Source organism: Phodopus roborovskii, unplaced genomic scaffold (genome assembly GCF_943737965.1).
Source record: "Phodopus roborovskii unplaced genomic scaffold, PHOROB, whole genome shotgun sequence".
In the NCBI taxonomy this organism is placed as follows: domain Eukaryota; kingdom Metazoa; phylum Chordata; class Mammalia; order Rodentia; family Cricetidae; genus Phodopus; species Phodopus roborovskii.
Genome location: NW_026126416.1, coordinates 33,946,589 through 34,073,436, shown reverse-complemented (window position 1 = coordinate 34,073,436; position 126,848 = coordinate 33,946,589). Strand labels below are relative to the sequence as shown.

General features: G+C 45.0%; 8 protein-coding genes across 8 annotated transcripts; 5 read left to right on the top strand and 3 right to left on the bottom strand.

The window, feature by feature from the left end:
- Nucleotides 1–8,454: 8,454 nt before the first annotated feature.
- Nucleotides 8,455–35,572, top strand: Rad51 (RAD51 recombinase). Its single transcript, XM_051183688.1, has 10 exons — nucleotides 8,455–8,547; nucleotides 11,849–11,937; nucleotides 17,645–17,782; nucleotides 24,149–24,266; nucleotides 25,593–25,684; nucleotides 28,056–28,150; nucleotides 32,071–32,184; nucleotides 34,138–34,267; nucleotides 34,439–34,560; nucleotides 35,121–35,572. The coding sequence occupies exons 2-10, from the start codon at nucleotides 11,851–11,853 to the stop codon at nucleotides 35,242–35,244; spliced, it is 1,020 nt and encodes a 339-aa protein (XP_051039645.1). The 5' UTR covers nucleotides 8,455–8,547; nucleotides 11,849–11,850; the 3' UTR covers nucleotides 35,245–35,572.
- Nucleotides 35,573–38,816: 3,244 nt separating this feature from the next.
- On the bottom strand, nucleotides 38,817–60,170 carry Rmdn3 (regulator of microtubule dynamics 3). Its single transcript, XM_051183686.1, has 13 exons — nucleotides 60,051–60,170; nucleotides 59,556–59,749; nucleotides 56,838–57,030; nucleotides 56,339–56,482; nucleotides 48,433–48,715; nucleotides 47,522–47,624; nucleotides 45,244–45,304; nucleotides 42,795–42,870; nucleotides 42,575–42,652; nucleotides 41,030–41,128; nucleotides 40,732–40,785; nucleotides 40,149–40,229; nucleotides 38,817–39,500 (listed from the first exon to the last, which is right to left on the bottom strand). Exons 2-13 carry the CDS (start codon nucleotides 59,740–59,742, stop codon nucleotides 39,447–39,449), a joined length of 1,413 nt encoding a protein of 470 aa, XP_051039643.1. The 5' UTR covers nucleotides 59,743–59,749; nucleotides 60,051–60,170; the 3' UTR covers nucleotides 38,817–39,446.
- LOC127221632 (barrier-to-autointegration factor-like) lies at nucleotides 41,753–41,977 on the top strand. Its single transcript, XM_051183687.1, has one exon. The coding sequence runs from the start codon at nucleotides 41,753–41,755 to the stop codon at nucleotides 41,975–41,977; it is 225 nt and encodes a 74-aa protein (XP_051039644.1).
- A 9,275-nt stretch (nucleotides 60,171–69,445) lies between the features above and the next one.
- On the top strand, nucleotides 69,446–73,253 carry Gchfr (GTP cyclohydrolase I feedback regulator). The gene is made up of 3 exons (XM_051183133.1): nucleotides 69,446–69,626; nucleotides 71,422–71,516; nucleotides 72,805–73,253. The coding sequence occupies exons 1-3, from the start codon at nucleotides 69,591–69,593 to the stop codon at nucleotides 72,926–72,928; spliced, it is 255 nt and encodes an 84-aa protein (XP_051039090.1). The 5' UTR covers nucleotides 69,446–69,590; the 3' UTR covers nucleotides 72,929–73,253.
- Nucleotides 73,254–73,412: 159 nt separating this feature from the next.
- Nucleotides 73,413–102,344, bottom strand: Dnajc17 (DnaJ heat shock protein family (Hsp40) member C17). The gene is made up of 11 exons (XM_051183684.1): nucleotides 102,177–102,344; nucleotides 83,756–83,825; nucleotides 83,421–83,479; nucleotides 83,078–83,165; nucleotides 81,527–81,612; nucleotides 81,191–81,287; nucleotides 80,630–80,673; nucleotides 80,089–80,166; nucleotides 79,502–79,582; nucleotides 78,803–78,913; nucleotides 73,413–73,580 (listed from the first exon to the last, which is right to left on the bottom strand). The coding sequence occupies exons 1-11, from the start codon at nucleotides 102,252–102,254 to the stop codon at nucleotides 73,461–73,463; spliced, it is 912 nt and encodes a 303-aa protein (XP_051039641.1). The 5' UTR covers nucleotides 102,255–102,344; the 3' UTR covers nucleotides 73,413–73,460.
- CUNH15orf62 (chromosome unknown C15orf62 homolog) lies at nucleotides 75,642–76,459 on the top strand. Its single transcript, XM_051183685.1, has one exon. It carries the CDS (start codon nucleotides 75,885–75,887, stop codon nucleotides 76,410–76,412), a length of 528 nt encoding a protein of 175 aa, XP_051039642.1. The 5' UTR covers nucleotides 75,642–75,884; the 3' UTR covers nucleotides 76,413–76,459.
- A 275-nt stretch (nucleotides 102,345–102,619) lies between the features above and the next one.
- Nucleotides 102,620–108,818, top strand: Zfyve19 (zinc finger FYVE-type containing 19). The gene is made up of 11 exons (XM_051183683.1): nucleotides 102,620–102,742; nucleotides 104,027–104,148; nucleotides 104,314–104,355; nucleotides 104,673–104,791; nucleotides 104,888–105,033; nucleotides 105,393–105,501; nucleotides 107,140–107,337; nucleotides 107,668–107,747; nucleotides 108,021–108,119; nucleotides 108,219–108,325; nucleotides 108,412–108,818. Exons 1-11 carry the CDS (start codon nucleotides 102,689–102,691, stop codon nucleotides 108,485–108,487), a joined length of 1,152 nt encoding a protein of 383 aa, XP_051039640.1. The 5' UTR covers nucleotides 102,620–102,688; the 3' UTR covers nucleotides 108,488–108,818.
- Nucleotides 108,819–109,889: 1,071 nt separating this feature from the next.
- Nucleotides 109,890–121,485, bottom strand: Ppp1r14d (protein phosphatase 1 regulatory inhibitor subunit 14D). The gene is made up of 4 exons (XM_051183132.1): nucleotides 121,046–121,485; nucleotides 110,615–110,695; nucleotides 110,373–110,405; nucleotides 109,890–110,175 (listed from the first exon to the last, which is right to left on the bottom strand). The coding sequence occupies exons 1-4, from the start codon at nucleotides 121,286–121,288 to the stop codon at nucleotides 110,110–110,112; spliced, it is 423 nt and encodes a 140-aa protein (XP_051039089.1). The 5' UTR covers nucleotides 121,289–121,485; the 3' UTR covers nucleotides 109,890–110,109.
- Between the last annotated feature and the right edge of the window lie 5,363 nt (nucleotides 121,486–126,848).

Genomic DNA, 126,848 nt, shown 5'->3' with positions numbered 1-126,848 from the left:
CAAACCAGATTCAAGAACACATCAGAAAAATCACCATGACCAAGTGCAGGTATGGTTCAACATGAAAATCTGTTCATGTAATCCACCATATAAACAAACTGAAAAAAAAATCATCTCATTAGTTGCTGAAAAAGCCTTCAATGAAATTCAAAACCCTTTCAAGATAAAGGTCTTGGAGACAACAGATACAAAGAACATACCTAAGCATAATAAAGACAATATACAACAAGCCAACATCAAGCTAAGTAAAGAGAAACTCAACGCAATCCCACAGAAAGCAGAAATAAGGCAAGGCTGTCCACTCTCTTACATCTATACAATAGAGTACACGAGTTCTACTTAGATCAGTAAGACAACAAAAGGGACCAAGGGAATACAGATTGGAAAAGAAGTCAAACTTGCTATTTGTTGATGATATAATAACATATATAAGTGACCTCAAAAATTCTACCAGGGAACTGGTACAAACACTTTCAGTAGTGAAGCAGGATACAAGCTTTAAAAAAAAAAAAAAAAAAAAAAAAAAAAATCAGTAGCCCTCCTATATACAGAAGATAAATGAGATGAGAAAGAAATCAGAGAAAAAATGTTGTCTTTGAAGAAAGAAATTGAAGAAGATATCAGAAAAATTGAAAGATCTCCCGTGCTAATGGATATATGGATAGGTAGGATTGACATAATAAAAATGGCAATCTTACCAAAAACAATACATTGCAATACCCAGCAAAATTCTTCACAGATGTTGAAAAGACAATACTCAACTTCATATGGAAAAATAAAAAATCGACGATATCCAGAACAATCCTGTATAATAAAGGAACTTCTGGAGGCATCACCATACCTGACTTTTAACTCTACTATAGAACTACAGTAATGAAATCAGCTTGGTATTGGCATACAAACAGGTGGACTAATGGAATCCAATTGAAGACCCTGATATCAAATCACAAATCTATGAACACCTGATTTTTGACCAAAAAAAAAAAAAAAAAAAAAAAAAAAAGCCAAAACTGTACATTGGAAAAAGAAACCAACTTCAACAAATGGTTCTGGCACAACTGGATGTCAACATGTAGAAAAAATGCAAATAGATCCATATTTGTCACTGTGCACAAAACTCAAATTCAAATGGATAAATGACCTCAACATAAAACCAACCACACTGAACCTCATAGAAGTGAAAAGTGGGAAGTAGACTTGAATGCATTGATTGGCACACCAGACCACGTAAACACAACACCAGTAGTACAGACACTGAGAGCAACAATGAATAAATGAACCTCCTGAAACTGAGAAGCTTTTATAAGGCAAGGGACACAGTTATCACAATAAAACAGAAGCCTAAAGAATGTGAAAAGTTCTTTACCTACCCTTCACCTGACAGAGGGCTGATTTCCAATATATACAAAGAACTAAAGAAACTAGATATCAAAAGACCAAATAACCCAATTTTTAAAATGGGATAGGGAGCTAAACAGAACTCTCAACAGAGGAATCTCAATGGCTGAAAGGCACTTTAAAAAATGCTTATCATCCTTAGTCATTAGAAGAATACAAATCAAAACAACTCTTAGGTACCATCTTACATCTATCAGAATAGTCAAGATCAAAAACTATGACAGCTTATGTTGGAGAGGATGTAGAGTAAGGGGAACACTTCTATGCTGGTGGGAGTGCAAACTTGTACAGCCACTTTGGAAATCAGTATGGTGGTTTCTTAGAAAATTGGGAATCAATCTGCCTCAAGACCCAGCAATAGCACTTTTGGCCCTACACCCACAGGATACACACTCATACCACAAGGATATTTGCTCTACTATGTTCATAACAGCATTATTTGTAATAGCTAGAAGTTGGAAACTACCTAAATACCCCTCAACCAAAGCATGGATAGGGAAAATGTGATACACATACACAATGGAGTACTACTCAGTGATTTAAAAAAAAAAAAAAATGACATTTTGAAATTTGCAGGCAAATGGACAAAACTTGAGAGTGCCATTCTGAGTCAGGTATCCCAGACCCAGAAAGACATATATAATATATACTCACTTTAAGTGGATATTAGACATAAAACAAAGGTCAGTCAGCCTAAAGGCACAACCCCAGAGGGCCTAGGTAAGACAGAAGACTATAAGAGACACATACATGGATTCTCATAGGAAGAAAAAAAGACAAGATCTTAGTAAATTGAGAGCACGTTGTGTAAGTTGGAGTGTGGAATGAGAGAGGAGGAGGGAAGAGGAATGAAGAAAAATCTATAGCTCAATAAAATTAATTTTAAAATTTAAAAACCATAAAATAAACTACCCTCAAAATGTATAACCACAGTGGTTATAGTTTTTATTGTCATTTATCCACCTTGTCAAGTTCTTCCATGCAATAGACACCAACTACTCTGTAATCACAAACTGATATGAGCAACACATAGATGCTGCCAGTCAAGTTAGAGAGCAAATGTGTCAAGGCTTGTGTTGACCTAGAATTCCTCATGGAAAATAATCAAGGGGTTGTGTAGTGATGTACACCTTTAATCTCAACACTCTAGTTCAGTGGTTTTTAACCTGTGAGTTGTAACTCCTTTGGGAACCCTTTCATGGAGTCAAATATCAGATATATATTAGATATTGTTGTTGATGTTTTCTCTTGATTGCTTCCTGTTGTCTGAGAGCAATGACATATTTGAAGGGAACCTTGAGAAAATTAGGATAATGTTTAAGTCTTGGCTGGAGTAGTCTGTTAGACTGGACCATTTCAGCCAGCAGCTTTGAAGCTGATTTGGATACAGAACTCTGAGGAAACTGCAACAGAGGCATTTTTAGACACTGGATTACCTGACCTGGGCCATTCGTTTTTATTGGTGTCTGTTACCTTTCTTCTGATATTATGTAAACTTTTTTAAAAGAGGATTTCTCTATGTAGTCCTGTCTGTCTGTCCTGGAATTCACTCTGTAACCAGGCTTGCCTTGAACTCACAAAGATCCACCTTTCTCTGCCTTGAGAGTGCTGAGATGAAAGGCTTGTGTCAATGCCCAGCCTGAAAATATATAAACATTTAAAGATAACACACATATCTGCCTAAACACAAGTATGGAGTGTGTATTGTAAACATGTTAGCCAAAGATGATTTTATTTTTTGTATTATGCTTGAGCAGGTAAAATGTGTGTCATGTGTTTTGTAGGGGTTTTGTTGTTGTTTATTTCTTTATGTTTGTAGCCAGGATTTTTGGATAGTCTTCTTTGATCAAACCTGATCCATATCAACATGGAATGAATCCCCAGACTCTCATTTCCTGTAGAAATAAAAGTATAACCTCTCACACAAAGCAACACAATTTTTGATTTCTATTTTTAACGCCAAAATATTTTGTAAAAATATAGATTTGTTTAATCTACTTCATCAGTAGTTAAAAAATTCAAAGACAGCATAATAACATACAGAATCTAGACTTTCTTTGTATTTCCCATCTTGATGTGAATTATTATGTTTTTTATTACTTTATTTGTTTTTTAAGGACTTTACTATTATTTTTAAATTTATAGCTGTGTATACTCTTTCTCTCCCAAGCCTATATATATTTTTAAACATACTGCAGCTCATTTAGAATTTTCCTGTGGATCTGTCTTTCCTGAGCATCTGTATTGCTTTTTGATTGCATGTGATGAATCTTAAACTGCTATGTTAGTCGCTGGCATGAATTGGCACATGGCATTGCCAGTTGGCTCCTCCCCCACTCCTTAGTTCCCTGAGAGCTTATCCTCATGGTGGAGGTACCATCAGGGACCATGTGTAGTGCCCCAGCTCTGGAAAGTTGTTGGGTCATGGATTAGCAAACTCGATGCTCATAAACTGCATTTAATTGTTCATTAGCAGGACCTCTTAAAAGAGCAGCACCAGGGTGTGCCAGTAGCACAAAGCCAGGAACCTGCCTCTTAAGAGAACCTCACCTCTGTTTGTTGCTAATATCAAGCCTACCCAAGTAAAGGCAGTTTTCAGGAAACTACATTTGACTTTTTTATGTGCTTAGAATCTTTTTTTTAAAGCTTTGTTATGTCAATGTGAAATTCTGGACATTGGTACGCTTTGAGCAGGTTTCCAAAACCTAAATGGTACTTCCATCAGTTGTGCTAAGGTCTGGGGGCCTGTTACAGTAGTTGCAGTAAACTGAAACTAAGGCCTGGTCAATGACAGGGGCCATTAGAAAGCTGCCATGATTCTGGTGTGGTTCCCTGGCCCTCTCATTCCCCTCTTGAGTAGTGTATCATCTCAAATCCTTGAGATGCAACCTCTGGATCCATAGGCTTGTATTGTTGTTTTAGAACCATTAGTTGGACCGTGGAGATCTAATTATTTACAGTCATGACTAGGTCCACAAGTTAAGGCCAACAGTAAGAGGACCAAGGACCCAGCCAAGGACAACAGGAGAGTAATTAACCAAGGTGATCTGTTATGAGTAGAGATTTATATCATCTTTTATTTCATTGGGTCTTTTTTTTTGATTAGGTTTATGAGGTCTTTTATGACTCCTGAATAGCTAGCATAAAAATAGCATTGTTTTCCCATTGCCAGACATAAACACACACACACACACACACACACACACACACACACACACACACACACACACGCACGCACGCACACACGCACATGCACACACGCATCACACTCCACTTCCCACCCTCATTGGAGGAACAGTAAGTCTAGTCTCCCTTTTATTGTGGAAGACTACCTCAGCTAATAAGGAGAATGAATTCTTTAGATGCTGATGGATTTTTTTTTAGGGTGGCCATATCTGAATCTGAATATATGGTAATGCTCAAAATCCTATAATGTTGGCCTTGGAGGATGAGGATTGAATGTCTAATGGGAGGGTTAACAATGCCCTGAGTCTTTTTCCATTGGTCCACTGATTTGGCCATATAACCTTCAACCCCAGTTTTTGTGGGGGGTTTTTTCTGTTGTTGTTGTTTTTGACATCTAAACAGACTTTTTTTTTTTAACTAACATTATTGAATTGATTTAATATTGGGCTGTTCATCCCTTCTCCAGAAAATTTAGACTGTTAAGCATTCAGACATTTTTGGTTTGGTTCCCTGGTCCTCTCATTCAGCACCACATAAACTGAATCCTAGTAGCCCCAACACTCAGAAGGATTTAAAGTTCAAGGTAATCTTCAGTTACATAGCAAATTGGAGGCCAGCCTGGGCTACATATATCCTGTTTTAAAACAAAACAAAAAAGACATCATTGAGATTATGTAGCTTAGGCTGGGCTGTAGCTTACACCTCTAATCCCAGCATCCAGGAGGCAAAGACAGGTGATCTCTGAGTTTGAGGTCAGCCTGGACTAGAGTGAGTTCCAGGACAGCCAGACCTGTTACACAGAGAAACCCTGCCTTGAGAACAAAAGCAACAACAAAACCAAGCAAAAAAGCATTTTAAGAGTCCACTGATTAACTCTACTTTGGAATGAATGGGTACATCTGGATACCTCATTGATCTGAAGAACAAGACATGTTGCTGGGCCTCTAAGAATTGGAAAGATCTGACATTAACAGAATGTAAAACAGATTTTGGGGGCAGGTATTTCTGCTCCTACTTTCTATCTTAATTTATCTTTCTGAAAATAAACCTTTTCTTTGACATCTACACCGTCACAGGTGTCCTTGGCCTCATATGTTTATAAGCTTAGATTTGCCTAGATTCCAATTTTAAATTTCCAGGAACAATTCATTATTCACCTGCTATCTACAATTAGTTTGGTTATTTCTACAAAATGTTCCCTGAAGTGTTCTGTCATTGTCAGTTTTTTAATTCAAACCTCTGTGTCTCACCTGAAATAGTTTAAAAGTTTCTTGGGTGAGATGTCAGCGGCCACCAAGCCCAATAACCTGAGTTCAATCCCAAACACATGATGGAAGGAAAAAACTCTTGTCTTCTGCCCTCCACAAATAAGGGCCCACCATCCAACACACACATCCATAATGTTTTTTAAAAAACAGAAAAACCTTTACTGTTTTTTTTTCCGTCCTTGTCTTGATGTGACAATAGTGTAAGGGTTAAATAAAAAATTTAAAGCACCCCATAGCTAACCCTGATGGCACATGCCTGTAAGGCCTAATAAACCCAGCTATATGGAAGTCTGAGGCAGGAAGATTCAAAGTTCAAGGCTACCTTGGGAAAGTTATCCAGAGAAAATGCAGAGCACCTCAGGCTTTAATTCCAGGCTGGTGGATCTCTCTTAGAGGCCAGCCTGGACTATGGAGTGAATTCCAGGACTACACAGAGAAACCCTGTCTCAAAACACAAAAACAATAATATAACACACACACACATACACACACACACAAAAAAAAAAGTCAAGCATGGTGGGTTATGCCTATAATGCCAGACTTTGAGAAGCTGAGTTCAGCCTGGGTTACAGAAATCCTGTCTCAAAAATTATCTGTCTCAAAAATTATCTTCTGGGCATGCCGCTAAATCGATAAAGTGCTTGCCCAGCATGCTTGTAGCCCTGGATACAATCCTAGCACAGAATATAGGGGTGGATCACCCCGCAATCCCAGTACAGAAATCAAAGGTTGGGGAAGGATTAAGGTCATTTCAGCTACAAAGAGTTTGAGGTCAGGGTGTTGTATGTGGAATCCTGTCTCAAAACACACAGATATGTAACAAGGAAAAACAAAGACAAACAAACAAACAAAAAAAAAGCTGAAGTTACAAGTCAAAGTTCCTGACAAACTAGACAAACGTTTACTTTTCAATTCTGAGCTTTCTTTTCAGAAAACAGACAAAACTACTGAATGAGTTTTTTGGGGTTTTTTTTGTTTTGTTTTTCTGAGAAGTTTTATTTAGGGGAAGGGAAGGGAGTGAGCAAAGAGAAGGGAGGAAGAGACAAAGACCTGTCTGCCTCTTCAGAGGAACAACAGGAAAGAATATTTTTGGTAGTTTTATAAATGTATATAGTGCATTTAGATTACATCCATCCATCCCACCAACCGCCCACCTAAAAAGTACCTTTTGCACAACTCGCCAAGACCCACACTCATTTGCTGCTAGTAGATGGCTGTTCGAAGTTTTTTTTGTTTTTTTTTTTTTTTTTTTTTTTTTTTTGGTTTTTCAAGACAGGGTTTCTCTGTGGTTTTGGAGCGTCTCCTGTAACTAGCTCTTGTAGACCAGGCTGGTCTCGAACTCATAGAGATCCGCTTGCCTCTGCAAGTTCAGGGATTAAAGACATGCTGAAAGATTTTACTTTGCAAAGCAAAGATGTAAGAAAAGGGCAGGGGAATAATGCTTGCAAGCAGAATATAGAAAATCATAAGGCATGAACATTGACATGGGAGGAGAGAACAGAAATTATGAAAACAAGAAAGTTACTATGGTGAGAGGGCTAATGTTCATGCTAGACTGATCTTGTTAAATAGGGCTAGTTACAGAGTTACAGCCAAGAGAAAGTCAGAGGTCTTGGCCCACAACAAGGAAATAGGCCCCCAACCCTGGAACAAATGGTCCCAGATGAACAGCCCTGTTTGGGTCACTCCTGGCTAACGGACAGTCTAGGAACTTTCCAAGTCATTCTATGGTTTTTCCTTTCAATAAGAACAGGTCATACCTGGGTGATCTCTCAAACATGAGATCATACTTTGTAATCAATCACCTTGTGCCCCATGAATGTATGCTGATTGTGGTCTTTCTCTATAAAAAGAGAGCCTAAACCCTTTGAGGGGTGTGCAGCTTTCCCCGAGATTGCTGTCACCCGATGCACTTGTTCAATAAACACCTCTTGCTTGTTGCATCTCCTGGTTTTGGTGTTTGTGTCACAGGGCTCTCCCACTGGCCCATCAGGACCCCAGAATTAGGGTCCAACAATGCGCCACCACCGCCCGGCTTGTTCACAGATTTATCTCTTTATTCCAGCTTCTTCATCTTCATCCACAGGTCACTGTAAAGCATCTGATTCCGAAAAGCACCCCAACTCCCAAAGGTCGGAATTTCGACAAAGCCATACAACTCAAAAACCTTTTCCCACTTAACGCCAATACCGGTGCGCAAGAATTTTACAGAGTCGCGCGCAGCGGTGCATGCTGGGTGATGTAGTCCTGGGCCTACCACGTCGCCTTGGGGACTTGTAGTCTTCAGTCAGGTAACTAGAAAGGTCAACTTAGAACAGTCATAAAGGTAAAAGTGACCTACGGAATCACTCAGCTTCCAAGTCGTCCGGCAAGTCCTTCAGGCTCTCAGCGGAAGAGGCTGTAGGCGGGTCCCAGAAAAGAGTGATGACGTTAAAGGGATATGGGCGTGGCCGTCTGTGAGCGTTTGGCGGGATTTCTGAAAGTCGCGCGTCGCTGTGCCAAGTACGCGCAGACCGCTTCCTGGTCAAAGCCGTGGTGTCTCCGGAAACGCGGCGGGAAGGCTGAAATTTGCTCCTGTTCTTCATAGAAGACCCGACAGAGGAGCTGCGAAGTGGGTTCGGGCGGTGACGGCGATTCTTGTGACGTGTGCAGACCCAGCCGCCTAAGGAGCGCGCGGCCCACGGCTGCGGGACGGGTGAGTGAGCGCGGGCGGTCACTCCCTGCCGCTCGGGATCTTCAGCGGAAGAAGGCCAGTGCTCCCATGGCCAGCCTGGGAGTCCCCTCAGCTGAGAAACGCAAGGGTGGCGGAGCCGGGCATCTGCCTGGGGCCAACCGACCGACGCTGATTGACTGAGCTCGTGGAGAAAACCAAACCCTACTTCAGGCTTTTGTTTTGAGACCTGGTTCACTTCCTAGGCCAGGCGGGGCTGGAATTCCTGCCTTAGTTTCCCAAATGTTAGAATTACAGATTTCCATGTTCATTTCTGTGGCCGGACGCAGAAAGCCAAAAACCTGAGATAAGTGCCCACAGCTGTTAAATATTAGGGCCAAAAGGGCCAAAGCTAATAGATTCTTGGTTACTGTGGGTTGTTTATTTTTTGGAAGTAGAGCCTAGTGGTTGGTACCAGTGATTTCTGGAGACTGAGGTGGGAGTTCAAAGATTGCGTGAACAGAATAAAGACTAAAAGTGCAACACAAATTTCTAAAGAGCCCTAGCTAGATGACTCACACCTGTCCTATCTATAATTCTAGAACATGAGAGGAGAGGCAGGAGGATGGCATTTTCAAGGCCAACCTGAACTACTTATGAAGTGCATGTTGCAGGAAAAAAGTGAAGTAGGTGGGCTGGAGAGATGGTTCAGCCATTAAGAGCACTTGTTGCTCTTGCAAAGGACTTGAATTCAGTTCCCAGCACCCACATGAAACCAGCAGCCGAAACTCTAGTTCCCGAGGATCCAGTACTTTCTTCTGACCTCCAGTCACCAAGCACCTTGTAATACACACATATACTCATGCACAAAAATAAATCTGAAAAGAACTTTCAAAAAATAGTAGTAAAGTGAAGTATAAAATACAAAATCCACAAATGAGTATACATGAATTATTACAAAATGAATATATCTGTGTAATCACCAAGTAAAAAAATCAAATGTTGTCATCATTTTAAAAATCTGTTATTCCTTGTCTAATATTTCCCCCTCACCCTAATGGCTAAAGAGTGATTTCTAATACTGTTCACTAACTTCGCCTAGTTTTACAAAACCTTATTTAGGCAGGGTCTGACTTCATAACCCAGAAACCGGTCTGGAACTCTGGTTCCATTTGTTTCTACTAGGTTCTATTTTACATACCAACCCAACCATCCCCACAACAGATCAAACCATGTCACTGTCACCCACATTCAGAGGTTCCCCAGCTGTCAGTTCATAGTCCATGAGCTCCCATTAGCTCTGGTCAGCTGACTCTGGTTTTCCCCATCATGCTCTTGACCCGCCTTGTTCATATGCTCTCTGCTCCCTCCTCCCTCTCTTCAACTGTACTTTTTTGCTTTTTAAAATTTATTTTTTTATATAGTGCTCTTTCTGCATGTATACCTTTATGCCAGAAGAAGGCATCAGATTTCATTACAGATGGTTGTGAGTCACTATGTGGTTGCTGGGAATTGAACTCAGGACCTCTGGAAGAGCTGCCAGTGCTCTTAACCTCTGAGCCATCTATCCAGCCTTGTTTTTATTTATTCATTTATTTATTTTTGATTTAGGATCTTAGCCCAGGCTGACCTTGAACTCCATGTCCTGATTCTGCTTCCCTAGTGCATCTTTGCCTGTTTTGTGTAAATATACCAGTAGTAGTGAATGTTTAATTGTTCCACATGCTTGCCAACACTTGGTTTTTATGGTGGGTATTTAATAATATCTTCTGAACTTTGGAGTGGGTGTGGAAGCTTCTTTTTGAGATAGTCTTATTATGTAGCCCAGCCAGTCCTTGAACTTGTGGTTTTAATTTTCTTGGTTACTGATGAGATTGCATGTTTGTTCATGGTTTTTTGTTGTTGTTGTTGTTGGTTGTGGAGATACCTTCCTCTTTAGTTGTCTGATTTCTTTTATCCTTTTTTTTTTTTTTTTTTTTTTTTTTGTTATCAAAGAAGTTCTTTATGTTTGTATTCTGATTATCCACCTCAGATTATCTATGTGGCAAAATTTTTTCTACTGTTAGGATTTGACCTTTCATGTTCTTGATGTCTTTGGTGGGTAGAAGTTTTACTTTTATTTATTTATTGAAACAGGATTTTAGGTAATCCAGGCTAACCTCAAATTTGCTATATAACAGAATGACCTTGAATTTTTTTTTCTTTTACTTTTTTTTTTTTTTTTTAAGATTTATTATGTATATAGTGTTCTGCCTGCATGTATGCCTGCAAGTCAGAAGAGGATGTCAGATCCCATTACAGATGGTTGTGAGCCACCATGTGGTTGCTGGGAATTGAGCTCAGAACCTCTGGAAGAACAGCCATTGCCCTTAACCCCTGAGTCATATATCTCCAGCCGATGACTTTGAATTTCTAATCTCCCTGCCTACCTCCTAAATGTTGGGATTACAGGCATGCCTACCATGTCTTGTTTTATGCAGTGCTTAGCATCAAACCCAAGGCTTCATGCATGGTATGCAAACATTCCACTAATTGATCTACATCCCAAGGCTTAAAGTTTGTTTTACTAGTTATTTAACCTCTTCAGGGACCTGAATTCCATCTTTGGTGCTGAAAATAAAATATAGACAGTTTTTTATTTGCTTTGTGGTGCTGAGGGTTCAACTCAGTGCCTCACTCTTATGCTAGACAAGAATTTTACCACTTGCCATATTTCTAGCCTGTATTTTCCTATTAGATTGTTGTTGCTTTGTTTATCATTCTAAGAACATAAAAATATTCTGGGCTGGGGAGATGGCTGCTTTTCCAAAGGACCCAGGTTCAATTCTCAGCTCATATCTGTCTGTAACTCCAGTTCTGACACCCTCACACAGACATAAATGCAGACAAAACACCAACCAATACACATAAAAATAAATAAAATTAATAGTAAAAAAGAAAATACTCTGTTTTGAAATTTTACTCACTATGTAGTATGGGGAAGGCTTGGAACTTGCTGCCTTGTAAAAATACATCTTTTTTAAAAAATCTGTTTGAGTAAGTTATCCTTGGCTGCATAGCCCACAGCTGTAAGTTGCACACACCTGACTTTTTAAAGCTTATTTTTTATGTATATGAATGTGTTGCCTCTGTCTGTAAGCACTGTGTCCAGTGCCTGCAATTAGAGTTATGGACAGTTATGAATTTCCATACGGGTGCTGAGACCTGAACCCGGATCCTCTTTAAGAGTAACCGTTGCTCTTTACCTGTGGATAGGGTTTGTTGGAAAACTAAATGTGCAGTTCTTCATTAACCAAGAGTATTTGTCTAGTGTTCATTCATACTGATGCCTATCTGTATTTTTTAGTAATGGCTATGCAGATGCAGCTTGAAGCAAATGCAGACACTTCAGTGGAAGAAGAAAGCTTTGGTCCACAACCTATTTCACGATTGGAGGTATGGTCTTAGTTGCTAAGTATTTACTTACAATGTTATAATACATTCTTCTATGTAATGAAACAAATTTACATTTACAGAAATTAGATTGGAGTTTCAGGAGGTGGTCAGTGTAATATATTTTTTTATTCTACATATCAATCCCAGTTTCCTCTCCCTCCCATGTCCCTCACCAACCTCCCCCATCCCATCCCCCTCCGCTCCCCAGAGAGGGTGAGGCCTTCCATGAGGGATCATCAAAATCTGTCAAGTCATTTGGGGTAGGGCCTAGTCCTTCCCCTGTGTCTGTAGGCTAAGGGAGTATCCCTCGATGGGCTCCCAAAGTCCGTTCTTGCACTAGGAATGCATCCTGGTTCCACTGCCAGAGGTCCCATAGACTGCGGTCAGGTCTCTTTGACAGTTTTCATCCTACTCTGTTTTCTCCCTAAGAGCTGAACTTTAGAAACAAGGGTTTGGGATCCCATGGTGGAATCTCAATGCTGCTTACACTAAGTATAAAAATGTTGCCCAGGGAATTAGTGTTGTTACCCAGGAATGCATGTAGGAAAAGGGGAACAGCTTCTCTCCATTGGCTCAGGTGAAAGATGCTACTGAGAAGGCTATTGTAAGGCAGGTTGAAGGGTGTAGGTCGTTAAGATATAAGACCCAGCTCTATTTTAAGACTCAACATTAAGAATATTAAGCATTCATTACCTGGGTGTGGTGGCTCACATCTATGATTCTAGCATTTGGAAAGCTGAGGCATGAGCCCACCCTGGTCTACATAGCAAGTTCCAGGACAAAAAGGGTTGCATAGTGAGACCTGTCTCAAAAACAAACAAGCCATAAAAAAGCAGCAAAACAAACAAGAGGCTTGGGGAGATGCTCTTCGTGTAAAGTCTGTGTCATGCAAACAAAGAAGACTGAGTTTGGATCCCAGCCAGACAGAGTGGCGGATGCCTGTAACCTTAGCATGGAGGCAGTGGAGACAGGGGGACCCTTGGGGCTTCTTGGCCAGTGAGGCTAGTCAGTCAGAATCAGGTGTAGTAAGAGACCCTCCCTGTCCCAGAAGTAATGTTAAAGTGACCTGACTGAGGCAGATACTCAACATCGCCCCCTGGCCTCTTTGCATGGACACTCAAGCACACATGAGCATGTGGGCATACGACACACACAAAACTGGAGCAGAAAATTAGGTACTAATCTGTATAGGATTTCTTCAGGTTATACAAAGGTGGGAGGGAACACCTTGATCTACTGTCTTTGTTTATATACTTTCCCAATCTACCCAAACTTTAAGACTTTGGAAACTACTTAAATGAGCTGAGCTTGATGGCACTTTCTTCCGTGTTGGAGCAAAAAGAATCAGGAGTTGTCGGTTACCCTTTGCTCCTGTCAGGACTGGGCTGCATGAAGCCCTCTCTCTAACTTTGTGGCACTGCTTCTCCCCTTCCATCTTTACTTCAGTGGGGTTGTGATCATCCTTCAAAGTCCATGGTTACAATGTTTAAGATTATTTGTGTGTATTCATACAAGCCCACATGGGTGCTCAATAACCAAGGAGGACAGGAGGGGATGTCAAATCTATTGGAACTGGAGTTAGCGGTGGTCATGAGCCACCACGCCTGGCTGCTGGGAACTGGATTCCAGTCCTCTATAAGAGCAACAAGCACTCCTAACCATTGAGCCATCTCTCCAGCCTTCATAATGTTTTGTTTAAGATTAATTTATTAATTTTTTAATGGGAAGATGCAATACATTTTCCACCAAGTAATTTTACAATAGGACCTTTAAAGGCTCTGGGGCTAGGTGTGTACAATCCAAATTTAATATATTGAAATGAAGATTTATTAAGGTAATGGTGCTAGCTAAACAGCTTTAGTCCCTAGCTCTTCATTATAAATACACAAAATTATTATTATTTCTAACAGGTTGTATTGTCTCGAGATTATTTGATTCATCTTACTGGGGTTTTTTTTTTTTTTGAGACAGGATCTTACTATGTGCCTTGGCTGGCCTGGAACTCACTATGTAGAGCAGGCTGGTCTCAAACTCATACAGATCCACCTGCCTCTGCTAGAATCCTCCTCTGGCCCCAGATTTATTTGTTTCTGTATTAATGGATGTGCTGGCTGGTTTTATGTCAGTTTCACAGAGCTATAATAACTGAGAGGAAAGAACCTTAATTGAGAAAATGCCGCCAGAAGATCAAGCTGCAGGCACCTTTGTGCTGCATCAGTTCTTTCCTCCAGGTCCTTGTCCCTGTTTGAACGCTGTCCTGACTTTCTTCAGTGATAAACAGTAATGTGGAGGTGTAAATCAAGTAAACCCTTTCCTCGCCAAGTTGCTTTGGTCATATATAATAACCCTAAGACATTGTGTATGAATGTTTTGCCTGCATGTATGTGTATCCACCACGCGAATGGCTGGTGTTTATGGAGATCAGAAGATGGCATGAGATCCTCTGGAACTGGCATTACCAGGTAGTGTGAGATGCCAAGTGGGTTCTGGATACTGAACTTGAATCCTCTGCAAAAGCAACAAATGCTTTTAACCATTGAGCTACCTCTACAGACCCCACCCCCATGTTTTCAATGCTTTTGTTTTTCCTTTTTAGTAGTCCTAGGTTTTGAACCTGGGGTTCTGGCATTCAAGGCAAATGTACTGGTTAGTTTTTAATCAACTTGACACATCTGGAAAGAGAAAACCTCAACTGAGAAAATGCCAGTTGCCAAGTCTGTGGGGCATTTTCTTAATGATTGGTGTGGAAGGGCACTGTGGGTGGTATCACCCCTGGGCTGATGGTCCTGGGTTGTATGCAAAAGCAAACCGAGGCCTGGCGGTGGTGGTGCATACCTTTAATCCCAGTACTCAGGAGTCAGAGGCAGCCTGGTCTATAGAGCAAGTGCCAGCATGGGTTCCAAAGCCACAGAGAAACCCTGACTCAAAAAACAAAAACAAAACAAACAAACAAAAAAAACCACACACACACACACGCGCGCGCGCGCGTGCGCACGCGCGCCAGTAAGCATTCCAAGTCTTTGATGTAATTCAAATTAATAAATGACCCAGAGACTAATATTTGAGTTCAAGCTGAAGATCAGGGAAGCAAAGCTTTTACATCTAACAGGGCTGGGACGTGCCTGTTCTCAATGTGGCTGAAAAATGAATGCCTGATATTGACCTTGCTCCTGACTTATATACCTCCTTAATTCTGGGCTTAAAGTGTTATCCCATTTGCTGGGATCAAAGGCATGAGTTGTTTCTCTTTAGGACTGGATATATCTTGTGTAGATCTGGGTGGCCTTGAACTCAGAGATCTGTCTACCTCTTAATCCTGAGTCCTCGGATTAAAGGTGTGTGCCTGGCTTCTGTTGCTTGTTGCTGACTTTGCTTTCTGAATCTTTAGGCAATCTTTAACAAATCATATCACTACAATTCCCCTTTTGTCTTAATACAAAAAGAAGGCTACAACTAATATAAGAAAAACTATATACTGTAAGAACAATAAGTACATACAGGCAATAAGTTTGTCAACAATGTCCATTTGCATTTGACAAGTTCAGAGAAAGTATCTAGTCCACTTTGACTCCTGCCCTGTCTTCCCTCAGGGCAGATTATGTTGTAAACTGGAATAAACACTTTATCCCCAAGTTGCTTTTGGCTGTGGTGTTTATCACAGCAATAGACAGCAAACTAAGACAGCAAGTATTACACTAATGAGCTTCATCCTTCAGCCTAGATACTTATTTTTTTAGTTTTGAGACAGGGCCTCATGCAGCCTATCATGGCCTTGATTTCTCTGTGTAGCTGAGGATAACCTTGATTCCTGATCCTTCTGATTTCACTTCTCAGATGTTAGGATTTTAGGCATATACCAGCATAGCTGTTTTTGTTTGTATTGTTTTATTTTTTAGATTAGTTTTATTATTTTATGTATATAAGTGTTTAGTTTTCATGAATGTGTGCATCACCTATGTGCCTAGTGCCCTCAGAGGACAGAAATGGGCATCATATCCTCCTGGAACTGGAGTTACAGGCAGTTGTGAGCCACCATGTAGGTGCTAGGAACCCAGGCTGGTCCCAAAGTCATTGTGTTGCTGAGATATATGCTACCATGCCAATTTCCCATATCTCCCTTTTGGGGGTGATTTTTAAATTAGCATATGTTAAGTATATATAATTTATTTTGATCATAGTCACCTCTGTTACCTCCACATGTCACCATCCTACTGATCCCTTTTTTCTTTACAGCCAGTCTCCTTTCTTTCATGTTTTAGCTTGTTTTATTGACCTAGTGAGTTTAATTAAGGTTGTTTACATGAGTTTGGGCAAGGGTTTATTTACTGGGATAAAGGCAGTTATCAATGGCTATGTTGCTGAAGAAAATGTCTTCTCTTTTCTCTAGTAACCATTGGCTACAAATAGCTTCAGGGAGATAGGGATTGAGGCCTAATGATCCTTAACCATTTTTCCTGTTTACAATTATTATTTATTGTGGTGGGATGCATATGAATTGCAGCACACCTGTAAAGGTCATAGGACAGCTTTCCTACCATCATAGGATTAGGGTTTGAACTTGGATCATCAGGCTTAAAGGCAATCAGTCACTCATACCCACTTCTGTTTTATATGTATGAGTATTTTTGCTTGCATGTATATTAGAATATGTGTACATGTCAAAGGAAGGTTCCAATCCCCTGGAATTAGCATTAGTGATAGTTGTGAACTGCCTTGTAGGTATTGGGAACCCACCCTGGTCCTCTGCAAGAGCAGTCAGTGCTCTTAATTGCTGAGCCATCTCTCGAGCCTCCCATTTTCTCTATCCTTAATGTCAGTTGTGAGAGCAGAGCTCTCTAGTCATACTCTGAAGCAGTATTATCTGTTTGCCTAGCATTAAGTAAAATAACAATTTCTATGTGGAAAGCATTGGAAAACACTGGTTTAAAATTGTTTGGGGGCTCAGGATACCAAAGGTCATTTCGAGTCATTGTACAAAAAGTTAGGAGTTATTAGTTGTTTGGTTTGGTTTTGGTTTTTTGAGATGGGGCTTCTCTGCATAGCCCTGGCTATCCTGGAACTCGCTGTGTAGACCAGGCTGGCCTAGAACTCGAGGTCTGCCTGCCTCTGCCTCATGTTTGCTGGCATCAAAGGCATGTACCACCATACCCTGCTACTAATTTAATCTCAATTTCTAAGTCCGTTTTAACATGCTTTAACATAGTGCTAGTTAAAAACTGTGTGTGTGTGTGTGTGTGTGTGTGTGTGTGTGTGTGTGTGTGTGTGCGCGCGTGCGCGCGCGCGCGCACGTGCGTGCTAGTATGTATGTATATGGGAGCCAGAGGTCAACTGCAGTATTTGTTCCTTGGGAGCCATCTACTACTTCTTCTTCTTTTTTTTTTTTTTGTTTGTTTGTTTGTTTGTTTTGTTAGTTTGTTTTTAGATACACACTTTCACTTTGCTCTAGAGTTGGCTGGTTAGGCTAGGCTGCCTGGCTAATGAGTCGGGGACCTAAGTGTCTCAGTCTCCTCAGGGTAATAGCGAACACTATCTCCCTAGCCCAAAACTTAGTTTTGATGATGAAAAAGTGTGTAGCTTGTTATTTAATAATTCATATGTAGACAAGCTTTTTAGAGGTTTTGCATGTATTAGTGGTCTTCAAATACCTCTCTAGGTTGTACTTTCCATTTTAGACAAGAGGCCTAAGTTACCCATTGTTTTCTTACAGCAATGTGGCATAAGTGCCAATGATGTGAAGAAATTAGAAGAAGCTGGTTTCCATACAGTGGAGGCTGTTGCTTATGCACCAAAGAAGGAACTCATAAATATTAAGGGAATTAGTGAAGCCAAAGCTGACAAAATTCTGGTAAGTATAGCTATGTGATGATGGGGAGGGCAGACGTATTAGTGAGAATAATTACTGCAAAGCGGTTGTTTGCTGTTGCCGGGTCCTGACCATTGCGGGTGGGGAAAGGAGACATCAGTGACACAGGAACAAGTTGAAACAACAGGCTCACTTTATTTCAGGAAGGGGTTAGCCTTATATACCTCCAACTCTGCCCCAGGGGGTGGATCCACTGCTGAGGATGTGGTACTGTCCATAGGTCTACGTCATCTTTCGTCAGACTTGCTGCTGTTGTCAAGGCCCTCTGGCAGACCCAGGCTGGCTGTCAGGAAATATCTACCGTGCATGCTCTTACTGTCTGTCTGGGCCGGCTGTCAGACCCATTAAGGCGTAGTTATCCCACCGTTTGCCTCTTTCATTCTCTTGTCATCTTTCTAGAAGTGACTGTTGGCAATTTTTGTTTGTTTTTCAAGACAGGATTTCTCAGTGTAACAGCTATCCTCAAACTCACGGGGATGCGCCTGCCTCTGTCTCCCGAGTGCTGAGATTAAAGGCATTGCCACCACTGCCCGGCTGTTGGGAGTTTTAATCTTAAATTCAGATTTCCTGTAGAGAATTACAATATCATGGAGTTTGATACAAATACTGATTAACATTCCCACTAGAAGTGATTGGTGTGCACCTTATCATTTTGAATATGATCTATCCTCATAAAATTTTTCCCTTTTAAAATTATTGTGTTTTATGTGTGTGTATGAGTGCTTTGCTTACATGTTTGTCTGTGCCTCACATACATGCCTTCAGAGGCTAAAAGGGCGTTACATCCCCTGGAACTAGAGTTACAGATGTTTGTGAGCCAACATGTGGGTGCTGGGAATCAAACCTTGGTCTTCTGGTAGTACAACAAGTGCTCTTAACCACTGAGACATTTTTCCAGACCCTAAAATATGTTTATTACGTATGTAGCCACTAAAACAATTTAGAATAATAGTGATGTCACACCATTAGGTGCAAGCCTGTAGTTCAAACAACTGGGGAGTCTGTGACAAGAAGTTGGAGGCCAGACTCTTTCATCAAGGCCAATTTGGGTAACTTATTATAGTGAGAACCTGCCTCAAAGTAAAAAGAGACTGGGTATATAGCTCAGTGGAAAGTACTTGCCTGTTACTGGTTTAATAAAAAGGTGAATGGCCAATAGCTAGGCAAGATTTGCAGGCACAGAGCATGGGGAAGGGTGGAGACCCTAGGAGTCGCCAGCCAACTGAGAGGAAACAGTCATGAAGGAGGAGAGGTAAAGCCACAAGTCACATGCAGTTGATGAATAGAAGTGGGTTAATTTAAGTTAAAAGAGCTTGACTACGTAATTGGCTGAGCTAAGTCTCTGTGCCATTTTTTGTGAGTTGGTGGCCCAAAGAAAAATCCATTTATATGTATATGTGCATGGTATGTATGCTTGGTGTCTGCAGCAGCCATAAGAGCATGTCTGATTCCCCCTGGAAGTGAAGTTAAAGATATTTGTGAGCCCCCATGTGGGTGTTGGGAACCAAACCTAGTCCTCTACAAGAACAGCAAGTCTCTTAGAGCCATCTCTCGCCTATGTCCTTTTTTTTTTTTTTTTTCATTATAATTTCCTGACATGTACATTTTCCATAATAAATAGGTTTTACTTTCTTCAGGCAGTGGTGGTGCACACCTTTAGTCCCAGCACTTAGGAGGCAGAGGCACAAAGAGCTCTATGAGTTCAAGGCTGCCAGCCTGGTTTATAAAGCTACACACAGAAACCCCATTAAAGTCCTATATTAAGTTCCAGTGTGTATGCTCTATAGCTTCAAAAGCATGTGCTGCTACTACCACATCCCCATTTGTTTTATTTTTTATTTTAAATATATGTATTATGCATATGTGTGTGTGTGTGTATATATATATATATACACACACACATATCAAATGATAGGTATTTTTGTTGGTCTGGGTGGAACATAGCAACACTTGGAAGGCTGAGGTAGAAGGATTGCCTAGAATTTAGATTTATCCTGGGCCACATAGTTCCAGGTAGGTTTAGGGTGCAGAAGGACACATTGTCTTTAAAAAAAAAAAAAAAAAAATAGAAAATAACATTTAGGTGTGGTGATAGGCACCTGTAACCTCAGCACTCAGGAAGCTGAGACGGGAGAGTTGTGAGTTAGAGAAAGCTTGCTATATACAAGATCCTGTTTCAAAACTACACAAAATAAAAACCACTGATGTTATTAGTATCTTAGCTATATAATTCACTCACCCTGTTTGAAAATAGTATTTAAAGCTTTCAATACTATTAGATTTTTGTTTTGTTTTAATTTTTGTTGTTGCTGCTGCTGTTATTGTTTAGACAGGGTCTAATGTAGCTCAGGCTGGCCTCAAAGTCAAGGTAACTAGAAACAATTTGAGCTGCTCATTTTCCTGTTTCTGCCTCCCTGGTTCTGAGAGTACAAGGGTCCACCATCATGTCTGTTTTTATACACAGCTGGAATGAGCCCAAGGCCGCATTCGAGCCAGGTGAGTACTCTACTAACAGAGTCACATTCCCATCCTGTCTCTCAAATCAACCAGGAGTAGTAGCACAAGAGGTGATTTGAGGTATACAAAATAATGTAGACTTAGATGTCATTATTCTATCACCTTTGCTTGTAGGCATATATGAATTTCAGGTTGGCAATAATTATGGTTTTACTTGATTTTTCACAATAGAAACTCTTGAAAATGTATGATTGACAATATTGAAACTTTAGAGAAGTAATTATATTTTTAGTACACCATTTAGTTTTATAGTAAATTATGTTTACAAAGTAAAATGTATACATTTTAGAGAATGTATAACTGAAGTATTGGATATACTTTTATATAGAAAAGTTTAAAAAAATAATACTAGTTGGACAGTGGTGGAACATGCCTTTAATCCTAGCACTTGGGATGGGGCAGAAGAAGGTAGATTTGTGCACGTAAGTCCACCCTGGTCTACAGAGCAAGTTCTAGACAGCCAGTGCTACACAGAGAAACCCTGTCCTACCCCCCCCCAAAAAAAAGCAAAAAAGAAGAAGGAAGAAAATAATACTGATATATTTAAATGTCAGTGTGTGTGAGAACTTTTAAATGTACAAGTTTGGGGCTATGGGGATAGCTTGGTTTTTAAAGTGCTGTCATAAAAGCATGAGAACCTGCATTCAATCTCTAATACACAAAAAGCCATGTAAGCCAGTATGCATTTGTGGAGATGAGGAACCCCAAGGTCCAGGGGCCAGCCAGCATATCCTAATCGGTAAGTCTCGGTTCCAGTAAGAGACCCTGTCGTAGGTGGTGCACTCCTTTAGCCCCATCATTTGTGAGGCAGAGGCAGAGGCAGGTGGATCTCTGAGTTTGAGACCAACCTGGTCTATAAGAGCTAGTTCCAGGACAGTCTCCAAAAGCTACACAGAGAAATCTTGTCTCAAAAAAAAAAAAAAAAAAAAAAAAAACCAATGTGGAAGGACTGCTGGAGAGGTTGCTCAGTGGTTAAAAGTATATACTCATCTTACAGAGGGTCTGAGCTTAGTTCCCAGAACCTATGTCAAGTATCTTACAGCTTCCTGTAAGCACACACACAGATAACATGTACAAATACTCTGGTTTTTTTTTTTTTTTTTTTTTTTTTTTTTTTTTGATGGCTATCAATATACCCTTTTTTGGCCTCAGGGCAGATATGTGATAGTTTGGAACACTTCTGCCAAGTATAAGATCACTCGCCAAAATAAATCCTACTCCTTTTTTATTTTTTAATTTTTATTTTATTATTTTTTTGTATGTAGGTGCTTTGCCTGCATGTATGTTTATGTGCCCATTTGTGCTGTGCCCACAGATATAAGCATGACAGGGTCCCACTCCTCTGAGCCCCAAATAAACACACAAAAACTTTTATTATGAAACTGTTGGCTGGTGGCTTGGACTTCTTATTGGTTAGCTCTGTCTTAATTGTTAACCCATAACTACTAATTTATGCATTTCTGTAGTGTATTTCTACTTTAGACTAAAAGGGGCTGGAGAGATGGCTCAGTGGTTAAGAGCACTGGCTGCTATTGGAGAGGATCAAGGTTCGATTCCTAGCACATATGGTGGCTTACAACTGCCTATAACTCCACAGATGCCACCCGGATGCTCTCTACAACTTGACCAGGAAGCAAGAGAGCAAGCTGTGGTCCAGGACCCCAGACCTAGCCTTCCCCATCACATCCACACCTGTGCCCACGCCCAAATGGGTGTGGTCAGTGCAACAGGTGCTTTACAGGGTGGATATCTCACTACATATTTCTATGTTGTGTGTCCTCTCTTCCAGGGTTCACATCGAGACTCCTTTCTGTGTACACTTCCCAGAATTCTCTTCGTCTGATAGCCCTGCCTATCCTTCCTGCATGTCCACAGGCCAAACAGTGTTTTATTCATTAACCAATAAGAGAAACGTATGTAAGAAAGGCAACCCTCATCACACAGAGGCCAGGGGAAGGCATTAGATCCTCTGGAACTGGAGTTACAGATAGTTGTGAACTGCTATTTGAGTTGTGGGAATTGAACTCGGGTCCTCTGGAAGAGCAGACAGTGCTATTAGCCATTGAGTCCATCTATGCAGCCCCAAAATCCTACTCTTTACTCACATGAGAATTTAATAGTGGAGCTTTTTTGTTTTCTTGGACTAGTAAGATAGCTGATTGATTCTTTTTCATACTTAAGCAAAACCTATAGGTATCTGAACATAGAAATGACAGAAGTATTGGAAGAGAAAAGGAAATTGAAGCTGGACATGGTGGTACATCCCTTTAATCTCAGAGACAGGAAGCAGAGAAAGGTGCTTTTCACTACTGAACCATCTCTCTTGAAACAAAGATATATAGTTTTATTGTCCCATTAAAACTAATTTTTTTTCCTACCAATAGTACAGCTTTTGTTGCTCGCATGAGATATAAATGTTATTTGTATATGCTTAGAAAAAATAATTTGTCATGTATTGTTTACTTTTGTTCTGCCTTATATTAGTAGATTCTTTGGTTATTCACATAAATAATAATCTTGAACTTTGTAAATGTTTATATGCTAAGCCATATCATTAAACAATCAAGTGTTGGGTGTTTTGGTTTTTTTTGGGTTTTTTTTTTTTTTGGTTTTTTTCAAGACAGGATTTCTCTGTGGCTTTGGAGGCTGTCCTGGAACTAGCTCTTTTAGACCAGGCTGGTCTCAAATTCACAGAGATCCACCTGCCTCTGCCTCCCAGGTGCTGGGATTAAAGTTGTGCACCACCAACGCTCAGCAAACAATCAAGTGTTTAAAAATAGAAAATATGGGGCTGAAAAGATGACTCAATAGTTAACAGCATTGACTGTCCTTCAGAAAACCCAGGTTCAATTCCCAGGACCCACATGGCAGTTCACAACTGTAACTCCCAAGATCTGATACCTTCACACAAACATACCTGCAGGCAAAATACCAATAAAATAAAATAAATTATTAAAAACAAAAACAGACAAGGTGGTAGTGGCCCACACCTTTAATGTCAGGAGGCAGAGGCAGGTGAATCTCTGAGTTCTAGTCCAGCCTGGTCTACAGAATGAGTTCCAGAACAGATAAGACTACACAGAGAAACCCTCTCTCCAAAAAATAAAAACAAAACAAAAAATGTGTACCTGATAGGGATGAAGAATTAAACATAAATTGAGAAAAGTCTGGAATGGCATATGTCTTGTTTTGCAAGGCAGAATGTTAAAGGATGGCAGAAGAGAAAATAAGGTATAAAGACATATTACATTGGGCTGGAGAGATGGCTCAGAGGTTAAGAACACTGGCTGCTCTTCTAGAGGTCCTGAGTTCAATTCCAAGCAACCATGAGGTGGCTCACAACCATCTATAATGAGATCTGGTGCCCCCTACAAGTCTGCAGGTGGAATACTGTATATATAGTAAGTGAAAGTAGATCTTTTAAATAAAAGACATTACATTGTCACAAAATAGATAAGTCACATATGTTAAAGTTCTTTTTTAAAAGCTCCTGTGGTGTTGCACTCCTGTCATTCCAGCACACAAAAGTTTTCTTGTCGTGTGCCTGGGCTTGTCTTAATTATACACGTAGATTGATCATCTCTATTGCAAAAATAAGAGGTGAAATATGCAGAAGTCTGAAATTTTTTATCAGAAACCTCAAACTCAAGAAGTTTCAGATTTTGGAATATTCAGTGAATTTTCAGTGAAGGATGTTCAATTGATAAAGTCTATCCCAGTACTCCAAAATCTACAAAAGTCACAGTCTAAAGCATTTTGGGTCCCAACTTTTCCAGATACTGGTTTCTTTATCTGTTACGTTATTGGTTTAATTTTTCTTATTTTTCCTAGGCTGAGGCAGCTAAATTAGTTCCAATGGGTTTCACCACTGCAACTGAATTCCACCAAAGGCGTTCAGAAATCATTCAGATTACTACTGGCTCCAAAGAGCTCGACAAACTGCTTCAAGGTATAGTAGTCTCTTATCCTATTCTATAAACCCTAACTACAACAGCTTGTAAGTCAGAAGAAATTCGAGTGTTAATGTACAATTCATGTGAGATGTGAGTATGATGTCAAGAAGTATAAATAGTAGATTTCTTCAAGGCCTTGCTGATTTGCGGGGGGGGGGGGTGTTGAGACAGGGTTTCTCTGTATTGCTTTGGAGTCTGTAGACCAGGCTAGCCTCGAAATCACAGATATTCGCCTGCCTCTGCCTCCCAAGTGCTAGGATTAAAGGTTTGCACCACCAACGCCTGGTGACTGGCTGATTTTGTAGGTTTGTGTTTGTACAATTTTTTTAGTTTAGGATTTTGTCTTGTTTTTTTTTTTTTTTTCTTTGTTTGTTTGTTGGCTTATGTTGTCAGATTGCAGGCTCATTTGAATGTATTGTGGATTATAGGAATGCCAACTTTCTCATAAGTGATACATTATAGTTTGGAAAGATGTTGCCAGTGGAGGAGGCTAGGTGAAAAGTACCTAGAGCTTCCCTGTACATTTCTTTGTAACATTCTATAAATCTAACATTTTTTTTTTCTTATTTTTGGTGGTTTTAGGAATTGAGTCAGGACCAAGGATGTCCTTTAATTCTTGGTCTTCCTGCCCCTACTCCCCGAGTGCTAGGATCTGAGATATAAGCATTAGTCAGTCATGCTGGCTCTGCTTTAGAAAGTACTAAAATTGCCTGTAAATTAAATAACATTTGGTTTGGTTTTGAAACAGTGTCTCACTTTGTAGCTCTGGCTATAAATTAAATAATTTAATCTTTGTTACTGTATTTAGAGCATAAGTTCCCTCTGCTTAAGGAATAAGTATGAGTGTGTGTATTTTTTTTTATTATTATTCTAATGTAAGATGGACATATGATGACTGGTTAAATACAATGGAGGAAGGCAGAAAGATAGCTCGGCAAGTGGTTGCCTCACAACTTTGATGACCTGAGTTAGAACCCTTTAATCCACAGAAGAAGGAGAGAACCCACTGCACATGCCTACCCACACTCACACACATCATACACACAGTACTGATAATAACAAAAATTTAAAAACAAGGGCATTGGTAGCGAATACCTTTAATCCCAACACTCAGGAGGCAGAGGCAGGCAGATCTCTGTGAGTTTGAGGCCAACCTTGTCTACAAATCGAGTTCTAGGGTTGTTACACAGAGAAACCCTGTCTCAAGAAACCAAAAGAAAAAAGAAAATGGGAGTTTTATGGGAATATCCATGTTGTTCAAGAACATTCGTGATTATATTTTCTGAACAGTATTTTATGTGAGGTGCTTTTGGCTTTCATAGGTGGAATTGAGACTGGATCTATTACAGAGATGTTTGGAGAATTCCGAACCGGGAAGACACAGATCTGTCATACATTGGCTGTAACATGCCAGGTGAGTTGTTGGAATTTGGGTTAATCAGATTAGCAGGCATTGGTTGACTCATGATATCTGCATGCATCTGTTAGGATGGACATAAAAGGTACTTTCTCTAGAATCCCATAGCAAGTTAGAAGATATTTCCTACTGAGAATCATTCCACATCATAGAAAGTTCCAAATGATTGATTCGAAACATTTTCTTACCATTTTTTCTGGATTTACCTGCCTTTCTTCATTGGTCTAATTGTATAGATGTATGTATGGGTGGTCTGCTTGCATGCATGTCTATGTGCCATGTTCATGTCTGGTATCTTCAGAGACCACAAAAGGCACCAAACCACTACCACTACCACCATCCCAAACAGGAGTTAACAGTAGTTGTGAACCACCATGTGGGTGCTGGAAATCAAACTTTGGTCCTCTGGAAGAACAGCCACTGCATTTAACTGATAAGCCATGCTCCCTAAGCAGTCTACACTTTATGTCTTTAAAAAAAAAAAAAAAAAAAAAAAAAATGGGTGTAACAACTTGATGTCTCAAAAAAATGTATGACAATAATAACCTGACACAATTCTTAAACACAGTATCTGGTCCTATTAAATAGAAATGTCTTCTCTGTAGTTTACTTTGTGTATATGATACACATAGTGCATATCTGAAGGGATCAAAGGCATGCGCCACTACCACCCAGCCTTAACAAAGTCTTAGATAACAACCTTTTTATAAATATTCTAGGTGCTCAATAGCTGTAGATCTTTGTTATTTTTTTTCACAGAATGCTAATTCATTAATAGAATAATTACATATTAGTAGTCTAATAACTGGAATCAGAAATATGAGAGTATTAGCTCACTACTTAAATTAAAAAATTGTTATTATTATTCATATTTTCTTTAATGAAATGAAACTTCACTGTATTAGATCTCTAATAATTTGAGTTCTAGAACATCTCACATTTGTCCAAGAATAAATGTGTAAAGAATTTACACCATAGCATTATTAAAATAGTAAAAGTGATAAATAACATGCTTCTTTATAAAAACAAGAGAAATTTATAGTACTAAGTATTTAGGAAGAAACTTCTAACCTAGCCAACCATGATGGTGCACATTTACAATCCTGAAACTCAGGAGATCATGAATTTGAGATCAGCATAGGCTCTGCACTGAATTCTGTATTAAAGCACTACTAAAAACACCACCGGCCCTTGGGAGGCAGAGGCAGGTGGATGTCTGTGAGTTCAAAGCCAGCCTAGTCTACAGAGCAAGTTTCAGGATAGCCAGAGCTACACACAGAAACCCTGTCTTGAAAAACCAAAAATAGATAAATGAATGATGTTCGTATCTCCACCTTACTCCTTTGAGGCAGTCTCTCCCTGAACCTGGAACTCATGGGGGTTGTTTGTTTTTGCTAAACTGGCAGTCAGCAAGCTCATGTTCTGCCTCTGCTTCTCACAGTATTGGGATTACAAGTGCCTTTGAGCTACTATGCTCATGAAGGATGTGTATTTGTTTGTTTTGAGACAGTGTCTTACTTTGCCAGGGCTGATCTCAAATTACTACAGAGCTGACCTTGTACTGATCACTTCATGTGTGCTGACATCAGACATCTGTCCTATTAGGCAATCATGTCCTATTATCAAATGTTTGACATTTGAACTGACCAGTCTTAATGTGTAGTGCTTTGTTTTGGTTTTGGTGTTTTGAGACAGGGTTTCTCTGTGTAACTTTGGAACCTATCCTGGCACTTGCTCTGTAGACCAGGCTGGCTTTGAACTCACAGAGATCCTCCCACCTCTGCCTCCCAAGTGCTGGGATTAAAGGCCTGTACCACCCAGCAATGTGTAGTTTTATCTCATACTTTGGGCTGTTTCAAAGCAGTACAACTCTGTCAGGCCACTGCTTTATGTGTTTCATGTCTGTTATCAACTTGTATTATGTCCTGTTGCCTCTGGTTGTCCTTTTTGTTTTGTTTTAATGTGTATGGGTGTTTTGCCTGTTCATGTATGTCTGATGCCCGTGAAGGCCAGAATAGTATGTGGATCCCCTGGAATTAGAATTGTTAGGGTTATGAGTCACCAACTGGGTTCTGGGAATGAACTTCTGGAAGTACAGGCAGTTCTCTTAACTGTGCAGCCATCTGTGTAGGCCCTGCTGATTTCTTTTTTTAAAGTATTTATGTTTAATGTACATTGGTGTTTTGCCTGTATGAAAGGCTGTATGAGGATGTCAGATCCCCTGGAATTGGAGTTACAGACAGTTGTGAGCTACTGTATTAAAGTGTTTTAGCCCTTATTTGGAGTGGAGGAAATTGGATTTATCATGGGGAACTAGGCAAACTATCAGAAGAGTGGTGGTTTCCATTGTTTCTTTTTTTCCGTCTAGCTTCCCATTGATCGTGGTGGAGGTGAAGGAAAGGCCATGTACATTGACACCGAGGGTACATTTAGGCCAGAACGCCTGCTAGCAGTGGCTGAGAGGTAGGTCACTAAATTAGAAGAATGTGTTTCACCTGTTATTAGAGTATTTAGGAATGTTAAATTTGTCCAGAAAATGTCTCATTACTCTACATCCCAGTTATGGGGTTTAAAAGAACAATATTAATAATGTAAGACATTTTTTACTCAACACTATTAAGTTCTCATGGGCTGAATAAAAAACAAGATCCAACTATATTTTGTCTTCCAGAGACCACTTTAAAGACAGGTTGAAAAAGATAACACATTCAGGAACCGTAAGAGAAATTAAAAGACTCCAGAAGACCCCCCTTGCCCCACCCCCTAAAAACTACTAAAGATGAAAAAAAAAACTCTTATTTTAATGTGTGTATTTGTATAGGCATAGACATGCCTGTGCATGGTGTACATTGGAGGACAGAGGACAATTTCTAGGAGTCAATTTCTCCCATCTACCACGTGAGCTCAAGTTGGGTGTCAATCTTTGAGCAATGTCATTTGCCCAGGGAGAACATTTATAATTAAATGATCTGTTCATCAGGAAGGCATGACAATTATAAACATAATTTAAGATTTATTTTCATTTTATATGTATGAGTATTGCCTGTGTGTATGTCTGTGTACTGTGTGCAAAGATTACATATGGAGGCTAGAAGAGGGTGCCAGATACTCTGGAACTAGAATTGTAAATGATTTTGAGCCAGGAGTTGGTGGTGATGCAAGTCTTTAATCCTAGCATATGGATGCAGAGACAGGTGAATCTCTTTGAGTTTGCAAAACAAAACAATAAATGCTTGTGAGCCACCGTGTGTGCTAGAAACTAAACCCAGGTCCTCTGCAGTGGCAGTAATCACCAATATCTTTTTGTTTGGGTTTGGTTTGTTTTTTTCTGAGACAGGATTTCTGTGTAGCCTTGGCTGTCCTGGTACTTGCTCTGTAGGCCAGGCTGGCCTTGAGCTCACATAGGTCTGCCTGCCTCTGCCTCCTGGGTGCTAAGATTAAAGGTATGCTCCGCCACCACCCAGCCCAATATCTTTAAATATCCAAGACTACATCACCCAATTGAAATTGTTTGGAATCTGTAAATCATGTCAAAATTCTAGCAAGTTTCGTTTCTTTTGTTGTTTTTGTTTTCAAATTGACAAACACATAAGACTTATGTAGAAAAATCAAGAGTTTCATTTATTTGGGGTGGGGGGAGGGTTTGTGGGCATGTATATCTGTGCACTATAGTGTGCCTAGTGCCTTCAGAAGCCAGAAGAGGGCACTGGATATTCAAAACTGGAATTTGATCTTTATTATGGTTGTGTGTTGATGTATGAGTGCTGGGAATTGAACCTAAGAACAGCCACTGTTCTTAATCACTGAGCCATCTCCAGCCCAAGGACTCAGTGTAAAACTCATTATAAAATGACAGTCATCATTACAGATGGTTATAACTTAAAAATAGATAAGCAGCTAGGGATATAGCTCAGTGGTAAAGTGTCTAGCTTACAGGGGGCCCTACATTTGATTCTCAATAATGAATAAAGAAAGATGTGTAGAGAGTTATTCAGCAGGCATAGTGGCAAGGGATAGACAGGCTGAGCTGAAAGCCAACCTAGTCTGATGTCTACATAATAAGACCCTGTCTCAAAAGAAAGAAAGAAAAAAATAGATAAATGAGACCAATGGAACTGAATTTAAGATTCAAAATAAACTTTAATTTATAGCCACTTAATTTTTTTCAAATATCAATTTGGTTGTTTCAGGGTTTGGGGGGTTGTTTTTTAATTGTTGTGTTTTGAGGGGTAATGGGGAATGTCCTTCTATATGTGTGTTTCTCTTATTGGTTGATGATTGGCCAGTGAGGCAGAAAGATAGGCTGGATGGGGAGATGAGGAGAATTCTGGGAAAGGTAGGGAGAGGGAGAGCAAAAAACAGTCACCATGCAAGGACTGGAAAGAAAGGACACACCAGACATTCTCCAGTAAGATAAGGCCATGTAGAAATATGTAGATTAGCAGTTAAGACAAAGCTAGCCAATAAGAAGCCCTAACCACCGGTCAACAGTTTTAGAATTAATATGGCATCCGTGTGCTTATTTAGATCTGAAGCAGTGGCTGGACAAGAAAAACTTAATGGGGGAAGGGGTTTGTTTTGAGACAGGGTCTCTCTGTAGGTCTAGCTGTCCTGGAACTAATATGTAGACCAGGCTAGCCTCAAACACAGAGATCCTTTTGCTTCTGCCTCCTAAGTGCTTGGATTTAAGGCATGCACCACCACATACATCCAGCTTCTAAGAATGATTTTAATTAAAAAGAAAGGAAAATAAAAGGAAGAAAAGCCCCAAAGTCTCCCGGGCAGTCCTCTAAAACACTATGCAAGTGTTAGTTACATGTCTTGCTAGCACAAAGGGGTTTCTTCACCGGGAGCAAAGGCTCTCCAGAAGTTTCCTACATTTCTGGGTTCTACAATTTTTATAAGCTCTTGCTTGAAATGAGGACACTAAAGCACAGGGTAAAGGGATTGACGTGAGAGTAGACTTCAGGGAGAACCATGGACCAGAAATCCATCATTCCTCTTTTCTGTATATTCTGGCTGGTCTGGAGATCACAGAGATCCACTGTCCTCTACCTACTAAGTGCTGTTTGCCCTTCTTTTACAAGACTATAAATCCCTTTAGGGAAAACAATGAGTGTCTACACCTTTCCATTGCATTTTGTATATTATTCAAGCACTGAAATAGATACTGTTATTTTTATCCACACCCCAAACAATGAGAAACATACATAGTCACTTTTGACCTAAGTAATGTTCTATTTGTTCACAGTTTTTCTCTTATTTAAGAATTCAAAAGATATTGTTAGGACTGACAAAATGGTTTAGTAGGTGAAGGCGCTTCCTACTACCTCTGATTACCTCAGTTCAGTCCCCAGGCCCCTCATGGTAGAATGAGAAAACAGACTCCTGTGTGTTGTTCTCTGACCTCCACACTTGTGCCATGTAGTGTATACAACAGCATGCAATTTTTTTTAATTTTTAAATTTAAAAGTTATTTAAATGAAATCTAGTGAGCTCTAATTCTTTGGGAGCTTGTGCTGATTCTATCATAAAGATAAAGAGTATTATCTTGGGGTTGGTAGTCAAATAGTATAAATAAATATTTTCTGCATTTAAATCATGGCAATAAAGGGGAAATACATATGAATAATGCTGAATATGATAATGTATACCTGTAATCCAGTACTAGGGAGGCCTAGGCAGGGGAATCTTGAGTTCAAGTTCAAGTGGAGTTACATAGTAAGGCTGTCTCAAAAAAGAAAACCAAGGGCTGGGGCATAGTGGCACACACCTTTAAGCCAGTACTCGGGAGGCAAAGACAGACTCTTTCCGAGTTAAGAGCCAGCCTGGTCTACAGAGAAGTTCCAAAGCAGAGCCAGAGTCAGAAAATACACAAAAAAGAGATTGTCTTACTTGAGCATAAATGCCATCTTGGGCATTTATGTCTTAGGTAGCAGTTACAAAGTTAAGAAAATACAGATCATTCAATGAAAATAGATAAATAATTTGTTCTTTTTAGATGCAAAAGAAAACAATCTTTGAGACATAAATATTAAAGTATCATTCATGTAGCATAACTAATCTCTGAATGGTTTGTTATTTTTGTTTATCCTAATTCTATCTGTAGTTCTTGGCTCTTCCAGAATATTGTTACTTCATACTTCAAAATTTCTCGTAGGTAGGAAGTCAAAAGAAATTTGATTTATCCTTAGGTCTTGCTTCTAGTTCAAAATAGTTGGTGCTGTCATCTCTGTAAATGGTTTGCCTGTACCTCTAATAGAAAGGGAGTCATATTTGTGGGTCTTGAAACCACTGAGAACACTATCTCTTATCTCTTTGGGTAATAGAAATGTTAGGTATTAATTTCTCTTGTGTCTGAAGCTTAAAAATCTCTTTTCTAGATATGGTCTCTCTGGCAGTGATGTCCTAGATAATGTAGCATATGCTCGAGGGTTCAACACAGATCACCAAACCCAGCTCCTTTATCAAGCATCAGCCATGATGGTAGAATCCAGGTATGCATTCAATAAAAGACATTAAGTATATCCCCATAGACCTTTCCTGAATCTGTGTAATAATTTGAATAGAAATGGAGACATTTACATTTTAGGGGTTGGGGGGTGTTCTTTGGTTTGGTTTGTTTGTTTGGGTTTTGGGGGGGTAGTTTAAGACAGGGTTTCTCTGTGTAGCCCTAGCTGTTCTGGGCTCACTCTATAGAGTAAGTTAACCTTGAACTCAGAGATCCACCTGCCTCTGCTTCTCAAGTGCTGGGATTAAAGGTGTGTACCAATATTGCCCAACTTTGTTTTTAAGATTTATTTTTACTGACGTGTTTCTGTAAATTTATGCCTCATGTGGGGTTACTTATAGAGGTCAGAAGAGGACTAGGATCCCCTGGAGCTAGAGTTACAGGTCATTGTGACTTTCCCAGTATGGGTGCTAGGAAACAAACTTGAGTCCACTGGAAAAGCAGAAAGTAATCTTAACAGCTGAGTCATCTCTCCAGCCCCAAGTTCCTTTCTTTTAAAAGTATTTTTGTGTGCCTGATGGTGCTGTGGTGGTGTTTGCCTGTAATCCCAGCACTCTGGAGGCAGAGGCGGGTAGATCTCTGTGAGTTTGAGGTCAGCCTGGTCTACGGAGCTAGTTCCAAGACAGGGCTGTTACACAGGAACCCTGTCTTGAAACACTCCCCTCCTAAAAGAAATTGTGTGTGATCTGTATAAGTGTTTATGTGTACACACTCATGTGAGTGTGGGCATGCATATGAAGTGGCTCATATGTGCAGATTATAGGACAATTTTGAACATTAGTTCTCACTCTCTACCTCATTTGAGACAGCATCCCCTCTGCCTTGAATACCAGGCCAGCAAGTCCACGGGCTTCCAACAGCACTTGCCATCTTGCTGTAGAAGCACTGAGATTACAAACACATGCTACCTTGACTGGCTTACATGGGCTCTGGGGACTTAAAACTCAGGCCCTCCCGTGTATATATAACAAGTTCTTTACCCACTATACCATCTCTGCTCTTCAGTCAGTTTGTATTTTGGCACAGTTGCTTTATGGTTTCAGTCAAGTCCCTAGTGAAAAATGATGCTGTGGCTGGAGGCACAGCATTTTTCTAAATGCATGCTAGTCTCAAGTTTTGTGAAAAACAAAAAAAATCTCAGTTACTTTTGGTCAAGTCTGCTGTGATAGTTTAAATGTAGCTCACAGGGGTGGCACTTTTAGGAGGGCTGGCTTTGTTGGAGTAGGTATAGCCTTGTTAGAGGAAGTATGTCTTACTTAGTTCACTTCCTGCTGCCTGCGGATCAAGACTGTCAGCTCTTTCTCCAGTACCAAGTCTGCCTGCATGCTACCGTGTCATGTCATACTAATGGACTAAACCTCTGAAACTATAAGCCAACTCCAGTTAAATGTTTTCCTTTGTAAGAGTTGCCATGATCCTTGTCATGGTGTCTCTTCACAGCAATTGAAACACCTGCCAAAAACAAAACAGAAGATACCCACCAAAGTACATCTCAGATTGGACATTTTATAAGCATTTTAATAGAATGTGTGTTTGCCAGGTAGTGGTGGCACACGCCTTTAATCCCAGCACTCAGAGGAGGCAGAGGCAGGCGGATCTGTCTAAATTTGAGGCCAGCCTGGTCTACAAATTGAGTTCCAGGACAAGCTCCAAAGCTACACAGAGAAACGCTGTCTTGAATGAAAGGAAGGAAGGAAAGAAGGAAGGAAGGAAGAAGTATGTTTGTGTTTAACTAGGAAGACTGTGTCAGTGGCTCTTATATTTTATCCTAGCACTTGGGAGACTGAGACAGGAAGATCATAAATTTCAGAACAGCCTGGGTTACATAAGTAACAAACCCTCATCTCAAAAAGAAGAGAGGTGGAAAATGTATAATAAATGTCAAATTTTAGATCGGTGAGGAAGGGAGAAGGTTTGACAAAATTATTTTTTCTTGTAGATACGCACTGCTTATTGTAGACAGTGCTACTGCCCTCTACAGAACAGACTACTCAGGTCGAGGAGAGCTTTCAGCCAGGCAAATGCATTTGGCCAGATTTCTGAGGATGTTGCTTCGACTTGCTGATGAGGTAAGCTGTAGTAGAGAAACCAAGAATTCAGTGGCTACAAATTGTAGGAGCCTTCTGAGGACATGAGTACCTCGTATTATCAAAGAAGAACATTAGATAGCCATGGCTTTGTTCTGAGCATTAATGTTTTGGTATGTCTGTGGTCCCAAACTGACATCTTTCCCTTATCAGTTTGGTGTAGCTGTGGTGATCACCAACCAGGTAGTAGCCCAAGTGGATGGAGCAGCCATGTTCACTGCAGATCCCAAAAAACCCATTGGAGGAAACATCATTGCCCATGCATCAACAACCAGGTAAGGTGATGGTAGAAGCTTTCTAGAATGCATGTCACAAAAACTATGAAAATGGACATAAAGTAAAACACTTCTACTTAAACCCTATTACAATTGCTGAAGTACAGACACTTAGGAAGCCTCACTAAATTTGTTGTACAGATGGAGAAATGGCTCAGTGATTATGAGCATGTTCTGATCTTGTAGAGAACCTGAGTTCAGTTCCCAGTACCTCCCATCAAGTGCTCACAACCTCCTGTAATTCTAGCTCCAGGAGATCCAACAATTCTGGCCTCTGACTGGCACCTGCCCTCATGTGCACATAGGCACATACAGCCACAAACAGTGAGGAAAATACATGAGTATTTGATATGCCTCCCCAACTATAAAATAATGTTTCATTCTTTAAGCTTTTTAGTCAGGGAGTCATGGCAGAAATGGATTCCTCTAAGTTGGAGGTAACCAAATACACTAAAAAAGGTCTTATAAATCCTTTTAGGAAATTATACATGCCTGAAAAAATTAGTTCTATCATGGGAATAGAACTGTTTATAACTTGGTGTTTTGGTCTCTTTGGTCAGGCTGTACCTGAGGAAAGGAAGAGGGGAGACGAGAATCTGCAAAGTCTATGACTCTCCCTGTCTTCCTGAAGCTGAAGCCATGTTTGCCATTAATGCAGATGGAGTGGGAGATGCCAAGGACTGAATCGTCAGGACCTTTTTTTTTTTTTTTTTCTGTGATAAACTTTTAAATGCTAAATAGCTTAATGAAGAGGACTGTTCCCTGGGCTTCTTCAGGCTCTTCCTGATGGGACTGCCAGGACATGACTTCCAGGAAAATAATTATTGTATCGGCTTTCTGGTGGCAGAAACAGGAGACAGGTCAGTATTCAAACTGATCTGAAATGTTCATTTCTTACAGAGTTTATTTCTTATAGAGTATATTAATGTCTGATTTCTTTGGTGTTTGGAGGAGAGATAGGAAATAACTATCAGTCTTAAGTTTCAAGAGAAGTAAATTTGGAGAGACCTGAGCTTCCTCTCACTTCTCAATAACGGTAAAATAAAATGACTGTGATAACAATGGGAATAGGTGTTTGCCACATTCTTTTTCTCTATACATAAGATGTAAACTTATGATGGAACTCTCATAATTTAACTGTTTTGGTTAAGGAGTCTTGCATGAGGCATGCTAGACTATCAGCTGTATAGTGCATATTGTTCTTGAAGCATTTATCTAAAGTGTCTAAATTATTCTAGTATTAATAAAAATTTGGAGTCAGATATTGGAGTAAAAGCCTGATAGATCAAGAAAGAGGCAAAGGTACATGTCTTTAACCCCAGCATTCGGGAGGCAGAAGCCTGGTCTACACAGGGAGTTCTAGAACAGTGAGGGCTACACAGAGAAACCCTGTCTCCAAAAAAAAAAAAAAAAAAAAAAGCAGCAGAAGAACAACCAGTTGACCACACTTCCCAGATCAAAAAAGCTCATCTGTCATTCTAAGCCCCTCCCTATTCTTTCCTGTGCTTCTCAGTTGAATCCTGAGTCCTCCAAATTCTCCATGGCTAATTTGGTCAGCTAGTGCCCCCTGATTCAGGGTTAACTTTATTAATAGCCTTGGAGTATCACAGTGCAATCAAATATCCCGCAGTGTGTTCTTTCAATTACTAAACAAATTCATTCTATAGCTGCTAATAAAGAAGTTATGTGCAGTAAATGTGCTTTTTTTTTTTTTTTTTTTTTTTTTTTTTTTTTTTAACAGGAGGTATAGTCTCATGCAAACTGAGAATTGCAAAATAATCTCCATAATATCTTGGGGTACTGAGTTGTTATGACCAGTTGCTATAGTTGTAAGATTTGAAAACTAAAGAAAGCCTACATTCAGGTTGTTATGCTTATATTCTTGGCCTATGTATGAGATTGCCAGGCTGATTTACTATGTCTTTTCTGTAGTCTTTGTTTTTATTTTCTAAGTCTTGTGTTGCAGAGGTCTTCCACTGGCCAAGTGATTTCTACTTTAGGAATGTTTCCAGAAACTGTGCTTTCCTTTTGGACTCTTGAGTCTCATTAATACAGAATTTCAAAACAGATTTGGAAGAAAGCTCAAATGCTGTGGGAATCATTCAGCCAATAGCTTTTGGGGGTACCGACCCCTTCTGGGCTTCTCTGAGGTGTGCTACTTAAGACTGATAACTGGGAAGGTGTACTCACTCTCTTGGGAGGTCAGAGCAGAAGCAAGCTTGTACAGTTCACATCTCCCTGGGGCAGAGCGGCGGGACAGGGCAGCTTCCACATTGTCTGGTAGTCTGTGAGTCTGTGTTTCCTTTTGAATCCCATTTCCCTTTGAATTCCCATAATAAAGACAAGTTGTAACTCTCAAAATATCTTGCTTTACCTGGTGACCCATGCTGGGCACCAGCTGTAGAGGAAGAATTTTTTCCATCCTGCTGGTCCCTCTTAGACCAGTTTCTCTCTGCACACTGGGTCCCCATAGCCACTTATAAGATAACCACTCAGACTTTATAATTGTTTTGGCCAGTGACTTAGGTTTATTACTAGCTAGCTCTCTCTTTTTTTATAAATTAACCCTTTTCTACTAATCTGCATATTACCACTTGGGTGTGGCATACCAGTGATGCCCTTGCATCTGGCCTTCCCAGTGGCTACATAATGGCATCTCCTGTCTTCCTTCTCCCTGTCTATTTGGGTTTCCTGACTAACTAAAATCTGCCTGTCCATTGGCTAAAACAACTGTATTCATCAACCAATAAGAGAAATACATAGTCACAGCATACAGAAGGCAAAAGCAATTTTATTCATGCTTGTGAGAAAAGCAATAGACTAGGTAAGCTGAAAATGCTAGCGGATGCCAAGAGGTGCAGAGCTAGAGAAGTTGTCATGTTTTTTGTTTTTCAAGACAGGGTTTCTCTGTGGAGCTTTGGAGCCTATCCTGGCGCTTGCTGTGTAGACCAGGCTGGCCTTGAACTCACAGAAATCTGCCTGCCTCTGCCTCCCGAGTGCTGGGATTAAAGGTGTTCGCCACCACCATCCGGTGAAGTTGCCATGTTTTTTAAGTTAGCATGGAGATAAGAGAAACAGTAAGGAGTCCCAGAAAGTCAGGGAAAAAACATGCTGAAGTTTCTGGCTGGTATCCAGGGGGAAAAAAATCGCATATATGAAAAACCAACCAAGCCTCTGATCTGAGATCGGAGGGCACTGGCTTCATCCCAGGACAAAGGATTACACTAGTGACACAAGGCTGGAAACTGACAGTTTATCAAAGAAGGAAAAGGCATTGGGAGCTCCAGGGACATGGCTCAATAGTTAAAAGCGTTTCCCTTGCTTGCTCTCTTGAAGGACTGAAGTTCGGTTCCCAACACCCGTATTGGGTAGCTTCACAAACTACTTTAACTTCAGCTCCAGAGGAATCTAACACCTTCTGAAATCTGGAAGCATGCACATTACACATAATTTTTTTTTAATATGTGTGTTTTTCCTGCATGTGTGTATGTATGTACATTCTATGTATGCCTGCCTGCCTGGTGCCCATGGAGATCAGAAGTCATCAAATGTCCAGGAACTGGAGTTACAAATGGTTTTGAGTCGCTGTGTGGGTGCTGAGAACTGAGCATAGGTCCCCTGTAAGCAGCAAATGCCTATAACCACTGAGCCATCTCTCCAGTTGTTAGCAAATGTTTATGGTGGGGGGACTAGTGGATCTCTGATTTTAGGACAGCCTACTCTACAAGGGAAGAGGAAAGGAGTCTCTCTCTCTGGTCTAGGTTATCATTTCTAGACTGTAGTAGGGCACCTCTGTGTAAACAAAGATTTGGGGGGATTAAAACACTTGCATAAGAAACTTACAAAGTAGTAAGATAAAGATTAGAATAGTATTTGATAAAAAAGACTCCTGTTTCTTACTGCTAGACGGATAGCTCAGCGGTTAAGAGTGCCTGCTACTCTTTCAGAGAACCTGAGTCTCATTCCCAACACCCATGCCAAGTGGCTGAGAAAGCTTGTAACTCTAGCTCCAGACCCAATTCCTCTTTTGGCCTCCCTCAGATAAGCACGCATGTGACATACACTCACACACATAAGTCAATTTTTTTTCTCTCTGAAAATATAAAGAGCCCAAAGTGTTTGATGCACTATTTTTGTCTTCAAGTCTTCTGTGGAAGGAAATCTGAGGTTGTCAAATAATGGAAACAGACAAATTATCCTTCTAATCAAATTTAGTTTATTTCAAATTTGTACCAAAAAAATATTTCAGGCACCTCTTCAGATCACTTTCAAAATATATTTATAAACCCTTTGCCAGTGCTGTCATCCCAAAAGCTGCCAGAACTCTGGAAGTCATGTGGTCCAGCCCCTCACCCAAAGAATACAGGAAGAGTCTACATAATGGATGGTAAGAGGGCAGTAACTGGACTGTGCTGACGACTCCTCTTGTCTTCATAGGTAGGGTATGACTTTAGGACAATAAATATCTGTTGGATATTAGTACAGTCCTATGCTTTGTTGCCATGGCTCTTTTTGATGTTCATCTATCTCACTGGCAGTTAGAAGACACTCCTGCTACTTTGTCCTCTCAGCTCTTAGCCTTCTGGGCTGTCTCCACAATTAATCCTATGGCTATACTGTCGTGATTGTTCAGGAGTTCACTTAAGAGGAAGAAAGCAGAAGCCTAAACTGCAAGTCCATCTTCAGTTTTAGATTAAGAGATTATAATAAATTAATTGATAACATAGGAAGTTGAGGGATGAAGGTAGTAGCAGTCAGACCTCAGAGGTCAGGACATCCTCTAAACCAATCTTGCTTGGTTTCCTGAACTCATTGGGGTCACAGGGGGTAAAAAAAAGCAACTTGATTTTCTTTTCTCCATTTAAATTGTAGTCATTGAAATGTGATTATTTTCCTAAAATTACTTCCAAATCTTCCAATTCTTTTTGGAAAGCTGAATCCTAGGAGACAAAGAAAGCAAATCTAGTACAGAATCAGAATTAAGCTTTCGCCTACTCACTAGAACCTGACAAGGGCCCTTTGCTTTTATACTAAGCTGTTACCAGTCTTCCTCTCCTAACTTTCCCCACAATGGCTTGGAGTCTTATGTAATCTGCCTCCTCCATTTTGCACCTCACATAAGGGAGACAGATTGCAGAGCATGTAGGAAACTCCACATAAAATGGTAAACTTTCTTGGGAAAGGTGACTCTGTGGCAGAAATCAGTATTTAAAGTCTCTTTAAACTTTTTACTGAAGCCTGGGGGGGAAGGTGGGCAACAGTAAAACACCTGACATTTTAGTGTCAGGATGTAAATGCAGATCTTAAGGGAGATGAGAAAAGCCGATGGAGACTCAATCTCCTGAAGCTCCCTGGCCAGCTAGCTCAACATGCATAGTGGTGAAAACAAAGAGACCTTGTCTCAAAGGAGGTGGAAGGCAAGGACCTGAGGTGTGTCCTGAGTCAGGACACACACATACCATCCCTACACAAAATATTACCAAGCTAAGTTCTGGTATTTTGCTGCAATCCTAAAACATGATGGTCAGATGGAGGTCAGACTAAAGCTACATTTTGAAACACTGTCTTTAAAGAAATTACTATCTTACCTCATTAGTGACATCTGGCAGCTCCTGAGCCAACTTCATCCACTTTCTAGCTTCAGAGTTTTTTCCTAATTCTCTATAGCACTGAGAAAAACAATGAAAACTTAAAAACATGAAGAGATCAGAAAGACCATGTATATGTGTACCCAGAAGCTGAGTATCACAGTGCATTTAATCCCAGCACTCAGGAGGTGTTCTATATATCAAAACCATGTCTCAAAGGAAATGGGGGAAAGGCAGGGCAGTGGTGGCACATGCCTTTGATCCCAGAGGTCAGCTTGGTCTGCCGAGTGAGTCCAAGGACAGCCAGGACTACACAGAGAAACCCTGCCTTGAAAACACCAATGGGCAGGGGCAGGAGGGATATGGTAGCTTACAGCTAATAACCTCACTCAACATTCAGAGGCAAGAGGATTGCCTTGAGTTAAAGGTCAGCTTGAGCCATTGAGAATCTTGTTACTAGAACACCTCAATATAGCTCTCAAAAAATAGGGGCTTAACAGTATGGATAACTCAGTGGCAGAGCATAGAGCCTTCGATCCCAGAAATACAACATTATTTCCACCTATGTTAAAGGTGAATTTACCTTAGAAATATATACTCGTCCAGCTTTTGAAAATCCTGGCTGTAGTTCTTCAGCCTGGAGAAAGAAAATCACTTTATTAAGAGGTTCATGCATTCCATTCAAGCTAGAGTTTAGGTACTAGAAAGCTCTATACAGTAGTAACAAGATTGATTTAGTGTGTCAGGAAATTAACACTTTTATAAACACCTCATAGTTCTGATTTTCCCTCAAAATAAGGTAAGTACAAAATTATCCCCAACTAAAAAACACACCTTCGAGAATAAGCCAGTGTGGCTTCCACCCACCATTCCCTTGATACCTTTAGGAAGTTCTGTAGCGCATCCTGCACAGTGGCACTAAGAGGGCTTTCGAACAAGGCTGTAGCTGTCTTTTTTTCCAGCCAGCTCAAGTGAGAAACCTACCACCAAAAAAAAAAAGATAGTGTGAATGAATACAAGGTTGGTTTTTGGGTTTTGGTTTTTCAAGACAGGGTTTTTCTAAATGTCCTGGATGTCCTGGAACTTCCTCTGTAGACCAGGCTGGCCTCGAACTCAGATCAGCCTCCCAAATGCTGGGATTAAAGGTGTTTGACACCACTGCCTGGCTAAATAGGTTTTAAGACATTTGTTGGGCCAAACATGGTGTCATGTTCCTCTAATCCCAACACTCTAGATGCAGGAGAATCAATTCAAAGACAGTCTGGGGCTACATGAAATCCCATCTCCAAAAAAACAAGTTTCAGGCTACCAGGTTGGCTCAACAGTGTAAGGTTGCTGGCTGCCAACTCCTAGAGCTGAACAGTGCTCACATGACTGAAGGAGAGAACCAACTTCTCAGGATAGCAGAGTGCCTATAGAGTGTGACTCCCTATATTGAGTCACCAGCACTGTCAAAAGTTGCTTTGAGAATAGTATATACATATATACAGAATGTTATGCATTAAAAGCAGTATCTAGAGAACATTCTAGTAGCTTGAGGTACCGGTAGGAGTGGCTGGAGGAGACATTACCAGACCTGGAGCTGCAGGTTAAACCTGGTCAAGATGACAGCTTCCCAAAAGCATCGTGACCTCGTGGCAGAGCCCATGGGGGAAAAGCCAGTGGGGAGCCTGTCCAGGATTGGTGAAGTCCTGGGCGAGAAGCTGGAGGAAAGGGGCTTTGACAAGGCTCATGTGGTTCTTGGCCAGTTTCTGGTGCTAAAGAGAGATGAAGACCTCTTCCGAGAGTGGCTGAAAGACCCGTGTGGTGCCAATGCCAAGCAGTCCTAGGACTGCTTTGGGTGCCTTTGAGAATGGTGTGATGCCTTCTTGTAATGTACTCTGGGGACGCCTCAGCTTCCCCCCCCCCCAGCCACAGAATTGAGTCTCCAGAGTCTGAAGCTGGGTGGGGCTCCCCCCTGTCCTCCATGAGGGAAGAGATTACCATTGTCACACTCACTTCCCGTGTACTCTAAGGTCTTTTGGGATTTCTCTCCCCTCAGCATCTCAACCTCTTTAAAATTGTTGTGCTTGCATGCCTTGCCCCTTCTCCCCCTGCAGTTCCATGACAACAGCTAGCTTTCCTGAGTGGATTCCTGGCCCCTTTCTCCCTCCTTTCATGATCTGTTGGATGCCCTTTGGCTCTTTTTTTTTTTTTCCCAAAAAAAATTAAGTCACTATCCTTATCCCTTATAAAGACCTTTTTAGACTAATTAAAAAAAAATCAGTACCTAATGTCACATGCCTGTAACCCAGCACGTAGGAGGCTGAGACAGGAAGATCATTAGTCTGAGGCAGCCTGGGCTACATAAAACAGGAACATTTACGAATAGGATGAACACTGAGGACTGTGCTGGAGATTGGCCTTGAACTGTATATACAGCTCACCTGGTAGCACCACCTGCCAAGAAGAAAGTGATTCCTGGGGTCTTCTGGCTCAAGTTGAATGGCTTTGTCCACGTGTTCCTAAAGAGAAAATACCAACTAACATCAAACCCAGGGTTCCTCAGAAAAGAGCAGCAAAGTTCCAAGACTGTGGGAAAGCTGGTCTAAGGAAGCAAGGGATGGGGATTGGGCCAGCACACGGCAAAGAGAAGCCTGTCCTCACCTTGAAGCTAAAGCCACTCTGGATACGCCTGGAGATGCCCTCATGCTCAGCCAGCTGACCGCAGAGCACTGCATACCTGAGGGGGAAGCAGCAAGCTCAGGCACAAGGACTGCACTGAGTGCAGGGAGTGGAGTGATGCCCATGTGTGCTGACACTTCCCTTCTGCATAAGGGTAATCGAGAATGTGCTTTTCAGCTATAAATAACTCTCCTCTTAGATTCATCATGGTCTCAGTTAATCCTTAGGAGAGGGCTTATAATCATTCTCTAATGTAATTGTAAGTTTTGATTTTTGGTTTGTTTTTTAGGCCCTTTCCCTGCTGGACACCCCCCCAATACACATACACAAAGTAAATCTCTCCTTTATACTTTAAAACATTTAGCCAAGTGTGGTGGCACATTTTAGTAATCGCATCACTCACAAGGCTGAGGTAGGCTTGTCTCAAGTTGGAAGCCAGCCTGAGAAAGATTGATTGATAGGTATCAAGTACCAGACTAGGGAGAGTTATCATAGCAAAACTGTGTAAAACAAAAACAGACAAGGTCTCAACGCAGATCTTTAAATGTCCCTTTTTCATATAGTCATAGGTTATCACGAAAACTTAGAAGAGCAGTTAGGTTACACCTTAGTGACCTGCCACCATGAGGCTCTGGGTTTGACTCCAATACTGCAAACAATCTGAGAAATCAGCATCAAAGTGCAAGATAGACGTCTGAGTGTGTTCTTACTATTTTACCTCTGGCTGTTTATTAGGTCTCTTTAAATTAAGAAACATACAGGTAGTGTATCATTAGGCAGGAGTCTTGTTTCCAGCATAGTCAAATGAAATGCTCAAGGACCTTTGTTAACATGGGAACCAATGGAACAGGAGGAACAAATTAGTGCTTGTCTTACAGGGGCTGGGAAGTGTATCTCAGTGGTAAAGTACTTGCCTAGCATATTGTAAGGTCTTTGTTTAGTGATAAATGCCATTTGAGAAGCCAGGAGAATCCAAACTTAATGTGTCTGTATAACAATGTGCATATGAATAGTGTCCACTGAGACCACAAGAGGGCATCGGTTGGGAGCCACCTGACTTGGGACCTGGAAACTTGAGTCTTCTGGAAGAGCAGCAGTGTGTGCTCCTAGCCACTGCACTATAAACACTTTAAACTTAATGTGTGTTTACAAACACATCCCATGATACAATGTGAAGGTCAAAGGACAACTCTGGAGTCAGTTCTCTCTTTACATGTATTCTTGGGATCAAACTCAGGTCCCCAGACTTGCCCTGCTAAGTAAGTGCCTTAATCTACTTAATCTCACCACCCCACCCACCTCTAACCCCAGCTTCTAAGGGCAGTGTGGGCAACTTAGTTCAGTGATAGAGTGCACAGTGCAAGACCTTGACTTCAATTCCCAGCACCACACACACACACACAGAAACCAGCAGGACTTATTTACCTGTCCTCTGCCCCAAACACCCAGTACTAGAAGCAAAGTTAACAATGATGTCTTCCCATGCCAGAGTTTCTTTTAATATCTTGCAGGGGTGGGAGGGTATGTTTGTACCATACTTGGGCTCATTTTCCATGTACAATCCAAATACTTATTCCTTAGGAATAACTTTAAAAAACCTGCCGATTTTCATCCTTGAGAGCCCAGGGAGAGCAATGATACCTAGAAACAGTTACCTGGCTTCTGAGCAGACCCTTGGCACGGAAAGTTTCAGCCATAGATGGAAAAACACAGCCTCTCAGCTTACAATCTGAGGGTAGAGATTTGAAAAGCAAAGGACAGTGGAAGAAGAACGAACGTTTTTAACTAAAACAGATGCTGGGATCAGGTCCCAGGACATAAACTGGCCTTGCCACAAGCCAGTGGCAAAACTTGTCTCCCAAAAGACCACAAAAGGACTCACTGGGGGAGTCTTGGGTTTATTTTTGTGTGGTGCTGAGTATGGCACCAAGGCCTTATGTGTGCTAGGCAAGCATTCTACCACTGCACTATAACCTCAGCCCAGTAAGCAATTAATTTCTATTAAGTTGATCATTGAATTTCCTATGTATAAGCTCACATCTTTTTCTCATGCAAATCAACCAAAGAAGCCAATGTCTACTACCAGCCAGGGGTTACAGCTAGGGAAAAGAGCTTTTTTGTAGGACAGGAATTTCAGGTTGTCTCAGCTTCCCTGAACAGCTCAAAACCAAGTGTGTGGCCAGAGTGACTCTTGGAAAAAAACTCAGTTTTGTTTGCACCAGCAGAATAATGCTTGTGTTTTCCCTGGCGTTACCCTCCAGAGCATCTCCCAAAGCATACTTCCTTGCCCTGACAACTAGGGTATGGTTAGCATATAGGAATTCAAACCAGTGCCCCCACCCCCACCCTAGTTCTTCAAGCAAATGCCTCTTGCCAGGGCAAAGAAAAGGGCCTATTCTGGTCTTCTTAAAGGCCTGCAGGGTGTTATTACCACTGGTGACTTCCCGCACTCTCATCTCCCTTCTCCAGAGCAGCCTCTGCTTCTTCTTTTCCTGGAAGACAGGGGTAGACCCAGTTAACAGGCTCCTGTGCACACGTCCACCAGAAGCAGCGCAGGAAGAATGGCTGCTTTGCACAGCTTCCCCACCTCCATTAGCTTGAACTGTCTCTGTTTTATTTTGAGATATGGGCTCCCCATGTAGCTCCGACTGGCCCTGAACTTGAGATTGCCTCCACCCCCAAGTACTGAGGTTACAAGTAGTGTTCCTGGTTCCAACCTATCATCTCTTTATGCCTACTTGATGTTCTTAAAGTACATTTTAGCATTTCAATATGAGAAAGGAACCAACAGAAACTCCAATAGACCTTACTCTGAAGGGTCCATAAACAGATTTAAGGATACTCGTGGTATCAATAAGGTTGTATTGAAATTTAGATACAATTATATTTTATTTAGAAAAATGTTCATAATTTAAGAAATGTTTGTTTTTCTAGACAGAGTTTCTCTGCATAGTCCTGGCTATCCTCGAACTCTCATAAAGAGTTCCTGACCCAGGGATCCCACCTCTGCCTCCCAAGTGCTGGGATTACAGGCAGGACAACCTATAGTCCTCACACTTGTACAACAGGCACATTGCCCACTTAGCCATCAGCCCTGCCCCTTGATGATCTTCCAGACTTTTTTAAAAGACAGTCTCATTGTGTAGCCCAGGTCACCTCAAACTCATGACCTTCCTGCCTCTGCCTCTGAATGCTCAGATTATGTTCCAATGATTTTGCTGCCACAACTGACTTTTAAGAATTCTATCAGAATACCTACCTGTCCTGAAGCTTGCTCTATAGACCAGGCTGGCCTCAAACTCAGAGTTCCTCCTGCCTCTGCCTTCCAAGTGCTGGCATCAAAGGTGTGCACCACTATTGCCCTAACTAAAACAAACCTTTTAACATCTAAGGGTGTTTTGCCTAGATATATGTCTGGTGCCCACAAAGACCAGAAAAGGATGTCTGAATCCCCAGAACTGGAGTTATGAGCCACCCTGTGTGTGCTGGGAACTGATCCCAGGTCCTCTGGAAGAGCAGCCAGTGCTCTTGACTGCTGAGCCATCTCTTCCATGAGTGTAGTGTTGTAGCCCTAGGGGATAGAGGTAAAAGAATTGCTGAAAGTTGGAGGCCAGCCCAGTCTATGTAGCCAGTTCCAGAACAGCTAAAGCTATATAGTAAAGCCCTGTCTCAAGAACTCATTTTTTAATTTCTTAAATTGTTTTTGTTTTTGTGCATTGGTGTTTTTGCCTACATGTTTGTCTGTGTGAAGGTATTAGAACTCCTGGAGTTACAGTTACAGACAATGGTGAGCTGCCACATAGTTGCTGGGATTGAACTCATGTCTTCTGGAAGAGCAGTCAGTGCTCTTAACCACTGAGCCATCTCTCCAGCCCCTATTTTTTTTATTTTTTTGAAGACAGTTACTCTGTGTAGACCTGGCTGTCCTGGAACTCTCTTTATAGACCAGGCTGGCCTCAAACTCACAGAGATCTGCCTACCTTTGCCTCAGGAGTGCTGGGATTAAAGGTGTGCATCATTACCACCTTGCAATTCTATTTATTTTTAAGACAGGGTCTCATATAGCTTGAGCTGACCTCAAATTCAATCCTCCTAAATGTTGGGTACTAGTATGTGCTACCAACTAGCTAAAAGGAGAAACCTTTAAAGAGAAAAACTAAATAACAATTGAACCTGAAACTCACAATGTAACTTAGGCTGGCCTCGAACTCACTGCCTCAGCCCCCAAGTATTGAGATTGCAGGTGTGATCTACCACACCCAGTTCATTCTGATTTTAAAGTTCCCAGATTCTTACTTCATGACTGACAAGGCCAAGTCCTAAGGGCAGGATGATTCAATTGCATTATACCTTCCAAAGTAGACTTAGGAAACAGATAAATTAAGCCAGCAATAATCTCCCAAACTTTTCTCTTGGGTGGACATATACATAGTGCACCCAGTCTCAGAATCTCTATCCTCCTGACTCTGGTTAAGATAGGCACCCTTCTTTCTGGTTGGGAAGTCAAAAGAGCAATATGACCACAACAGCAACATTAAAAACAATAAGCACCTATGCTACTGGGTTATTAGGGAGCAGGAGGCCTCGGAAGCCAGTCTGTCCCCACTGAGTGACTATACTATTTCTGCCCCACAGTATCTGGGCCTCAAACGGCTCAGCTGTAACTGCACAGCTGGTACCATTCCCATCATGTACCTGTCAGCATTTACCATTTAGAGCATATGACTTCTTCTCGCTCTCCTCCTCAGTAAGCTCAGACATGTCACTATAGGCTCGGGCCAGACGCCACAGAAAGTCTTGTTGGCTTCCATACTGTAGACCAAAAGGGAATAAATGAGTCTCCTCATCCATGAGGAATGGGGCCCTGGTCTTCCCATATTGTATGTTCCCAAGATAGTAGTACAGTCACTGACATCTGGCAACCTCTCTACCCAGCCTTCCCACTCCACAACTGGCCATGCACAGTAAACTGGATACATTATCTCTAGTTGATAGCTTGCACAATTGCTGGATAAGAACATTTGACCTCCTAATAGTGCCAAGATGGAAGGTCAATTCCAAGAAGATATGATGAGACACAGCAAAAGAAGTCTTTGGCTGACATATGAAACTGCTCAGAGGGAGAATTCTGCTGGACACGGTGGCCTGCACCTTTAATCTCTGCACACAGGAGGCTGAGGAACATGGATCTGTATTAGTTTGAGGCCAGCTAGGGCTACTTAGTGAGACCTGCCTCAAGGGGTGGAGGGTAGTTTCTAATTTCAGGAAGGAATTTGCAGAGTAAATTTGGTTTTATGAGCCTAGGGAATTGTTGGATGACCTACACAATGTCACTTATAATAGAAATTTCAAGTAGGGCAGGCAGATTCAGACTGTCTCAAGGAAAACAGAAGAAAGTGGGGGGGAGCACAAATATTTGGGTCCTTTGCATTTGTCTGCAGAGAGTTCTACAGGAGGAAGAAAACCATGTTGGGCAGGAAGCTGTGGGGTAGGCAGTACTGCTTCAGGATTCTGTGGCTTTGTTGGGTTAGAAACCATGTGGGGTTTTTTTTCATTCCCTGGGAGTGTCAGCTTCAAGAGAGCACTGAGGGGGAAGCCAACCAGTCAGCTGGAGTCTCACCGCCAGCTTATTGTTGAGCAGCAGCTGGAAGCCCTTCCGCTTGTTCTGCTCACTGCCCTGGTGCAGCTCATCTGCCTGCTGCAGGAGCAGCCACATGTCATCGAGGCCTGAGGCACCAGTCTCCAAGTCACCCGATGCTGGACTTGAAGCAACCTCCACATCAAGGTCCAGAGAATCCTTTCTCCCCATCTTCACAGTCTCACAGCTCACTTCATCTTCACCGTCCTCACTCTCCTTGTCGGAGTCCCGCTCATAGTCAGATTCAGCATTGGCTGTTGTATAACTGCCAGAGAATTAAGTGACAGGGTTAAGGCAGGGGATTTGTTCTCCAGAACTATACAGCATTGCTGTCCATGGAGCCAGGTCATTTCTTACGTAAGGGTAGAAACTAGTCTTCAAGAGAAAGTGAACTATTAGGGAATGATCAAGAAAGAAAGAAGTATCCAGTCAGCTAGGGGATGTGTGCTGGTCAGAGTCAAATATAAGATCCCTCTGTTTAGCTACCACTCAAACTGCAGAAAGCAAAAAGGAAAAAAAAAATGTGTAAGAACTAGGCTGCATGGGGTTGGAGGGATGGCACAGTGGTTAAGAGCACTGGCTGCTCTTCCAGAAGCCTTGATTTCAGTTCCCAGCCTCCACATAGTGGCTCACAAGTCAATAACTGTAATCCCATGGAGCCTGATGCCCTCTTCTGATGTGCAGATGTACATGCCAACAAAACACCTATATGCATAAAGTACATCTTTAAAAAAAAAAAACAAAAACAAAAACTAGGTTGCAGCACTTGGGAAGAAGAGGATCGGGAATTCAAGGTAATCTTTGATTACGTAGCATGTTTGAAGCCAGCTGGGCTATATAAGACAAAACAAAAAGTATCTCCAAAAGAGGGCTGGTGAGATACCTGGGTTGAAAGTCTTGCTGCTCATATTCGATGACCTGAAAGAACCAACTCATGCAAGTCGTCCTCTGCCCCTCCACACATGTGGCGGGTACATGCCACATTCATATATATGCACAGTAAAACTTTTTAATATAACAAAAAAGAACTAGGGGGTTAGGTACATGTTGCTAGATTACTTGCTGGTCATGCACACAAGTCCCTGGATTCAATCCCCAGCACCAAAACAACAGAAAGACTGGAGGAGGTTGGGAGGAAGTGACCTTACAAACACAGGTGGAGCTTTTGCTAATCATCCTTATCAGTCAAACCTCTGCCAGAACCAACCTGAGTAGGTGCCAGCCTGAGGCATGAGCAACAGCCATTCATTTCCCAATCTCTTTCTCAAACTTGTACCTGTGACCAAGTCACCCAAACCTCACTGACAGTAGAAGTAGCCTTGGGAATGTGGAAGAGTGACAGAAGTCACTTTCCAGCTGCTAACCCCTACAAGGTAATATCTCTGGGGCTTCTATAAGCTAGGTGATTTTTAGCAGCCACCACTACAGAGGAAGCCAAGTGTCTTTAAGTTTTCTGTCCACCAGCAGCTCATGAGGTCGCATCCCTAACTGGCAGGCCAAATCAGACATAAAATGGGCCTGGGACAAAGTAGGGTTTCCAGGGGCCAGAAACAGACACCAGAGAGCCCTCCCAGGAGCACTGGGAAATTTTTATATTTCATTTGGGAGCAAACCTTCCTAGAGTAAAGAATAAAGGCAGGCTCCCTGTGGCCAACACAAAACAAAACAAGGCAGTCTCTGCCCATGTGAGACAACCTAACATCTGCCTGAATGCACAGACAAAGGTACTGCCATCTGGAAAGCCACTCTGGTGAGGTCTAGAAGCACCAAGAGAGTAAGCAGAATGGGGGTCCCAGTCTAAACAGTTGATTGCTGCTGTTTAGAGCAGCTTCTGTTCTATTTGAAAAGGCAACCAGAGCATCAACTGCAAGAACGTGCAGGAGCCAGGTGGCACACACCTTTACTCCCAGCACTCGGGAGACAGAGGCAGGTAGATCTTTGTGAGTTTGAGGCCAGTCTAGTCTGCATAACAAGTTCAAGGCTACACAGAGAAACCCTGCCGGGCAGGAAGACCATATGAAACAGCATGATATTTATGAATGATCAGCCTAGTATCTTTCCCTTCTAGCAGTTTGCAGTTAGAGATTAAAGGAACAAGGAAAAGTACCAGACTCACTGATGAGTGAGAACACGCAAGGACAAGTTAGAGAACATGGACATAACCTGCCCAAATGAGATCCCCAGGGCCAAAGTAAAATGAGGTAAGTAATTTAACTGGTATGGAGAGCCTGAAATCTTGGTGGTTCTCTTTGCTAGAGAAGGGGAGACCATATGCTGGGGAGATTCAAACAGGAGATGTGCCTCCAGCACTCCCACGTGCACTGCTCTGGCTCTGCTACCTTTTCCCTGGCTCTGCTACCTTTTCCCTGGCCCTTAAAGGCCAGACTCGCATGGCCAAGGAGCAGCAGAGGTGAGAAGGGGCCTTGATGCCACTATAGTGAGAGCTAACAGGGCCCCCTGAAACAGGGAGGCTTTACAGCTCATTACACCTCCAAGTTCAGTCACACCAAGCTGAAGTCTCATATTATGACAACAATCAGGCTTCTAGGGGCCTGAAAAGAGATTTGCTATGTGCCAGGGTTACTCTATTTACAACGTTCCTTACCCTCTACCTCTGACCCTTGTGGAAATCTACCAGAGTGGCTTTCACTTGGTTACCATGCCCCAAGGCTTTTCAGATCAGTACTCAAGAGAAACACAGAGTTCCCACAGTTCTCTGTTCCTTACAGAAAGCTGATGAATTAGAAATGAAAGATTCAGCTTCCCACATGTCTGTTCCTGCTGCTATTTTATTTGACCTCCTAGTTCCCATTAGAGAGCTGAGCCTGGTACATTCAGTCATTACCAAGCTTGTGTCCCAAGCCTAGGAGGCTCTCCGTAGTAGAGATGAGCCACATAAGACTTAAAGTAACAGAAAGGGCTCAAGGAGTAACGATGAAAATGCTTGGCTGAGTTGCCTGGGAAGCTGGTGTTTAAAGGCATATTGGGCCCTTCAGGGAAAACATCAAGCTGTGTTTGGTACAACGCCCAGGCAATAAATTCACAAACCTGCACAATGCTTCTGCCACTGCCAGTCAACAACTTGGAAGCTCAAATGCATTATTTGGAAGAAAGAAGAAATACAGGCTACGTGAGACAGTTTGGCAAGTAAAGGCACCTGTAACCAAGCATGACAACCTGAGACCCAGAACCCACATGATGAAGGAAAGAACAAATTACTGAAAGTTGTCCTCTGACCTCTACCTGTGTAACTATGGCACACACTTGTGCATGCACACACACACAAGAAATAAATAAATAAAAAAGATTTGTAACAAAAAGAAATTTTAGAAAGCCTAGCTGGGCAGTGGTGGCACACACCTTTTAAACCCAGCACTTGGGAGGCAGATGTATCTCTAAGTTCAAGGCCAGCCTGATCTACAAAGTTCCAGGACAGCCAGGACAACACAGAGAAATCTTGTCTTCAAAAATAGCAAATGAGCTGGAGAAATGGCTCCGCAGTTAAGAGCATCAACTGGTCTCAGAGGACCCTGGTTTGATTCTCAGCATCCACATGGCAGCTCACAACTGTAACCCCAAGATCTGGCACACTTACATAGACATGCACGCAGGCAGAACACCAATGCACATAAAATAAGAATAAACTATTAAAAACCCAGCAAACAAAAGATTAAACAAAGGCATGGAGCAAGAAGCAGAAAGTGACCTGTCTTAGGCCAGTGAGCAGCCAGCCCATGAGACAGGCTTGGTCTGAAGCAAGTATGGAAAGAGTCTAGTGAAGTCATCAAAGGCCAACAACTGGGGGAAGGGCAGCTCTCGGTGGAAGAGTCTACCACATCATCCCTCAAGGCTCTTTCCTCCCTACGGTACACATGCTTAAAACCATTTCAGAGTTTATGGCCTACACCCAGAATTTCCCCTTGACCTATATGGCACCTATCATGATGAAAAAATTATTTACCATGGTCACTGTTCCAGATAGCAGCCAGCTAAGCCAGAGTCTTGCAACACCACCAGCTTTCACGTGCCACAGGATCAGTCATGGGGCTGAGCCTGGTGAAGCTATAATTAAGAAAACCATCCTCCCTTTGCTGCCCTACCCTGCCCCTTGGAGCCATGGGTGCTCCAGCGAGCACCCACACAGTAAGTCACCCACTCTGGACCCACTGACACCAGGAGATGAACTTATTTATGTCTTTTTTTTTTTTTAAGACATAGGCTCTTACAAAGTACTCTAAGCTAGCCTCAAAGTTACTATTATAATTCTAGGTTGGCTTTGAACTTCCAATCACCAGACTCCTGAATACTGAATTACCCATGTGTACCACCATAGTTGGCTGACCCCACAAGTTTGTATTTTTTTTGTTTGTTTTGTTTTTGTTTTTCCAGACAGCTTTAAAGCCTGTCCTGGAACTCACTCTGTAGATCAGGCTGGCCTCAAACACACAGAGATCTGCCTGCTTCTGCCTCCTGAGTGCTGGGATTAAAGGTGTGAGCCATCACAACCTGGCTGAGCCAACTTATAAATGATGATGATGGTTATTATTATTATTATTATTATTATTATTATTATTACAAAAAAGAACACAATTTAGGGGAAAGTGAGTATAAGAGGTCAATGGAAGAACTCAGAGATCCACCTGCCTCTGCCTCCTGAGTGCAGAGATTAAAAGTGTGTGACATCATTGCCCAGCGTGTTGTTCCCTCTTTAAAAGGTCAACCAGGGACTGAAGAAATGACTCAATGGTTAAAAGTACTTGTTGCTTGTTCAGAAAATCTGGGTTTGGTTCCCAGTACCCACAAGATGGCTCATAACCATCCATTAACTTCTGCTCAAGGAGATCTTATACCCTCTTCAGGCACCAGGCACACCAGCGATATACATAAATACATGCAAACAAAACATTAATACACATAAAATAAATCATAAAAAATGTTAAGCTCAAACAGCTGGAGAGATGGCTCAGCAGTTAAGAATTCTTACCTGCACTTGCTGACCTTGGTTCAGTTCCCAGCATCCACACAGCAGCTTACAACCTCCTATAACTCCAGTTCCAATGGATCCAATGCCCCCTTCTAATCTATACAGGCTCTTGCATATGTGTGGAGCATATAAATTTACACAGCCACAAATACACAAAAATAAATACCAACCCCCCCATCAAAAAAAAAAAAAAAAAAAAAAAAAAAAAAAGACTCAATAGGGCTGGAGGAATGGCTCAACAGGTAAGAGTTCAAATCCCCAGAAGCCAGATGATGTTTGTGTATCTATAATCCCTGTACTATGGGAAACAAAGACAGGAAGCTTGCTGGGGCTTACTAGCCACTAGCCATGCCCCAGATTCAGTGAGAGACCCTGTCTGGAGGAAATAAAGTAGACTCATATGACAGAATATCCTTAGTCCTCTCTAGCTTCCAGGCACACACATACATAGATCATACACATGAAAAAACTCAACCATCAGTCTCCCATCCAAGTAACCTAGTTCATCAGGTTTCCCAGAGATGTTCCTTAGTCCCAGTACTCACTGTCAATTGTATCCTTGCAATGTATGTAATTTTTGTTCCCACCTCTAACAGGGTCTAAGGAAGCCCCTCTTGACAGAACACTGTTGGATAAACTGAAAAAACTAGTTCTAAGACAGGCACATGCCTTTGATCCCAGCACTCAGGAGGCAGAGGCAGGAGGATCTCTAAGTTTGAGGCCAGCCTGGCTGGGTTTCAGGACAGCCAGGGCTACATAGTGAGATCCTGTCTCAAAAAAACAAAACAAAAGACAAGTTCTACTAGCCCTCAAGTACACAATTAGAAATCAGACATCTAGACAACAACAACAATGAGCAAAGACTTGAGTTCTACACCAACATTTCACTTGTTTGGGATGCTCATTACCCATTAGTGGGCTCTGCAACACATGTGAAGCCCTGGCACCAAAAGTAAACCACGTTCAAGAGGCACCTGAGCAAAATCCAAATCTGCCAGAGCAAGCAGTGGTGGCACACGCCATTAATCCCAGCACCTGGGAGGCAGAGAGGTGACTCTCTAAGTTTGAAGCCAGCCTGGCCTACAGAGTGAGTTCCAGGACAGTCAGGCCTACATAGAGAAACCCTGTCTTCAAAACAAAACAAAACCAAAAGGAAAAAAAAAAAATCTGCCATTAAAGACCAATGGCAGGAATATGAAAAGGGACAGACAGTAATTTTATTCTTCCTTTTATTTTTTTATTTCTTTTGGTTTTTGGTTTTTTTTAATACAAAGTTTCCCTGTATAACTGGAACTCATTCTGAAGATGAGGCTAGCCTCAAACTCACAATGATTTGCCTGCCTCTGCCTCTCCAGTGCTAGGATTGCAGTCCTGTGCCACCACCACCCAGCTAGTAATTTTATTCTTAATTTTTGTAGGAAAACCAAACGAGGGACTAGGATTAAGCCCATGGCAGAGCACTTGCTTAGCACATGTGAGGTCCTGGGATTGATCCCCAGCATGAAAAGAAAAAAATAAGAAGCAGGAGAAAATAACAACCCCCTACACTAACAAGACTAAAGTAAGAGAACTACTACTGCACCTTGGGCCCTTCCTGGGCATTGAGCTGTGGCATCTCAACCAATGGGAAGGACTCCCAAGAACATGCCACAAATGTGCCAATATAGCCCTACATGCCCTGAAGACCAAGCCACTCCCCAGATCACAGACTCAAACACAGCTGCAGATAAATCAGATTGTCAGGACAATGGGATTAGTAGCAGACAGGCTAAGTTTGCCCTTGGAAATTGTATAACCTAGGTCCGGGTGTCAAACCTCAATAAGCTCAAGTTCCCCATCTGAGAGGGAGAACCCAGGTCACAGGGTTATTATGAGGATTAAGTAAGAAAACACTGCTAAGGCGCTTAGCACAGTATCAGAGGAAGTAAATCGATGGTACCAGCATTACAAGCTGCCTGCTAAAGAGAGGAATCTGCTCCACAGTGTCCTGAATGGCTGATTTTCGCTTCTAGTTAGCTCAGCTGCTCTGACCTGACAGTTTGGCTGTTCTCTAATCCAGTCTATTCCTTGAGGAGGAACAAAGGTCAACAGAGGCCACCCAGGAGAAAAATCAGCCACTAAGTCTCGCAGACCAGCTAGGTGACTGGCACCAGCAGCACAGAGGGTAAATGCTGCCACCGACAGAATCAGACTGTCATTGGGACCAAAGTTTCAGAATGAAGCTGTGGCTCAAAATTAAAAAGCCCTTCCCCTGACCAAGCTTGAAGAGACTGTCTTGCCCACTGCTGTCTCCCCTCGTGGTAAGTCCTATCATCAGATCTCACCTCCCCAATGTACAGTAGCAAAGGAGCATGGGCCAAAGGAGAACAGGACATGACAGGCTTACAGACTGAGCACAACCTGCTCTGCCACTCAAGGAAAGAAACGAAGGAAGCCCTTGTGATGACACACACAAATGCCCACAAAATAAATAAATAAATAAATAAATAAGTAAAATAAAAATGATGAAAAAAGAAAAAAAAAAAAGTCCTACACTGGGGAGATGGCTTAGCAAGTAAGAGCACTTGCTACTCTTGCAGAGGACCTAAGTTCGGTTCCCAGAACATACGTAGCTGCTTACAACCATTTGTAACTGGTTCTAGAGGATCTAGTGCCTTCTTCTGACCTCTGCAGGCCCCACACACACCAGCAATGCACTTATATGCATAAAATTAAAAATAACATAAAAAAAGTCAACTCAGAGAAGTAACAGATGTACATCATAACAACAGCAAGCATCCCTGTTTGTCAGTCATCCCCTACTTTTATTCAAACATTATTTCTGGCGCCTTGGTTTGGATTCTGATAATCTTTTGATTATCCCGCGCAGCTGCAGCTGTAACGGCCTTGGGAGAGGCCACTCACCCTCCTTCACTCTCGGCATCTGTGAGTGCCGCCCCAGACGAGGCCGTGAAGTAGACAGAGCTGGACCCAGTGGAATCACTCCTCTCCCTGGCGAAAGGGAAGCGGCGCCGCCGAGCCACTCTCTGGTTCTCTTCTATATGAGATCTAGAAAGCAGGCCACATCCCAGAGGGCACATTAGGACCCACACAGCCTGCCTCCCCTCACTCCTCCCTCAGTAAAGGACCAAGGAAGGAGAGCAAGGTAGCCACCTGCTTGACAGACTAAATGGGGAAGAACGAAGAGGCTGAGCTGCTACAGTAGCCCAAAGGATACAGGGGCAGCAAGGCACTTGGGAAGGGAAAGGAACCAGATACGCAGCTTCTTCCACACTGGATTAGCAATAATAAAAGGGGCTTGTTTCTTAAGGAGACCAGAAGAGGCAGAACACACTCCAGCTGAAAAGCTGTAGGAGTCAGGCAAAGTTGAGGGATCGGCAAAGCAAAAGACCAGGGCACTCACCGGACTTCCCCAACAATCTCCCCAGCCAGGCCTTGCAGGCTGCTCCGAAGCTCCTCTACCTCCCGCCGCAGTGCCATAAGACTGGTCAGCACAAAGTCCAGGCGGTCCAGCACCTTCTCCTGTCCTTCCTGTGCGAGGCTGGGCAGCACTGCAGCATCTCCAGCTTCCCCCGGGATGGCCCGCAACTGCATTACTGAAGCACAGGGAACAGGAGACAGACACCCATGGGATTCGGTGTGCGTGTTTGGGGGTGGGAGGGATGGCTCAAACCTAAAATTCTAGAGCATTTGCTTCTCTTGCTCTGTTTTGTTTTTAGACAGGGTCTATGTAGCTCCAGCTGTCCTGGAACTCACTATGTAGACCAGAGAGATCTACTTGCCTCTGCCTCCTGAGCTGTAAGTTTAAAGGCATGCAACACTATGCTGGGCCATCTGCTTCTCCTGAAATTCAATCACAAAGAAGTAATTGAGCCTCTGAGGGCATACACTTCACAGCTAAGCCACAGTACAAGTTCCAGGTCACTATCCAGAAGGGAAAAGAGAAAGAAAGAAAACGGAAAAGTCCAGACCAATAAGATGACTCATGGGTAAAATTACTTGTTGCTAAAGCTAATGACCTAAATTCAAGCCCAAGTTCCACATGGTGAGGGAGGGAACAAACTCCTGCAAGTTGTCCTCTGATCTCCACACAGGTATGTTGTGGAATATGCCTACCACACCCTACCTACACACAGGTGTACATATACACATACACACAACCTCCCTACATACTGGTGTACACACACACACACACACACACACACACACACCACCTACACACCATTGTGCATACACACACAGACACACATAGGCCACCTACATACATGTGCACACACACATACAACCTTTAAGGCCCCAATCTCTAGAGAAAGACTATCTGGCTGGGCAGTGGTAGCACACACCTCTAATCCCAGCATTCAGGAGGCAGAGGCAGGAGGATCTCTGTGAGTTTGAAGCCAGCCTGGTCTAGAGAGTGAGCTCCAGGACAGCCAGGACTGTCTCACAAAGAAACCTTGTCATGAAAAATATGAAACAAAAAAAAAAAAAAAAAAAAAAAAAAGGAAAGAAAAAAGTAAAGAAAGACTATCTGCTTGAAAAACCATTAGAACCCAGCAGATATAATGTAAAATGCCTTTGAGGGTGTGGTGCTTGGAAGACAGGACAGCTGCTCTGCTAGAATCAAAGAAAAACCTTTGGCCAGGAGTGGTTGTGCTTCAGAGGTGGAGACAGGAGGATCAGAGGTTCAAGACTAGCCTCAGCTACAAAGTGTTTGAGGCTAGCCTGAGCTATGTGAAGCCCTGTCTCAAAAATACAAAAAGAAAAAAAAAATGTTTGTGGCTTTATAGTGCCAAATGCCAGGTAGTCGATACCAATTACACAGTAAAATAAAAATTGGGTTTGTTCAAATTCTGATCTCACAACAAATAGTAAACTGCCTTTCTTGAGGCTATAAACAGTGCTGTCAGAGAGGAGCAAAGAGAACATGTGGGCAGTCACCAAGAAAAGGTCCATGGAAAACAACCAGCCATCTTCATCAGAAAACATTGTTACCAAGCTCAAGCTGCTCACCCTGAACTGAGCTCAGCGAAATGTAGGGACCTGGTAGCCATTTACAGCAGCTAGACTGGAATGTGCACTAGAGAAGAACTCAAGGAGGCCCACAGAGGACCTGCACACACCTCTTAGTAAAGGCAATTAGTAGCCTCCTAGGCCAGCAGTACTCACGGCACAGCCGGGAAGATACTAGAATGTGTCTGCTTTCTCCCAGCCTCAGAGGAGAACGAACCACTACTAAGAAATTACAAATGAGCAAGGCACAAGGGAAGGAGAGAAAGACAGGACCCTGGCCATGCTACGTTACTACCATGTTATCAAATGCTGACAGCTGCAATCTAAGGTGATAGATAACTCTGGGAACACTTGTGCAGAACTGACATTTCCAGTTGGCAGAGAGTAAGAGGGTACCTGACTACATTGGCTGTCAGAGAAAACATGTTCAATCCACACAAAGGGAGAAGATCTAAGCAACAAGCACCTAGTACCCAAATAAGGCGGGCAGAGAGATCTGAAGCCCTAAATGCTTTGCTCAATTGAGTTAACCTGAAGGCTCTTTACGAAATGGAACACATTCAGTCTGTTCCTGCTGGCTTTCAGCCACTAGGCTTCAGCTGAGAGTGCGCTCTCAGCCCATGTTGTGGAAAGTACACTGGACCAAAAGGCCAGGTCCAGCTTTGCAACTTACTCTGTAACAACCCTGGCAAAGTTACACAATCCCTCTGCATTTTCCTTCATAAAAACGATTTCAAAAACTTGGATTACTCTCCAAATGTCCTTCACATTTTAATACATAATTTGATAGTCAAGCTTTCAGAGCTTTTCATTTTTACCAGATTATTCCTTTTTCTTTCTTTCAGACTGCCCCTCTGTCTATCACACTCCTCACCCAAGACTGAGCAAAATGCCCTCGGTACACATTCATGAGTTTGACCAGAACTAAAGGTGAAAGCTATCCATTCTTCTTACACCAAGCTTTCCTGGAATCAGAGGAGAGTACAGATTTCCTTCTCGATGCGTTTTCCTAAAAGAGTGAAACACAGCCCTTCCACCGCCCAGTCCACCTGCTCTGCCAAAGACAGCCCGAGCCCCAGGGCCATCAGTAAGTAATGGCCTGTGCTCTTACCTTGGCCCCCGCGCTCTGAAGCCTGCGCATAGTCCAGGGAATTGGGCAGACTGTGGCTCCGGCCATGGCGTTGGGCCCGTTTCCATCGCTGACTGTACAGGACGCACAGAAATCCAAGGCCGGCGGCAGTACCAAGTAACAGTCCCAACCCGGCGCGGGTGCCGCCCAGGGCCCCCAGTCTAGACATATTGCACCTGCAGCCGGCGTGGAAAAAAAGGAAAAAGAAAACAATCAAAGGGAGCGACCCGAGAGGGAGAGAATCATTAGCCTGCTCTTCTACCCCGAGGCAGAGCCCTTTGCCCACAGCCGCACCCAGGTCTGGTCCCTCCCGTGCCGCAGCTGCCCGGCGCAGACAGACGCCCTGCCAGGGGGTAGCAGCTCCGATCCATTGCGCCCCTGGCCTCCTCCCTGCAGCCTCGCAGCCCGCTGCACACTCTCGGCCTCCCCGCACCCCCGAAGTCACTCTGGCCCCAGGAGACCAACTCAGACCCTTACCCGGCCGCCAGCCACCATGGCAGCAGCAGCCACACCGGCCTCACGCTGTCAATGATCTTGACGTCCTTAATCCGCGCCACGTGCTCCGAGCACGGTGGGAATGCGCGTGGAGATGACGCATGGGCTCCGCCTCCACCTGTGCGGGAGCGGGCGGAAGCGGGAGCCGGCGGAAGCGGGACGGGCTAGGGAGTGCCAGTCTTCGGGGTGGAATTTGTTGTCCTGGCACTGGGTCCCTCGGCGCTGCTCCCAGAATGTGTTCCATAAATCTAACGCTGCCCATACCTGGAAGATGCCGCCCTCCACTGTCTTCCTAACACTGTCTTTATTTCTGGCTGACTTAGTCGTTTACGGATTTTTTATTCAAACCATTTACTAAACCCTAAACAACAGCTCCATTGCCAGAAGGAATTAGAGTAGATCAGTTGGCTATCCGCAAGACGTCCCTACTTCGCTGGACCCCGACTTCTGCCTGCTGCCACCAGGGAGGCTGCAGCTGGATAACTGCGAGTTCGGAGCTGGCCAGGACTCATAGTGGATCCCTGTCTCAAACAAAGCTACACAGAGAAACCCTGTCTCGAAAAATCAAAAAAAAAAAAAAAAAAAAAAAAAAAAAAATTTAATTAATTAAATTTAAAAAATAAATAAATAAAAGCAGGGCGTGGTGGGGCGCCGCACTGCTTTGATCCCGGCACTCAGAAGGCGGAGGTAGGCGGAGTTCGAGGACACCCTGGTCAACAGTAGCAAGTTCCAAGACAGCCAGGGCTATGCAGAGAAACTGTCTGGGATAATCAAAAAATAAATAAATACATTAATAAAAATCAATTTAAACCCCTCATATCATCGGACTGTTGGTGTAAATCAATGACAGAGCATTTGCCTATCATGCAAGCAGATCCTACGCCCAACTTGAGCTGAAATATTTATTTTTCTGTCCAGAAGAGAAAAAAATTAATTAATTTACCTGGCGAGGGTTTTTGTTTGTTTGTTTGGCTTGGTTTTGTTTTGTTTTTGCTGTATTTTGTAGTTTTTATTTTTTTGAGACAGGGTGTCTTTGTTAGTGTTATTATTGCTACTGGGGATAGGGGAGGAAAGCATTCATGTCACTCACAATTCCGTACAAGTTTCTCATCAAAAGCAGTCAGGGTGGGAGCTGAAGCAGGGCAGGAACCCAGAGGCAGGAGCTGATGCAGAGACCATGGAGGGTGCTGCTTACTGGCTTGCTCCTCACGGCTCATTCAGCCTGCTTTCTTATAGAACCCAGGACACCAGCCCAGGGATGTCCCCATCCACAATGAGCTGGGCCCTCCCCAACAATCACTAATTAAGAAATTGCCTTACAGAGCCAGGTGTGGTGGAACACATCTTTAATTCCACCACCCTGGAGGCAGAGGCAAGCAGATTTCTGAGAGTCCCAGGCCAACCTGGTCCACAATGTGAGTTCCTGGACAGCCAGGAATAATACACAGAGAAACCCTGTCTTGAAAATCAATTTTATGTAGGCATTTTCTCATCAGAAAGGCTTCCTCATCTCTGATGATTCTAGGTTGTGTCTAGTTGACATAAAACCCAGTCAGTACACAGTGTCTCACTATGTAGCCTTGGTTGATCTTGGAACCCGCTATGTAGGCCAGGATGTCCTCAAATTCACAGAGTTCCACCTGCCTTTGCCTCCCCTATGCAGGGATTAAGGCCTGCGCCACCACTCCTGGCTATCCATCAGTATATTTAAACTTGCATTTGATTCTGAGTGTTCAAACTGGTTCTGATGCCATACCCTTTCTGCTACCTTTGTCAGGGTATCACTATGTAGCCAGACTGGCCTCCAAAACTCTCCCTCCCCACCTCTGGCTTTAGAGACAGACTCTCAGGTCTCACAAATGCTAGGCAAATGCTGTACCAATAAACTACATCACCAATCTTTTTTTTTTTTTCTTGTACTTTTTAATTTGAGACCAGATTTCAAATTGCCCAAGCTAGCTTTGAATTCACTCTGTAGCACAGGCAGACCTTGAACTTGTGATGCTTTTGAATCCTCACTCTGCCAGCACCTGGGACTACAGGTCTTTGCCTTAAGGCTAAGCTCTGGCTTCTCTGATCTTCTGCTTTGCAAATGCTGGGATTACAGATTTGCCAGGCTCCGAATGTATTCATTCACATGTAAGGTATCTCACAATTTAAAGATAGACACAGGGTTAAGGATCAATAGATAACTAGCATTAAGGATTTTTGGAGGACTGGGCTAGGTATTTCCACTGTCATTAAACATTTTGGAGCCGGGTGGTAATATGCATGCCTTTAAACCAAGCATTTGGGAGGCAGAGGCAGGTGAATCTCTGTGAGTTCAAGGCAGGCCTGGTCCACAGAGAGAGTTCCAGGACAGCCAGAACTACACAGAGAAACCCTGTCTCAAACCCCTCCAAAACCAAAGCAAGCAAAGCAAAACATTGTGGCTGCATGAACCCTGGACATGACAAAGTTGGTGATGTGCTTGCAATGCAATAACTACATGTTAAACCTCAGAACTCATTGAGAAAGCTGGACACAGTAGCATGCATCTGTAATCTCAGCTCTACTATCAGAAGAACAGCCATGGAGACAAGAAAGACCCTGTAGACAGCAAGGACATATACCCTCAGCTGTCCTTAGGCCTCCACACTCACAAGTTTTGGACACAGAAACTAAGAACTAATATTTTAGTTAGCACACAAAATAGTGGGTTGTATTATGACACTTCATTTATAACATTTATAATATCTTCCATTGTCCTCTCTTGTACAACAACAATAATAATAACCATCATTATCATCTATAGAAAAGTTAGCTCAGCCAGGCTATGGTGGCTCACACCTTTATTCCCAGCACTCAGGAGGCAGAGGGTAGCTGATCCCTGTGAGTTCAAGGCCAACCTGGACTACAGAGCAAGTGCCAAGACAGGCTCCAAAGCTAACAGGGAAACCCTGACTCAAAAAAAAAAAAAAAAAAACAAACAAAACACCAAGAAACAAAACAAAAAAAACAAAAAAACAAAAAAAAAAAAAAAAAAAAAACAAGAAAAGTTGGCTCAAAAACTTTTTTTTTTTTTTTTTTTTTTTTTTACACAACAGGGTTTCTCTGTGTAACAGCCAAAGCTGTCCTGAAACTCACTCTGTAGATCAGGCTGGCCTTGAACTCACAGAGATCCATCTACCTGCCTCTGCCTCCCAAGTGCTGGGACCAAAGGCATGCACCACCATCACACGGCAGAGATTCTTAAAAGTAGACATATCAATTTTGTCTGGCAAAGTAGTCACCCAGAGCTGGAGTGACCCAGTCTGGTCTCTAGGTCACCCCAAGGGCCACCCACTTTTCTGAGTTTTGAGCGGCTCCGAGGAGTCCTGGGCTAACAATGGAGCTGATCTGGTGGGAGCCCATACCCTGGTCTCCTGGTCTCCCAAATTCACTTTAGGTCTGAGTAGCTCTGCCTGGAGTCTAGCCCTGCTCTCCTGTTGAAGCCATGGTTGAGTACCTAACTTCAGATGTTGCTGAAGAGTGGAGATGGGGAACTTGGAGCTATAGAGATGAACCCCATCTTACAGGGGCCACAGCTTCCCTCTTTGTAGTCTCTGCTGGACTTGCCATCTTTCACAAGGTGCCTGAAGGGACCATGGGATGGCTTCTCTGTCTATCATTGCGTGAACTTTTTCCTGGGAGGGGTGGCGACTATTGGACCCCACACACACACACAGAATAGGTGTACTGGAGAGTGGTGATGGAGAAGTGTGGATGTCACAAACATCGGGGCCTTTCAGATTAAGTCTGGGATGAGGTAGGACAGCATCTGGAAACCAAGGCACATGAATAACGGCAAACCACTGCGAATGTGCAGTGTTTGGCAAACTGTCTTTTAGTACGAACTATGTGCTCATGACAAGCTCTTCATACGTGTGCTAACATGGGAGGGATCTGAAGTACAATACAGATTTCACAATAATCTCGATGGACGTGGGTCATCATTGTTCTTCCATTCTAAATGTGAGGGAACTTACTGGAGTAAAACTGTGAGGGATGGATCTGGAAAAAATCAACACACGTAAAGAAATACAAAATGAAAAGGTTGGGTATTAAGGCACATGCCTTTAATCCCAGCACTCAGGAATCAGGGGCAGGAGGATCTCTGTGAGTTTGAAGCCAGCCTGGTCTACAGAGCGAGTTCCAGGACAGCCAGGGCTACACAGAGAAACCCTGTCTGGAAAACAATAGGAAACAAAAACAAATATGTAAAATAAGTAAATAAATAAAAATGAACAAAAATTGGCACATAATAATTGTGCATATTTATGGGACACAAAGTAACACAAGACCATATTTCAAAAGGGAAGAACAGACCAGTGACATGGCTCAGAAGGCAAGGACGCTGGCCACTGAGGAGGACACCTGAGTTCACCTGCATCTGACAGTGGAGAGAACAGACTCCTGAAAGTTGTCTCAAAATTTGTCCTCAAAGCTTACCTGTACTAGGGTTGGGCATGGTGGCTCATAACCTGCAATCCTGGGCAAAAGCAGGAGAATTCAGCCCAAGTTCAAGGCCAGCCTGGCCTATATAGTGAAACCCTGTCTCAAAAAGACAAAGGAAAGGAGCAACAGAGAGGCAAAGGATTCAGCTCCAGCATCCTTGTTCCCTGCAGCTGAAGCAATCCATAAAAGCTGGCGGGAAGGAGGGAACAGGGGGGCCAGGCAGGCAGTCAGGCAGGGAACTCATTTCCTCCTGGATATTAAAGATGATATCAGGCAGGAGTGAGTCTGCCAGAGAGCTGGTGCTGTGATGGGCTGTTCCAAACAGAGCTCTATCTCAAGCTGCATCAGCACACCAGTTTTGTGAATGCGACAAAGCAAGGCCTGGCCCCACCCTGGATCACCTTCCCACCCTCCATAGCCCAGCTGAGAGGTAAGCAAAACAGACCCCAAACTCCTGCCCAGTCCAGAACATCTGACTCATCTGGCTGGCTCTGCCCCAAAAGGTGACACTGTAGTGCCTTGTGATGGTAGCCTTATGTGGTATCCGATTTCTAAGGTTCTTCACACACACACACACACACACACACACACACACACACACACACACACGGGGGGGGGGGGGGGAAGAAGAATGTCTTGGGACTGGGAGACAACTAAGTTAAGTGTCTACCGTGGAAGCATAAGGTCCTGAGTTTGGATCTCCAGCACCCAAGTAAAATCCAGGCAAGGTGACCTAGAGCTGGTGGGGAGGATGGGCTGTGGAGGCGGATCCCCAGACTCATTGGCCAGTCAGGAAGGGTGGACAGACTAGAAAGGTAGCCCACTGGTAAAGAATGCTTGCTGTACAATCATGAGGAGGTGGTTTGGATGCCAGGATGCCTCCCACCCATAACCCCAGACAGCCAGCATCGACCTCTAGCCTCTAAACAAATATGTAATACCCACATAAGTGTGTAGTGAGGTATCCACCCCTCTCGTGCTTGCTGCACTGACCCCGCCCATTGGGATAAGGGGACAGGTGCAGGCATGACTTTGAGGAACTAGGTCTGGGGTCCAGGACCCCAGCTTGCTCTTACTTCCTGGCCGGAGACAGAGAGTATCTGGAGGCATCCTTGGCACAGGAACCTGCGGCCATCATCAGTTTCTGGTGTAAGTGATTTCTCCCCGAATAAACATCCATCAGCCTATTGTTTCCCAGATTCTTATTTACCATGCTTTATAAATGCACACACACACACACACACACACACACACACACACACACACACACACACACCTTAATTTTAGGGCTCAGTCAGCTACAGCTCCGTAGGTAGAGGGACCACTTAGCACGCACAAAGCCCTGAGTTTGATACCCAGCATTACAGAAACCATCTTCAGGTGGCTCACGCTTGTATCCTCAGGATTTGGAAGCCTGAGGCAGAAGGATTGCTGAGACTTCAAAGCCACCCAGACTACATAAGGAGCTCCACAAACAAAAACTGAGAAATAAGCTGTCATAAGTCCTCATTTCTCTTCTGTCTCAGAGGTAACAGCTCCTGGATAGAATACTTACCTCTTTTGTCTGTTCTTTTTTAACTTTTGAGCACACATTTTGAAGAAATAAAAGGAACAGCACTATGGATGCAACCCTGAAGGGCCCTCTCAGACTCTTGTGACACGTAACTCTAATCTTGGCACTAGAGGCCGAAGCAGGAAGAGTGCAGGTTCTGGGACATCTTGGGCTACCTAGGGTGAGTAGAGAGGGAGGGGGAAGTGGGGAGAAAGGATAGACGGGAAAGGAATGGGAGGGAATGGAGGAGGGGGACAGAGAAGGGGAGAGGGGTGGGGAAGGAAGAGGCTTTCAAAACGAAGTCAGGGTGCCATCAAGGGCTCAGGGCTTAGGCATGTCTCAGGCTTCTGCTTAAGAACTTGAACCCCACCCTTCAGCTGCAGGCCTCTGAGAGGACCAGATAATTACAGTGTGCCCAGAGATCCAAGATGTTTATCAGGGTGCAGCTGACTCCTGCTTCAGGGACAGTTCCAGTGTCTGTGGGTCACAAGGTCCCTGTCAAACAACATCTGCATCCTTTCTCAGCTCCAGGAGTAGTTTCTTCTTAAATAATTGGTAACTTACCGATCCGTCTTCTGGTGTTTTGTTTTGTTTTGTTTTGACAGGATCTCATTTTGTAGCCTGTGCTCACCTTGAACTCTTGCCAAATGCTAAGATAGACACTTTCAGTTATGGCTACAATTAGGTTGAGTGTCCCTCATATCTATGTGTCAATGACTTGATCTAGAGGGTGGCATTACTGGGAAATGGTGACGCTTTAGGAGGTTAAGGTCTGCAGTCGCAGGTGGTGGTGGCGGGACCCTTGTAGAGGTCAGGAGGCCCCAGCCTCTCTGTGTCCTGGACTCGGGGCACTTTATCCCTTCCACATGCTCCCACCAAGGTGCACTGTCCTCACCCGAAACTAGAGTGGACTCCACAACGCCGGACAAAACGGCCTCTACCTCTAGTTAGGGTGTGTGCGTGCATGTGTACACTCGTGGAGGCCAGAGGCAGGCATTGAGTGTGCTAAATTGCAAGTCACCTGTTTCTTTGAACCAATCTCTCCCTGAACCTGAAGCTCACGTCTTCTCATGTAGGTTGGAAGCCAGCGAAGACCAGTGGCTCCCCTGTCTCTGCCTCCCCATAAGTTGGGCTATGGGCATTGGTGGAAATATCTAGCTCGTTACATAGGTTCTGGGATCCTAAGGTTCTCATGATTAGACAGCAACCAATCATGCTCTTCAAAGCCGTGCCAGTTTGGTTGGTAGGTTGGTAGGTTTTGGGTTTGGGTTTTTTGTTTTGTTTTGTTTTCTGGAGACATTCTTTCTATGTAGCCCAGGCTGGCTGCAATTCCCAATCCTTCATCCTTCTGCCTCCTGAATGCAGGGCCTTTCCCCCTTTATTAGTTAAGCATCTCAGGTGGTTTGGTACTGCAACACGACGCTGACTAATCATCTTGTGATGCGTTGTCTTTTCTGTCAGTGTAAGCTTTACTTTCCCTACTCCCTTTGGAACATTGACTCAGCCTATCCACGCCTATGTCTCCCAAGTTACAGTTCCCACTACCCCCACATAAGGCTCCCTTATGTTCTGTTTTTAGACAGGGTAGGTTCTCACTATGTAGCCCAGGCTGTCCTCCATGCTCCCATGCAAGCATTAGCCAGACCTGGCTGACGAGCTTTTGAGAGGAGATCAAGCATGTTCAGGATGACCTAGACTGCCCTCCAATTCCGTGTCCGGAACTCAGCCTGCTGAGTGCTGGAATTACAGATGCACCTCATCCCTGGCCTTCAGGGCTATCTAGGGAGGCTTGGTTTTGTCACAAGGGGTGAACTTTGATTGTATCAGTCACAATCTGTGATCTCAACGGAAGTGTTTTCCGCTGTCGGACAGCCCTTCAGCCAACTCTTGTTTTCAGTCTTTTCTTCTCCTTCATTTTTTTTTGGGGGGGGGGAAGAAAGGCTTTTTTATTTATTTGTTTGTTTGTTTAGGTTTATTTTTATTTATGTGTTGGTGAGTGTGGAGGCCAGGAAAGGGCATTGGCTCTCCCGGAGCTGGACTTACAGGCTCTTGTGAGCCACCTGCTGAGTGCTGAGACCTGAACTAGAGTCTGCTGGAAGTTCTTCACTTCTGAGCCCTCTCTCTAGTCCCATGGGGCAGGGGGGCTTTTTTGAGACAGTATTTCACACTGCCACAGGCCGCCCGCAATCCTGTCTCCTGAGTACTAGGATCAGAGGTGAATCCCCTCCCCCGCCATGGGACATCACTATGTTGCCCTGGTGTTTAACTTCAGTGTTTTCCTGCCTCAGTCTCTGAAGTAGCAGGACCCACAGCTGAGCACCACACACCTGGCAATCTTAACAAATGTTAAGGGTTTTTCCTTTCTTACCTACCCTCTCTATCTCCCCCTCCCTGCTGTGATAAAATACTCTGCTATAAAAACAACTTAGGGAGAAAGGGTTTATTTAATCCTAGCTCAAAGTACACCAAGGCAGGGCGTCAAGCGCCACCATGCCTGCCTTGTGTGGTGCTGGGGGTTCGAACTCACGGAACCATTGAACCATGCCCAGCTCTTGCAGGAGTTCTTTATAGGTTCTATGATTAGGCTTCTATTTTTCCCTCCCAATACTGGGGGTTGAACTCTAAACATGGATGTGCCTTATTCCTCTAGCTAAATCGTTGGGGTGAGAGAGCTGGTCCGGGGCAGGAAGAGACGATATAAATAAAGCAGACCAGTTAGGTGAGAAGTTTCCAGGCTGGGAGCTGGGGTGTTCCCCGTGTGATTTGCTCAGCTTTGCTTTTTAGGGAACCAATCACAAGGTGTCGATTGAAGAATGTTGAACTGTCAGCTTCCAGTGCTTCTAGATGAGGGCGTGGACCAGCTGGCTGTGAACTCATCGCCCTCCCTTGGGTATCAGGTTCAGGAATGATGTTTCTCTGCCTCAGGTGGTACCCTGTGATCTGAGAGTGCTCCCGAGGCTCCCGCCGGGGGCGGGGAGGGGGGGGGGACGGACTGGCGCCCAGCCAAGCGTGCAGTTGCTTCACAGACTGAATGTACAGGGCCAAAGGCGTGCAGGGATCCGCAGCCACACTGAAAATGACAGAGCTCGGAACGGGCGACGGCGCAGAGACCTGACACTCTCGTGCACTTAAGTTCTCCGGAGGCGCGTCCTGGTAAAGGAGCGCAGTCCCCAAGTCGGTTGGCTGCAGCCGGGTCCACGGCGCAGTTTTTGCATTGCACTGCTGTAGGGACAGGCGGGAAGCCTCAGGCATCCGCCTGACTTTTGACCTTCGCGTGGACGTGTTGCAGGAAGAGGGCAAAGGGGCGACAGGTGCCCTGGCCTTCACGACCACAACTGATAGTGGACACGCCCGCCTCCAGTTCTCCCGGGCGGCGGGACCGCGGCACGCGCTCCTGATTGGCCCGCGCAGTGGCCGCACCGCCTCCAAGCGCCGCCTGCGGACAAAGAAAGGAATAACGGGACTGTGGTCGCCGGCCGCCCCAGCCACGCATCATGCCCTACCTGCTCATTAGCACCCAGATCCGCATGGTGAGTACCCGGGGTGGGTGACTGCGATAGCCACTCTGCCGGACTTCCCTGATGGCCCCGCAACCCGCCCTCCACACCCCCCGCGGTGCGAACATTGAGCATGGTCAGGCGGGCTGGCTGGGCAGGGAGTTCCGCGGCGACACCCACCACCCACTGTACAAGTGCTGCAGCCTGGACCCGCACGAAGGCAAAGGCCACGCTAAGCAGCACGCACAGTGGCTGCACCTGTAGCTCCTGCCAGAGGGCTAGTTCTGATGCACAGAAAAAACTCGGGGCTTGAGAGGAAGGAGAGGGATGCAGGTGGCCTGGGGAGAGCACCACGAGGGAGTGTGAGGTCACCCTTCTCTAGGTGCGGTTTCCTCAGCTGGCAGGAAAGGGTACTGTGCTGGATGCTTCAGAAGCCCCTTTGTAACTTTCAAAGGATACATGATGCCCCCTCCCCCAGATGAAAGGCAGGGTGCGCTCTCGTCCCTGTCCAGTGCTCCAGCAGTGGGTAACATACCTTAACTTCCACAAGGTGATGCGGGAACCGTGGGCTCATCATGGAGCAGCAGAGGTTTGGCAGTGCCCAGGGAAGAGGTCTGAGAACCTTACCGTTGTTAAAATATGGATTGCTGGGCATTTTCCCCAGACCTTCAGAAACTTTGGAGAATGTGGGAATCTAAGCTTGGAAATGTCCCCCTCAAATAATAATTATTCTCCTTTTAATTCTTTCCTTTTTTCTTCATGTAGCACAGGTTGGCCTCAGATTTGTTATGGATTGGAAGCTGGCCTTATTTCCCAAGTGCTGGATTTAGAGGCAGGCATGTCCCACCAGGCTTGGCTCTCTTATAGTTTTATTGATATGCAATGCAACCAAAGCAATCATTGGTTGAAAACATACCATTTAATATCTGTGAGAGCTTTTGTTTTAGTATAGTCAGAGCTGTGCACCATCATTTTGATCAATTTTAATGTGTCCATGAGCTCTAGCTACTAACTTTACGTTAGTTAGCCTGTGTGTTCTCCTGGGTCTGAATGCTTCCATGTCCATGTTTTCAAAGCCCATTCATACTGTTACATGTACCAGGATGTCACTCCTGCCTAATAAGATTCTATCCTGAGGCTACACCACTTTCTTTTTCACAACAGTCTCACCTTATAGCCAAGCCTGCTCCCCAAGCTAGCTTCCTCCTCTCTCCGCCACCACCTTTTTCTATTAGAATTGCAGGCTTGCCATTTTGGTTTTGTTTGTTTTTGTTTTGATAGCTCTGGCTGTCTTGGAACTCATTCTGTAGGTCAGGGTGGCTTCGAACTCACAGAGATCCACTGGCCTCTGCCTCCAGAGTGCTGGGATTAAAGGTGTGCACCACCACTGCCGGGCTACGACTTGCCACATTTTACTTCCGTGCTCATCAACTGGCCAGCATTGGAAGATTGTTTCACCTTTTGGCTGTTATGGGTAGCTCTGCTAGGAACATGCTTTCCTGTTGTCCTTTTGTTTTTCAATTTGGTGGCGACTGTAAATTGGGAAAATTGCGTGACTGTGTATAAATTTGTACATTCACGTCTTTCATTCTCCAGGTGACGCCAATACACAGGAAAGATGACTGGTTGGTGGCATCTGGCTTGAAGGAGCAATAGGCAGCAGTTTAGTTAGGGAGAACTTACCATGCTCTCCTCTCAGCTAGTGCTCCGCCTCCATTGGTCTTCAATATGGCTGCCCTTTACCGTAGGGCCAGTGGGGAGGGGAAACAAGGAGGACGGTCCACTTCTGCCCCGCAGCCAGCTGAGCAGCTCCTGTCTTACCTTGCAGGAGGTGGGCCCCACCATGGTGGGCGATGAGCATTCGGATCCAGAGCTGATGCAGCACCTGGGGGCCTCCAAGAGAAGTGTCCTGGGAAACAACTTGTAAGTAGCAAGCACCTTCTTTCTCCCTGGCTGTGCCTCCTCCTGCCTTTCCCTTTACACAACCCTCATCAAGCTACTGTCGGACTTGCTCTCACTCACAGTGCCCCACAGGGCCACACACTTAGTGAGTTTCACACATACCCCCAGCCTTCCTTCACAGAGCTGCTCGCTCATCCTCAGTGGAAGTCTGGGGCAGCCTGCCCTCAGGCTGGAGCTCTAGAAATGAAGTTTCTTGCCTTGTCCTCTCTGCTCTAAATTGGATCCCATCAGCAAAGACAAAAGCTTTGCCTTTAAGAGCTGCCTGAGTAACAGAGCCTGGCCCCAGAAATAGAGCAGGACATCTGGGTCCTCTCTCCGGCTCCTGGCTGCCTGGCATTTGGCCATTTCCCCCAGGATCCTTCACATCATCTCTGTATCTAAACACCATGGCTTCCTTTCCTGCTTCCCCATTCTATTGCTGGGAAGAGACACCATGATCAAAGGCAACTCTTAGAAAGCGTTTAACTGGGGACCTGCACTGAGTGAACCCATAACCCAAATGGCAGAGAGCACGCAGGCAGGCAGGAGGCAGGCAGGGAGCCACCTCCAGTGACACACGTCCTCACAAGGCCAGTTTCTAATGCTCCCGCAACAGTGCCACTAGCTGGAGACCAAATATCCCTTACACAGTCTGTGGGGGCCACTCTCATTCAACCTAACACACTCCTGCCACGAGGAAGAAACTCCAAGTGGGTTCAGGGAGCCTCAGAAGTGCCAGCGTCTCAAGTACAGAAGGGAGGGAAGACAAACAGCCCCCTGATCAAGGGTGGGAGGTGCCAATCCCATCTCTTCCCAGGAGGCATTTGCTTCAAGATGCCACTTGGGGTTTGGGCCTCTTATCCACCTCACCCTTTTCACAACTCAAGGGAAATCAGACTTTCTGTGCCAGCAAAGGGCACAGGGATCCAGGCGCTACCAGTGCTAACCTTATTTTCTGCGCCAGGACTGCAGGGCAGCTAGAGAGGGCCTGAGTCCCCAAGAGGGCACACTGCCTAGTGGGGTGCTCAGACTAACACACACAGTGTGGGCTACCATGGGGTCTGTTCTTCACAGCTGGCAGAGCTAACCGGCCTGCTTTCTCATGTATCATCAGACTGGAGCGAAGTGTGTAGCAAGGCACAGAGCAGAGGACGTGCATTTAGCCTGTCACCAGATAAGTGCCACACACAGGCCTGGCACTGAGTAGACACTAGCTTTGTCTGGCTACCTGCACTGTGCCTTCTGATGCCGCTCTCCTGTCTCTTTACAGTTATGAATACTATGTCAACGACCCTCCTCGCATAGTCCTGGACAAGCTGGAACTCAGGGGCTTCCGTGTGTTGAGCATGACAGGGGTGGGCCAGACGCTGGTGTGGTGCCTGCACAAGGAATGACCTGGCTGAGCTGACCTGTGGGCAGGGCATCCATTCTTTGGAGGACCTACCGTGTGCCCTGACCCCAAATCCTTGCAACATCGTCTGCCCTGCCTCTGTCTTTCCAAATTGTCAGCTTCCTTGTCCAACACTGGCGGGCTGTGAACAGCCTGAGGGACCTTTCTCCAGTTGGTTGGGCACAGCAGACCTTTGCCCTGGTGCTTTCAGGCCCCTCCTCCCCCGGCTGTAGACCATGTGCTGAAGGCAGGCTACCCAGAGGACACTCCCTGGATCCTGCACAGCTAGTCCAAACCAATAAAAGGCTCTCATGAGTGGATGTCCTTCAGCTTTGCTGTAGTAATTCTTGAAATGCGACATTCTTTCTTGGTCCCTATTCATGGCTGAAGCCATTGGTCAGAATGGAACTCTCTCAGAAAAAGCCCAGCACAAGACAAAGAAAAGTAAACTGTTGATTTTTTTGTTTTGTTTTGTTTTTGAAGTTTATTGGGGATGATTCCGAAAAGGGTGTGGAACGGGAGAGTTGGAACTAGGGCTACGTGGGCTGCCCCTCATCTTCCTGCTGCATCCGGGCAATCAGCTGCTGGCGCTCAGCGGCCTGGCGCATGCGCATCATGACAAGACTCTCGTAGTCCCTTTCTGACAGCACTGAGCCCTGGGGACAGAAGGGACAGAGAGAAGTCAGGCTAGCAGGCACAGCCCCACAGATTACAGACTTAGTATAGGGCCTGGACTGAGCCAAGTCTAAGCTAAGAGCCCAAGAGGAAGAAGCACAGAGTAAGGACAGAGTAAGGATCCAGACATCTTGGGTTCCAACTCCTCTAGGAGTCTTCAGAGAACGCAGGCTGTGCACGCCAGGCTGCTTCTCCACCAGCTCCTTTCAGCTCATCTCGAAGCTCCCCCAGACTCCCTTTACCCAGGGTGTCTCAGCTCTCTACATGCGGCTCTGGTTCAGCCCTTCCTCGTGAATCACTTTCCTGTGCGCTGGCCTGGCCCTCCCATTTCATTTCCTCAGCCTTATCTGCCGCTCTTTCCTTCCACCCTGGGCTTCTGCCTGGCAGGTTTCCAACGGAGGAGGATATGTGAGGTGCAGGGGTTCTCTAGACTCTGATGGACACCCCAGAGCACTTCCCCCTGTGGTCTGGCTCCTGCTGAGGCTACAGAAGGGGGCCTTGCCCTCCACACAGCCTCAAAGGGCCCCCACTCCAGATGAGAAAAGCAAGCATGAGCCCAGACTGCCTCATAAAGACACAAAACCAGGCCACTATAGGGCAGGGTCCTTGCCCTTCTTTTATGGTCTTGCTAGCCATGCAGGGGAGTGAGGAGGGTACACTTTCATAACCCAAGAACAAGACAGGCACCAATGGGCCAAGGCTGAGGAAGTGCCAAGCCCAGTCTGTCAGGGCCAACGGTATGAATCAGACCGTTTCCTCCCCAGCTCGGCTGGAGCTGTGATACCCCTGATGATCCTACAATGGATAAAGGGGTGGGAAGCCCACTGGAGTTGGCACAGAGGGAAGCCAGGACAGCGGTTGCAAGTGTGGCAGCCCATCTGTAACAAAAGAGTTGTGGAGTCCTGCTGCGGCACCCCACACTGCTAGAAGGCTTGGAAATCAGTGGCCCAGGGAGTACCACGGGAGTGGCTGGTTAGGCTGCAGATAAACAGGAAGCGATACCCAGTCTGGTCCCCTGTCCTCATGCCTTCCCCACCCCTAGGAATACCCCTTTCCAGCCGCCCTCTCCCCGACCACTGGCAATTCATGGCAGCCTCACACATCCTGGCCCCCTCTACAAGGGCGTCCCCAAAAGAGGCTCACAAGCCAGAGAGAAAGGACAGGAGCATCTCAGGAGCAGCAGAATGCTGGCCTTCTGGGGTGAAGAAGAGAATAAGAATAAGAAGTTGAGAGGTCGTACTGCTGCCCCAGCTGTGGGGAGGGCACTGCTCCTTCCCCGAGTTCATATTGCTCTACCAAGAAAACTTCGAGTCACTCCTGGCATGCCCCCAGCACCTTGGGAGGAGCAAGCCCTTTACAGGCATGGGGCTGTTCCCTGTTGACACACCCTCCACATCCTTCCCCACCATTCCTGTGGCCTGGCTAATGAGGGCCTGTCAACCTGCCCAAGGGCTGAGTCACCCACACCAGCAGGCCTCCTGTCCTCCTTCCCCAACAATTGTTCCGAAAGTTGCCTTTCGATGAGCACTACCTCCCTGGGCTCTTCCCAGAGACATCTGGGGCTAGAGAGCCAGGCGGGCCTGCTGGGGGTCACAGTGGAGGAGCTTTGACTAGAAAGGAAGTAACCTGGTGACACACCAAGCAGGGCTGTCCCCAGACCAGTCCCCAGAGGAATCTGAATCGTCCTACTGCCCTGGGGTGTTGGTCCCAGCTGCCCCAATCCCAGCCAGCGGATGCTGCAATTACCTCAGAGCATGAAACCAGCTTCCCACCTGACTGAGTCAGCTGAAAACAAAACACATCTCTACCACACGCTGGCACAAACAGCCAAGCCACTAATCAGAGTCCCCAGATGCTGGCAGAGAGGGCAGTCCTCCACTGCCAGGAGATCGGCACATGCCAGGAGCCACCAGCCAGAGGGTGACGCGGGGCCAAGCTGCCGCCTGCCTGTAGGAGTGCTGCTCCCCTCCGGAGGTCCAAGCCTGCCCACCAGCCCTCAGCCTTTCTTTTACTCCGCTCGGCTCAGTAAGTACTGCTGCTTCCTTTGGTTTTTTCCTACATGCTGATGATCAAGTAACCAGGCCACTCTTATCTAGGTGGGAACTCCTAGCACTCTGATCTCCGGGACAAAGTCTCCCTCTTGCTAGTCTTGCCTCCGCTTCTAGCCTTGAGGGCATCGCCCCACTTCCTGGCCCCCAGCACTCTAGCAAATGGTCACAAGCTGCTGCTGAGCCCTTCTGTGGGATTTCTCAGATGCCAGACCTGCTGGCTGACTGAGGAGCTCCATGGAGACTTGGCAGAAAGGCTCCTTCCGCAATGCCTCCTTCTTCAAGAGAATGACCCTGGGGCGGCCACGGCGACTGCGGCGACAGGGCAGCACACTTAGCCAGGCCAGCACTGCTGCTGGTGACCATGAAGAGTACAGCAACCGAGAAGTCATCCGGGAACTTCGAGGGCGGCCAGATGGCCGCCGTCTGCCCTTGTGGGGGGATGAGGAGCCCCGAGCCACCCTGCTGGCTCCACCCAAGCCCCCACGTCTCTACCGAGAGAGCTCCAGCTGCCCCAACATTCTGGAGCCCCCAGCAACCTACACCGCTGCCTACGCAGCCACCCTGCCTTCAGCAATCTCCCTGACAGGCCCCCTCCACCAATGCTCAGATGAGGACCTTTTGGATACTCCCCCTTTCCCAAGGACACCTACTCCAGACCTCAACGACCCTTTCTTTTCCTTCAAAGTGGACCTGGGGATTTCACTTCTGGAGGAGGTTCTACAGATGCTAAAAGAGCAGTTCCCCAATGAGCCCCATTTCTGACCCCGGCGAGGGCAGAGAGAACTAGGGAGAAAGGCACAATGTGGATTACGGAGCAGGTGGAGATACAAGCCGCAGTTCAGCCTGCCCTGAGGCACCCAGGGTGAAGGGACTGAAGCCAGCTGGGAATGTATGGGGTCACTTTCTGGCAGGAGCCCTGAAGGAAGCTGGGAAGGTCAGGAAAAGGAAGCCACACCTGCAACCACAGGAACCGGTGGGAGGTCCGTGGAGAGACAGGGTGGCACGGGGCAAGTCAGGGAGTAGGACTCAGACTGGGCAGGACAGAGAGGGCACTGCACCAGCCTCTAAAGCCACCGTCAACAGAGGAAGAAGTAATCTAACTGAGACAGTCACCACTCTTCCTGTGATTGATTTAAGTTCAGTCCCACAGGCTAGAACTGGCTCTGTGGGCCCAGAGCTTGCTGTTCCAGCAAGAGCCCAATAAAAAAAAGTGGAGAGAAATCGAGAAAGATACCTGACATCAACTCTGGCCTCACTTTCTTGTACGTGCGTGTGTGTCTCTCTCTCTCACACACACACACAGAGCATACACACACACACACACATACACCATACAGACATACACACAAACACACACAACATACAGACACACGCACAGAGCATACAGACACACACACAGAGCATACACACACACACACAGAGCATACAGACACACACACAGAGCATACAGACACACACACCATACAGACACACAATCACAGAGCATACAGACACACACACAGAGCATACAGACACACACAGAGCATACAGACACACACACAGAGCATACAGACACACACACACACCATACAGACACACACACCATACAGACACACACACACAGAGCATACACACACACACAGAGCATACAGACACACACACAGAGCATACAGACACACACACAGAGCATACACACACACACACCATACAGACACACACACACAGAGCATACACACACACACAGAGCATACAGACACACACACAGAGCATACACACACACACAGAGCATACAGACACACACACCATACAGACACACACACACAGAGCACACAGACACACACATACACACACACCATACAGACACACACACACACACCATACAGACACACACAGAGCATAGACACACACACACACCATACAGACACAACCCAAAAGAAAGAAAATTCAGTTCCTTTCACCCTAGCCAATTTTTGTTTACTTTTGAGACAAGGTCTCTCAGTAGTGAGGGTGGCCTTAAACTGATGCCGCTCCCACCGCCACCTCCTGAGTGCTGGGATTTCAGGTATGTGTCACCACACCCACCTGGGGGTCAAGCTCAGGGCTTCATGCATGCTAAGCAAGTACTCTACCAAAATAAGCCACACGCCAGTACTCTAGCCACATTTTAAGGATGTTTTCAAAAGTGTGTGTGTGTGTGTGTGTGTGTGTGTGTGTGTGTGTGTGTGTGTGTGTGTGTGTACATAAGTATATATTGGTACCTACAGAGGCCAAAGGTGTTACGATGCCCCTGGAACTAGAGTTACACCCAATATGGTTGCTAGGAATTGAACTCAGGTCCTCTGGAAGAGCAGTATGTGTTCTTAATTAAAAGCCAGAAGCAAGGGTAAGGAAAGGAAGACGCTGGCCCCAAACTTCAAGTGCAGGAGGGGCTGACAGAGCGGGAGAGGCAGGCAGGGGAAAAATCAGGTGAAATGCCCAGTCGTTGGCAAAACAGGCAGCATGAGACTCCAGCAGCTCACAGACCCCCAAGCAGTCTCTGGGAGGGAGAGCTGGAACTAAAGGTGTGCACCATGTCTGGTATGGGCTTCATTGGTAGCATGTGGGTTAATTATGAGCAGGACCCTGGGTTTAATACAGTGCCAGAGAAAAAAAAAAAAAAAAAAAAAAAGAATGAGAAAACTGCCAGGTGGTGGTGCAAGCCTTTAATCTCAGCATTTGAGAGGAAGAGGCAGGCAGATCTCTGAGTAGGCCAATTTGATCTCTATAGGGAGTTCCAGGACAGCCAGGGCTACATAGAGATACCCTATCTCCAAAAACCAAAACCAAAACAAAAAACCCAAAAAATGAAAGAAAGGAAGGAAGGAAAAGGAAGGGAAAGGAAAGGAAGGAAAAGGAAAGGAAGGGAAAGGAAGGGAAGGGAAAGGAAGGGAAAGGAAAGGAAGGGAAAGGAAAGGAAGGGAAAGGAAAGGGAAGATGAAAGACTCCATGATAGGAGGCTCTGGTACCTCAGGGAGAACAGGAATGGGCAGGGAGTCAGCCCTCCTGCCTGGGCTGGTGAGCCTACCCAGCCCATTCTACCCTTATCTGGACTCGGTAAGAAATGGCCTGAGAAGGTGGCTGGAGAAGGTCCCAGACCCCAAGCAGACCCAGCTGGGGGACTCCTGGCTTTTTACCTTTGATAATCCTGTGTCACTGGGGTCCACTGTAGCCTGGGGCTGTCCCTCCAACCAGGAAATCTTCAGAGGGTTGTCCACCAGGCCCACTTCATTTCTGACAGCCAGTTCCTGCCAAACAGAGTATCTAGTCTATGTCCCGCCTGACCTAGCTATAAGGGGCCTCTCTACCCCACAGACAGACTAAAAACAACATTCCAGGCCCCTGAACCTGCAAACAATACTATGCTGAAGCTGTGACTCTTGTGGGAGTGTGGAGGATATGCACCTTCTGATTTGGAGAAACAAGAAAGAATATTCCTGTTGGGAGACCTGTTGGGGGTGCAGGGAAGGGGGGCATGCTTGGGCAGGATGGGAGGCCATGCTGGTGTAAGGTTGGGGGCCATGCTGGTGCAGGGTGGGAAGATCATGTTGGTGCAAGGGGGGAAGAGGGGTTCATGCTGGTGCAGGGTTGGGAAGGCCATGCTGTGCAGGGTGGGGGGCCATACTGGTGCAGGGTGGAGGGTGTGGTATGGAACCAGCCGGAGCGAAATAAGTCAGAGCATTCTCCCATGCAATCTTGAAGCCAGGAGAACTTTTGGGGAGATTCAACTATTGGACTGGCCTAAAGACCAATTGGCAGTGTAGAGCCACAAAACTGGACCCCGGCCCAGGATGACAGGACTTGCCAGTGGCCCCCAAACCACATACAGCACTCACCGCAGCCCGGACACTTGCAAATTCCACTATGGCATTGCCTGCCTTCTTTCTGGAAAGCACCAGGTTAAGAACCTCTCCATACTGTGGGGACAAGAGAGCCACAGTAAGTGTGACTGGACATAGAGCGTAGCCCATTATACCTCAGTCCAACCCTGAAATTAGTTATTATTAGGGACCCAGAGAAGCAAGGTTGGAGAGTTAGTTTTCATTTCCTGAGATATATTAGGACAGCAAAGGTAAGATGTGTAAGCACACTGAGACCTAGGCAAGTACACAGCACAGCTGCCTCAACTTCTAGAAGCAGGAAAGAGGGGGGCCTTTCATTCCAGACACACCTCCTCTCCCCAGCACCTCCAGCGAAACCCTGAGCATCAAGGAAACGGCTAGGCTTAGACAGGGAAGGAGCTGGCCAGAGGGACACATGATAACTCAAACGATGGGAGAACTGGCCTAGGGGAGTCTCTACATTGACCCATGGTTAGTTATGAGACAGACAAGAAAAGAGTAGGTAGCCACATTAGAAGTACAGGGGCTTTTGAGCTCCCTGGCCGAGATGACAGGAAGTGGCAGATGTTAGCAGAGTATACCTTCTGCAAAAGCCTCAGGAGGACATCTCTGGAGTAGCCACCTTGGGATTCATCCTCCTTCTTGCACTTCCACTTTAGCTACAAGACAACATCTCCATCAACCACACCAGACCATACAAGTAAGCTTGTACTCTGAGCAGACCCAGTGCTGCCCAGACTATGCCTCCTATGGAAATTGAGAGGGAGGCAGCCCGATTAGTTTTTTTAGTGACACTTGGTACATTCTAGGAACCCATCTCAAGCAGCACTCAGAGACGGAGGCAGACAGATCTCTGAGTTTGAGGCCAGCCTGGTCGACAGAGTGAGTTCCAGGACGGCCAGGGCTGTTACACAGAGAAACCCCCGTCTCAGAGGGAAAAAAGAACCCATCCAATGGGCTTCTGAGTATGTTACAACCACCTCGTGTGCAAGCTCTGACAGACAGTCTGAGGGCCCAGGCCTAGGACAATGGAAGGACGCAATAACTGTCCAGTTTCCCACAGGAAAGCACCAGGGCTTGCTGAAAACCACTGTGCTATGATCCCCGATCCTGCAGACTCACCTTTAGTTTGGGGGTTCCTCTGCCTTCAATATTTTCTGTTCTCCCTAAAAATATTGGGAAAAGAAGAGAAGTAAAATTTCAGAGAGCCCAAGGTCTCCCAAAGGAGAGGTGGCCCCAAGCCAGAGGCCTGACCTATAAAGGATCTCAAGTCCAAGGGCAATGTCTGCCCTGCCCTGGTGAAGGGTCTGGTGGGAAGCCGGGTACAATCCCATTCCATCCCTGGGTAGCCTGCTCAGCCACTTCCTGAAGGTCATCTGTTAGCTCTCTCAAATGAAAAGCTGGGAACATATTGTAGGGGCCAGAGACAGACACACAGACCATTCAGTTCCACTGAGGCCAAGTACCCCAAGGCCTTTCCCCTTAAGAACTGCTCCAAAACAGAGCCACCTCTGCTTGGGCCTGACACTTGTATAAAGCACGTAGGCTCCCACAATCTGGTGTGTCACAACAGGATGCTGGGGCCACCATGGGGTATTCACAGGGTTCTGGCAGCTGGAACTTCCACAGCCACTCCGTGAAGCAGCCAGCATGGAGGAGACACAGGAGAGCATTCATTCTCACCTCGCAGCCTCTGCTCTCGGTCCTGGCGGATCTGCTCCTGGACCAGCCTTTGCTGCTCCTCCAGCTGACGGGAACCCTCTTCTCGAAGGCGCGCAATCTGCAGAGCAGGGGAGCGGAGGGGGTGACAATTCTGTGCAGATCCAATGCCAGGGTGGCTCACCTTGTGAAGGTCCCTGGGAGGTTCCACCCGAAGCTAGGGCTCAGCAACCTGTGGGTGGGACAAATCACCCAGCTCCCACAGAAGACAAAAAGAGCAAGCTCTCCCCACACAACAGCTACTCAGGTCCCTCCCCCTCCACCTGCAATGACCCTGCAGCCAGGGGTCTGGGTGCTCACCTCCTGCTCTAGTGTTGTGGTGATCCGGCTCTCCTCCTCTTCCTCACTTCCCTGGGCCTGGGCCTGCCGCTCTCGGGCCTCCAGGTCTAGGTACAAGGGTTGAATGGTTCAATTTGTAGTCTTCATGTCTACCATGGCCTAAACTCACCTCAGCTCTGGCTGCTTCCCCAACACCTCAAACAAGATGAGCACCATCAGTAACCCCACCCATGTCTTGCTGGGCCCACAGGGCACCTGTTACTTTACATTGCAATGGGACAGACACAGAAGAGATTTGGGCTCCAGCCAAGCAGCTATAGGTCTGGAAGAAGTAAAACAGCTAACACTGACCAAGCAGGTTCTCCCCATGAAGTGAGCAGAGCACAGGCGGGTGCTGTGTCGGCAGCCCAGGGCCTTGTGTCAAAGACGCCCGTGGGTGGAGCTGCCAGCCTCTGTCTCTGGGGTTTGGCACCACGGCCTGACCTGGGCTGTGCCTCAGCTTTGATTCATTTCCCATCACTGATCTCAAGTTCTCGCTGTCTCCCTTCCGCACTCTCCTCTGCCAAGTGTCCCTGTGGCCCTAGTCCCAGCCCTAGTCCCTAGTCTGTTCGGACAGAACAATCAGTATACTCCCACACCCCAAGCCCTGTGCCAGCCAGCTGTTGTAACTAACCCTTCTCTCAGACCTAGGGTTCTCTGCTTTCCTCTTTGCCTACACTTTATTATCTTATATCCCTCTGCCTCCCACCCCAGGTTTGATCTTGTCCATGCTAAGCAAATGTTCTACCACTACGTGAGGCTCCAGCCCATTTGTTTCTTTGGTGAGTTCAGGAAAAGTGACTGCACTGGGGGCTGGTGAGATGGCTCAGCAGGCAAATTCTCTAGCTGCCAAGTGTGATGACTTGTGTTCGATTCCTGAACCCACACAGTGGAAGGTGAGAACTGGCTCTTGTAAGTTGCCTTCTGACCCCCACAAGTGCTCTGGGGATACATGTGCAGACTCACACACTAAATACATAGATGCAATGAGCTGTAATTTGCTCTCTTAAGCTCTGGGGAAGCTTCCCAGAGTGCAGGCTTAGCAGGAAGAGGCTGGAGTGAGTGCGAAAGAGCCAGCCTGGACTGGAGGTGAGAACACCAACTCCCCTACCAAACTCAGTGTGAGTCCTCACTCAGGCAGGGTTTTGAATTTTAAAGATATTTATTGCTACTTTTATGTGTATGTTTGCCCACCTGCACTCCCTGCATGCCTGGTAACCTGCAGAAGTCAGAAGAGAGCATTAGATTCCTGGAACTGCAGTTACAGATGGTTGGGAGCTGTAATGTGGGTGCTAGGAATCGAACCCAGGTCCCCTGGCTGAGCAACAAGTGCTTTTCACCACTGGGCTCTCAGTTTCTTAACTTTAATAGTAAATCTCCTAACTGGTATCATTCCTGAGAGCACCTTTAGGACTCAGCCTCCTGGACAGTTTTGCCAGGACCTGGGCAAGGGCTCCAAGAAGAAAGGTGAGAGAGACTAATGGCAAGAGCCAAGAGCAGCCAGAGGCTGGCCAGCGCAACCAGGCCACCTACCCAGCTTCACTTTCTTCCTTTTCTCATCCAATCTCTGGGTCCTCTCTGCTGCCTGCTTCTTGGCTCTCCTCACCTTGTCATATGCGGCCTGGAAAAAAAGGGGTAACAGAGCAGAGTCAGCCAGGAAAAAAGGAAAGCTCCAGGCATCTCCCTGGTCTCTGAGGATTGCCGGGGCCTGGAGGGCAAATACTGTACCACAGGGCAGAGGGTTGAGGTCTCTCACATCCTAGTGCCAGCCGAGCCAGCCCCAGCTTAGCTTCTGCCATGCAGAGATTGGGGACGCTGTAGCTAGCAGCAGGCCGGAATCACTGGGCACAATTCAGTTAAAGGAGGTGCTACTTACCCTGGCTGCAGCATCTGTCAGTACCTCCAAGGCCTGGGAAAGCTGGTGGAAGAGTTCAGCTACACAAAAGGAAGCAAGAGGACAGGATAAAATGAAGCTGGGCAGTGATGATGGTGGGCTTCCTCAGGGGAATACTTCAAAGCCAAAACCAGCACACGGCAGGCCAACAGTGGATGGTAAGTACATCCACAACCGATCGGATACCCCAACATATGAAGCCACACCCTTGAACCACTGCTCAAGGCAGACCATGTGTGTCTACACCCACAGCACAGACACACAGAGCTAGGTCAGGTGGGCAGGCCTCTTCTTCCCCAGGTCCTTGAGGGACTCACCTGCTCTGGGGTTATCTGGATTTTTGTCTGGGTGGCAGGAAAGTGCTTTTTGCCTGTATGCCTTCTTCACCTAGAAGAGTCAGAAACATAATCAGTCACCCTCCCTGGGGGACAACAGGAAAGCCTTCCCAAGAGATGTGGTGATCAATCCTGTGCCACCCCACCTAAAAGAGGCTGTGACTCTCTTTTCATAGCCACCATGACGCTTGTAACAAAGAAGGTGAAGGCCATGGAGGGAGCTGGCCACTGACATCCAACAGAAAGGCAGGACCTGGTCCTAGCAGAGCGCTCAGTCTCAGCATCTGACCTTGCTCTCAGCATAGCCACTTGCAAACAGCTACTAGACACTCAAGTGGTGGGCATGGAAGCCACAGCAGCCTTTCAGAAGGAAACTTAACTGCTAGGCTTCGTTATCATCCATCCATCCAACCATCCATCCATCCATCCATCCATCCATCCATCCATCCATCCATCCATCCATCTATCTGTATAGCTTTGGAGGCTGTCCTGGAACTCGCTCTATAGACCAGACTGGCCTCAAACTCACAGATATCCTTCTGCCTCAGCCTCCTGAGTGCTGGAGTTAAAGGTGTGTGCCACCAATGCTGGGCTATTTATCTCTAATTTATCTTGTGGCTCTATGTATGCTTGCACGACACCGTGTGTCTAGAACTCAGAAGACAGCATGTGAAGCTGGTTCTTTTCTTCCACCATGTGGATTCCAGGGATGGAAACCAGTGCCCTTATCTTTACATTTTAAAATATATTTCATTTTGACTCAGCCTAGAAATTTGGATTTGAAAGGAATAACAAAATAATATATAAAGATGACCAAGGCAACAATAGTTAGTGGAACTAGCAAAACCTCTATCACCAGGGGACCCATTGAATACAATAGCCTAGTGTGGTGGTAAATGCCTGTAAAAGAAACGCTCTAAGGAGGCAGAAACAGGAGCTGAAGAGTTCAAGGTCATCCTAGGCTATCTAATAAGTTGCAAGCCAGCCTAGGCTACATTAGACCCTATGTCAAAATCAAATGGAAATAAACAAAATAATCACTATAGGGGCTGGGGATGAGGCTCAGTCTGTAAATGTCTGTTGCACAAGTATGAGGATCTGAGTTCAGATCCCGAGCATCCACATAAAAGCTTGGATTAAGGGGCCGGAGAGATGGCTTGGTGGTTAAGAGCACTGGCTACTCTTCCATAGGGACCTCTGTTCAATTCCCAACACCCACATAGCAGCTCATAACTGCCTGTTACTCCAGTTCTAGAGATCTGACACCCTCACACAGACAGACATGCAGGCAAAATATCAATGCACATAAATAAAAATAAATCATTAATAATTTTTTTAAAGAAAATAAATCAATAAATAAAACAAACAGAGGGCTGGAGGGTTGGCTCAGTTAAGAAGGACCTGTGTTTGATTCCCAGCTCTCACACAGAGCCTCAGCACTTCCTCAGCTACCAGGCATGCATGCAGTGCACAGACATACATGCAGGCAAAGCACTCATATGAGTAAAATAAATTAAAACAGTTACAGAAGCCTGGTGAGGCAACTCATTGATTATTTTCTCAGAGCATCAGAAAAGCTCCGAGGAAGTGATAAGGAGGGATAGCTCGGGAGTTAGGAGGCCGAGGGAGAGGGCTTGCTTCATGTTTAAGACAAGACTAGGATACCTGGTGAGCTCCAGAGATCCTGTCTCAAAAAATAGCTATCTCTGGATGGATGGTGAGTGGGTGGATGGATGGGTGGGTGGGTGGATGGATGGATGGATGGGTGATGGGTGGGTGGGTGGATGGATGGATGGGTGGGTGGGTGGATGGATGGGTGATGGGTAGGTGGGTGGATGGATGGGTGATGGATGGGTTGATGGGTGGGTGGGTGATGGATGGGTGGGTGGATGGATGGGTGATGGGTAGATGGATGGATGGATTGAGGGGGCTTCTTTTTTCCCCCAACAGTGTCTTAATGTGATTGAACTTACTATTATAGTCCTGGCTGACCTTAAACTTAATCTGATCCTGCCTCAGACTCCCAAGTGCTTCAATTACGTATGTGTACCATCATGCCAAACTCTATCATTTCTTATATTAGCAAAAATGAAAAACCAAGTCTAAAGTGTTGTGTAAAATTTCGATTGCATTCTGATGCTCCCAAGACTGCCAATAAAATTGCCTTGAATCAGAGGGCAGAGCTAGCTACTAACTGACCAAAACTAACCACAGAAGTTTTGGAAGACTAAGGACAGACAGAGATAGTAAGTAGTAGGGTGAGGCTAGAGAAGGATGGAGGAATGTGAGACAGGAGGTCACTGGTTGCTTCTCTGATCATTCAGGTTCTTATCCCAATATCTGACTCTGGGCTTTTACTGAAATAGAATAATTGGATAAACACTTCACAAGAGAAATGACTCAGTGGTTACAACCATCCAAAACTTTAATTCCAGGGGATCTGGTGCCCTCTCCTGGCCTCCACAGGCACTGTATGCACATTGTGCACAGACATGCATGAAGGCAAAACACTCTTACACCTAAAATAAAGTAAACAAACCAACAGCTACCAACAGGTATGGCCTTCTCAGATGTCTCCATTAAAGTAAAGAATCACAGAATCGGCCTCTGCTTCTGAGGCCTCTGCCTCTTACTTGTGTTCTGTACAGGTTACCTGCTGCTTAAACTCCTGGAGGAGTAGCTCAACACTCTGGCTTCCTGATTTCTCAGAGGAAACTAATACCACTTCTACACTCAAGTTAGCTAAACAAGATTTCAGAGGGAGGCAGGCAGGCAGGAGAAAGTCCGGAGGCTGGTACCTGATACAAACTACCTCTGGAGCCCAGGATCTCTGGGGTTGTGCTGCCACCTGCTGGCTTGAGCCAGCCCCACACCCACACCAGCCAGGGCTGGTCTGGCTTTCCAGGTGGACAGGAAGAGGCCTTGGGCAGTGTGGGAGCAGATGTCCCACCCTCTTAATGGCTGAGCCCTCTCTAGCTTTTTGTTTGTTTGTTTGTTTTGACAGGGCCTCACAATACAGCCCAGGATGCTTACCATGTACCTGGAGCTGACATCCAAGTAATAGGACTATAAAAATGTCACCAGGCAAGCAAGACCTGTTCTAAGAGTCTAGGATTTTTTTTTTAACTATTTGTGTGTGTGTGTGTGTGTGTGTGTGTGTGTGTGTGTGTGTGTGTGTGTGTGTGTAAGATTCCCCCCAACCCCAAACACACACACATACACACAGTTGGAGGAGTTACAGACAGCTGTGAGCCATATAACATGGGTGCTGAGATTTGAACTTGGGCCCTCTGGAAGATCAGCAAATGCTCTTAACTACTGAGACATCTCTTCAGCCTACAATGATTTTAGAATCTAGAAAGTCATACAATGTCTCTAAATGCTGCTGTTAACACATAGCATTATTCATAGCAGAAAGTAAAGATCGTTCAATTTCCCAAAGAACAAAAACAACTAGCTAAGTGGTGATGGCACATACCTCTAATCCCAGCACTTGGGAGGCAGGGGCAGGTAGATAGATCTCTGTGAGTTCAAGGCCAGCCTGGTTTATAGTGTGAGTTCCAGGACAGCCAAGGCCTCACAGAGAAACCCTGTCTCAGAAAAACAAAATCAAAGTAGCAGCCAGGTGATGGTGGCGCAGGCCTTTGATACTAGCACGGGAGGCAGAGGCAGGCAGGCGGATCTCTGTGAGTTAGGCCAGCCTGGTCTACAGAGCAGTTCCAGGACAGCTAGGGCTGTTACACATTGAAACCCTGTGTCAGGAAAACAAAACAAAACAAACAAAAAACCCAAACAAAAACAAAGTAGCAGCTAGTGCTTATCTAACACTTACACAGAGAGGCCTCTCTGTGCTTTGCGTGTTTCCATTTCTTTAACCCCAAAGGACGCTTGCGCACTTGTATACCTAGGTGCTGCTAACATGCCATCCAGTTCTCTACCAGTTGAGAAGGGCATGAGTGTAGAGTTTGGTATTGGTAAACCAAGAAAGGAAGTAGACCAAGGTTTCTATGGAAATTATAATTCCATGGAAAGTTTTGTGATGAGGAATGAATGCAGTACCTTTCAGAATGCAGTACACTGTAAAAAAACTTTTTTGGATTGAGTGCCATAGATGTTTATAACTAACCTATGTTTCTAAACTATAAAGCACAAATATAAGGGCCAAGGAATGGTTTCTCTCAAGAAATCAACAACTGGGGCTGGAGAGATGGCTCAGCAGCTAAGAGCACTTGCCACTCCTCCAGAGGACTGGGGTTCGATTCCCAGCACCCATGTCAGGCAGCTTTCTACCATCTATAATTTCAGGTCCAGGCACTTGTCTAACCTCAGAGATCATCAGACACAGTGGTGGAACGTAGTACGCAGATATATATGCAGGCAAAACAAAACACCCACACACTTAAAATCATTTATTATTATCTTGGTTTTTGTTTTTCCGAGACAGGGTTTTCTCTGTGTATCCCTGGCTGTCTTGGAACTCATTCTGTAGATCAGGCCAGCCTCGAACTCAGAGATTCACCTTCTTCTGCCTCCCAAGTGTTGGGATCATGGGTGTGTGCCATCACACCTGCCGTGGGTTTAAAATGTAAAAGCAGGGGCTGGAGAGATGGCTTAGTGGTTAAGAGCACTGACTGCTCTTTCAGAGAGGACTTGGGTTCAATTCCCATCACCTACATGGCAGCTAACAACTGTCTATAACTCCAAGATCTGAAACCCTTACACAAATAATATACATGTAGGTAAAACACCAATGCAGATAAAGCAAAAAATAAATATATTATTTTTAAAAATTCAACAATTAAGAATCACTAAGGACAACAACAACAAAAAAATCCCTGTGGTAGATATTATTACCTTCATGTAACATATAAAGAAACTGGTATAATGACTTAATTATTTTCAGTATATAGTCATAAGAATTAAGTCCTCATTATACCAGTTTCTGAAAATTCATCAGCAAAAAACATGCATTTACTATATTGGAAAAATCCTCTTCTAGCTGGAGAGATAACTTAGTGCAAGCCCTTGAGTTCAATCCCCAGGATCACACATACACAAAATCTACTCCAGTGAAATACTGATGAATCCTAGCCCATTAATTCCTTTACCCCTGCCAGATTTAAAAAAAAAAAAAAATCCACAAAAAGGGATTATAGTTGGTATTTACTTTCTACAATGAGTTTAAGTAATAAACCAAAAAACTTAAATAGGCCTTCTAGAACTGTGACATGTATTGTCAAATTCAGAATCTTTCTTATACTAACAGCAAGACTTTAGGCAAATCACCGAATCTCACCTGGACTCTGGCTCTAAAGTGCCCACATCTTAGGCTACTGCAAGGGTTAAAGGAAACAGTATAACACTCCATACAAGTTCCTAAACCCAAAGATGGTGGGCTGGCACATCCCTATGATCCTAGCATCTGAGAAGTTGAAACAGAAGGATCGCTTTACACCAGCAGAAGTTCAGGGTCACCCTACACAAAAGAGCAAGTTCGAGGCCAGCCTGAACCAAATGAGACCCTGTCTCATAAACAAAGGAAAAGCTGAGTGTGGTAGCACACACCTGTGATTCCAGTACTCAGGAGGCAGAGGCCAGCCAAGGCTACAAAGTGACAGAGTGTTGAAAACCCAAACAAATGAACAAACCAAAAACCTCATCCTCACCCATGCAGGAGCATGACAACCTGCAGGACTCCAGGAATGAACCCAGCATACAGGTGACTCCAATCTGCATGGTCTGGGTGGACAGGAATGGTTTCAAGTCAGCTGGAGCTGGTCCTAAAGTTCTGTCTGTGGCTGGCTCCCAGAAGTTCTGAAATGCTCTAACCAAAATAGTAAGAGCTTAGGTATACAGTCAGATCTACCAGGGTGGCCACAAACCAACTCCCACTGTCTAAGAACTCTGGTCAAGTATGTCTGTCTGGATTAACTAGTTATTACTATATTTAGCTGCTAAGCCTGCCCTCTAGTTGAAGCTGGAAGGCTAGTTTTGACTTCGAACCAGTTGGCTTGGACTTTTGTGCTTTCTCACAAACTGGATCCCAGATCTGTCCAGCCCTCCTGATGTGACCGATAGCTGAAGAATTTATCATCAGGTAAACTCAACTCTCCTAAAGTTATCAGGTCTCGCTTATTCAAGCTGGGCCTCGTAGCCTTCAGAGGTTGAGGCAGGAAGATTAAAAATTCAAGGCATAGTTAGGTGTTATGGTTCATGCCTTTGTGAAACCTCTCAAAAGGTTAAAAAAAAAAAAAAAAAAAAAAAGGCCTGCAGATACAGTTCAGTGGTAGAACATTTGCCTTGCATGCAAGGGTTCTAGGTTCAATCCCCAGCAGCAAATAAAGGAAGGGAAGGAAGGAGGAAGGAAGGAAAGCTGGCTATATTCAAGGTTAGAATATTAAGCAGCAAGACAACTTATTGAATAAAAACACTGGCCAAGCAATCTTGACAACCTGAGTTTGATCCCTGAAACCTACAGTAGGAGGAAAACCAACTCCTGGAAATTGTCCTAATCTTGCCTCTTTCTCTCCCTCTCCCTCTCCTCTCCCCCCCTCCTATGCACAGGCACACACAAAATGGCACAAGGGAGCCCATACTCAAACATATAAGAAATATTTATATTTCTTATGGTTTTTCAACAGGGTTTTTTTTTTTGGGGGGGGGGTTGGTTTCCGAGACAGGGTTCTCTGTGGCTTTGGAGCCTGTCCTGGAACTCACTCTTGTAAACCAGGCTGGCCTCGAACTCACAGATATCCATCTACCTCTGCCTTTCCAGTGCTGGGATTAAAGGTGTGTGCCACCACTGCTCAACAGGGCTTCTTTAAATAGCAGCTGTCCTGGAACTCGCTCTGTAGACCAGGCTAGCTTCGTATTCAGAGATTCATCTGCTCTCTCCCAAGAGCTTTGTAGATAAAATAATTTTTACAAATGCAACAAAGGACTAAGGATGTAGCTCATTGGTTGAGCTCTTGCCTAGTATATATAACACCTTCATTTCAGGCGGGTGGTGGTGGCACACACCTTTAATCCCAGCACTTAAGAAGCAGAACCAAGCAGATTTCTGCAAGTTCAAAGCCAGCCTGGTCTACAGAGCTAGTTTCAGGACAGCTAGGGCTACACAGAGAAACCCTGTCTTGCAAAACCAAAACCCCAAACAAACAAACACCTTGGGTTCAACCCCCAGCACCCTCTCACCCACCCAAAAAGGAAAAGAGTTCAACAAAAACAGAATTTTCTCAAGCTTGGGCAGGCTGAGGAGGAAAGGAGCTATCAGGAAGGAAACAGGATCACTGTGTAAAGATGTAGGATAAAGGCAGGGCTTTGGACACAGGGACTCCAGCCAGGAAGGCTTGAGCAGGATCATAGCAGCCAAACACAGCAAGCTGCTTCATCTTTTCCTATCTACAGATGTCCCCTAGTTCTCCTGGTCTCTCCAGTTCTTGGGAACACCTGCATTCCTACACCTCACACAAGCAGTTGGGTGCCCACCCTCCCACCCCTGTGGGACCACCAAGCACAGCTCCAGAATGACACAGATCTCAGGTGACCAAAAGCCCAGAAGACTTCAAACTTCTTACCTTTTTGATATAGAGCCTCACTATGTATCTCTGGCTAGCCAGGAACTTACTCTGTAGACCAGGCTAGCCTAGAACTCAAAGAGATCCACCTACCTCTACCTCCCAAGTGCCAGGATTAAAGCAACACACCACCATGCCCAGTGAACTTTAAACTTGAGTGTGCTGAAGATTTGGGCTTTTTTTGACACAGGGTCTCATGAATCTTAGACTGGCAACAAATTCAACTACACAGCTAAAAAAAATGACCTTGAACTTCTTCTGATCCTCCTGCGTCCACCTCCCGAGTGCCTTTAAAAATTATTTATTTATCTGTGTGTGTGTGTGTGTGTGTGTGTGTGTGTGCACGCACGTGCACACACTCAAGAATGTATCTGCACTGAGTGTAGGTACCTGTACAGGCCAGAGGCTTCAGATCCTTGAAGCAAGAGTTACAGGCAGCCGTGGGTGCTAGGAGCCAAGCTCGTTAACCTTCTGTTAGAGAACTGGGGTCCTCTCAGAAAGCAGAAAGTGTTCTTACTGAGCCATCTCACCCCAGGAAGGGACTCTTACTAAGTTTTTTATTGTTATTGGTGGTAAGTAAGAACCAATGTTAGGATCACTAGCCCAAGAATACATAACTTCCTGGAATGCTGGGCTGTACTTCTTGGGAAATAATAAGCCACATGATTTCACTCTTCTACACAAGTTTGTTTCCACCGGATGTACTGGATTGGATATGGGCAGGAGGTACATGGGAAGGAAATACATCAGGATATATGCTTGTCCCTGCTTGGACGTGGTGGGAAAAACAGTGGCTATATGGTTTTACCTTCTTCAAGCCTCTGCAAAAACATGACTCGTCACCATTTCCTGGGAACCCAAGAATGTATCTGGCTAGGATCCATCATCCTGGCCAGTATTTAAAGCTTGCTTCAGATTTGGCTCAAAACTGTAGAACTGGTTTTTCTTTAAGAGTCTCAGGTTCAACACAGTGGTAGTTCATTTTGTTTTTCAGACAGGGTATCCCCAGGGCCTAGAACAATGAGACAAATAGCATCTAGCAGACATACAATAAATATCTGTTGCATGAAAGGGGCAAATATTCATTTGCTTGCAACCAAAACAATTAGAAAGCCTCAACCAAGTCAATTAGTTCAGGCTCAAAGATGAGGAGAAAGAGATGAGTGTTCTCCTGCCCTCCCAACCAGGTCTCAGCATTATTTCACAACTTCCCATTTTACCTGCTAAAAATCTGTCCCAAAAAACCCATGTCTGAACCAGGTACAGTGTCCCCCATCTTTAATTCCACCACTTGGGAGGGAGAGGCAGGAAGGTCTCTATGAGTTCAAGGTTAGCCTGGTTTACAAGGTGAGTTCCAGGATAGCCAGGGCTACACAGTGAGACCCTGTCTCAAAAAACAAAACAAAAAGGAAAAAAAGTCCAGAAAAGATAACTTACTGAGGCAGACTACCAGGATGAGCACAGTGGGAACCAAACGTTATCTCCCTACAGCCCACATCACAGGGGTGGGGATGAGGTAGAAGGAATAAAGCATCAATAACATTCAACCCCTCCCAAAGCTCCATAACTGGTTCCACAATTAGAGCAGCCTAGCAGAGGTGGCCACGAGATGGACGTCCTGCCACCTTCAGGGTGCTTTTCCTTAGGCACCCAACAGGGCCTGGGACAATCTTCCTGTCTCCAGTTTCACCTCTTGAGGGGAAGGAACTCCTGACTCAGCCAGAAAAGCAAGGACTTAAGGAACCAGTAAATGAAACAGCCATCATTAACTTAAAAGAAAGGTGCTCTACAAAGAACAGATCATTATTTTTTTAAAGGTGGCTGTCCTTTCTTGTAGTAAAACTTGGAGCCAGGTAAGTAAGAGGTACAAGTAATTAGACCCAGTTCTCAAAAGCCAGGCCAATAGGTAGCACTCAGATAAGGACACACAGGAAGGACAGACAACAGGGACAAAATGAACAAAACATATAGGTGAATCATTACCAACCCCAGTTCAGAGATGGCAACCGTCAGTGGCCACAGCCTAGACACTCATTTCTCTCCTTGTTCCCTTGTTGCAGGAACACCAGGGGTTATGTGACTGCCTGATGTCACAGGCAGAAAAGCAACAAAGGGCTCATGACACAGATCTAAGAATCCCTCAGGGAAGAGTTCAAAACCAACCTGAGCAACATTGTGAGACCCTGTCTCAAATAAATAAATAAATCAAACAAGGACTAAGATGGTTTAGCAGTTAAAAGCTCTGGCTGTGATGGCGCACGCCTTTAGTCCCAGCACTTGAGAGGCAAAGGCAGGTGGATCTCTGTGAGGTCAAGGCCAGCCTGGTCTCCAGAGTGAGTTCCAGGACAGCCAGGACTGTTTAACAGAGAGACCCTGTCTCGAAAAACAAACAACAAAAACAAAACAACAACAAAAAAGTTCTGGCTGATCTTCCAGAGAACTCAGGTTAGAATCCCAGCACCCACACAGCAGCTCACAAGTCTGTAACTCCCGTTCTAGGGATTTGACTCCTTCTGTCCTTTGTGGCCATCAGGCATGCATGTGATACGCAGAGGAACATGCAGGTAAAACATCAACATACATACATATAGATACGGACTTTTTTTTGAGACAGGGTCTTACTGTATAGTTCTGGCTGGCCTCGATCTTGCTGTGTAGACAGGTTGCCCTTGAACTCATAGATCCCCCTGCCCCTGCCCCTGGAGTGCTGGGATTAAAGGCATATGCCACCATACTTGACAAAATAAAATAAAATTAGAAAAAAAAAAAAAACAAATCAACTAGGCATGTTAGTACACCAGTGCACTACCAACACTGAGAATGCTGAAGCAACAGGGCCAAAGGTTCAAGGGCAGCCCTGGCTACATATGGAGGCCACTATGGGCTATTAGAGCTGGTCTCAAAAAACACACTAAAGAGCAACAGTCTCCTCTGCCTGAAGGACCGGTCACCAGAAACCCTCAACTTTCTGGGCACTTAGAGGCTGTGGATCACTCCCACTGGACACAAGTAGGGAAGCAGCCACCCGACAACAGCCTCCTCAGCTCAATGTCCCAAAATGTGAGCCCACTTGTGGGCTTCAGATGGTTCTTTGGGTGCCTGGACCCCACACCAAGGCTCTCTCATGCTAGCCATGACCCATGTGCAACCTCTTATTCCAGCCTGGCCTCTATGGCGCTCAGGGTCAGGGTCCTCAGTCCATCTTCTTTGGCCTTCCCATCCCCTTACTCTCACTTCTAGGCCCTCCCTTCCTCTGGCCCTCCCGACACTCCTTCCTGGTCCTCAACTTGCAGGTGACCACCTGGAACCCTCTTTGTCCTGCAGATGCCACCCTCTCTTGGCTCACCTCTTTCCTCCTCCTCTTCTAAAGCACCTCAGTCGTAGCATGGATCACAAAACCTTCCTCATCTTCTTGCCTCTGTCTGTGAATTCCCAACCCCCAAGTCCATGAGACACCCTGGCCTGGCTGCAACCATTTCCCCAGACCAAGAGCCTTCTGCCTGCTCTCTGCCTTTCTTGGGGGTAGAACTCCTTCCTCTCTCCGAGCTTGGGCCTTCCCATGGCAAATTCATCATATCCTCCTTTCATAAGCATCACAAGTTTCCTTCATAAACACACATGTGCGTTCTCTCTCCCTCTCCTACTCAAGAACAAGAGTAAAGGAAAGGACTATACAAATGGAGTTATTTTGAAAGCTGCCTTAGCTGAAATGGATACTGTGGTGTCTAACATTTCCTCAAGCCTCCCAGCTCAGTTCACACCTGCTGGGCTCACCAGTATCAGCTAACTTTACTCACATGGAGTCGTCTCTGTCGCTCATACAGAGCTGGGGGAATCTCTGGGGCCCACAGGCCATCTCTGGTTGCCCTAATTGTTCATGTGTATCAAATAAAGCATCCAGGTCTGGGCAGAGGCTCTGCATTTATTAGTTACCTTATGCCAGGCAAATCAATTAACCCCTTTGAGACTTGGTTTTCTCATCTATAAATTTAGTTAATAGTCCTTGCTTCCCTCCCAGCCTTGTTTTGAAGATCACATCAAATGAACTAGACATGAGAAAGCTCTCTGGGATCATATAAATGGGAGGCATCACTGTGAATGCTAATGGGCAGCTGCCAAACACAAATGAATCACTGCTTTTTAGCAGGCAGCTGAGTAATTCAAAACTCCAGAACTTCAGCCAGAAGTGAGTTAAATATAGAGACCAATAGGACCTGGGGGCTGGGTCCTAGTGACACCCCATGCCTGATCCTTGATGAACAGCCAGTGTCTTCCAGTGAAGAGCTCTAGACTAGGTAGTCTAGAAGGGCTCTCTCTGGAGACACACCCAAATCCACAAATGACCTGAAGATACCCAAAGAATCCAATTTAGGTCAAAGCCTACCACATTTTTATTGGGCAAAGTACTCCTGGGTGACCTTTCCAGCCCCCCCAGAGATGAGGTGGGAGAAGGGAGCGAGAGAGAAATCTCGTGGCTGTTCTGAAGGAAGGGGCCTAAATACCCTATAAGTGTGGTCTTGAGGAACTCGCAGCTTCAGGGGAAGTCACTGTCACTTTTGGCGATTTTTCTGAGAGGGCATGGATTAGAGAGGGGATCGGTAGAGCTGGAGATTCCAAATGAACAATGGATAAGGTGGAGCACAGCTTTAACCTCAGTATTAGGGGGCAGAGACAGGCAGATCTCTGTGAGTTCCAGGCCAGCCTTATCCTACATATCAAGTTCCACAGATAGAACTATGTGGACAGCCACAGCCATATAGTGAGATGTGTCTCAAATGCATTGCATTCTATAATATAAGGGAAATATGTAGTTTAAATAAAATTCTCAGTAAGCATATAAAGAAATGGCTCAGCAGTTTAGAATACTGGCAGCTTTGGCAGGAGCTGGTTCTATCCTCACACAAGTGTGTTTCTATAAGCACACAAGAAGGAAGGAAAAGAAAGTTTGACTTCGTGAAGGTCCAGGGCGTGCCTGCCCAGGCAAGGCACTAGGTACCTGGTATGCTACTGTGAAATGTCAGGGATTGGAGCAGAGATGGGTGACCTTACACCTACTTGGTGGGAATGTAAATCACTGCAACCTTTCTGCAAGGCAGTTTGCATTATGAATCATAATCTTGTAAATGCATTAACTTTTGGTCTACTGACTTCACTTTGCCTGAAAACAACACTGTATGCTCATTCAATCATTCACCAAGTGTTTACTGAACATCTGTGAAGAACTAGGCATTGTTCTAGGAGCTAGTAACTGCAGCAAACAAAACAGGAAGTCTGCCAGGATTTTTTACGCCCTGATGGGAGAGGCCAAAAGTGAGCAAACGACATTAACACAACATGCAGCTGTGAGGTGTCACACCTGGACAGACAAGGCTCATTGAAGGCGTGGGACAACTAACTGAAACAGCTCATCAGGGAAAGCGTCTTCCAGGGGTCAATTAGATGGCCAACCACCAAGAGCAAAGAATGTTCTAGCAGAAGTATTAGGTGTAAAATAAACAAAACAAATAAATAAATAAACAAAAACAGGCTGCTCTTGCAGAGGACCTAGGTTTGATTCCCAACACCTGAAGATGCTCACAGACATCTAAAACTCCAATTCCAGGTGATTGGACACCCTCTTCTGACTTCCTCACGGACTTCATGCTATACACAAGCAACACACAACAGCTCTAATTTCTCTACATCCATGAATTCGGCTGTGCATTCACTTTGACTTTGGAGTTTTACATCTTTATAACAGCTATCCTAGCAGACAGGAAGCAGTATCTCATCCTAATTAGCTATTTGGTGTTTTTTTGTTTTGTTTTGTTTTGTTTTTTGGGGGGGTTGTTTGTTTTGTTTTGTTTTGTTTGAGACATGTAGACCATGTAAACCAAATGGGGCTTAAACTCAGAGATCCACCTGCCTCAGCCTCTCTCAAGTGCTAGGATTTAAGACCTGTCCCACCATACCTGGAGCACACTGACTTGGCTAGACAGTCCATGTCTAGCCAGCAAGCTCCCAGGATCCTCCTGTCTCTGCACCTCCAGCACTAGGATTACAGTTATACACTGGCGCACTTTGGTTATGCACTGGCACACTTTGGTTTTTGTATATGTGCTGGGCTTGAACTCAGGTTCTCATGTTTGTGTGATAAGCACTTTACCAATGGAGCCTGTGTGTATCTGAATGTGGATATGCACAGAGCTGTGGGTGACCAAGAAGGCCAAAGCCCCCTTAGAGCTAAAGTTTCAGGCAGTTGTCACTGCCCAATGTGGGTGATGGGAGCCAAACAGGTCCTCTGCACTCTTAACCACTGAACCACCTCTCCAGGCTCACTTTGACCTAAATTTTAAATTGAATTATTTGGGATATTTTGTTGTTTTCTTTGCTTGCTTGCTTTTCAACAGGTAAAAACCATTCAGAGTACATCTACACTAAAAAGACAGTCATTAGGTGATGGGAGATGTCTTTATGTAAATATGTTTCTCTTATTAATGAATAAAACACCGTTGGCCAATAGGAAAGGAAGATAGGAAAGACTACCAGACAAGGAGAAAAGAGGAAGGAGTAAGGAGTCAACATGGAGAGACTGGAGAGAGCAGGACCACCGGCCCCCTCTCTCCGGTTAAGATGAGACCACGTGGAAATACTTAGATTAATAGAAATGGGTTAATACTTAAGACAGAGCTAGCAGATAAGAAACAAGTAACTGGCCAACAGCGTTGTATCAAATAGAGAGTCTCTGTGTGTTAATTGGGGCCGGCGCCTTGGTGGGTCCAGGCCAGCAGGAAAACCTACTCCTTACAATTAGGGGCCGAAGAAATGGCACAGCAGGTAAGAGAATATATTTCTTCCAGAGGACTCAAGTTCAGTTCTCAGCATCCACATCAAGTGACTCATAACTGTAATTCTAGCTCTCACTCACATGCACACACACATACACATAATTAAAAGTACTAAAATAGGAACTGGAGAGATAACTTAGCAATTAATTGGCCTTGATGCTCTTGCCAAGGACCTGGGTTGATGCTCTTCCCAGGACCCACATGGAGGCTTAACAAACATCTATAACTCCAGTTCCAAAGAATTCAACTCCTCTGGCCTCTGTGGGTACCTGCAGTCATATGCACATACTTATACACAGACATATACATAATTCAAAACAATAAAACTAAATTTAAAATAAAATGAAAAAAATCTTTTAAAAACTTTAATTAAAAAAAAAAAAAACATTTAAATTAGCCAGGTGGCAGTGGTGGCACAGCCTTTACTCCAAGCACTTAGGAGGCAGAGGCAGGTGATCTACATGAGTTCAAGGTCAGCCTGGTCTACAAAGCAAAATCCAAGTTAGCCAGGGCTACACAAAGAAATCCTGCCTAACAAAACCAAATAAACAAGCAAAAAATTCTTTTTAAAAAAAATAGTAATGAACTATTTGACCCCTAAAACCATAATTTGTCCTAGTCCTTTTTTTGTTTTGTTTTGTTTTTTCAAGACAGGGTTTCTCTGATTTATTTTGGAGCCTAGTCCTTCATTTTTACTAATTTTATTTTATATGTTAGTTCTTTTCCTGCAGGTACATCTATGCACTGTCTGTAGAAGCCAGAAAAGGAAGCCAGGTTCTCTGGAACTGGAGTTACAGATGGTTGTGAGCTCTCATGGTGCTGGGTGCTGGGTGCTGGGAATTGAACCCAGGTCCTCTTCCATGTCTCCAGTCATCCTAATTCCTCGTTTTAAAAAAAATTACATTTACATATCTTATGTATGTGTGTGTTTGTGCTCATATGTGCAGGCCAGAGGACAACTTTCAGGAGTTGGTTCTCTCCTTCCCACATGGGGGTCCTGGGGGTTGAACTCAAGTCCTCAGGTTTGGCAGCAAGTGTTCTTTTCCTCTGGCCAGCCCTCATCAGTTTACATTTGGGGAAAACCAGAGAGCAACACTGACTGCTCTAGGTCTACTGACTCTCATGCCATTACAGTGGTCTCTATAGCTCTTTCTTCATTCCTTCGACCAATATTTATTAAGAGCCTACTATGTGCCAGTCACCAGGACTACCTCTGAAGTGAGTTGATCAACCAGATCTGCTTCTCAGAGGTAGAAGCATAGAAAGACTAAGGCTTGAGGCAATAACAACACAACTGAATACTAATTGTGACGTAATATAATGTGCTGAAAAGGAGGGCAGCCAGTTGCTATGAAAGAGAGTACCTTGCAAAGCCTGGGGTGCAGCTCAGTACAACACTTGCCTAGCAAGGTCCTGGATTCATATCCAGCATGGGGTTGAGGAAATACGCAAAACCTCACTGAAGGGGACAATTAAACTGAGTTGGATTTTTTTTTTAATATTATGTGTATACATGGGTGTACATATGCACAGGAAGGCAGATGTCTGCAGAGGTTATCAGCTACAGATGTCCCAAACTCAAATCTTCTGGAAGAGCAGTGTATGCCTTCTTGACCACTGAGCCATCGCTTCACCCCTGTTGTTTTTATATGGGTCTCTGTATTGGTTAGGGTATTTCTGTTTTTTGGAGTGCTTTTTTTGGTTTGTTTTGTTTTGAAGTTTTTGTTTTGTTTTGTTTTTTGGTCAACCTGAAAAAAATTAGAGACAGCAGAGAAGAGGAAACCTCAAATGAGAATTATATTGACCTGTAGGTAAGCCTGTTGGTCATTTTCTTGATTGACCACTGATGTAGAAGAGCCCAGCCCACTGTGGGAGGTGCCATCCTTAGGCAGGTGATCCTGGGTTATATAATAAAGCAAACTGAGCAAGCCAGTAAGTGATATTCCTATGATCTCTGCTTAAGTTCCTATCCTCACTTCCCTCAGCAATGTAATGTTACCTGGAAGACCAAGATAAAATAGACCCTTTCCTCCCCAGATTGCTTCTGGCCATGACGAATATCAAAAAAATAAATAGCAAAGTAAGCCAGTCTCTGACCCAGACTAATCTCAAACTAGCTATTTAGCTAAGGATGACACTGAACTTTTGATCTTCCTGCCTCCACCTCCCAAATGTGGAGATTACAGGTATACCACAATACCCCGTTTATGTGTTGCTAAGGACTAAACCCAGGGCTTCATGCATGCTTGGCAAAGAGTCTCCCAAATGCTACACTGAGTTCTGAAGGATAAGTAAAAGCAAGATGGATTAACAATCTGATATGGTGGCACATCTTTAATCCAGCACTCAGAAGACAGAGGCAGGTGGATCTCTGTGACTTCAAGGCTGTCCTGGTCTACAGAGTAAGTTCCTGGACACCCAGGGCTATGTAGAGAAACTTATCTCCAAAAAAACAAACTAACAAAAATTAACAAACAGGAAGGAAGAGCATCACTGGTGTGTGTGTGTGTGTGTGTGTGTGTGTGTGTGTGAGAGAGAGAGAGAGAGAGAGAGAGAGAGAGAGAGAGAGAGAGAGAGAGATGAATTGTATTGACTGTTATGTGGTTCTGTTTTATTATTGTTTTTGAGACAATGTCTCCCTATGTAGACCAGTCTGGCCTTGAATTGCAAATCCTCTCACCCTGGGATTACAGGGTTTTAAGGAAGTATTAGGATCATTTAATTTTCTGTGAGGAGAATGGATCAGAGAGGTATGACAGATTACAGAAGAATGGACTGGCAGCAGAGAAGTGGGCTAGACTGATGATGGTGAACAAGTTTGAGAACCCTTGGAAGGCTAAATAATTAGGATCCAGTAATGGAAAATAGGAAAAGGAGGCATCAAAAGTAATTCAGCCTTGGCTAGGTAGTGGTGGCACACACATCTTTGATCTCAGCATTCAGAAGGCAGAGGCAGGCAGATCTCTGTGAGATCCAGACCAGCCTGGTCTACAGAGTTTCAGAACAGCCAGGACAACACAGAGAAACCCTGGCTCAAAAATGAATGAATGAATGAATGAATAAATAAAACAATAAAAAGGGAGTAATTCAAGAGTGGCTGGGGTTAGGAGCATAGGTCAGTGGTATAGCATTACCTAACAGGTAAAAGAATATGCGTTTAAGCTGGGCGGTGGTGGCACACACCTTAAATCCCAGCACCCAGGAGGCAGAGGCAGGCGGATCTCGGTGAATTCAAGGCCAGCTTGGTCTACAGAGCTAGTTCCAGGACAGCCTTCAAAACCACAGAGAATCCGTCTCGAAAAACAAAACAGAATATGTTTAATTCTCAGCAATGTAAAATAAGTATTACTTTTTGTCCGACGAACTTCCTGCCTATACTGTTAAGATCACCACGGCAGTCCAGGAGTTAAGTAACAGAAACCTTAAGTACATCTCGATCTGTCTCACTCCGGGCACCAGCACTTACAATAAGTGGAACTCCACACCACTGCTTTGACCTTCTGACCCTCTAGTTGTTAAACCCGCTAAATAGCGCACGATGAGAGGAGCAACACTGGAGAATCTGATACTTAAAAAGCGGAAAAGAAAACCGAGCTCTCTGGGTACTAGGTTTCAACGCCAAATCCAAGGAGAGGCTGAGGAGGGAGTGAAGAGCTAACTTTTTTTCCCTCCCAGGATCAACCTGAAATTAAAACGAAACACCTCCACAGAGGTAAGACTGCTGCTGCGCAGGCGCAACAAAGCAGGCCCGGCTCTCAGGTTCGAACCGGCGCGCACACACTGTGGCCTCAGGACAGCGCAGTCACACAGTTCCGAGTCCTCAGTGCCTCCCTCCCTAACGAGGTCCTTAAGCCTTTCAGGAAAAGCCCCGAGGCCCCCCTTTTTTAAGCATCAGGCTGGTACTGGTTCCCGGTCCGGTACAGGGCGGAGCCTAGAGCCGGGACCAGGCGCGGGCCAGGCTCGAGGACCGAAGAGCCGCCATGCCTCTCAGGTTCTCACCTCTTTGTCTGCCGCTTTCTCCTCAATGCCAAGCAGCGCGTATAGATCCATTTGTAAGAGCTCTTTAGTCACCGCCATGGTTCTGGCCCTGACCGAATTGATACTACAATTCCCAGGAGTCTGAGCGCGCGCAGGTAGGAGGTACTGGTTTGGAGCCGGCCCAACAGCGCTAAGCCTCCTGGGAATCGGCGTGATCCAGTTCGGGTTTGACTGACTGTGGATGAGCGCGTCGCGGAAAATGAACTACGACTCCCAGCATCCTACACTCCGCCGCCGCCCGCGCGGTGGTAAGCGGAGAGAGTCAGAATTCCCGGCGCTGGGCGCGGTGGTGAACGGAGAGAGTCAGAATTCCCGGCGCTGGGCGCGGTGGTGAACGGAGAGAGTTAGAATTCCCGGCGCTGGGCGGCAGATGGATGGCGCGTGTAAGGCTGGGTGCATAGGCTGAGGGTCTGAGCGGCCTGTGCTGCGTTGGTGAGAGGCTATCCTACGGATCTGCGGTGCTGAGAGACACCATGGAGAGCAGGTGCTACAGCTGTGCTGTCAAGTTCACCCTCTTCAAGAAGGAGGCGAGTGTTCTAGAGAGCTGGAGGACCAAGGGAGGACGCGGGGCCAAGGGAAGAGCACAGAACTTACAGGCCAAAGACTTAGTTTGATGCTTCTTTCTAGTGGTGTAGTTTTGACGAAATAACTCATTTAACATTTCTGTAAAGTGGGGCGAATGCCCATTCGCTTTCGAGGTTAAAATGATGAGGTCCAGTAAGATGGCTTTGCAGGTAAATGCACTAGCTGCTAAGCCTGATGACCTCAGTTCGAACCCCAGGAAGGAGAGATCTCCAAGTTATTCTCTGATCCCCCTCATACGTGCCATAGCATGCACACACACTCACAAAGAGATAATGTAAAATTAAAATAAAAACTGTCAGGGGGTTTGGTGAGGTATGGAACTGAAAGTACCCTATAAATTATAAAGTTTCCAAAAGCTACGCTTTTTGTTTTTCCTTCTTCTTTTTTACCATCAAATGGAGCATCTACCTCCTGCTTTCTCTCTGCTCTTCTTTTCTCCATCTCAGGCTTTAATATGCTATGACCTCTGTACACCACACCATGCCCGTTACAGGTTGGATTACAAAGCTTCCTCTTTCTACGGGGCACAGTGGAAAGGCTTTCTTGTTCATGACACATGCTTACCAGGTTCTCCGTGCAAGCTTCCAGGGAGATAGTGGGGAATAAATGGGATGAGTTCATAGTGTGCAGGGCTGGAGCACTTCAGGAGTGTGCATTTGGAACCAGGGTTTAAATTCCAGTTGCCCTGTTAGAATAGAGGTACTAATGGTGGGCATTAGGATCAAATATGATACTGTGTGTAAACTATGATGGTTAGACCAGATGATGAATTTTAAGGTTCAAGCTGTATGCCTGGTAAACACTAAGTACTTAATTTAGTAACTGAAGCTATTGTTACCACTCTGTCCTGAGCAGAACCTCCCACCATCTTGCCTAAGCAGAGAAAGCATGATATCTATACTCTGTCTGATTCTCTTTTGTTGGCTAGCCAGTGACCTGACCCACAGAGCTTTGTTTGTCTTTGTTCTTCGTTTCAATGGTAAGAAAGTGAAAATGGTAGAAAGCACGTGAGTTTTGCCTGAAATTTTTATCTGATTGACAAGACTCTGGGAACCAAAGACTTGCTGTGCCCTCTACCCCATCTCTCCCTGGACCCTAAGGATCCCACTCCTCTTCCGTCCTCCAACATCTGGTCACAACTTTAATTTCTTATTTCTGTGAGCGCTTAGAGAAGCGCCAACAGGGGTGAGTGAGAGACAGATCCTCCTGCTTCGTGTTTCTTGTAGTACGGCTGTAAGAACTGTGGCCGGGCCTTCTGTAATGGCTGTCTTAGCTTCAGTGCTCCGGTACCTCGGGCTGGCAACACTCAACAGAAGGTCTGCAAACAATGCCACACCGTCCTGACCAGGTGAGAGATGGGCACGGGCAGAGGGTCAGACAGACATGAGAGCAAGCATATGACCAGGCCTTGTGGCTTGTGTTTCCTGGCCAGAGGTCTGCCTAGGAAGTATTTGGGACAGGAATCACTGATGGGTGGGATGATGGGACTTCTTACAACAAATTCCTTCTCCAGAGGGCCTGCTGATAACACCTCCAAGTGGTCGCCACCTCAGAAGTAAGTACTGAAAAGAAGACGCGTGGGAACAACAAAGGACAAGGACTCCAGTACAGGGCTCTCCTTCCAGTCTCCAGATCAAATGGGTGCAGGGTGAAAAGAATGCCCGCCTTCAGGCTCCTGCTTCCCTCTTAGAGTCTGAAAGCAGCTCTTTCCCTGTCAGGCATACCTTACAGCTGGTCAGCTGGGTTGGGCTGCAGTACCACATAAATAAGAGACCACAGAAGACTGACTGCCTGTAGAGGCCCCAGTTGATTTGGATGGGTGCTTTCAGTCTTCCCCTTTGCCTCAAGAGTGTCTGCCTCGTATCCTGCCAGGCATGTAGCAGCCTTGGAAGCCAAGAAGAAGCCCAGCACTTCCCAGAGCCAGGGCCTGACCCAAAAAGACCAAGCCATCGCTGATCGCCTAGCACGGCTCCGTCAGGAAAACAATCCCAGTGAGTTCAAGTGGGCACGGGGACCTTAAGACAGGGTGCAGGGCTTGGGACTGAGCTGCCTCCAGCCCTTCCAAACACTCTGCTTGCCAATTGCAGAGTCAGTACCCTCACAAGCAGAGATAGATGCACGGCTAGCTGCACTGAAGGGTGAAGTCCAGGGCGCCGTCCCTTCCACACAGGAGATAGAGAATCGGCTTGCAGCATTACAGGGCAGAGTGCCACCTTCTCACACGATGAGACCGGTGAGTGTTGTGGCTTGGGAGAGAAGGGTTTTCTAGGGCAAGCACCCTACAGAAGCCCAGATACATGTATGATTGTGTGCTTTGCAGGAGTTAGTAAAGCCTCCCACCCCCACCTCCTGAGCCTTAGGCCTGCTCTCAAGACAAGTGCCAAGCAGCAGGACTGAGTGCGTCAGCAAAGAGTGGATACTCAGTCCTGTTGAGAGCTGCCAGCCTATTCACCTATGTGGGCCTTGACTTCATCCCTTTCCATGGGCTTTGAAAACTCTTCAGCATCCACCCCTGACTCACACCTCTTCTGGACTTCTGGTGTGGCCTTCCCCATACCGCTATTCCCCACTGAGGTTCCCTCCTCTGCACAGGCACACCAGGCACCAGATACCAGGACCCAGGCTCAGCAGGTGCAGGATCTGCTAACACAGCTGGCAGCTGAGGTGGCTATTGATAAAAGCTGGGAACAAAGAGGCCCAGGTAACCTGTCCACTTGGCTTCTCCATGGTCATGCCCTGCCTCATCTGCCCACCCTCTTGGGAGGTGAATATGAGTCAGAGAATGGTCAACACTGAAGAGCTTCTGTGTACTGAGTGCTTACTCCAAAGGGAGCCAACATAGGCCTCTTGCACTGACTCTAGAATCAGATGGGGAATTCCAGTCCCACAACCCTACATGTGTTCCTTCACCTGTCTAAACCTCTAATCTGTAAACTCAAGTAATGTGTGGTAAACCTGTCATGTGGGGGAAGTCATGAGGAATAAATGGAATAACACAGTAGGTGCTTGGGATGCCCAGCTCATAGTGAAGACTGAGCGAGTATTGTCTGCAATGAAGAACTGATAATGCGTAAGAGGCTTAAATTAGAAGAGTTAAGGTTCCCTTGCCATCTATTGCCAGCCACATTTCAACTATTGGCTCTCCATGTGAGCTTGCAGCAAATACCACAGACAGCATGAATGTAGGACATGTTGTGGCATGTTCCCAACATGACAGGAGGTTCTGGGACAGTGGTATATGAAGGCTCCAGAGCAGTATCCCAACTAGGAGGACTTTTGCCTTTAGGGCACTTTTGGAAATGTTTAAGGACATTTTTGTTATCACTACTACTGGCATCTGGTAGGTGAAAGACAGGAATACTGCTGGGCACCCTATTGGGCAGTTGCCAGCTCCTCACTGCCTAAAAGAGAATTGTCAGAGGAACTGAGATTGATAAACTGCTTTATAGACACAGTCTCAGTGCGTGCCCTCGCTGATCTCACGGAGGACTGTCGCCCTTATGTATTACTGAGGAAACAGGCTTTGGTAAGCTCAGGGACTTGGCCATAGGCACACAGCCCTTAACTGGCAGGGATGAGCCTTCTACATACCACTGTTTTTGTTTTATTTTGTGAGACATGGCCTCGTGTAGCCCTCATGTAGCTGGCCTCAAACTTACCGTGACCGTGAACTCCTGATCTCCCTACTGGCGCCTCCCAACGGCTATCATTACAGGAGTGCACTGTCATGGCCAACGTGGTTTTAAAGCTCCTGTTCTGAAACTCTAGACTCCAGGTGGTCATGTCAGAGCCAAATCCACTCTGGTAAAATTTCTTCTTGCCCATTATCTAAGACTGCTTCTTCCTTCAGGGTCTCTCACTCTGCTCCCAGAAAATGCTAACTTGAGCCCTGAAAGACAGACCAGCTAAACCTTAGCCTCCCGTATCCTGATCCTTAGGGCAGTGATTCTCAAGCCATAGGATAACCACCCTACATTAACTAGGTGGGTGGAGGTTGATGCATTTGAAAAAGACACAACTAAAATTACTAGTTTTGCCAGGCATCATGGTACACACCTGTAATCCTAGGAATTGTGAGGCAGAGGCAGGAAGATCAAGAGTTTCAGGCCAGCCTGGACTTTATAGGAAACCCTCATCTTTAGTAATAAAAAAAAAAAAAAAAAAAAAAGAAAGAAAGCAACAAAAGCCCAAAATTATTTTATATTTGGAAAAATGCAAAAATGTAAACCTAGTACTGATTTAAAAATTGGTAACACATGGTTAAAAAATAGCTGAGAAATGGGTTCTGGAGTGAGATCTTGACATTCTTCTGTCTTCCTAACTGTCCTAACCCTTCCAGTGGCCTCCCTCCAGAATGACCTCAACAAGGCAGGTACAAGTTCCCAGGGGCCAGCCAGCCTATCCCTGGAGGAGGAGAAGAGCAGGCTGTTGGCCGAGGCAGCAGTTGAGCTACAGGAGAAGACCAGGCAGGAATGGGTCCTGGCTCTCGCCAAAAGATTGGCTGTACTTCAGGGACAGGACCCCAACAGAGATAAAGGCTCCAGCCAGCCTCCTTATTCAGGCCCCCTGGCCAAGGCCTACTGCCACCTCAGACTACGCTTTGCTTGCCAGTGCTAAAGCGGGTACTGAGAGTCCCTGTGCCAAAGGCTCTGTCTCCCCCAGAGCCATGAGATTTGATGGGGCAGAGTAGAGAATGAGGCCTGAGGAACGGGACCTTCAGACTGCCCTCCACTCTCGGGGCTGATGGCCCAGCGTTGCAGGGCTAGGGGAGGGAGGCACAGCAGCTTGATTCTCAGCTCTGAATAGGTGCCCCCAGGGACCAATAGTTCTCCTCACTCCTCCCTTTGTTCCTGTCCCCCCATTCAAGTGGCCCTGCAGGACTGTCACATTCCAGACAGTGCTGAGGAGGAGGATGAAGAGACAGCCATCCAGAGAGTGCTGCAGCAGGTAGCCTTGTCACCCACCCTGTCACTGTGTTCTGCCTCTGCCTCCTTGTTGCACCAGCTGTCTGTTCTCATTCGCTGGTCTTCAGGGCCAGTGGTTATTTCACAGCTCCAATTTTAGTGGAGGCCCATATTTCCTATCTCAAGAAATCAAGAAGAAACAGCAGGAGGTAAAGGGTAAAGAGCTGGGAAGTTAGGCCACAAAACCCAGAAGTGCTAGGAGGGGAGCCTGGACCTAGATAGAGCAAGAAGTAGTTCTCTTCTTCCCTGTTCACAGCTCACTGAAGAAGCTGCCCTGGATGAGGCAAGTGGCTGTAACATCCCTGTGGAACCAGCTCCCCGGCCCCGGGCCCAACCCTACGGGGCAGAGACTGAGGTGAGCAGAGCCCGGCACGGCACCCCACACTTGCCACAGCCTTGCTCCTGGCTCACTGCTCCATCTGCACTTGCCTCCCCCATTCCTCCTTCCCTGAAGACCCAGGCCGAGGAAGAAGAGCTCCCCTGGTGCTGTATCTGCAATAAGGATGCTGTCTTGCGCTGTGCTGGCTGCGATGGAGACCTCTACTGTGCCCGGTGCTTCCGGTGAGTGCGGGTAGAACATTCTGAGGCTAGGTTGATCTTGGCTTGAGGGCTGCCAAATTGCTGCCATTCATCCCTTTGCTTCGCAGGGAGGGCCACAATAACTTTGATCTTAAAGAGCATCAGACTTCTGCGTACCACCCCCAACCTGGCCGAGAACACTGAGGAAAACCCTCCTGAGGGCCACAGGCAGCCAGCAGGGCCCAGTGCCAGGGCGTCCAGTCTACCGATGGTAAACACACTCTTTTTTGAGCTTCACGGTCCCTGTAAGGAAGAAAGGGTCTATTGAAGATAACTCTTAGAGGAGCCAGAGGCAAGGAGGAGTAACAGCCCCTTCCAGGAGGCTGACCTGAAACTGAGAGACAGCAGGGGAAGACCAGACTGAACCTAAGCATGAGTCCTGGCCTACAGTGGAGCTAATAAAAGATGTTGTTGATAAATTATTCTAATTTACAATGTAAAGTAAGTAAATAAATAAAATACATTGCTGAGTCATTGGCCTCAGAATTTTTTGTCTGTACTGGGGAATTGAACCCAGGGCCTTGCATATGCTGGACAAGGATTCTGCTACTGAGCTATATCCCTAGCTCCAGACCCTTTTTATGTGTGAGCTTGATTCTGGCAGTACTGGGAATTGAACCCACATCTCATACATGCTACGTGTGTGCTTTGCCACTGACCTATACCTCCAGGCACCCAATGCCATCTATATTCAGAACCCTGTGGCCTCTGAGCCTGAGGCCTGTGAGAGGTGCTAAGAACACAGTAGGCTAGAAGCAGAGTGCTGTGGAACTCATGAAAAGGTTCCCAGTAGGAGCATTCCCACCATCCTGGTGGCCTCATACCAACTAAGTGTGAAAACTCATCTTAGTGAATTGTACCTTCTACTCAGGACAGTTCCGCTTAGACCCTTCCATGTTGGATATCTGCCTATCTAGTACTTTAAACAATGGATGTAGGAACACTTCATACATACCCCGCTTCCTGCCTTACAGAGGACTTACCTCCTGGCTCCTGTCCCATCTTGCCTACTTCAAAGACCTAATATCTGTCTTCCAACAACTTGGCCCAACCCCTGGCACTCCCTTTCACTCTACATATCCTCTGTCTTTTCCTTCTTTTCCACAATTCACTGAGGGCAGAGACCGATACGGGCAGCCAATCAAAGATTAATAGAGTACCATGTAGACACCCCTGCTACACTGAGTTGAAGAGGGGTCAGCCTCCTTGAATGCTCCAGACACAGTGAAGAGTTTCCTGTTGCTCCTCGGTGAAATTCAAAGCTTATCTCTACCAGGTGGGCCCCTCTTGTTGGTGATGCCCCGGTGCCGTGTGCTTTAGCCACATGGTCTCTTGGCCTCACTATTCCAGGCTCTTCAAAGCCAGGCTATGATCTCCATCTTTGAATTCCCAACACCAGTTGGCATGGGGGTGGGGATGAGGTGGTGGGTAGATGGATAGATGGTGTGGGCACAGCCAAGGGACTTAGGATGTTGGTGTTCCAAATACCACTTCCCCTCTCCTACCCCACCCCCCCCCCAGCATAGACACACCACACCTCACACACTTTGCTGGTTTCCTCCTAAAGTTTTTATCCTGGCTGCCAAGGGAAGTATTAGGCAACAGCCACAACTGCCTTGCAGAGAGCCCAGCAGAGAGAGTCCAGCAGTAGCTGCACACACACTTGGGCTGTGTCTTCTTGTCGTCTGCATCCCTTGTCTGTATTGAAGACCTTTCAGCCAGTATCCAGGACAGAGCTAAGGCTACAGAAGATGGCCTCTCCGGTGTTATTTTGAAGGCCTGCTGAGTCTTCGAAGCCTCTTGAGTTGACTGAGCAGCTCAGAGATGAAAGGCTGAGGGAGAAAAAACAGTGAGATGAGACAGGAAATCACAGTCACTATGCTGCCCTCCTTACTCTATCTTCAAGTGTTTCCAGAGCAAGAAAAGGAAAGATTTACCTAGGGCCAAGCTTTCCTTTCAAATGCTCCTCTATTCATCCTAGCCTCCCCCATTAGGTCATCTCCCACTGAAGAAGCAGAATATGCCTTACCTCTCTGTCACAGGGGCAGTCTTGGAGAATGGCCTGGGTGAGAGAGAGCCAGGTAAACTGAGATGTACACCTTCCCCCACAAGTGCCCATCAGTCTCCCAAGATCCCGCCCGTAACTTGTTCTTTGCAGCTGGAAGTTAGCTCAGGTGGTTAGGGTGGTGCTGTGAGTTGGTGTTCGTGACACCCAGGGAAGCAAGCCCTAGGTTCCCAGTCCAACTTCCAGTCCCCAGCTTCCCATCCTACCTCCAACTGAGTCCTCTGGTCCTCTGAGGATAGTTCCATGAGAGCTTCCAGATCAATCTCGGGCTCAGGAGCTTCTCTACCCTGGTTGAGCGTAACAGAGAGATCTGACCACCTGTTGCTCAAATGGCAGTTACTGTCAATCTCTACCTTCTCTACCTTCATCTGCTCATTTCCATATTGATTCCCCTCCTCCGCTTACTCAAAATGCCCACTGATTATTCTATCCAATAAACACTTAATTAAACACCTACTATGTTCTACACAAAAGTGTGAAGAGTTACTCAGGAAGAGCATCTTCACCTGTACCTGTACTTAGGTGAAGGGAAGCAAATCATGAGCTTCAGAGCAACCTAGACTTCGGAGTGAGACCTTGTCTCAGAAAGGAGTGGAAATGGCTCTGGGGAGATAGACTCAGCAGACAAAAGCACTAGCTGTTCTTCCAGAGAACCTGAATTAGATTCCCAGCACCCACACAGAAGCTCAACTGTCCTCAACTCTAGGGTTTCCTGTACTTTTTCTGCACTCCCTTGAATACCAGGCATGCATTTGGAGAACAGATATACATGCAGGCAAAACATCTATACACATAAAGTAATAAGATACTTGCTGAGTGTGGTGGTGAACAACTTTAATTCCAGCACTAGGGAGGCAAAGGCAAGTGGATCTCTGAGTGTTCAAGTCCTGCTATTCTAGGATAGCCAGAGCTATGTAGAAAGGCCAGTCTCAAAAAAAGTGGTAGTGGCACATGCCTTTAATCCCAGCACCTGTCAGGCAGATCTCTGTGAGTTTGATGACAGCCTGGTCTACAGAGTGAGTTCCAGGACAGCCAGGACTACAAAGAGAAACCCTGTCTCGTGGGTGTGGTGGTGCATGCCTGAAATCCCAGATGCTGGGAGGTAGAGGCAGAGGATCAAGAGTTCAAGAAAACCCTTGGCTATATGGCCACTTCAATGCCAGTCTAGGCCACATAAGATCCTACCTAAAGGGCAGGGGAGAGCCAGAGACATGGCTAAAAGCACTGGCTGCTCTTCCAAAGGATTCAGATTCGATTTTCAGGACTTTCACAGTGGAGGCAGAAAACTACCTCCCACAAGTTGTCCTATGACCTCTATGTGTGCAACTCAGATGTGTGCATACATACAAATAAATACATGTTATTTGAAAATTAGAACAGGCCTGGGGCATGGCAGTGAGTGTTTTAATCCCAGAATGGGAAGGTAGAGACAGGTGGATCTGTGAAACTTGATGCTAGCCAGCCTAGCTTACCTACATGTGAGTTTCAAGCCAATGAAAGACTCTCTTTTGGGGAGGAAAAATGCCCAGTGTGATGGCTCAGACCTTTAATCCCAGTGTTCAGGAGGCAGAGACAAGCAGATCCCTGAGAGTTCAAAGCCAGCTTGATCTACACAGTTCCAGACCAACTACAGTTGTATAGTGGAACTTGTCTCAAAAGACAACAAAAGGAGTCCTTCTAGATAGCCCAAGATGACCTCTAATTTGCTGTCCTTCTGCCTCAGCCTCCTGAGTACTGGGATTATAGGTGTATGCCACCATACCTAGCTGCGTATTTTATAATCATCATTAAAAAAAAATGTGTGTGTGAATGTGTGTGTGTGTGTGTGTGTGTGTGTGTGTGTGTGTTTGCGCGTGTGGGGTCAGAGGGCAGCTAGTAGACTTGGTTCTCTCCTTCTGTCATAGTAGCCAGTCTTGCACAGCAAGCATCTGAGCCCTTCGCCAGCCCCCATCTGTACTTTTCTTTAGTGGTTTCAAAGTTTCTACTTTTCCATTTGACAATTTTATTATCTGACTTTCTTCAAGCATGTGTCCAGCAGCTGCTGTGAACTTGGCACCATGAACTTGGGAACCTCAGTGAACAAAGGTCTTGTCTTCACACGGTCTCCATATTATTGGCAGTTGATGAATCACAGCATAAACAGATAAGAGGCCAGACCAAATGGCATACCAGTGTAATCTTAAGCACTTACAAAGCTGAGACAGGCTGCTGTGAGTACAAGGTCAGCCTGAATTATATAGAGAATATAAGACCCACCAGGGCTACATAGCAAGACCATGTCTCGAAACAAAAGGAAAACTGGAACAACAGCAGCAACAAAACCAGATACAATAGCAATTAAGTTATATAATTTGTTTAAATTATGTTAAATGAAATACATAAAAAATGATATCAATTAGCCGGGCATTGGTGGCACATGCCTTTAATCTCAGCACTCAGGAGGCAAAAGCATATGGATCTCTGTGAGTTTGAGGCCTGCCTGGCCTACACAGTGAGTTCCAGGACAGGCTCCAAAGCAACATAGGGAAACCCTGTCTCAAAAAACAAACAAGCAAACAAAAAATGATATCAGTTAAATTACATAATTTGTCGATAGGTAAATGTTACTCAGGGAACTTCTTGTGTGATGGAAATATTTCTTACCTTGGTGATTTGACATTTTATAAAGGGAGAAATATACCTTTTTTGTTTTGTTTTGATTTGTTTGTTTTCCAGGGCAGGATTTCTCTGTGTAACAGCCCTAGCCATCCTGTAACTAGCTCTGCTGGCTTCGAACTCACAGAGATCTACCGGCCTCTGCCTCTCAAGAGCTGGTGTTAAAGGCATGTGCCACCACCATCTGGCCCCTCTGTATTTTTATACACACACTGCAAAAAGGCACATTTCACTCTTTGTCAGTTTATATTCAATAAAGCTGACTTCAAAAATTACAAATAAGACAAATCAAATTATGCAGCAAAAAGGAAAAGAACCCTCATCTACCTTCCTACTCCTTTCACTAACCGGTAACCCTGATAACACTTGGGGACTTCTGTGCTTTGTAAAAATCAGTATTACTTGAGTTCTCCCCTTTTCCCTGAGCTCTAGGACCCCTTCACTTCTTTTATCTATAGCTCAACTCACTCAGCACTCACACTTTATGCCTGCTTATTAAAGGCATGTTGTATATCAAAGATGACAGTGAGCCTTAGGGCTGTAATAGCAAGACAGACAGACAACATGATCCTGCCCTTGAAAAGCCAACAGACGTAAAAGAGCAGATCCAATAGATGGTGACAGACAAATGCCTTGATGAGAGACCATAGGAGTCTGTGGGAAAGGAAAGATTACCAAGCCAAGGGTCAGGAAGGTTCCTGGAAGAAGCAGCCTCTGAAATCTGGAGAGTAAAAATTAACCAGCTATTGGGTAGTTCAACCTGTAGAGTGCCTGCCTAGCATGCACAAGCCCTGATTCAGTCCCCAGGACCAGCATAAACCCAACACACTTGTAATCCCAGCATCTGGGAGGTAGAGACAGGAGGCCATCCTTGGCTACTAAGCCTGAAATGAGAACCTGACTCCAAAATAAATAAATAAGTAAACCAACTTAACCAAATCGTTATGCTCATGGCCGCGGGGTGGAGGAGGGGTGGGGGTGGTGACAGGACTAGATGGTTCTCATAATATAGGTAACTAGGAAAATGCAAAAGTGTACACACAAAAGTCAGATGCCATGGCACACACTGTCATGGCACACACCTGTAGTCTTAGCTGGGATGCTAAGGCAGAATTATTAAAAGCTTTAAGCTAGCCTGGGCTGTATAGCAAGTAAGTAAAGGGCAGTGAGGGCCCCACACACAATTCTCCTGGTCAGCCTTGGCAGCACACACCTTTGATCCCAACACTCAGAAGGCAGAGGCAGGCTGCTCTCTCTGGATTCAAGGCCAATCTGGTCTGTATAGTGAATTCTAGGTTGGCCAATGCTACACAGTGAGACTCTGTCTAAGAGGGTAAAGGAGAGATGGCTCAGCAGATAAAGACACTTGTCACACAAGGCTGATGACTTCAGTTTGATCCCCAGATCCAACAGTGGAAGAAGGAAACCAGTTTCCAGAAAGCTCTGCTCTTTCTACATGTGCATGAATGACATGTGAGCCCACATTCAGACACAGCTCTCTCACTCTCTCCCCCATCTCTCTCTCTCTCTCTCTCTCTCTCTCTCTCTCTCTCTCTCTCACACACACACACACACACACACACACACACACACACACACACACACACGCGGTTTGGTTTCTATTGCTGTTTTTTTTTTTTTGACCATGGCAATTCTTATAAAGGAAAACATTTGACTGAGGTGGTGGCTTACAGTTCAGAGGTTCAGTCCATTATCATCATCATGGCAGGGAGCATGGCAGGGTGCAGGCAGCATGAGGACTATATCTTGATCAGAAGGCAACAGGAAGTAGACTGTGACATTGGCAGTAGCTTGAACTTAGGAGACCTCAAAACTCAGTGACACACTTCCTCCAACAAGGCCACACCTCCTGATAGTGCCACTCCCTATGGGGGCCGTTTTCTCTCAAACCACCACAATAATATAGTAATAATTAATTAAATGTCAGGCATGGTGGTACATACCTATTACCCCAACACTTGGGCTAAAACAGGAAGCCAGCCTGAGCTACATCATGAGTTCCAGGCCAGCCTGGGCTACAGAAGGAGACACTGCCTAAACAAAACAAACAAACAAACAAAAAAAAATGGGCTGGAGAGATGACTCAGTGGTTTAGAATACTGTTTGCTCTTCCAGGCTATATGGGTTCAATTCCCAGCACTCAAGTGGCACCTCACAGCTATTTGTAAATCCAGTTCCAAGGGATCCAACAACCTCTTCTGGCCTCTCCAGGTACAAAACAGAAGCACTCAAACATACAAAGCAACAATTAAAAGAAAACAACAAAAAGTGAATAATATTTTCAGATATTGCACAACAAGGAACCTATGACTGTGAGCCAAGAAAGAAGAGAAATAAGATTTCTTCCCAGATCCCAGCAAAGAACAGTGGTGACACTAAAGCCATGTGACGAAGATGCTACCTGGAGAAGGCTGAGGTAGCTGGAAGACGCTGCACTAATTTGAGTGATGGTTACACAGAAAGAGCTGGGGCGATCAGCAGAAGGGACTCTGGAGTCTCCGAAGAGCACTAAAATGCACACTCAGGACCAACTGGGAGGCACTGAAGAGGCAGTCTGTTCTCAGGCTTCACTAGGCCTGGACACACAAACAAGCCTGAGCAATGAGCTGCACAATCATTGTTGAGCATACAGAGATTCATAGAGACCTCAAAAAGGTCAGTCTACACTGAGAGGACCAATGATTCCCTGGATTAAAAGCAAACTTGGACTTATCCCAACAAAGAATAAAAACAAGTGTCAGATAGTTCAAACTGAACCAACGAACAGAATAAAACCAACACTACTTGAGCAAAGGTTGTTTGTTTGTTTGTTTGTTTTGTTTTTTTATGCAGCCACTTAAACAGGGGCAATGGCTCAGAGGTTAAGAGCACATAGTGCTCCTGTAGAGAAGGCATGCTCAATCCCCAGCATCTACATTGGGCAACTCAGAACTGCCTGGAGCTCTAGCTCTGGAGGGTTTAGGGGCACAAGTATTCACGTGCATATACCTATACAGAGACATGTACACAGTTAATTTTTTTAAATCTTAAAGCATATCTAGGTACTTGATATTCAATTCACAATGTCCAGAATCCAATGTCTACACCTAAAGTTGGGTGTTAACTTCAGTGGTGTACCTCTTGATGAGCAAGTGAGAGGCCCTAGGTTTGATTCTCTCTCTCTCTCTCTCTCTCTCTCTCTCTCTCTCTCTCTCACACACACACACACACACACACACACACACACACACACACATACCACTAATCTCATGAATGATAGATATGATGGAATTTCCAGGTAGGAAAATAAGAAATATAGAAGATATGAAAATCCTCATGGAGCCTAGGCATGTGGTACCTGCTTAAAATGTTAGCACTCAGAAAGGCTGAGTCAGAAGGATCAAGGCCAGTCTGGAGAATTTAGCAAGCCCCTGTTTCAAAATGTGAAGTAAAGAACTGGCCATAGGGTGGCTGGGAGTGCAGCTCAGGTGGTAGAGTGCTCTCACAGCATGCGCAGGCTCTGGGTTGAACCCCAAGTACCACATAAACCAGTCATGGGGACACAAACCTGCAATCCAGCACTCTGGAGCTGGAGCTTGCAGATTTAAGAGTTCAAGGTCATTCTCAGTTACATAGAGAGTTTGAAGCCAGTCTGGGCTACATCAGATGCTATCTTAAAACATCATAGTAGTAGCTGTAGTTCCAGCTACTCTGAACTCTAGAGTTCAAGGCTAATTTAGTCTCCACAACAAGACCCTGTCTCAAAACTAAGTAAATAATTATAAAGATTATATAAGTTTGGGTCTTTGAGATGGCTAAGTAGCTGAAGGAGCTTGCTGCACAAGTCTGACAATCCGGATTTGATCCCTGGAATGCACAGAAAAATGGAAGGAGAGAGCAAACTCCACAAAGTTGTCTCCTCCATGCACACACACACACTTTATGGCATGAACACCCATATATATCCATCATGTGTATGCATATCCACAATTGTATTATTATTATTAGTTTGGTTTCCTTCTTTTTTGGAAAGGGGGGGTGTTGAGATAGGGTTTCTCTATGTAGCTTTGGAACCTGTCTTGGAACTAGCTCTTGTACACTAGACTGGTCTTAAACTCCCAAATATCTACCTGCCTCTGCCTCCCAAGTGCTGGGAATAAAGGTGTGAGCCACCAGGCCCAGCCAAAATTTTTAAGGAGTTTAGAAATTTGTTTCTATAAAAAGACTCCTGACTCCAAACTATTACTATACCATTTATGTATTCAGTAAATGTTGAACATGACTGTCACTACAGTAAATGTTAATAATAAAGGATTGTATCATAGCCCAATACTTTTTCCTTCAAGTCCCCTCATCCCTAATGCCAGGGCCTTGCACATGCTAAACATATGCTCTACCACTGAGCTACACCCTCAACCCCTCATACATGTTTTGAATTACCAGAGGAAAACCTCACGGAGATGAACAAGCGTGATAAACTTGTGACATTGTCACATGTGGTGGCTTCTTGCCAGCTTGATTTGAACCTCTTTCTCACTTTCATTCCACACCCAAACCATGAAGACTAATAATGGAGAACAGCCCAGATGTGCTAACAATGTCTGCCACACTGACAATACTTGTTTTGTTTTGAGACAGGATCTTACTCTGTAGACCAGGCTGGCCTTGAACTCATAGAGAGCCACCTGCCTCTGCCTCTTGAGTGCTGGGATTAAAGGCATGCACTACCAGCCGATAATACTTTCTAACAATAATTATTATCATTATTATCCTGTGTATGGTGGGAGTAAGTGCGCCATGGTCAGAGGACAACTTTGTGAACTGGGACTACAAAAAGACCATTTGCATTATATGTCTGTTGAGAAAAGCAGGAACAAGCATTTGGGAAGATTTATGAACTTTTATCCTGTTGTAAATGTGATATACCAATGGGGTAGTGGTGGCGCATGCCTTTAATCCCAGCAATTGGGAAGCAGAGGCAGGTGGATCTCTGTGAGTTCAAGGCCAACCCGGTCTACAGAGCAGAGTTTCAGGACAGCCAGAGATGTACACAGAGAAACCTGTCTTGAAAAAAAGAGAAGAGTAAAAAAAAAAAAAAAAATGTAAAAGGTTGTTCCTTTAAAATGCCACTGTTTCAACAGGAATGTGTTGTGGCGAAATTTCACCAAGAGAATCCAGTATCAAGGAAGCTGCAGGAAGGAAATATTTCACTATTGATCCATAGTGACCCCTGCTGATGTGCACATTTGTTTTAGCCCTAATGCAGTGGATAGCAATCTGAGCAGAGCTCCCAGTAGATTTCAGGGGACAGTGCAGTATGGGGAATAGGAAAAGTCAGTAAAGGTAGTGAATGTAGACAAACTCTTTAAGGGCCTGATGTGAAGTAAAAACCTAGGGGTTAGAAATAGTGTTTGGAGATGGCTGTCAAACGTGGGTCTTTTTAAATGTACAGCTGATTAAGTCCCTGCCTAGAAGCCAAATCCTCAGGTTACTTCTAGAGAACAGAAGCTTCAGGACCCCTAGACTGTGTGTATCCCCAGATTTAGTTCCCCACAGACTCCAGGCCAAGGTACACCCAGGAAGACACTGGTTGGTCCTCTGAGGAAGGAAGGTTGAGTGTCATTAAACTACACAAGTGGCACATCCCTTTAACCATTCCTACTGGTGCAGCAGGGCAAGGTGGGCAGGTCAGAGCCATGGAGGCAGAGGGCACAATAAAGGCAGAACAGAAGTCAAGCAAACTCAGTGTCGCCTTGACCTCCGTGTAAGATGCCCAGCCACCTGAGCTTCCCAGGCACTTAGCTGCTTCCTGCCGGCACCTTTGGACAATTGCCATGGAAACTCCAGGTCAGGCGTTTTATGCCGGTCATTGCCTGGGAGTGGTCCTCCCACAGGCTTGTTTTCCAGTATGAATAGGTACCTTACTTCCTCCCCTCCTCCATCTTCACCCTATAAAAGGAGCTCCTTCAGCTGCTGCTTTTCTCTGTTGCCTGGCAGGACTTGCCCTGAGGTGTCTGAAATATGAGACTTCTCATTGCAGTGGGCAAGAAACACTTTAAGATGGGAATTTAGCCAGTGGGGAGGTGCTGGAGCAGTAAAGTGGGGGTGGCCAGAGGTGCCCTGCACAACCACAACAGAAAGACTACCTCTCTAGCTCCCAACTCAGGGGCATTTCTCTACCCTCTACGAGTAGGCTAAGGATGCTTCAGCAGACATGAGCAATGTGTGTACTAAATGACACAGGATACAGAGAGCTGCAAGTCTCAACAGACCTCATCTGCCATCTTTTCCTATTCCCATAGTAGGACAGCTCCTATTTGCAAGAATCACAGTCCCTAACTCAGGACCCAAAGGAGGGAAGAAGGGAGTAGGGTAAGGAGGAAGGACAGAAGGGAAGGGAAGAAGGAAAGGAGGGAGAGAGGGAGGAAGGAAGGAAGGTAGAAGACAGGCAGGCTAACAAATACTCGTGTGAACAATGAGAATCCCTGGTCATGTGGTCTCCTGGAACCAACCATGAGGCTTATAACTGCCCAATGCTTGAACCCACTTTAGTAGATTTAAATTCTCACCGGCTGTTCAAATAAGTGCCCAAACTCTCCAACCATGGGTCAAACTATTCTCCTAGTCCCATGGCATGTATGACTTTGAAAAAGTCACTTACATATCCCAGGTGGCCTTGAATTCACTGGGTAGCTGAGGATACCTGTGAACTTCTGACTCTCTAAATTATACCTCCCATAGGAATACGCCACCATGAACCACGAATGCAATGCTGGGGACCAAAGCCAAGGCATCATGCACATGCTCTACCAACTGAGCTCTCCAGCCCTAAGCCTCCATTTCCACAGCTGTAAGACAGCACCTACCTGATGGAGTTGTGGGGAGGGTTAATTCAAATAACGCCTGCCCGGGCTTGCATTGCAATAAAGATACTGTTAAGAGGTCAAAATCTAACCGGGCGTTGGTGGCATATACCTTTAGTCCCAGCACTCGGGAGACAGATCTCTGTGAGTTCAATGCCAGCCTGGTCAACAGAGTGAGTTCAGGACAGCCAGGGCTACACAGAGGAACCCTGTCTCAAAAAAAAAAAAAAAAAAAAATCTTATTCTTAAGGAATTCAGTTGCTACTGTGCTACTGCTGTTCTGGGATCAGAGTTGACACAGGAGTCTAAAAGAGTATTCCTTCCTGTGACCAAGGGCAAGACCTATCCTTTCCCTGGGCTGCTACTGAAGAGAGGCAGTTAGAGCCACACATCAAAGCCAGCTGGGGTCACACTATCAGTGCGTTCCCTTACCTATCCTCTCTTCCAGTTCTGCATTGCCCATTCTCAGATAGTGGAGCCAATCTACATCTGTGCTTCAGTATGATACATGAGACATTCATGCACCATCTATGTGACTTGGGACCTACATTTTAAATTTCATTTCATTTTGGGTAGTTTTTTGTTTTGTTTTATTTTGTTTTGGATTTTGGAGACAGAGTTTCTCTGTGAAACGGTACTGACTGTCGTGGAACTCACTTTGTAGACCAGACTGGCCTTGGATTCACAGAGATCCACCTGCCTCTGCCTCCCAAGTGCTGGAATTAAAGACGTGTGCCACCACTGCCCAGCTCATTTCATCTTAATTCATTTAAAGCTAATAGTCGTAGTACTGATAGGGACAGTACTGGACAATGTGGCTCTATGCATCAAAGAGACATAAAAACAGTCTGGCAAGGATTTACTTTTGAACTGTCATTTGAATCTCAGAAAGTATTAGCAAAGAGATATGTCAGGCTTAGATAGCCCCATTGTATAGCTCAGAAACTGAGTTCAGACAATGCTAAAAGGCCTTTTCCATAGCACAAAAGGGTTACAGACATAGCCAAGACTTCTTCCACCGGAAGAAGGAGCATGCTCCATGAGAGCACCTCACAGCCCTGGAAGACTGTAAGCAAGCTCTCTGAATCAGTCTCCCACAGCCTCCCTTGAGCTACCCACCTGGAAAAGTTCTGAAACTTGAGCATCTACCCACTGCTCCATCTCCAGCCAGCGCTGCAGATGACCCCGGTCATACTTCACCGTCAGCCGGCTGGGTCTCCGGGACCTGGGCAACTTAGAAATGTCCAAGTGACTCTTTGATTCTGAGTCTGTGGATGATGTCCTCCTTCTCTTCTCAGAATCCCAGCGGACCTTCTTGTCAGGGTTGGGAGAAGTACAGGAAGTAGGACTTGAAGACAGCATGGACAGATCGGACTGGGCCAGGAGCTGGGGGAAACTGCCAGTCCAGGCAAGAGCATAGAGGAAAATGAGGGGACAGAAAATGGAGGGAGAGGCCCACAAGGAAGAAAGGAGGTGGGAAGAGGGCCAAGGCTCTTGGGAGGGGCAGGGGTCAAAGATCAATAGGGCTTTGTTTAGTGCTGGGAATGAGTCTCCTGGCTTCTCTTTGGCAATCTGTGGCATGGACAACCATACCCCAGCCTTCTTTCTGCAGTTGCTAGGGCCCACAGAAATGTAAACCTCAGACAAGCCAAGGTCAAGAGGCTGCCAGGTCTTGAGAAGACAAAGGAAGGCGACTGTGAGTCCTGGGGAGGGGGGCTCCCACCTGTCTTCCATGGATAGTTCTAGAATGTGACTAGGTCACTCACCTGAATTCCCTCAGCATCCAACTAAATGGCCCCCTGCAGACCTGAGCAGCTGTGGTCAGACAGTTCTGGTTCCTGCCGGGGTAGGAACCTTGCCCAGAGTGAGGCACCACAAAGAGCAATCTCAGCCAGGGGGTAGAGTTGGCAGATGGCCACCTCTGACCCCATGCCTTAGGTCTGGGTGTGTCTGAATTTGATCTGCTATCGCTCTGCTGCTGTGATTGTTAAAATGTATGCAGCCTGGCCTACATTGCACATTGTTGTTCTTGAGCCATGTTTACTGTCATGTGACTCTCCCTTGATTCAACTTCTTCCTTATACAAGAATCCCAAAGACCTAACTTCACATAGGTATCAAGACTCAGATTTGTAAACAAGCTTGCCCATCTAAGAGGAGAGTATTTTCATTTATTCAGCCTTTACAAGGTTTTTTAAAAATATCTTCAAGTTACAGAAGACTGGGTTTTTGTGGCTTGTTTTGTTTTTCTTTTTTAATGAACAGCTCAGAGAGGCAAATAAATTAAAAAGAAATGTCTCCCTTCTCCAGATGTAACTACCAACTCCTACTATCATTTCTAGCTTTACTTCTCTTGAAATAGTGATTTTCCTTTTATGCGGTATCGTGTGGTGTGTGTGTGTGTGTGTGTGTGTGTGTCTGTCAGTCAGTCTGTATATCTGTCCATGTGTGTCTGTATGTGCTGGGGACAGAACCAAAGCCTTACATGTATGGGGCAATCACTCTACCACTCATCAATAACTGATTGAACCTTGGGTCTTGTACATGCTAATTTACAAAAATATATGTCTATGTCTTATAGCTGTGTGTGAGTGCAGGCGAGCACATACATGCTGCCGCATATGTGTGGCGGTCAGAGGGCAGCTCTGCCTTCCCTCTTTACTGAAGCAGAGTACCTCTCACTGCTGTTCCTGCAGCATTGTATACTCCAGCTAGCTGGGCCATGATCTGGGTGATTCTCCTGTCCCTGCCTCCATGTCACTGATAAGAGTGCTGGGATTACAGACGTGCATCACTGGGGACAGCTTTTATGTGGCTCCAAGTTCTGAGCGCAGGTCATCCAGCCCCACAGTGTGACTTTATGCCCTGAGCCATCTCATCATCACGACTCTGTTTTCCTTTTCCTTTGTCTGTTTCCTTCTTCCCTCCCTCCCAACCTCCCTCCTTCTCTCTCTCTCTCTTTCTGAGGCAGGTCTCATATAGCCCAGGCTGGTTTCAGACTTGCTACATAGCTGAAGATGGCCATTTCAATATATTTATTTTATTTTTATGTATGTGTATGTGTGTGAGTATATGCACATGAATGCAGGTGACTGCAGAGTCTAGAAAAAGGATCAGGTTCCCTGGAGTTGGTATTGCAGGCGGTTGTGAGATGCCTGCCCTTTTGTTTGCTTGTTTGTTTGAGACACAGTTTACCTTCAAAACAGCCCTGGCTGTCCCCGGAACTCATTCTGTAGACCTGGATGACCTCTGGCCTCAAACTCACAGAGATATGCCTGCCTCTGCCTCCCAAGTGCATAGAACACCACCACCCACCCACCTGGCTTTTTTTAAAAATTGTCTACAGAGCCACTTCCAGGACAGCCAAAGCTACACAGAGATCACAGAGGAATGCTCAGTCTGGTTTCTTATAGAACCCAGGACCACTGCCCACACACAGTGAGCTGGGCCCTCCCACGAAAATCATTAATTAAAAAATTGCCTCCAGGGGTGGTGGCGATGGTGCATGTCTTTAGTCCCAGCATTCAGGAGGCAGAGGCAGGCAGATCTCTGTGAGTTCCAGGCCAGCCTGGTCTACAAAGCTACACAGAGAAACCCTGTCTCAAGAAAAAAATAAAAAACAAAACAAAACAAAAAAAAACCCACAGGCTTGCCTCAGACCAGTCTTGTGGAGGCATTTTCTTAGTCAAGGCCTCTTTCCAAATGATGCTAGTTTATGCTAACAAAAAGCTAAACAGCACCCTCTGGTCTTCTGTGTCCCCAAAGCTGAGCATTTCTCCAGTTCCATCTTGAACCTCTGACCCTCCTGTCTCACATCTCAAATATGAGAACCACACCAGTTTATGCAGCCCAGAGCTCTGGAACTGTAACATGCAGGGACTAAGGACGCAGCTCAGTTGGAAGAGTGTTTGTCTAATATACAAGAAGATCTGTACAACACACTTTAGCCCTGGTTTCAGGGTCAGGGTGTGTTCCTTTGGTTCTAGTTTCAGAACTAAAGTGTTTCTTTCATTGGCTCTGGTTTCAGGACCAGGGTGGGTTTCTTTGGCGGGCCCTTTCACCAATTTTTGTTTATGAACTTCCTTTTAGGTCTTGTGATGGTTGTCGTGATGATGTTAAGTTCTTTTGCTCAGTGTATTGACTTCCACTGTTATATGTTGACTCCTGAGAAATAGCTTTAGAAAAGAACCATTGCTGGGCATGGTGGCACACCTGTGTAGTCCCAGGACCCAGGAAGCAGAGGCAGGAGGGTTATGAACTCAAAGCCAACCTGTGCTACATAGCAAGATCTTGTCTTAAAAAAAAAAAAAAGCCAGGTATGGTGGCTAAATCCTATAATCCCAGGACTTGGGAAAATTAGGCAGAAGGATTGTTATGTATTTAAGGCTAGCCTAAGGACCTAGTGAGCTTTGGACCAGTTAGAGGTCCTATCTTTAAAAAGAAATGGACAGACTGAAGAACTAGTCAGGGGCTAATATTTAACAGAATTTGGCAATGGATTGGAACACACCAGTGTGCAAACGTCATAGATGCCCGCACAGGGCACTCAGGCATGGGCTTCTCCAAGCCTGCTTCTTTGTTTTTAGGATGGGGGATGGTGAGAGTCTAGAGAACATGCAGCAGAGGCACTTGTGTAGCCCAATGGCAAAGGGAGACCAAGAGGGTAAAAGACGGGCAGAGGGAAGGTGTCTGTAGCAAGTCTCTCTCTGTACCACTAGCTCCCAAATAATAACACTGAGACTTATTACTAATTGTGAAAGCTCAGCCATTGCTTAGACTTCTCCCACTAGCTCTTATAAACTTAAATCAATCCATTTATATTAATATATACTCTGTTGAGTGGCTCATTACCTCATCTCTCTATACTGCTGTTTCCTAGGTGTCTGGCTGGCGATTCCACCTTTCTCCTTCCCAGAGTCCCCTCTGTCTCCAGAAGTCCCGCCTATATTTTCTGCCTAGCAATGCCATTCAGCTTTTTATTATACCAATCACACCAATACATTTTCACACTGTACAAATATCCCACATTTCCCTCTTTTGTTTAAATAAAAAGGAAAGGCTTTAACTCTAACATAGTAAAGCTATATACAATAAGAACGATTATCAGGCAAAAATTACATTCACAATGTTTAGTCTATTTGTATTTAGCATATTCATGGAAAATACTCTATTATCTATATTATCTTGATGAATTTAAAGTTTTATACCTAAACCATTTTCTATCATAACTTGTATTACCATCCTAAAACTATTTTTTAGACCTAAAACACTTTCTTGAATAAACAACTTAAGCTTTTATGTTTTTCAACCTTATAGAATTTATACCTCTTTTGTGAGTTTCCTTTTTGAATTTGGTAACAAGGAAAACTGTAACAATAACTATCTAGTCTTCAATCTCATCAAAGACCCAAGAATGACATAATATTACCTGAGTAGACAGGAAGAGCAAGTGACTTCCAAAACCAAGAAATGACAGAGAGAGCTGGAATCACCCAAGATTCCTCTGCAATATTGGGTACCTAGAATATCTGACAGACATTTATGTGAAGCAGGAATTTTAAAAGACTGTCCTACCTTGTCTTGGCAAAGTTCAGCAGTCATCTTTGTCCAGTTTGGACAGCTATCATTTGAGGCAAGGGCAGGCCCCTGCCCAAATGGCCAGCCTTGTTACATTGGAAGCAAACTCAACATGGAGGGTCTTCAATGCCCATCATCTTTTCTTAAAGTAAACTGGTGCTGCCAGGAGCAAATGTGTCTCACTGTCAGCAAAAGTCCTATGTTATCAAAAACATCCAAATGGCCATATTATGTAGGTCCCTGAAGATTTGAAGATCATCAATCTGTTTAAAATATATCTCTATTTGATCTAGAAAACATACCTAACATGACTATAAGTTTGATCATTATAGATTACTAATAACCTGTATTTCTTTATTATCCTAAATAGCTTTCAAGGACTAGAATTTTACATTAAATTTTCTTCTTCTTCTTCTTCTTCTTCCTCCTCCTCCTCCTCCTTCTTTTCTCAAGTCAGGGTATCTCTGTGTAATAGCCCTGGCTTTCCTGGAACTGGCTCTGTAGACCAAGCTCCAAGCTGACATCAAACTCACAAAGATTTGCCTGCCTCTGCCTCCTGAGTGCTGGGATTAAAGGTATGCACCAACACTGCCAGGTTGCCCTAGCTATTTTTATTGGAGTGTATTCATCATACATAATGATGGGTTTTGTAATGACATTCTCATTAAGTATACCATGTTCTTTGACCACATTCATGCCTCTATACAATCCCCTTTCTTTTGAATTTTCTGCTAGTTCACCAAACAATAATCTACTTTTTGATTTCAGGAGACACACATACACACACACACACACACACACACACACACACACACGGCAGGGTCTTACTCTGTAGCTCAGGCTGACCCAAAACTCACTATGTATGTAGCCCCAGCTAGCCTAGAATGTGTGGCAATCCTGTGGTCTTAGCTTCTAAAATGCTGAGATTTCTGGCATGAACCTCCACACTCAGCTTTCTATGCCATTTACATAAAAGTTAAATGAGAAATGTCCCTCACAGGCTTGGGCATTAAGCACTTGGTCATCAGGTGGAGGCATTGTGGGGCTATGGGGCAGGTTTAGATGTGGCCTTGCTACAGGAAGTATGTCACTAGGGACTTTGAGAGTGCCTAACTTCACTCTACTTGCTGTTGACTCTCCTTCTTATTTGTGCTTAAAGATGTGAGCTCTCAGCTGCTACTCTGCCTCCATGCCTGTGGGTTGATGCTAGGCCTTCATGCTATGATGGATTTACTCCTCCAGATCCATATGTCAAGTAAACTTTTCCTTCTACAAGTTGCTTCTGGTTATGGTGTTTTATCGCAGCAACAGAAAAGTACTTAACACATGACCTTGAAGAATATTGC

Coding starts and splice junctions, on each gene's coding strand:
- Rad51 (XM_051183688.1), top strand. CDS start 11,851: ATGGCTATGCAGATGCAGCTTGAAGCAAATGCAGACACTTCAGTGGAA. Junction 28,151..32,070: donor CTGCTAGCAGTGGCTGAGAG/GTAGGTCACTAA, acceptor TCTCTTTTCTAG/ATATGGTCTCTCTGGCAGTG. Junction 34,268..34,438: donor TGCTTCGACTTGCTGATGAG/GTAAGCTGTAGT, acceptor TTCCCTTATCAG/TTTGGTGTAGCTGTGGTGAT.
- LOC127221632 (XM_051183687.1), top strand. CDS start 41,753: ATGACAGCTTCCCAAAAGCATCGTGACCTCGTGGCAGAGCCCATGGGG.
- Rmdn3 (XM_051183686.1), bottom strand. CDS start 59,742: ATGTCTAGACTGGGGGCCCTGGGCGGCACCCGCGCCGGGTTGGGACTG. Junction 41,129..42,574: donor TTGGCAGGTGGTGCTACCAG/GTGAGCTGTATA, acceptor TTTTGGTGGTAG/GTTTCTCACTTGAGCTGGCT. Junction 40,786..41,029: donor CGCTACAGAACTTCCTAAAG/GTATCAAGGGAA, acceptor TTCTTTCTCCAG/GCTGAAGAACTACAGCCAGG.
- Gchfr (XM_051183133.1), top strand. CDS start 69,591: ATGCCCTACCTGCTCATTAGCACCCAGATCCGCATG. Junction 69,627..71,421: donor TTAGCACCCAGATCCGCATG/GTGAGTACCCGG, acceptor CTTACCTTGCAG/GAGGTGGGCCCCACCATGGT. Junction 71,517..72,804: donor AGTGTCCTGGGAAACAACTT/GTAAGTAGCAAG, acceptor GTCTCTTTACAG/TTATGAATACTATGTCAACG.
- CUNH15orf62 (XM_051183685.1), top strand. CDS start 75,885: ATGGAGACTTGGCAGAAAGGCTCCTTCCGCAATGCCTCCTTCTTCAAG.
- Dnajc17 (XM_051183684.1), bottom strand. CDS start 102,254: ATGGCGGTGACTAAAGAGCTCTTACAAATGGATCTATACGCGCTGCTT. Junction 79,583..80,088: donor TCCTGAGGCTTTTGCAGAAG/GTATACTCTGCT, acceptor TTGTCCCCACAG/TATGGAGAGGTTCTTAACCT. Junction 73,581..78,802: donor GTGACACAGGATTATCAAAG/GTAAAAAGCCAG, acceptor TTCTGTCCCCAG/GGCTCAGTGCTGTCAGAAAG.
- Zfyve19 (XM_051183683.1), top strand. CDS start 102,689: ATGGAGAGCAGGTGCTACAGCTGTGCTGTCAAGTTCACCCTCTTCAAG. Junction 102,743..104,026: donor TCACCCTCTTCAAGAAGGAG/GCGAGTGTTCTA, acceptor TGTTTCTTGTAG/TACGGCTGTAAGAACTGTGG. Junction 108,326..108,411: donor TACTGTGCCCGGTGCTTCCG/GTGAGTGCGGGT, acceptor TTTGCTTCGCAG/GGAGGGCCACAATAACTTTG.
- Ppp1r14d (XM_051183132.1), bottom strand. CDS start 121,288: ATGCTGTCTTCAAGTCCTACTTCCTGTACTTCTCCCAACCCTGACAAG. Junction 110,696..121,045: donor AAGTTTCAGAACTTTTCCAG/GTGGGTAGCTCA, acceptor ACGCTCAACCAG/GGTAGAGAAGCTCCTGAGCC. Junction 110,176..110,372: donor ACTGCCCCTGTGACAGAGAG/GTAAGGCATATT, acceptor TTTCTCCCTCAG/CCTTTCATCTCTGAGCTGCT.